Source organism: Pipra filicauda, unplaced genomic scaffold (genome assembly GCF_003945595.2).
Source record: "Pipra filicauda isolate LSUMZ 115617 unplaced genomic scaffold, ASM394559v2 scaffold151_size3305965_pilon, whole genome shotgun sequence".
NCBI lineage: Eukaryota > Metazoa > Chordata > Aves > Passeriformes > Pipridae > Pipra > Pipra filicauda.
In genome coordinates this window covers 2215309-2321775 of record NW_024104007.1, presented here as the reverse complement: position 1 = coordinate 2321775, position 106467 = coordinate 2215309, and the positions used below count along the sequence as shown (strand labels likewise).

General features: G+C 39.9%; 1 protein-coding gene and 1 long non-coding RNA gene across 7 annotated transcripts; one reads left to right on the top strand and one right to left on the bottom strand.

Annotated features, from left to right (window-relative positions):
• Nucleotides 1-7736: 7736 nt before the first annotated feature.
• On the bottom strand, nt 7737-87931 carry PPP2R5E (protein phosphatase 2 regulatory subunit B'epsilon). Of its 6 annotated transcripts, none has more exons than XM_027716654.2 (15): nt 87807-87931; nt 86052-86149; nt 79596-79759; nt 40114-40310; nt 28379-28480; nt 25640-25732; nt 21094-21224; nt 20950-21009; nt 20211-20319; nt 19184-19237; nt 19018-19068; nt 18042-18161; nt 16842-16969; nt 14980-15066; nt 7737-12308 (listed from the first exon to the last, which is right to left on the bottom strand). In XM_027716654.2, exons 2-15 carry the CDS (start codon nt 86147-86149, stop codon nt 12209-12211), a joined length of 1494 nt encoding a protein of 497 aa, XP_027572455.1. In that variant the 5' UTR covers nt 87807-87931; the 3' UTR covers nt 7737-12208. The 6 variants fall into 6 exon arrangements, with proteins under 6 accessions (XP_027572455.1, XP_027572450.1, XP_027572452.1 ...); XM_027716649.2 differs by having other exon boundaries at nt 14965-15066; nt 87807-87930; XM_027716651.2 differs by having other exon boundaries at nt 14965-15066; nt 79596-79756; nt 87807-87930.
• On the top strand, nt 83955-90682 carry LOC113985681. Its single transcript, XR_003539914.2, has 2 exons — nt 83955-88179; nt 90419-90682. It is a non-coding gene; the product is annotated as an uncharacterized LOC113985681 (long non-coding RNA).
• The last annotated feature ends 15785 nt before the right edge of the window (nt 90683-106467 follow it).

Below are 106467 nucleotides of genomic sequence, written 5' to 3'. Positions count from 1 at the left end.
TGGATTTGATCCTAAATGTAAGGTTAGAAAATTAAATTTAAGGTTTGCCTCTTTAATTAGCATCAGGGATCAGTTGTCCTGCAGTTTCTGAACCCTTCAGCATCACCCTAGAGCAATGTGCACTACAGGGTAAATGTACAAAGGTTGGCAATGGCCAAACCTCCACTGACATTGAAAGGGGAAAACTGTACTCTGTACTCCTTTTAGAAAACCCTCCCCACAGAGATTGGCCCCAGAGTACCAAAAAACCATAAGTCCTCGTACAAACCCCAGGGCCTCAGCCCAATATGTGCTGATTTTCCTGCTTTGAGTGATGGTCTCTGCACAGTGTGGACAATGCTGGTGGAACTATCAATGTGTCTCTAAAAAGACTGGTGACAATGACAGCTTCTGTACATCACAGTTGCACAGGCTTTTTCAACTGAGAAATCACCTCTTTTTTTTTTTTTTTTTTTTTTTTTTTTTTTTTTTTTTTTTTTTTTATCCAAGGAGCCACAGTGTTGACAGATTGATTAAAATTGGCTAATCTGTTCCTTTCCCCCATTTCAGTTGGTTGATTGCATGCACAGGACTATGCCCAAGCAAAGGCTTCCCAAACAGGTCACTGCTCTGGTCCTGTTGTCCTATTTCAGATACAGGCCAGGATGTCATTGGCCTTCTTGAACTGACTCAGCCTTTGACTGACATGGCCATGACAACCCTATCCTGATACATTGGGCAATAGGAGCAAAGCACTTTACTAAGCATAGACACATTTGACACGATTAAAAATTACTTGTTTCTCCAGTTTCTTAAACATCTGATCATCCCTGAAGGAAGATAAATGTTTGAATGCGTTTTGGCTGGTCTTCACTTTCACCTCATTGTAGCACTTCCACTTATAAAACCTCATTCCAAGCCCACACTTTTTCCCAGTGTCCCCTCTACTCTCAGATCTGGGTCAGAGCAGCACAATTCATGCAAGCTACCTTCTTCCACGGTCTTCAAAGTGCCAGTCCACTTCCATTACAGGGTGCCAAAACAGACAGCACACAACTTGCTTCTCAGCATCACAGTGACATTTATTGCAGTTTGTACAAAAACTGCTCTGTATGTATGCATTGGTATTGTCCAGACAAAGAAAGTAAAGTTAAACTGCTTAATTTTCATTTTTTTCTCACATCAAAGACTAGGGAAGTAGGTTTTTTTCCTCAAGACAGCATGTTTTAGATAAGTAACAATAGTAGAGAGTCTCAGAGGAGAAAAGACAGTGTTTCAATAACAGTGGTCATGAAATGACAACTGCACCAGGAAAGGGCAGTTCCCTGCTCCTGAAAGCAAAAAAATTCCTTTCAATTTCCCCAGCAGCAGAATAGCATCTTTTGAACAATGCTGCCCTGTTCATAAGCAAATTCTTTTGTATGCAGACATTGTGTCTAGACAGCCTTAAAAAAAACTGCCTCTACTTAACCTCGGGGAGGGGGAAGGGGGAGTGTTGGGGGGTGTCGGGGTTTTTGTATGTGCTGAAGCATTTACCGGTGTGCTCAGGTACTGACCACAAATAACACAGCACAAATTATTCAGTTTTTCTCTGGAGCTGATGGGTGCATCATTTTAAAACAGGCAGGAAGCAAACCAGGATCACACATTCTCTCTGAATTTTATATCCATAAAAGCTTTCTAGAGGTCACCCAGCTACTGTACACACAATAGTAGACGATATTAATAGGATCAATTTACTGCAGGAAGAGGAAATGAGTCCACATCACCCCTGTTAGTACTGACCAGTTTCCCCCATAGACACAGCAGCTTTGTCCAATCTCCTCACAGGTCTTTATTTTACTTTTGGTGACAGCAACAGGACTTCCATCATTGACTCTGGCAGGAAGAGAATGAAGTCCTGCAGTTTACAGAAGAGCTGTACTTAATCTGTCTCATCGTGTTTCTGTACTTGGAAAAGGGAAGATCTCCATTATTCACGTACATGTGAGTGCAGTCAAGGTAAAAATAATAAAATATTTTTTAAAAAAACCCAAACCTTAGCCATGGATAGAAAAACATCTGATTTATCTTTGAGACTAAAACAGAATCCCCTTCTGCAGAGGGAAAAACTGTGTTCTGGACTAACACACACCTTTTTTTCTACACATCTTCCCCTCCGAGGATCTGACTGCTTTGGGGTCAGTACTGACTTGCAGATCCTCATGTCGGCAGAGGAGACGGAGGATGTCTTTCTTCTAGAAGAGCCAGGTGAGAAGCACAACTTGACTTGTCAAGGGATCCCACAGAAGGGTGGGGAAGGAGGGCATGAGCCCTGGAGAGCAGGAGGAGCAGGTTCAGCCAAAAGGGCTGGAGCCCCCATGAGCCCCAGGTCAGAGGTGTGTAGTTTGGGGCTGCAGGGGATTTGGCAATAAGGAGTAAGGGCTGCCTCTTGCAGGAGACGGAAGAGTTTAGGACAGGGTGAAAGATGGTTTCTGATATGAGTAAGAAAAGGAAAACTGAAGGACAGAGGGCACATGCCAGGCAAGGAGGGATTGGGAGGTGTCCATTCACTGAGGCACTGATTGTGTTATGGGATGGAAAACCTAAAGTCTGGGGATTCCAGCGGGAGTGGGTGAAAGTTACCCCATGGCCCTCTCTCCCCTGGGACCCAGGGCGGGGAGGAGTCCTCTCTGTACAGAGCACGGATGTCCTCCCTGCATCACTCACACTCCCATCCCACTGGTACAGGGATGCCAGAAACTCTTCTCCTCTCACCTGCCCACTCCTCTTTTTGCAGGCAAAAAGATAACGACCCCAACTCTGAAGAGAGACATTTCCAGAGAGGGAGACCTTCCTCAGAAAATGTGTCAGCACAAACAAACTGATGAGGATACAGGAGGGGAATGACAGAATTCGAACACGTGGAAAACAATTCAAGGTTGGAGTAAAGGAAAATGCATTTCAAAGATGTGTTTTAGGGACTTCAACTGCTGCCAAGTCAGGCAGCACAGGAGGAGAAAAGCCAGTATTGGAAGTAAGGTCACAGAAGTTTAACTGACTACTAGTATTGCCATAGCAAGCTTAAACCACTGCTCCCAAGCCTTACCTGTGTTTTGCACGTCCTGGCTACTAAAAATGATTGTTGTAAGAGAAATGCTGCCCTTTCATCTGATTTTCCTGTTTCTGGTCAATAAAGCACTGAGAAATAATACTGAGCCCAGTTTTGCCTTGCAACCCTCCTGCCATAATGAACGAAGGTTGGTCCAACAGTCTTCCCATGAAATCAAGGTTATGCAGAAACAACAGCTTAAGCATTAGAAATTGAGTTGTTATTTATTACTGCAGGGTCTTGGTTCCATGCCCACACTCCCTGCTGCAATAATGAAGTGACCAAAACAGGATATTCTACATCAGTGACTAATTGACACCCAATTAAAAAAAAACAACAACAAAAAAACCCCAAACCAGTATGACATTAAATGGCTTATTTATAGGTTCTGTTTTCTGAGATCATGAATTCAAACATTTAAATTTAATTACTAGATTTCCAATCCCAGTAATATATTGGATATTGATCCATTAAGTTACATACTGCATATATTTCATTGCCAGTAATTTGAAAGGGGGTTGGTAATTTAGAATAGGAAAAGAGAAGCAGTTTAATGATGGTGGATTTAGCAGCAATACAAATTACACTTGATTAAAAGCAGAGAGAAAAAAGGGAGGGTGTGGTGTGTCTTAACAATCTAATTTAGTTAATCTCTTTTCCTAGACACTGAAATCATGACCTAAAGGGTAGTCTCTGTGCACATCTGACACCTGCTGGAAGACAGTGTTCTCCTGCACTTGAATGCCAGGACCCTTCTTGGCTTGGTCAAATCTGAAGCACTTGATGTAAACCAGAGGGTTGCTCTTGGGATAGCACTTCCCATAATCCAGGCAAGGAGACCAATATCCCTTTATGGCAAAGTTTCCTAAGGAAATAAATTCTGTGTTGTTATGCCATGTGCACCTGACTCCTGGAAGTTCATTCTGCAGCTTCTGTCCCAGTTAAGTTGTATCAGAGAAGTCAGTGTCTCAGACTTGTCTCCCACAAGCCATTCCTACGAAGCCATACAGGAATGACATAGTAAACCAAGTGTTTGTAGTTGTGCTGCTCCTGGTACTGTCTAATCTTTCTTACTAAAGTGCATTTGAACTGCAGCGAGTGTCACTAACACACACCCATTGCAATAAAAACAGATGAAAGTTCAGAGAATAAAGAAGCTGAAAAAGTTGAAAGTGGAGGGACTAAAATTCCAGGGGAAAAACAGACCACCTCTGCTCTCCCAAATTCTGACAAAAAACTACAAACTAGCAAGAATTCCTGCATGTGCTTGACCTGTTTAAACTGAATCCAGAAGAATCCAAAAGGTTTATGCAGTCTGTGAGGATCAGATCTTCGCAGATATTGATCAGAGAGGGGCTTTTTACAAGGCTCTGGAGTGACAGGACAAGGGGGAATGGCTTCAAACTGAAAGAGGGCAGGGTTATATCAGATATTGGGAAGAAATTCTTTACTGTGAGGGTGGTGAGACACTGGCACAGGTTGCCCAGAGAAGCTGTGGATGCCCCATCCCTGGAAATATTCAAGGCCAGGTTGGATGGGGCTTGGAGCAACCAGGTCTAGGGGAAGGTGTCCCTGCCTATGTCAAGGGGTTGGAACAAGATGATCTTTAAGGTCCCTTCCAACCCAAACCATCTTTAGCCATTCTGTTGCATTTATTGCAGAAGCATTTCTAAATATTGGAGCAAATTTACAGATTTCAACATCCTCAAAGTACTTTACCAACAAACCCTGAATAATCAAATAGATGGCAACGGGATTTGAAGCAGGAGAGAATTTTTTTAATGATTCACATTCAAAATTTTAGAAGATTTAATAGATTGAAGGTAATTTTAGAAAGAATTGCATTTGAAAGAAAAGGTTCTATACAGTTCCTGCTAAAGCAGAGCTACACTGCAAGGATCCACAGGACCTCCTAGAAAGTCCCAGTTCTTTAGCTAACCACATGGAAAGGCATTTGCTTGGATAAGGCTGATGCCCACGGGTCCAGAGTTACGTTCCCCTTATGACAGTTTTGACTAGAATAGCACATTTTGCTTAAATTTAGCCCATTTCAAGTCCTCACACTTGTGTTTGCAAGAGCCTCGGTGCAGCAGGTGCATCACTCAGCAGCACAGGAGAAAAGGGGGCAGTGAGGGGCACAACACTGCAGGAGGAAATATTCTTCCCTTTGTATTCATCAGAGTCATTTTTGTCTGGCCAGAACTGGTGTTCGAAATGTTCGTAACCACTAAGCGTGACAATTACTGTCTGATGAGTGTCATGGAGAGCAAAGAGCAATAATAACCCCTTGTGTTTGTGAAATAGTCTGTGGACTAACAAACTAATTACCACTGTCTGAATTCCACATTTTCTTGCTCCAGAAATCAAGAAAATCCAGAAATCTTGTGTGCTTTGCCAAGTTACTCCAAGATCTGCCAACTGCAGACTTGAGCCTGTCTCCTCCAGGATGGCTGAATTGGAAGACTTTGTAACGCAGATGCCCATCTGGGTTTGAGATAGTTAAATATACAGTGATTTTCCACTTATGCACATTATATACAAAGCCAAAGTAAGATCTAGAAAAGCAGGGGAGCCATTGCATGGTCTTAGGGATGATTGATGAGCATAAGACATAATCCTACTAAGTACATTTTGAACAATTAATACTAAAACCTAAAACTGAGTTGGACCACTTGTCCAGTTTGCTCACACAGCTAAACCACGTGTGCTTCACCAGAAGGTGACGATTCAAAACTGACCTGAGCCTGCTCAGTCCACAAAAGGTTTTTTGCTGCTGGAGGGCTGCAAAAATCCTCGTGCAAACACAAGGTCTTTCCTTCCTTGCTGTCAGGGCAGTTACGCCTGAGTGTGCTCCTGCTGTGGCTGGAAGGTTGGTGTAGGATCCTCAGTGCTCCAGGAACACAGACTGCTGGGTTGCTGTTTTTTCTGTCAGGGAAGCACTGAGGCTTTGTACCCAAGAAAAAAACTTGTCCCTGGTGGTGCAAAGTAAGAATTTTGGAAACATGATTGAGAAGGCATATAGAACATCCCTTTCTCATCCTCTTTTCAGAAGACCTTCCCAGGCCCAGGTATAATGCAAGACAAGTTCCCAGACACTTTCAACTGTGTATCAAAGGTATGACAAGTTCCCAGACCTTTCAAGTGTGTATCAAAGGTATGAACCATTGTATTAAAAAATATATATTTCTTTAAATGCATTGCAAGCTTTCCATCCTTCCCAAGTGACCCCTAACTTCTCTCACCTCCAGTGATTTCAAGAGAGGATAGTACTGAACAGACAAAATGGACAGGGGAGAAATCAAAAACAACCAGGCACAAAAATAGTGAAAAATCAAGTTTCTGTATGACCATTTTTCATGTGATAGAGACGTGCACGAAAGCCTTTGGCCACTGCTCACAGTGGGTTAGAACACTCGTTTTCAAGGTATTTTCTAACAAATTCAGGATATTTGCTTTGGCTTCAGCATAAAATCTTTAAAACCACAGATCACTCCAAACTCACAATGCAAGACCTTGTATTTGTTTCCACTAATCAATACAGCCTTGGGAACATCCTTTATCTGCACACAAAGCTACTTTTGTAGGCTACAGACTTGTGATCTAGGGTCCAAACCTAACATAAGGTAAACCAGGCACTCTGCTAGTATATGAGAAACCAAAACTTCCCTGAGAAGCAAAGACAAAGATGAAAAATTAGCAAAGCAATTATCAGTACCGAAAGTAGGAAACTAATTTAAGTTTTTAATTCTGATCTTGTAAAGGTTGTTTTCCAGCTTGCAAGCAAGAAGACAAATCCTACCCTGAAGGCTAACTTACTGCATGTTCTCATCTTTTTTCTTTTTTTTAAACTTCTTTAGAAAATACTTGCCTTGCAATAAGAAAGTAAAGAGATTTGAGGTTGTTAAGTGATCTAAATATTGTCTTACAAGTACTTAAAGAGATTTGTGATAATGAGCTCTACTAACAAAGGCAAGCAAGATCCAACTGCTGAAAATGTAATTTGGAAAAAATCAAAATGGAAGGAATTAAGAATTAGACTATTGGAATAACTCATGTAAGAAAGTGGTATTTAAAGATCAGATGTTTAATAAATATTTTCTCCAGTCTTACGGAAGCACCCATATGTTCTGTGCTGCTGCTGAAGCCGCTCACCAGCACTGCCCCTTACCAGGCTCTCTCCACGATCCTCTCCAGAGGGTTTCCCCCACACATGTGACCATCTTAAGCTTTTCTCTTCGCCTCCAAACTGCGAGGCAGGACAGCACGAGGACTGAAACAGGAGAATGGTGCTACAAAAGAACAAACTCCTTCACCAGCTGCAAAGTGTAAGGCTCAAAGAGATCCTGAAGATCAACGTGTGGCTCTAATGCCTTTTTTCTGCATCCTCTGCTCTTGACCTCTCTCACAGGTGGGGTTGTGTGCAGCTCACCATGATGAGAGGACCTTTAAAAAAATGAACTTAATGAAAACCAAGTGTTTACTACGGTAATTCTGGTTGAAGCTTAAATTACCACCTCGCTGTTTGGGTTTTGTTTCCAGACAAGTGTCCTTTAATACATCTAATACATGCAGATGGGTATCTGATCTGATCTGGAAGTTCACTGCTGAAAAGTTACATGAAGTTTAGATGGGAGGAGGTGGATAAAAAAAAGCCAAGCACCTGGAAAACACTTCATTGCTTCTTTATTTAGATGCACCCACAGTACAGAGCCTCTTTAGCAAGTGCAAAAGAGGAAGATTACACATTTATAGCTGGGAGCACCATTGAGTTCGAGTTTCTTTGATACCATTTTTAAGAAAGTAAACTGTTTCCAAAGAATGACATTTGAATCCAAGAGCTTAAGACCTGCTTGTACTTTATCCAGAGGTGGAAGATATTTTTGTTTTATTGTTACTTGGATGTAGAGTAGAAGACATTTTCACAGTCTGATTGGACCAGTCTATATATTTTCATATGCACCTTTTAATATATATAAAAAGTGTTTCATTTTTCCCCCCTACCCACAGATAGTTAAATGCAACTAAGTTTAAAAACAGTAATGGGACCAGAGCATTCCTATGGGGAAAAATGAACTTTTGCTGCCCTCTCCTGCTTAAACAATGAAATGCTAAAATATTAAGATCTATGAATCTAATGCTAACCTTGAAACAAAAAGCATGACAGGTCATTCGCTATACTACAGTCAAAAATAGGACAACAACAAGAAATGTATCGGTACTATTTATATTTGAAAACTCCTCATGGGTCCATAAGGTTATGAATACAACATATTTACAGTTAAGTGATCCAAATAACAAAAACTCTTATTCAGAGAGGTCATGATAAAAAGCGTACGCTTCTGTGGATGGGAAGCAACACTTGGATAAAAGTTTTCAATGAAAATCAGTTCCATTCTGTTTCAAGATACTGCTTTGTAGACTTCAAAACGAAAAACTGGGCTATATGAAATATGCTGCACATACCAACTAGGAAAAAACTAATACATGGCTCACTCCAGAGCTGCTAAGGGAAGCATGTGAGCCAAAATAAAAAAGCCACATGTAAATAAAAACATTCTTCAACCTTGAGCATTTTCATCTTTGTCTTCTTTTAGGGCAACTGCTTTGGGATGGTGCTGTCATACAATTAAGAGAAAAGGGCATCTTTGTTTTCCAAGACAGAACTAAAAGCAAACTATTTCAGTTTTACTTGGAGGGAGAAGAATCCCGTCTTTCCTGCTCCTCACAAAACAATAAAGAGTTTTTTACAGCTCCTAATATATTTTCTTTTCCACAGAGTGAGATAGCCTGAGGCTGTACTTATGCACGTATAATGTAAGTACAGCTGCTCCATTTCTTACTCAAGCAATTCTTGGCTCTAACACCCTCGATTTTTCCATATATGAGAGTAGATTAAAAAATAAATTAAATCCTTTTATTTATGCTAACAAAATCAGGATTAAATTTACTGTAAGCCTGCTAGTGAACGCTCCAACGGCATTAGAATACTTTTATTTAAAGCATTCCAACCTTTGGAAGGGAGACAAAAAACACTCAAAAGCAACGAAAGGAAAACAGTAAGGGAGACTTGCAGGATGAAGAAAGCAACGTGTGCTCAATTTAAAGTGTATGAGAGGAACTTTACTTTTACAGTTGTTACATCCCCATGACCCGATGCAATGCCCTAGTGTCGAAAACGCGGCTCTTTTCCTTTGACCAGACAGCATCCAATCCTTTCTCCTGAAACCAATATGGCACAGGACACGAGTGGCCACCCAACGACTGCCGGACGAGCAGCGAACAACAACATTTACACAAACAAAGGTAGTTTCTGGAACTCAAGAAGCGAACGAAAAGCGTTAATTAAACAGACGCACTGATCACACTTGGGCCCGTGTGCTGCCTCCTTCTCGGCCTGCAGCTCCAAGTGACAGCAGTGGGAGCTGTGCAGGGCAGGACATGGCGTTGGGACTGCGGCAGCCTGTGGGTCCCGGGGGTACGGTCGTATCATTGTGGCAAGTGCTTCTTTTGGGTACATCGCACAGTGCAAACCTACTGCCGTGAGAGCCTTTAGAGTCAAGTGACTAATAACATCACAGCGTCCCGTTCACGTTAAACATTCCTTCTCGGAAGTGATAAGTCATCTATAAACTTTAGATACACCCCACTATCCCCACATCAGAGGTAACAATCAGAGGTAACAAAATATTGCAACCCATCAGGTTCTCGTCAGTCTTGTATGATCAATAGCAGAATGACATGTCAGAAACCAAAAATAGTTATGAACAAACAACACTCACCTAAACTCTAAGTACAGGACAAGGTGCTTTTTCTAATTTCACATTGTTGTGTTTTACTCCACCGGGTGAAAAACATGAAGTTTTAGTCCTCCATTCTATCTCAGTTTTTCACAATGGAACATAGTCTTTGAGCATGAGTTTGAGTCCACCCTTTTGTACTGTATGATCATTTCACACAGAAGTCACACTAGCAAATATTTTTTTTTTTTTCGGTAACAGAAATAAAAGACTGTCAAAATCAATGGGCTAAGGGACATGATTTGTTATAAATTTATTTAATCTTCAGTATTTCAGCTTGCACCTTTGCTTCAGCACTTTAAAATAAAATGTTTCAACTATGACAGTAACTGCCTAATTTACATTGCGTCCCAGTCAATGTTCTTAAAAGAAGCTCATATTAATCCCATTAAAACCATGTTGTGTTTGGTGTTGCATATGATTAGTTCCACTTTTTTTTTTTTTTTCCAGAATTAACAGTGTCAAGTTCTTACAAAACGTTGAGTTTACAACATTTGTGTGCGCAGACCCAGGAGTACAAACTGTGACCTGATAATCCTGAAACAGTCAGTAGTCTAGGAGGGAATCCTTTTTTACCTCTTTTCCGTGCCTGAAAACAAGAAAACTTCAAATCCTACTGTATATTTAAATGGTAGGAAGAAAAATATACAAGCTTGTATTTATACTGTATTTCTATCAATGGCAACAGGTCATAAATTCATGTTTGCAACTATCACAAAGACTCATGAACACCAATTCAGTTTTATACTGTAAATACTGCTGGATTGATGGTTTAGGATTATCAATTCACTGTTGTCATATGTCTATAACAGTTCAAAAGCATCCTGGAGAAAAATCCCAAAACACATACCTTCTGGTATATAATAATGCAACTGCATTAGCTAAATATATACTGTACATAAGTCTTATCAGCATTTTACCTACCAAAGATGTAAGATTCCACTTTCAAATACAAAGCAGATAGCCAATAATGTATACTTATAATACAGCCCTCTTCTTTTGTTCTTTGTAATTTTTTTTTTCCTCTTTTGTTTTAAACAATTTGGTCACAATGCACCTTTGATATAAAAGCATTTTAAACTTTATTATTAATACTCAGAACATTAGGATTTCCAGAATTCTTTTTTTTTTCAGTAGCATTTGTAGAACCACTTTTGGTAACAAATACAGTAGTTAGGAATGAGCATCCAGATGAGAATGCAGAAGTGTATTATCCAGAATCCTTTCCAGCTAAGACCACAGGGCTGGTACTGTGATGAGTAATAGTACTAGAACCACAAAAACACTAGAGTATGTTTTTTAGAGGCTACATCCTCTTTTGCTGGAACACTTTATAAATACATATTAAAAAGTAAGGCAACAACTCCAAACTGTCCAAACTGCTATCTCAACTCATTTTCCAATTAGATCTGTGACCACTGGAGATCAATTTCATGCTTGTGTTGTTTAGCACGTGTGTTCTTTCTAAATGGTCCAATAAAAACATACTGTAATAATTTAGCAATTAGTGTTTCTAAACCAACTCTGGCACATGTCTCCAATGCTGCATCACTAATACTGGTTAGGTACTGAAGTTCAGGGTGTTACCACTGCCCGTTTTTTCAAGGATTGTGGACACTAATTTGGATTTGCAATAAAAAGGTGCATGAATCCAAAGCTCCCTTTCCTACTATGTTTATCACCTACTTGTTTTTTTTTAACTCCTAATGCTCAAATTAAGGAAGCACCAGAGACAGCCTGGTACTAAAAAAATTCTCACACCAGTAAACAAAACTTTTATTCAGGACCAATGTTTTTCATGGCCCTGATCTGAATGGACATTCAACTCATGAAGATGTGCAAAAGGAAAAAAAAAGTCAAATTACAGTAAAGTTATCCAGAGAAGGAGGATGTTACACAAACTCATAAGGAAATGACAGTCTTTTTTCTCTTTTACTATAAATACACGTAACAGTTTAGCAGAAAGACAAGCTAAATTTTAAGATTGTTCACATTTGAAAGTTGTATTATACTCTCTGCTAATGATAAATAAGGAACAGGTCCTGACAATGGAATTTGACATTGCAATTTTCATCAACAGATCTTTGAAGACCGGTTTTAAAGAAGGGTTAAAACAATGATTATGTTTGCAAAGTTCTGAGAAGTCCATCTGTTGTCCAAACTTTGGATTAAAGTCCTTATTTTTTTCCTTTACTTAGAGACAGGTATATACAGTGCTGTTGTAATAATGAAACAAATGTGAAATCTACTGTAAAGTTGCACAATACAGAAAACTGTTGCTCCATCTTCTACTACATAAATGTGTGACTCCACAGGTTAATAATGCTGTTTTGTTTTTTTGTTAAGTTGGAATTATTCCATCACGTCTAAGACCTCTCTTTAATTCCAAATCCTCCAGTTTTTTCCACAGTTCTTCACGTTCTTTCTCTTTCTTCTTCTCACTGACAGATGAAATAAAACAAAGTGTTAACAGGAGAGAAGACTGTATAATATTTATGTTAAAATATATATATCTGACATTATTGGCTGCACTGATTTTCAAGAACACAACTGCAATTTTCCCAATAAATTTAATTTTTAAAAATATTTTCTTTTTTTCCTTTTTGTTACCTACAAAAATATAACTAAAAGCAGTATGAGAAGAACATAAAACATAAGCTGAGCAAAGTGATAGTGTTCATAGACACTAATTTGTAATGAGGAAGAAAAAATGCAGTGGACTTTTATTTTGGGTCTAATGGACTAAGATTATAAAAATTACCATTACAAACTAAATTATTTAATTATTTTCAAGTTTGTTTATGTAAGCATGGCATTTTTTAATATTAAAAATAACAGTCACTTCCTAGAAAAAGCTTTCCCTGATTCTTTTAGAATTGCTATTCTTACTTAACTGACTGGTGGCTTCCATTTAGCTTAGGCACCAGCCAAGGTGAAGTTCAAGCTAAAAGATCTGCCTTTTGTTCACTGAGTCACTCTTTTTCCACACCAAATTCCTACAAGATCTATGTAGCATTTGCTTGAACAACAGACTTTAATGGTTGATTTGACAAAATTAAACAGCAAATCTAACATTTACTTTACCTGCATTGTTTGCTTTCTAAGTTTCCTGTCTCTGCCATAGCTTACTTTGAATAAATCTCCTTGGTACTGTAAGGTACAAAATGCTTTCAAGTTCTATTACATCACCTTATAGGTTTAGAGGAAATGGAAATCTTAACAATGACAGAAATACAGAATCTCTGCTAGTCACATTAGAGAGGTCTTGAAAAATGTTTCAGCGGATTAGAAACATCTTTACACATCTTGATTCAGTCTAAATACCAACATCTGGCTCATTTATTTGGAATTTTAATTTCCCAAGAGTATTTTAAACTTATAAAAAAAAATACAAACAACTTTCAGACAAATCCCCAAGGAACAGTAAAGAAAAAAAAAGAGCCCATTGTTACTAAAAGTATTTAAAATTAAATACAAGAATAAGTGAAATAGCCTTACATTTCCAGGTTACCTACCAATATTTATCCTCTAATCATTATGAAATATATGCCTGCTTACCTAAAAGACTGCTAGAGGATGATCACCTCATCCAACTTACCTATTTGACCTTTCCTAGTCATTAATATTGAACATATTTCTCAAGTTTTAAGTGGTATCATAGCTACCCTTCTGATATGTGGTTTTATTAAAATGCTAAAGATTTTCTGGAAACATTAAGGTAAACATCCCAGCACTTTATACCTTCAGGTATTTGCATGTTTTAAAATTATAAGCAGTAAACAGAAATGGTGAAATGCTTAGCACCAGCCCTGAACAGGAGATACAACGTCAGCAGGGGCAAGAAAACTTCTTTGTGCAGTTCAGCCAATAAACCTCCCCATTATCCAGCCATGGGACGCTCCACTTCAGTGTCTGGTCCTGTTAAGAGCAGAGTTTCTTATCTGCAAATTGATTTAAGTCACCAACCTCCCTCAGTGAATGGCTGGATTTGATGACCAGTCCCAAAATTCTCTGCCTGTTTGTTAAGAAACCACTGTTGTCTCAACTGCACCAGCAGATTGAACCTCAACTATCAATACCTATCAAGAACTGATCTGGCATCTTCGCTCAAATATATCTCCAAGTCTCTAAAAGTAAAATACCACATTAATGGACTATTTTTACCACTGCCATACCATATTAGTGAACTATGGTAAAATACTATATTAATGAATGATTTTTTGTGTATAAAATTCAAACAAAGCAAAACAAAAGGCCAGTGTGACTGGAGTCACACAAGTCAAAAACAGCCTCCAAGAGACTTTCCAGACTGTACTAACAAGGTCTGTTGACATGCAGTGCCCTTTGCTTTGCTTTGGGGGAAACCCTGAGTCACAGACAAGGTGTGACTTAAATGAAGTTGCAAATTGTTCAGAGTTCCTGAAATTTCCTCATTTTTTTCACCTGACACTTTGCATGAGGCAAAACTTTTGAGAAAAGATGCTGCACTGTAATTGGAAAATGAAAATTAAGGAAAACAAAAGATAAAAAGCTACTGGGGTAGAACTAACGATTCTATGAGTGGTGTACTTAATGGATCCTGCATGCTAAAAGACTCAGATACAGAGCAAGACCTCTGAATAAGAAATGAAAGGGTTGAGAGATGCCTCTCTGCTTTAAGACCACATCCAGTCTACAAACAGCAGTTTGGAAAACAAATCTTAGGGGTTTCCCTCGTGTCTCTTTCCAAAGCTCAGTGTAATTTTTTTTTTTTGTGAAGTCTTAAAGCAAAGTGTTATCTTTAAACTCTTTTTTTTTTTTTTACTATTGAAGACCTTGATATGCTTCAGTCTCCTGGAATGGGAAGTCAAAAGGAATTGCTTGAACAATGTGGATTCCTGAGCAATGCAATGGATACTGTATTTAATAAAGGGTAAATAGCAACTTGCACATCTAATCTTACCACCTTGCAAGGAGAAGGCTAGTGGGCAGGCAAGGGGAAAAATGGGGCACTGTGACTACCATGTGTGAGATTATGCAACTGCACCTGAGTGTAAGGGAAAAGCTAAACAGCAGGCCTTATGCACAGCTGACAAAAAAAAAGCTTTAAAAAGTTACCGCTGACGATCTGACTTGTAAGTGGCTGTCAGCTCGTCAAACATGGTGCTGTTCATTTCCATAAATGCCTTCAACACATTGTAGACTAAAGCCACAATAGCCCTGTGAGAAATTGAAAAAGAAGAAAGGAGTCCATTAGTTGCAGGTGAAATCAAACGTGAAATAAAAGCGTCTTCTCTTCCCGGCCTTTCTGTGACCAGTTCTGTTCCTGCAAGTATGATTATGTAAATTCTTCGATTTCAGTGAAACTGCTTTTGATTAACATATTTAAAGGTGAGAATCAGCTTTCCTGTCTCTACTGACTACTGAAATCGAGAAAGCCAAAACGCCAGGGTAAAAGGTAACAACAGAAAGCCATTACATATAACTACAGACTCTTCCCTCATGCTGTGGAGCAGTTCTGAATGCAACTTCAGGGATTCAAATCATCAATGCTGGCAGAAGGAATAGAATTCAAACACAAAATGAGAGTGATTCATATTTCCTTATGACTTTTCTATGAAGCTGAATATTCACTGCCTCTATGCAAAATACAAGGCTGCATTTCAAGAGTGATTGTACTCATACATTTCATATTCATTTTCCCTTTCACAGTTCCTGATCCACTACTATGGCTGTCATATTCAGACCCAGAGCTGCTTAAGAAACAGCACTTCAGCCAGGAGGCAGTGAATCAACAGTACAAGTGCCAGGAACCTTTGGAGCTAATCCATATAGCAGACAAACTATGTGCCATTGCCCACATACCCCTGTCTCTCTTTCACTTCTTTCAATACACTTTTAATTTTGTTGCCTACGTGGCAAATTTTCTTATAAATATAAAAATTATTTAAACTATATTCTTTATTTTACGTGTATCTTTACCTGGCTTGTGTGTCAAAGAAACAAAATTCCTGTGGGTATGAACAACCTGCAAACTGGGATACTGGAGTATTCTCATTACCAAAAGCATCCCAGTGCATAGTATAAAGGTTTAGGCAGGAGCAGGGGCATGTTGGAGACTGGTAATGCCATGGAAAGTGTCTTTTTGTGACCAGTCTTAATTACAGAAGCTTTCCAGCAGCACTAGATTTGTCAAGTAAGCAAACAAACTTGAGAGCTTGCCTAGGTACAGAACAAAAAGACTAATGTTTGAAAAGATTAAATATTGTATAGTAAGGTCTTAAAACAACTGAGACCTGAATGGAGCACAAGCTCATTAAAAATACTGGGTTTACTACATGGTAACCATCTTGAGTTAGAAAAACTTTTCAACTCAAGTATGGAATACATGGCATCTATGTGTAATAGTATTTTTCATTAAAACACTTTCTACTAGGTCATTCAGTTTAAAATAAAAATGCCTAACTATCAGAATATCAAGATGAAGTAACTGTTCAATTACTGTAACAGCAAACAGCTGTATTTAAATAAATTTAGAAAAAAACAACCCAAGAAGAATATACTGATGTCTGTATGCTTCACAGATGTTTAAAAAATACCAGTTCCAGAGGTCTCCCAGAGGTATCAGTCCATGATACAGCCACAAAGCTTTATTAATGCCAAGTGATATTCCTCTAGACAATTTACAATCTGGCTTAAGAGTCAACCAGTTTATAAAAAACTGTGTAGGAGAAAAGCTTGATGAGCAACACTTTTTCTTCAATAACAATGTAACATCTAATTTCTCTTTTTTCCAGCTTGTGAGAAGGTCTATTTTTATCCCGTAAGGTAGAGATTTTTGTACACATACCAGTTAATTAAAAACACTGAGACAAGCTCAAGTACAGACTAATTTATATTGGCATTAACAGAGTTGCACTTGCTCAGACCAGCTTTGGGTCTGGATCTCTCCCATTCAGAAACAGTAAAATAAAGTGTAAAGACAAAAAACTTACGGATTCCAGTGTTCTTTAGAAATCCTATAAAGGCTGGAAAACATGATGGGAAGTATAACATTTGAGTTCTCCTCTATCAAACTCATGATGTACTCGTTATTCCAATAATACAGCGCTCTTTCAGCCACCTTTGAGTCAAAGGAATAAATTATTAACAGGAATTCAGATACCTATAATTTTGTAATTTTCCGAAGGAAAAACAAATCACAGAAAAACTTCACAAAGACAAATTAACAGGAGTCATTAGTTTTGGAATTAAACAACTCCAATCAGTAGCATAACATGCATTAATGGAATTAAGTTTCTATCCTATAATTCTGATCCCACAGCATCCACACTCTCTTTCCCCTGAGCAATATGTTGCTGCTCACTGAAGACCAGGTGCAGACACTGCATTAATGCTGCAGCTGTGGAGGGGAAGGGAGAGCAGAGAGACTTCCCATCTCCCCTTTCCCTCAAAGTCAGGAAGGCTGCAGTCAGAAGGAAGACACTAGTGCTGGGATACCAGAGGAAGGAGACAGAGAAAGGCCCCACAGATGAGCTGAACAAGGGAGGAGAAACCTTCCATGTGGAGAAGGTAACAATGACAGTGATCTCCTTGGGGAGGAGCTGGGGAGTAGGAGGGAGGATGCTGATCTAAATTATGCTAAAAATAAATGTAGCCCAAGGAAGAGCTGAAAAGTCACATCTGCCTTTGTGCCAGGACAGGTCACCAGGCTTAATATGGAGACACTACAGGCCATGAACTCCACCTCCTCTTCATGTATGATTCCATCTAAATCCTATTCATTTCCCTTCTTCCCATTATGCAATGTGATAAGTTTTCTGTCACCTCTAACCAGACATCTCCTGGTTACAGAGGGAAGTAAGTCAGAAAACAACAATACTGTACCAAAAATGGAGAGCAGATACATCCCACATGGTCTATATGGCAGGGACCTGTCACCCATAGTCAGAAGGGCTCTGCTTGGATGCAGTTTTTAGGCCTTATGTGGGGCTCAGAACAGCAAGTTCTGGGCTGTAACCCCAGATACCTCTAACATGGAGCTCAGAACTAAACTTCTACTGCAACATATCCTCTTCCACAGAAGGCGAGTATTTAAAACCACATAACATAAAACAATAATTACATTTGCAGTGGTGTTACATTTGAAACTGAGACTATACATTCCTGTACAAACAATAACCTCTACCACTGACCTGAAAATGAGGGCTAGAGACACACTTGGCAATTTGTTTAAACAACGGTTCCTGGATTTTGACAAATTGTGATGGTTCAATTACATCCAAGATTTCCTCCAGCTCTCCTAGGAACATGACCTAAAGACAAGGAAGAAAGCATTAAATATAAAACCTCTAAATCATCTCAGTCAGAAAAATGCTGGTAACCCTCAAATTCTACTGCTTCAGGGAGAAATGGAAACCTCACAAGTTCAGCAAGACCCTCTCCAATAATATGATCAGTTCTACCTTTAGCAGCTTCTGGATTCAGTCTCTTAAAAGAGGACAAGTGTGTTCAAGTGCTGTCTTTTCAAATATAGCACTTGTCCTTTACAATAAAATTAGCATGGAATACTGGTTCAATTCTCAAAACTTTGCCTCATATGAAGAATTTGACCAAACCTTAAACTTTGCTAACTGAGGAGAGTCTCTCTATTTTGAATATTGCTTCTAAAAACAAGGCAGAATTATGGTTTTGTTTTTTCACAAAACCTCATTAGGGAAACTCAGATTTGCATCAAGAATTTGAAACAAAAATGCAAAGGCCTAACTGCATCATTTACATGTATAGCAGATAAACACTAGACAGTAAAATATCTTTCACCCTCCCTGGAAAAATACTACCCTCACATACAAACAATTCCAAGTCTACCAGAGTTTTCCAACCTATCCTCAACTATGTTTATTTTCTCCTCTCAAAAAAAAAAAAAATGCCATAACAGTTCTCTTCAGAAGTACCAGTGCTAATTTTGTGAATAGAAACCATGGTTATCAAACTTTTCTCTTCATAGTTGAAATTGTCCAAAAAGCCAGAATCCAAGTAGAGAAAAATCATCTCCAAGAAAAAATACCAAGATTCACCACAGCACGTGCTCACTACCAGGAAATATTTAAAGATTCCCTGCTTATTATATTTTAGAGCAAAAAAGTTTTGTTATACTAGCACACCGCTTACCTCTTTCTGACTGCAGGTTTTTGGCCAGAATTTCATTAAACCTCTAATGACCTAAATTAGAAGGGAAAAAAAGTCAATTTTTTTATTTTTCTCTCAACATTTACGAGGCCATCTCGAAAACCATTTACGAGGCAAAAAAAAAAAAAAGTACGAAAGAAATATTTACCGGTTCTGTGAGCGAGGGGTCTTTCTCCAGAAACTGTACTATGCAATACGCCAGCTGTGAAGAGGTAAGAATTTAAGAGAATTAAGTCAGAACATTTCTATAAAGAAACCACAAGGATCCAATTTTTAAAAAAAAAGAGACACTCGAGGCAAGGTGCTATTCAGCTTTCCCAAACCGCATCCGACTTCAAACTGTGATGCACAGTTTGCACTGTGCAAGTGCTCTGAAAGCTCAGTTGGTAAGAAACAACAGGACACTTTAGGAAAACAGTCAGAGAGACAAAGTAACACATACAATTAAAATCAGAGCAACTTGCAATTCTAAATACAGTCATACAACCAATGTTTTGAAACTTCTGTTACTCTCTCAAACTGTGTCTTTTTACACATTTTGTACATCAGCAGAATCATGAGAACTCTTGAAAGATGAGCCAATACCTAAACCCTGGAATAACATATTTAGAAAGCACAGCTTTATCAGCATAAGAAATACTGCACTATCTGAAAGTCAGACAGAAAGGCAACAGGCAGCACTTATCAGAGGAAAACTAATGTTATGAAGGCATAAAAAGATATCTGAGAGCATAAATGCAGTATTAAGAAATCTGCAAGGGAGAATGTTGAAGATCATGCAAAAATGTGGGTATTATTATTCAGAAAGTTGCCAGGGTGAAGAAGAGCCTTGACAGCACCAGACTAAGGAAACCCAAACATCCTCTTGGGAGAGAGAATGGGAAAGGCAAACTTGTGAGAATGAGAAAACAGCAGAAAAACCTACAGACTGCTTAACTACTAAGTAAATCTCCAAACTATTATAGTTGTATGTTAACAATTTTAAGTACCTAATCAGAACAGAAGCAAGATACCTATCAGACAAAGCACATCAAATGAATTTTTTAAAAAAATCTACTGTATTTTTTCCACATTTCAGAACTTTCCCCCCACCTTTTATGTGCTACATAATTAAATTTCCAAAGCAAACCTAAAAAAATATAACTCTGAACAGAAAATATTTTTATAATGTCTACCTGTGCATGGAAGAGTGATAAACTCCTGACAGTGTGTAAAGGGATCAGCACCTTCACCAGAAACTGTTTATGCTCTGCCTTCAGAGGTAAAGCAAAACCATTGATAATACTAGAAATCAGAAAAGAAATATTTGTTAGTGTCACTATCAGAGAAAACAATATGGAGGGCTAAAGAAGCACTTTCTAGATTAAAATATATTTAGCAGTAGGCACCTGTTTACAAATAGCAGGCTCATGCCATTTGTAAACAGGCGCTGACTTTGGTCCTGCTTTATATTAGCAGGGCACAAGATGTTTAGGTAACAATTCAGCTCCAACTTAGGAATAATCACATAAACAGCTGAACAAACCTGTTGCCAAACAGATAAGACCTTGTCTATGTTGTCTGTAAATTCATGTAAGCAAGGTGGTCTTGGAGTAATTAACCTACCAAAATTAGATTAACTCTGCTAGTGTGCCTAAAAAAAAAAAGTAATTCTACATCATGTCAGGGTGAAGTGCACAAAATGTAATGCACATACACATGTAAAAATCAATCCAACACTTGGCCATAACTTGCATCTAGTTTATATTCTTGGCAAAGATGTGACAGAGGTTTGCATGTGGGCTTAAAGATGAGCATGTGCACACATCTGTTTTCAGAATCAGGGCTTATCATAATACTTTTTCCAAATCTGACACTATTCTGACATGTCCAGAAGGGAAGCCTGAGACAGATAATAAATAAAGACTCCTTTACCTTCCTAAAATTTCCAACAGTTCAGCTACGCCATTGAAGTGTTCAGTTTCATAAACAAATCTAAAAAAAGAAAAGTTAAATATAAGCGATATATCAGTTTCCTAAAGTGTTCATGAGAGAAAAGTACCTTCTTCCACAACTTACCGTAGAAAAATATTATTAATCTGTTTTCGGATAAATGCTCTAAGACCCAGAAACTTGCCATAAATTCTGTGCAAGACTGTTTTTAGGTAGTCTCGTTCTCGAGGGTCTTCGCTGTCAAACAGCTCCAACAGCTGCGTTCAAAGGAAAAAGAGAACTCAAACAGGGGACATTTGACAAGTGTGACACACAGACTTCTATATAAAGGTAAATTCATGAAAGCACATGCATGCAAAATGTGACATCCATGGTAGCCAAGGCGTAGACAGACAGTATTAAAAGAATCTGCTGGAACCCCAGTATATCATCACAAAACTCAGACTAATAAATTTTTGATTAATTGACTCCAAAATGCTGCTTTTCTTCCTTCCTTCTCCCCAAAATAAATACGTAAGTTCTTAGATGCTGGAATACCTATAAATGAAGACAACCTGCCTTTTAACATCCACCATTCCCTCACTCTGCAGAACTAAAAGATCCTCATTTGCTCTAATATTCTTGTTCTCACAACACTGTGTCAAGGTCACATTTTTCTAATTGTTTGTAATTTATATGATGAGCTCTTAAGCCTTCCTAGTGATTGCATGGCCTTCATGCTGTGGAAAGACTCAACAGGGAAGGTCTATGCCAGCGCTGGGTCTGCTGTTACAGGATCTTCACCAATTGACACAAATCAAAGCGCTGGGGGAATTAATTAATTAATATTAATGTCAATGTCAATTAAAAAAACAAACCAAAACAACCAGCAAAACCAAATAAAAAACCAGCAGAACCACCCAACAACAGAAGACCCACATTTATTAAGTAGCTCTTAAATAAGATTTTAAAACAGCAAAATGATTATGTGAGACACAGTCAAAAGAAAACATATTCCAGTGTCTTGTCTTGCACAAAATATATCCCAAAACACTGACACCTGAAGTTGTCTCTAAGAATTAAGACATGAAATGAGCAGCAGGAATAGCACCTGCAGATCTTTGTTTTATTTCCCTTGATGCTTATACCACAAAAGTATGAGCTTCCCTTAGCCACTTTCTTCAGTTTTTGACCCCACAATACTGGCTATTCTGGTGGAAATTTGAAAAAAAAAATGAGAAGGTAAACTTTACTTAAAAACAAAAAACTCAACCATCACCACCACCAAATGGATTTAAAACAGGGAATTTTAGATAGTAATCATAAGCAACCAGTATCTCTCTTGCATGAAAAAGAAAGTAACTGTCAACCATCACCTGTCTTGCAAAAGAAACGAAGACAGTTTCCAAAGAGGTCTTACAAATGTATTAGATGCTGTCAGAAAATTATTACAGGAATGGCACAAAGCAAAATTATCTGAGATTCACAAACAGATAAATTATAAATACCTATTACAAGTAGATCTGTCAGTATATGTATGCTACATACATCTCTGTTAAATTGCTATACAACTTTGAGGAGGTGAGAAAGAAAAAAGGCAGAAAAATATGATTAAAAGTTATTAAGCTGTCTGGGATTTTTGACTTCTAACATGCAGGTCTAGGACTGATGCACATACTCTTCTTCATTGTTTTGGATGTTTCTGCAGCTTGTAATGAGATCTCACTGTGTTTTCCTTGCAGTAAGAATCTGTGGTGAGGATTTCATGAGGAAACTATGAGGTTTGTCATCTGCCCTCCAGAGGTTATAAACACATTGCTTTGTTCAATTAGTTCTACAGTTAAATAAATAAATAGTCACCTCATCCTTCCCCAAATAGCACATTTCACCCTAAGACAGCAAACAGCTGGAAACACTTACGTGTTTCATCTTCTTAATGGATTGCAAAGTATTTGTATTTCCAGTTCTCTTATACAGATCCTCTCTGGAAACACTGCTAAACTAAGGCTCAGCCTCTGATTTTAAAAAAAAATAAATAAGACTATTATTTTGCTCTGTCCAATTTGTTATCAGTTTTCAACAATAAAGTCTTATTTTTATGGACAAGCTGCAAGACTTCCATACTTTATGTGACTATTCTAAACATACAAAGAAAAGGGAAATAAATTTTCCAAAATAGCAACCTACATAACACAGAGACTCGTGGATATATTTGAATAGTATGTCTCTTAGCAACCACTGCCAACCATTTCAGACTGTATATAAGCAGGCTTGAGAACTGAACAGTTACACTGGTACATACAGCATTTTATTAAAACATACAGCTGAAAGCCAGAAACACGGACATATTTAAAAAACCAAAGGCAAAAATCAAGCCAACAAGAAAAAGCCTGGGAAGAAGTGCATTAAAATGTATCATTTTTTCATACAGTCATTCTTACTGCCAAGAAACACCTCAATAAAGTTCATAAAATTCAAAAAAAAATTAATTTTGAGAGAAAGCTGATTTCAAAGACTGTTACACTTGTGTTGTCAGTGTCATGAAACACCAAACATGCTTAATGAACCTTTAGTCTCAAATCACTTTCCCATGTAAGTGATCTATGGTCACAGATTCTCAGGAGTTGCTCCAGACACACAACAAGAATAACAGAAAGTGGAAGGACAGCCCAGTTCCTACAGGCTAAACACAAACATTTACACATGTGGAAATATAACTCCTTGCTTATAATATATATGTCTCAATAGAACTTTTTATAGGAAAATGTGGATTTTAAATTGGCACACTGTACACAGCAATTTATAAATGGGCATCACCAAACCACGTGTCAAGAACGTGAATCCTCAGAATTTTTCTGACCTCTTGTCACATCATACATTTTCTGGTACAGAGTTTTTAAAATCTCATATTCCTCTTTTTCAGGAGATACCATTCTTTCATTTAGTAGACTTAATAAAGACTAGCAGGATTTAAAAATAAAAATAAAAAAATCATTGTTGTAGACCCATTCTCCTGTGCCAAACTGTGCCAGGATTGAATGTCTTGAAAGGGCGTGAGTGGGATGTTGCCAGTCATGACCAAGCTCAGCAGCACATAATAGGAGCATCTAAGAGTTATTTTCACCAGATTTTGAACATGTGCACATGTATTCATTCCAATGCAATCCTGTTATATCTAAAGAAATTAAAATCAGCCTGGAAAAACCTGTAGAGAGTGATTATCATGCATCTTCTTACATCTCCACCAGGTGCTGGATGATCAGATTGGTGCACCTCCTTGTTCAAATCAGTATTGAGGTGAACAAAAAGCAAACCACAAGAGGTTTGATCCAGATGAAGAATGTTCTTGTTTTTAGAAGATGGATACAATAAAACCATGAATATATCCTACTGCTTTTGTAGGGTGAAAAAGGTCTTGTGGTACTACGAAGGAAACTGAAGTCCCTTCTTTGAATCTTTGAGCATAAGGACAGAAACTGCTCTCTAAAGTACATTTTCCAGGTATTCTTCATACAAACAACAAACATGAACAGTAAAAACACAACTTGTATTTCCTGAGCACTACGGGGAAAAAAAAAAAGCTCCATGATAAGGGGTGAGAGAAAGGTCTTCAGAAATGCTGAGTATCACTCCTAATTTGTTTCTTATTCAAGCGTCAGCCTGCCAGGAAACTCCCTTTTCTAACTAAGTAGGAATCCTTCTAAATTTCCCCGATTTCAAAAGCAAGCTATAGGCAGCATCAAACACGAAGTTCTTTCTGACTTTGTGGTTATACAAAAAATTCACCATGGGAACAGAAAACCCAAGACAGGCCTATCCCCAAGAGCCGAAGACAACAGTTGTATCTGTGGAGCGTCCTGGCTTAGAAAACAACTAGAAAACAACCTCCTTCAACCACCTCTGTTCTGGTGTTTGTCAAGGCCTGGACAAAAATTTCTCAGTAGAGGGGACCAGCTACTCTAGTTCCAGTGAAGTAACAAAGCACATGAGAAATCAAGGCAGATTGAACATGTGTAAAATATCCGGGTAGCAGCTGAAAGTCATCTCTTCCCTTTAGCCACAGCCATGGCAAGCAAACTACAAAAATAAAGCTACCTCTTCTTTGCCCATGTTGTTTATTATTGATGCTGCTTCTCCTTCCACGCTTTTAAGAGACCTCAAGCTTTATACAGCCTTTTGATTTACTTCCTCCCCAAACACTACAGTCTCACTGTTTCAGTACCATGCTGGAAATAGCTTTGCTAATGAACTTCTGCCCCTTCCTGCAGAGAGAGACGGGAGAAATGTTCTCCGCTTCCAACAGAAACGTTTTAACAATATTAAGACACATTAAAACTGGCATTTAAGTAGACTCTCTAGATAGCAAGACTTTGAGACTTGATGGTAAACCTTTCATTTTTCAGTAGTTACTGTTTCAGCTCCCTCTCATAAGCAGCAAGTCCAATATTTTGACTGAGGTATCGAAACTGGATCCAAACCATCTATTTTATGCACCTATAGCAGCAGAGACTGACATATAAACACATACACGTATTTCCACCACCTCCATAGATTGAAAGCTTCCATTGTATATGCTGGTGTAGCCTTTTTCTTTTGCAAATAAACTTACACTTTTGAATTCTAAACAAAACCTTTTTAAAGGAATTTTCTTTCAAAAGCAACGTGAAGCCTTAAAGAAAATACATCAGCTTACCTGCAATACAAATTTCTGATCTATGTACTTTTTGGCAATGCTGGGCTGAAATTCTTGGCTTTCCAAAAATCGTATGAAAAACTCATATACAAGCTGCAAAAGAAAAAAAATGTGGTTAATTTATGACTTGATTAATCTTCATATTTTAGTATTTCCCTAAATTTTGTTAAAAAATTAAGCACTTATTTTTCCACAGAGCAAAGGTTAAAAAAATGAAAACTATTTACCTCCTTTATCCAACTGCTACCTCTTAGTTAGAATTAATTACCCGAGCTTTTTAAGCTGCTTTTGCTTATTTAACTCCAGTCAAAGACATTTCATGACCAAGAACAGGCACTGCCATCTTGTAATGCCTGTTATCATCTTGTAAAGCTTCCTTAAGTAATTGGAAAGCACATTTAAACTGCCCTCTGAACTGCTGAAGTCACATCAAATACAGACATTACAATTCTGAAAGGGTTGGTGAAACAGTTGGAAATATTTAAATTAAATTAGAAACTGCTTAGAGTAGTGTTCTACTACAACTTGACACACAGAAGAAGAATACAAACCAGAATTTATTCAGAAGCTCCTAACTTACAGTCAAGATTAGCCTCGGGGCTGGAGAAAATCTGCTTATTTTCATGCAATTCCATCTCTACCTAAACTATTCAGTGGGACAGCAACAGACTTTTCATTTAGTGGAGAAAAGGAAGAGTATAAAAAACAGGCAACAAGGAAGTGAAGTGAAACAGAGACTGCTGTGGCCTCATAAGACAGCAACTCTGATCTGTCACTGATAATGAGCTACCAGCCAGCAAATCTCTTTGCTGAACCTTTTCATAAAGAGCAGCCATTGAAAACTTGCTCATTTCTGCCTTCAGTGAGTCTGAGTATGGATACTGAAAGGAGAAAGGAAGCTTAAAAATTACATTTTTAAACAGTTTTAAACTTTTCCATGACAACAATATGCTGCAAAACTGCTGCTGCTGCTACTTTATGTCAGTGTTCTCTGACTTCTCCAAGGAAGCAATAGGAAATCAAAAAGAGGGAGAGAGGTTCAGAAATAAGACATGGAAAAAGTGACAGCTTACATAACTAACATTGAATCATCAGGAAATCAATTCCATTGACTCCTCACAAATACTTTGGTGAATTTCTTCCTGACAATGGCAAGTCATCAGGTGGATAAGAAATTCCATCATTTCCACGTAAGTAATGACTTTTAAAACTACAGCACTAGTGTCACTTAACACAAGGTAACAGACACGTATGCCTGTGCTGTTTCCAGGCAGGCAGAGCAGAGCTCTTCAGAGCTGCCTCTTTTAAGATTCGTATTTTTTGTGAAATTTAAATATAAATGAGGGATGAACCTACATTTCCAGAGACTCTAAATGAGAGAGCACAAAAGAGAGAAACAAACAGCTCACAGGCAAGGATTGTGCACGCAACTGTAAAATACAATCCTCGTTTCAGGCTGAGATCAATTGTGCTCCTTTGCTCACAGAAACTCCCAGGCTCCAAAACCTGATGTTACTCAGTCAAACTTCTTCTCCATTCACTACTACTGCAAGTCATTGTCCTGACTAATACACAAAGGATCTGCATCTGTGTTTTCAATAAAGGAAATTACTGCCTTAATTATTTCAATGATGCTTTCTCCAAACTTAGTTTATGTTCCTGGTTCAAAATCATGGAATCATGGGATGGTTTGGGTTGGAAGGGACCTTAAAGATCATCTCACTTCAACTGCCTTCCACAGGTAGAGACACCTTCCACTAGACCAGGTTGTTCCAAACCCCATCCAATCTGGCCCTGAACATCTCCAAGGATGGGGAATCCACAGCTTCTCTGGGCAGCCTGTGCCAGTGCATTCTGAGTGAGGAATTTCCTCCTAAAATGTAATCTAAATCTCTCCTCTTTTAGTACAAAAACCATTCCCTCTTGCACTTTCTGCCTATGTAAAAAGTCACTATCCCTCCTTTTTGTAAGTGCCCTTTCAGGTACAGGAAGGCCACAATGAGGTTTCCGCAGAGCCTTCTCTTCACCAGACTGAACAATCTCAGCTCCCTCAGCCTGTGTTTGCAGGAGAGGTGCTCCAGCCCTCTGATCATCTTTGTGCCCTCCTCTGGACTCGCTCTAACAGGTCCACAACTTTCTTGTGTTGAGGGCCCCAGAACTGGACACACTGCTCCAGGTGGGGGTCTCAAAACACCTTGTTTCGACAACTGAAATACAGAGGAAGGGATATCACTCAGCAGTGAGCACCCTGCTACAAATACCTCAAAACAAACCTTGACTCAAGAAAAGGAAGAAGGACTTAGGGATGTAGCTTATCATCCATTTTTCTGAGCAGCTGCCAAAATCTGTGCACTTTTGTATAAATATGATCTACCCTCAGTAAAGCAAAACTGCCAGCAGTATCATCCCCATGATGCTCTTGCTGAAGTTGTTGAAAAAGCCTTGCACATCAGAGCAGTTTGGAAAACAAAATGATTTTTAAATCAGTGAAGGAAAACAGGATATATGAGGGACCACATCAATAGAATTTTTAAAGAAAGCTTTAATATTCTGCAAATATCAGAAAGTTCTCTCCTGTCTCTGTAGGTACTATATTACAGCCATGAAAAGGATTAATAAATGTTAGTGTCTCACAGACTAACAGGGTCTGATTCACAAGTTAAAAAAAAAAAAGCTGAGAAAATTATGAGATACGTTAAGCAATGACAAGCATTTCCTCTGAGGTAAATAATCAAAAACCTGTAAATGCGGCCACGATGCCTCCAAGGTGGGCTCATCTTCTTCTGGATCAAATTCATTGCTGTCACTAGGTGGGAGAGTTCTGAAGATATTGCAAGATACCTGAAAAGTGAAAGAAAGACGGATGAGATCTGTTCTTCAAACAGGCATTAGATTTGAGGGTTGTGTATGTCTGTACCCACTCTAACAAAGTTCAGAACAGGGCTGAGGAATCTGTCCTTTTACAAACCTGCCACCACAATCTTGGCTTTTCTTCTTTCCATTGATATCCCAGTGTTAGCTGGTCTGCCACCACACTCTAGGAGCCCACCAACATGTGATTCCCAATCCTGCTGAGTACCAATGGGCTGTTTAGGAGTTGTGGGAAACACCATCAACATGCATTTACAAGTGTTTTCATACAACACTTGGTTACTTTTCTTTGTGGAGAGAAAACATGAATGATTAAGGTCTCATCTGTCAGCACTTGTTAAGAGCTGCCAGTGCTACTCACACATTAAATGCCTGGACATCTCATGCCAAGTACAGTACTTGGTACTAAATGAAAGCAAATAATAGTATTTGCTCGACACTTAGCCTACATTTTATTTCATGGTTGGTTCGCTTTGCTTAATCTTATTTAGAGGTACTTTGGTGAGACTGCTTGGCTTTGTGAGGTTCATGCTATCAGCAAAGACTGAAGCAGAGTGCTTTCCTGGGTTAATTAGAGTGCTGAATGGAGCGTACAGCTTATTATGCAGCAAATCTGATAAACTGCAAACGTGCTGTAGGGCCCTTCCTGCACTTGGAAGGTGATGATGTGCCTCCCTTGCACTCTGCTCCTGCGCATTTGACCCATCTCTAAGCTGGTTAATCAAACAGCTTAGAAAAGCAGCCTGTTATCTCCTAATCTATACATGACCCCTTCACAATAGTTCAGACAAACTAAGCTATTTAGAAAACAAAACTAGTATGCTCTTGAATGTCATTATTTATTTTTCCAGCCTTTTGCTCCTGCATATGCTTTAAAGTTAGTCTCTAAGGCATATTTTCAATATGTTGGCAATTTAGTAAGAAAAGGCACTTTAAAGCCAGAGTTTAAATACATTCCAAATACTGATAAAACCAGATTGAAATAGAGTGAAATATTAGAATTTGCAAGACAAACAGAGCAGATTCGGGTGCTGCATAAACAGAAAGATGAAACAGAAAAGTGCAGGACAGCACGTAAGGATGTTCACTGAACTCAAGGGAAAGACAAAAGAAGAGTAGGAGAAGCAAACCAGTAAGCAGAGAAAATAAAAGCCGCCACGCTGGTTTGTGCTGGGACTTTTCCCTTCTGCCACAAGAGGGTGTGTGCCACTGCACTTACAGCACCACAGGCTTTCACAGAAGCCCCCACTCTGTATGTAAATCTCGTGGTTTCAAGCCGCATGGCTTTCAGCGTGAAGAGATACAGCACTTGCTGGAGCCCGAGCTGATGGATGCTGAACCCCACTTGCCCTGTATCCACACCTGCGAAGTGACTGCCACCAATCACTAGGAGAAGCTCCTTTCCTCCCTTCTCCATCCTCTTCCCCGACTCATTCACTTCCCTCAAGAGCCCCTCCATGAAAAGACATTTCTAGTCTCATGAGAGGTCAAATAACTATTCCAGGAATACACATGTTACAGTTTGTCTTTCTTCAAGGATTCCTGAGCTCGTCCTTCTGCTATCACTGATACAAAAGAGCAGGGAGAGCAGTCAGAATTAGCAAGACAGAACTGTTCCTCTGGTAGAGCACAGGGCAAAAGAGGGTAGACAGCTCAAAGGGTTCCCAAGTAAAAAGGGGGAAATGTACCTTGGATCCAAGCATGTGGCATTCTACAATACTTACTCAAGCATATTTGGTTAATGTTTCACAGTCAAAAAAATCTCAGCTATCTCAGGATTTGGACCAAAGTAGGAAACTAAGAAAACCAAAGACAACTTTTTCTTTTCTGCTTTAAATCTCATTTGAAACAAGAAGTTTTTCTGCAAATTTAACCATATATGTATTATTGAAACTTGTACCAACAGATCACAGAAAACCTAAGCATTGAGCAGCTGGTTTTTTTAGAACTGGGACAAATACTGAATTATGGCACAAGCAAAACCTGCAAGGAAAAGTACACACTTTCAGAATGAAAAGCCAAACAAAGACAAATTCTTATAAGACTTAATTTAAGTCAAACCAAGCCTCAAGCAGCTAGTGCCAGGGCCTTACCAGCATGCCAAAAGTATGAAGGGTTCAGCAACAATTAGTTAAGTGCCAGCACTGACACCTGGATCTTGAGCTTGGAACAAAACCAGTATGATTTCCAGAGTGCGCCTACTAAAAACCTCCAGTCTCAAGGCAACTCGAAAGCAGGTTTTTTGCATAAGAAAATTAACATGCAGGAGTAAAGGCAATGACAGCTAGAATATGGTCTTTGCTCTCTTTAATTTTCTTTTTTTGCATTAGAAGTAAGGATAAGCTACATGGAGCCAAAATGCAGATTGTTCTCCCAAGGAGAACAGAGAGAACAGGTTATCTTTAAGTGATTTCCCCAGGTTATCATAACTTTAAAAGATAATGTGTGCCATTACAGTTGCATTAATCACCACAACACAGCACGACAGCTCATTTACATGCAGTGTCAATTTATAGCATGCTTATCTAAATCAGTAGCCTCTGGGTGGTTAATGTTTATAACCCTCTAAGGGAAAACCAAAGGCAACAAGTTCTTCCATGCATGAACTGCCCAGCTGTACGTTGGAGACTCTGACAGCCACCACACCAAGACGGGAATACGCTACATCGAATCTGGAAAGAATTTTTCTCAGATAGGCATAAGGTACCTATTTAGTATTTATCCCTGGGCCCAAGCAGCATGCCAAAATTCCTTCAGCTGGATAGCTGAATCATTTCTCTTCTGACCTCTCTTGGATCATCAAGCCAAAGGACATCCCTGCCAGCCTGCATATACAGTCCCTGATGATTCTTCTCCCATAGCCAACACAATGACTATGGATCAATACTGACTTCCATCTGCCACTGGATCAGGAACGTCTCCAAGCCCAGATGATATTTTTGTTAGGCAAACCAGAACTCTTAATTTTCTAGAAAGTTGTATCATGACAGATCTTCCCCTCTGTCCTCAAAAACATCTGCACGCTGTCCTCCATGACTGTTCCTTTCAGAAGCACACACCAAACTGGATGTAGGACCTTAAAGGTCATCTCATTCCAATCCCCTGTCATGAGCAGGGACACCTTCCACTAGACCAGATTGCTCCAAGCTCCATCCAGCCTGGCCTTGAACACCTCCAGGGATGGGGCATCCTCAGCTTCTGTAGGCAACCTGTGTCAGCGCCTCGCTGCCCTCTGAGTAAAGAATTTCTTCCTAACATCTGATCTAACATCTAACTCCAACCAGAAGCAAGACAAAAACTCTTCCAGGCAATTACAATACAATGTCAATTCATTAAAAACAAAAAAAGACAAGGAAGGCTCCCAATATCCCCATAGAGACTGAGCTGCAAGTTCTGAGCAGATCTGATGACTGGTACCTGGCAATGCAGAACTACAAAATGATGGATATACAGCTAAAAGTGAATACCCATGTAGCTCACAGGGAACACCTGTTCTTCAATTAAAAATATGTGGAATCATCCAAATAAACCCCACGTACATACAAAATTGAAACCCAGTATCTCTGCACACAGTGTTTACAGTGCTGTGCATAGTAACAACATACATTAACAATAAAATGTAATTAAGCTGTAACATGAAGCCATGCTAACCCAGAGACAACACTGGCCCCTGCAAAAGACACTGAACTTGTCCTTCTGAAACATATCTGCATATGTGGGTTTTTTTAATATTGTTTATGGATTTACATGCTCTACAGCCTGAAGCAACTACTGCAGTCACTCGGTTATAATCTCTCTATAAAACTCGCTGAATTGTTCCCAGGAGTTTGACTAAAGTACATTTTACAAACTGTAGTATCTAATCTTATCTTAAAAGATTGTAAATGATTCCACCAGCTCTTCTCCTAAAGTTTTACTACTATTTAACTACAGCACTGCCTCTGATTTCAGGGTTGAATCTGCCTGATTTCCCGTTAAACCACCAGATCACTCTTACATCTGTGTGTATATATATATATATATACATATTTACATATGCAGTATGTGTCTATCTATATATAGGTACTCTTACGTAGACGTGACTCTTCTCAACCTCTGTGCTGTTCAATGGAAAATAGGAGCTCCTAAACCCAGGCAGTTGCTGGTTTCTCTGTTTGTTTTTAATGCTGTGATTATTTTTGTTTCCTTCCTTTGACCTCCCACCTGTGCACAAGTGCACTGGGGTATGTACAAAAAGCCAGACCATCTCCCTCTTTTTTCCTGCATGTTGTTGTATTAATTTATTGACATTCACTTCTCTGAACAGTGCGCTGTACCACAAATTCATATTAAGATGCTCATGATAGCAATCCACAATGCTCAGGTCCTTTTCTGCACCACTGCTTGCCTGAATACAGTCTTTCAGGGCTTACTATTATGTGCTTTCTTTTTGCCCAGCAGCACTACTTTTGACTTGGCTGCATTAAAATGAACTACACTGGATTGTGAACACAGTCAACAATCCAGATCACAGGCTGGGGGGAAAACAATCCTTCTCATCTTTTCTTGACCTTTAAGTCTTTTAAAATTCAATGAATAATGTGCAACAATTTAGCTCTAGATCAAGGCTCCTACACTTGCTAGTTTACCATCACCCACTTTGGTAGTTGGTAGCAGCTTCCATCCACACAGATGAGCAAGCAGCAAACCTGAGATCCTTGGGCAATGCTTCTCTTGGCAGGGAAAGGCAACAGGAACAAGTTTGTAGAACAAAAGAACTGGTGCTCAGGTGCAATGTCCACACTGTGTCTGTTTGGAAGGAGGAGTTTCTTTCTAATAATCTCTTGCACTGAAAAAAGCACTAGCTACACTCCAGCAGTAGAGGTTTTCTCTAAAATGAACCCAGTTTGCAAACCCTGATACTTCTCATAGAATCACAGAACAGTCTGGGTTGGAAGGGACCTTAAGGATCATCTTGTTCCAACCCCCCAGCCACGAGCAGGGACACCTTCCACTATCCCAGGTTGCTCAGAGCCCCATTCAACCTGGCCGTGAACACTTCCAGGAATGGGGCAGCCACAGCTTCTCTGGGCAACCTGTGCCAGGGTCTCACCACCCCCACAGTCAAGAATTCCACCCTATTATCTAATCTAACTCTGTCCTCTTCCCGTTTAAAGCCATTACCCCATGTTCTAATCTTGTTCTCTATCACATGAATCAAAGTGGATTATGACACTTATGATCTGAATTAGAAGGGTAAGCCCAGATCCATTCCCAGGCAGCACCTCCGGTACAGCTTCTTGCTGCTGGAAACTGGAGCAGACCCAGACCTGACCATAGCAAGGTATTCTACTAGTAACCCCACTCATCTATCTCCATGTACCTAAGTTTTGAGATGATCCAATGGAAGAGTTATTTATTTAATGTGTGCCCAGCTAATTCTATATAATACAAACTAGCATATCATAGCAGTAGCTCAAGTATCTTGGACAAATTAAAGCACAGGACCAGTAGAAAGAGCCCCTCACGTCTAGAGCAGGAACCCTATGAAGTGAAAGCCTGCCATTACAGGAACTTGAACTCTAGACAGTCTTACAAAACTCATACTGTCTTGGGCTCCAAAGTAAAGAACAAAAACAAACAATTCAAAACCCAGCAAAACAATCCCCCAGAAGATTCCTGTTGGCTTGTCTAGAGACACAATGCTCAAAAGGTACATAAGAGGATGACACAGCCAAAATAGGGTGTGGGGAGATAAAGGAATAATAATAATAATAACAGTAATAATAATAACAGAAGATAGTTGCAGTCTATATAAGTACTTTCTGCAGCAAGAAACTCTTTTTCTGGTTTATTTCTTTGCTCTAGACCTAGTCACTGTATTACTAAGCAGATAAAGTTTGATGGATGCAAGGCCTAAGTAACCAACTGCAGGAATAACGGATACAGGTAAATGTAATTACACACTGTCAGGAAAAATTATTAGGGACAACTGCTTCAAGAGGAGCTGCCTCCAACTGATTCTTTGAGAGGAGCAGAGAACATCAGAGCCACTTCTTTTAATAAGCATTGTGGGGTTTGTACGAACTAGGTTTATAAAGAATGTGAATAACAAAAACATCTAACAAAGGTATTTGGAAATAATACATAAAAGAAATCAAAGTTAGATTCTTTTCTTCCTTCTACAGAATTGATAACCCTCACACGAAAGAAACAAGAACAGAACTGAAAATACTATGTGATTTTTACCTATTTTTTTAAACATTAGCATGCTTGCTCCATCACTGCTGCATGTACCTGACAACAGTGTTTAATCAAAATGCATTTGGGGGGTGTCAAAAGATACTGAATTTTCCTTTCAGCATTTCAGATGGCTTCAAAACAACCTGTTCCACTTCTACTGCATTTAAGATTAATTCCTAAAATTTTACAGAAGTTCTCAACTGATATAAAATTTCTATTAGAAATGAGATGTTATTTGTCAATTCTTGTGAGAGTCTATCATTTAATTTATTTCTCTTAAGAGTCAAAATGACATTCAGTATTATACTTTGAAATCCAACAGGAATATATGCACAGGAGTTTTGGTAAATCGAAAAGGTAAGACTGGATATAGGTAGCCCTGCAAAAAAATCTCTATCCAAGAACATTTTAATACAGAAAATCCTAAACAGGATGAACATTTAGCAACCAAGATGTCATACTTAGTCATAAGATACAGCTAAAGCTATAGAAAATAAAAAGATTCATAATGCCTATGAAGTCTACAGCCAGAACACTTCCTAAAAATAGGTTCCTTAACATGCTAAAAAAATCATGGCTTAACAAGATATTTTTTATGTTTAACAGGTCTGTCACAAACAAACTCCTGAACAGGCTCTGCCCTCACATCTGTTGAGACAAACCTGCAGTAAAAGGAATGCAATCCCTCTAGATTTATGCCAGTAGAAAGGAGAGAGAAAAGAAAAAAAAAAAAGGCAGAATCTGACCTTTAAAACTCACTTTTTTGTGTTTATTTAGGTATTGATTTAAACAAGTTTCTCTCCCTGTGTTGCTCAACACAGTTTCTACACCTCATGACATGTGATGTTTCACTTTGGCTGTAGAGAAATTACAGTCCTATTTTACTTGATTTGTCCTTACAGAAAACATAAAGACGAAAAGGGAAGCCAAAAGCATCTCAGCACTTAGAAGAGAGGAGAACAATTCAGAACCATTCTAAAAGGTGTATCCCAAAAGAGTTTCATTCCCCATCTCCTATGGGCTGCCAATCGCTCCTGGATGTTGTGTAAACATCCCCAGTAAATGTCAGGGCTTGGGTTTACAATTTTTGAAGAATCAAGTAGGAGAGCTGAAAGGTTGCTCACCAACAATTCATCCAGATTTCTCAGTTTAACAGCTTGTCAATTTTTCCCATCCAATTTTTTAAATGAAATAAATCAGTTTCCTCAATCTATGTCTTAACACCCAGAAAACACAAAACAGCTCTACTACAGACACCCTTTAGGATACCTCAGATAATAACAAACATTTATTTCATTCAACTACCATTGCTTAATCTACCAGCAAAATCAGTACCATTAGTTTAAGCCTCCACATTTTGCTTGGACAAGAACAAATTTTAGATTAAGTGTCCAATTATTGGCTCATAAAGTCCTAATACTGCCATTTCCTTCTTAGCAGAGTGTGGCTTAATTGGAAACGGCCTTTTTTCCTGAGACTTACCTAATTCTAAGCAATGTCATCTGCCCTTCTGAACAACACATTAAACTGCAGGGGAAGCGTGCTGAGCAATGCCCTCCTGAATAAATCTCTCCAGCTCACGGCCATTAACACAAATCCCAATCCCTCTTCCCATCAGCTGGTATTGATGACAGTGAAGAGGCCACTGCAACTTGCTTTGGTGGTCATTAGAAAATCCAATTTCATTTTGGTTTGTTTTTTTTTAAATAACAATTAACATGCCAAAACCAGAGAGGTTTAAAGAAGCAGATTTGCACACAGGTTGGCAAAGAGCCAAGTGACTTCACATTTAGCTATATACAACATCATATCATATGCTCAAGAGAACGAGATGAAAATATGTGATACTGCAAATACAGATAAAGGCTTTAATGGCATACGTTTCAGATGGTTGGCATAAAAAATACCCAGGAGTTATGCTGGCTACCACAAATGACTGTTTTTCAAACCCTTATGTCAAAACACCACCACATTTTAGAAGCAATTAAAAGTCTCAGATCTTCTGAAGAATTTTACTGGTAATCCTTTTCTAGCCCAGTATCTACAGAGCCAAATTCCTGTTGGGTCACTAACATAGATGTACATTATAAAACCTTAAAACAAAAAAAGCCTCTTCCACAGTTATTAATTATCTAAAATGTTCAAAAAAGTAAGATGAGAAAACCCATTAGCCATTAATCCTTCTCCACAAATATCAGTAACTTTAAAAATATCCATTTCAGACTGGTGGCCCTTTTTTTCCCCCCAGACTTTAAATGATACCAAAACTCACAAAAGAGCTTCTTTTTTTCCCCTTCACCTCCAAATCACAGTAGCTCAAAGGGTCAAGCAGGAAATATTAATTCCTAGACTCATAAACACTACACATAAAGGGAAGAGACCTTCCAAAGAGACAAAGAACACCTGGGCTCCGTTTTGATCGGTTTTAAGATCCTGGTCTTTCAATCAAAACACTCCCGTGACAATTGTGGCAGGCAGTCAGTGGGGACACTAATTTGGTCAGGACATTGATACTGCTGTTTTCTTCACTATCATGACAGGTCTGAGATTGTCAACGTGACAGCTCTTTTGTGAACACAGTTGGAGCCCCTGGTGAAAATCCCCAAGAGCAGACAAAGGCAGCAGTTGCACTCACAAAGTCAACTGGGCACAGCTAATTCTGTCTCAGATCATGGGCACAAATCTGCTTGAAACAAGAATTGCACTTACTACAAAGAACAGGTTACACCAAACACAAGGCTTCAGGACAAAGTGAATAATGCTGTCTCTTCATCAGGCAGTATGTGGTGAAAACTTACTCTGTATAATATTACAAGCCCTACCTTTCCCTGTAGAGCCCATGTAACTGTGATCAGAATGATGGAGAAGTCTTGCTTTTATAGGCAAAGACAAGGAGGGGAAAAAAGCATTTTTACCAAATAACCTATACCTGCAAAATACAAAAAACCTGCAAGCCACAAAGGTCCTGGTGATGTGGTTTAGTAGAAATGCTGCATTAGCATTCGTTGGGATGATCGACAAAAATCATTCATGCATCTGCTACGGATTCACTCACATAAATTCAATACCAGAGCACAGCATCCTGCTCACATAGAATACAACCAAAAAGTATTGGCACATAATAGTGCCAAAAAGTGGTGCAGCACATGCACCAAAACCACAGGCACAACCAGGGGACTCCAGCTGTCCAAGAGCTTACACCCTTCATCAAAGCACAGGTGGCTCTTGCAAGCCAGAGCTTCTCACAAAATCTAAATGCTACAACACTCTCAGGAAATTCTTTAGGAAAAAACATGTCCCCTTCCCTAAATACTTAAGCATCTTTTTATTTGTAAAAACCCAGGTTTGGGCAGGCAGGGTCACTGGGTAGCCAGACACAGGAGTTCAGAATATTCGCAGTCCTGCCCTGCTTCGGTACCATGGCAATGAAGAGGAAACACAGCTTGGGTTCAACACTGGAGCCCAAATGCAAGGCAGAAGAAAGCAGATTGAAGAATGAAAGGAAGAGAGTACAGTTTTCCATCAAAAATGAGCTAAGTTGAAACTGAATTCCTGAAGCTCCATTAGCAAACATCAACCAAATCCACTTGACACATTCAGGCCGTATCTTTATTTCCAGTGACTCCTCCATATCATAGACATAGACTATATTTAAGGAAATTATTTAAAACCATGCTTTTCAAACTCTTCAGGCAATGCATAATTTCCTTAAGATAAAACTTGTTGTGTGAATTAACACAAGTGACTACAGGGACAGCGTAGGACATACTACCAAAGGGGTTTTGCATTTCTTTCACAGTTCAAGATCAGATTGTTTCATAGACTACAATTTATGATTCAAATTGAACTTTATGAGCAGTTACCAATCAAATTCTTGTTGTTTCTTGGGGCCCAAACTAAGACAACACTAACTTGCAGAGTTTTTATTCAACAGATTTTGCTGCAGTAAACAACTATAAACAAAGTCAACATGAGAATAAAACCTCAGTAACAGAAATGCTAAAAAGAATTACCAAATTCTCTGAAGAGGTAAGTGGAAAAAGTCCCCCATTTTTCTGAAGTTATCTGTGCATCACTGTCCTGTCTGTGCAAAGGGTGTGATACACTTTGTTCATCGGAAGGGATACACAGGAGATTAAAACATTTGCAAACCATTTAGATGCAGCACCAGTTGAAGAACTGAGCAAAGGACTAGTCATTCTGTATTCTGACAGTATTTGAATGGTGCATGAGACCACATGCTGAACAAATAACATAACAGACTGAAAAGCACTTCATTCAGAAGACTGGTCCAGTGCAGGAGCAGGAAAGGGCGGGTGAGGGAGAAGGGGAAGAATCTGATCACATAATTATAGGCTTTCTGACAATGCACACACACAGAGAAGCCATATGAAGATTTTTCCATATACCCTTAAGTTCTGTTTTTTTCCCTTTCATGATTAACTGCTTGGTGGTTCTGCCACAATTTACAGCTATTTTTAAGTATTACAGACGAGCAACACAGCATGTATCTGTGTGTCAGAAAAGAAGTGAGGAGCATATATAATGCAGTGTAAAATCTATTCGTGTTTTTCTTTTTACAGCACATAGCCAGTGGATTCCATGATCACACAGCATCATTAGGAAACCAACATCACCAAATCTATATTTAACTAATTGCCTTCTCATTTAGGTAATGGGTTTTAAGGGTTCTGTATGGTAGTACAGAACAAACACTTTAAAGCAGTGATTGATTTTACCAATCCAATGAACCTCCACCATGTAGCATCTGGTACTGTATCCATTTTTACACTGAAAAACTATTATCTGACCATTTCTATATACAAGGTATGGCTTTATTGCTGAGTAATCTTGCTCACTCTAACAACAGCTGCTAATAAATCCACATACCCCAACCAGGAAATTTTCACACTGATCCTATACAATATTTTTAGCATTTATTATTTTAAAATTATTATCTGTGCATACTTCAAGCTATCTCTGCCTAAAGTAGACACTCAAGAACTTGGAGAAGGTTCAAAGAAAGATAAGAAACTTGCAAAAATCATTCCATTATTTATACTGGGGAGGAGAGGGAGGGCAGGTGGGGGGAAACGTGACGGACTTCCATTTTATAGCTGCTGGTTTTGTCCATCAGGAAACAATCCAGGTTTCTTTTCATAGGTTTGTGATTATAAATAACCATCATCTCCTTGGATTTAATTAAGAATATATAAAAATTAACATTTTTGTCTCTGGAGAATTATCCCCAAGTGATGTCTAGTAGCAAATACAAACCAAAGGCCTCATTTAATCCACCTACTCCAGGTTCAATTTCGCCCACAACACGTAACTAGAACTGCAAGTGGATTTAAAGAGACCATGAGAAAGAAGGAACTCACCATTCTAACTACTTCAGGGTAAGTCTGCTCTGTCAAACAGCCTCTGCTTATTGTAATGTAGTCCACCAGTTCATTAAGAGTGGAGCGCTTGTATTCTTTCATTTTAAGGTCTGAAAGCGTGTCCATGAAGTCAAAAATGACACAGCACTGTTGAAGTTTCTTTAGGAACAGTTCAGGCTGCTCTGAAGATGGAACGTCTATGAAACAAGAAAGGAAATCTTTGTGAGTCTGGCATCTTATTATACAAAACAGGATTTCTTTTTGAAGATCAGTTTCAAAGGAAAGCAGCATTCATACAATTTTTGTAAAACAGAGTTCACATTAACATACGAACCGCTTACGGGAACTGTGTTACCACTGTGTGTTTGAGATCTTCAACACACTGTAGAAGAAATTTAGTCACCACTGGCTATTAGGAAAATAAAGTTCACCAAGAAAGTCCAGGCTTAAGTGGAGAATGCAAACACAACAGCATTGAAGACTTAATTTTACAATATACCACTACTTGGAGGCTGGCGTTCACCACTGTTAACTTACACTCCAAAGAAGGATGAAAGAACTGACAAACACATCAAGCTTGATTAATTTATATTTCTAAAAACACTGCGTCAATTATAACCCTACATGAATATACATGAATACATATATATGAATACACAGCAAGACTATAATTCCACAAACAAGTTTTAAGATTCAATCATTACCCCCACGTTGACACTTTTCACAGCAAAATCAATTGCACTGAAACACAATGAGGATTTTTTTGCTGTACTATGAACACATAACATGCATCAATAGGAACACTTTCACAAAAAATAGTATGTGCTTGACCAATGAAGTAAGGAGAATGTACTATCCACTACTTTTGCTCTGTTTTCTTAATTCTCAGTAGATTAAAAGACTTAATACAATAATAAAAGGAATGTCAGCCTCTTAGTGGCTGGTAAGTTTACCAAATGCATCAAAAGAATACACAGACAGCTTCCTTTCTCCAATGTTCATGCACACAAGAGGCTAACAATAGCAGAAAGTTGCAGAAATGAAATACATATTTTTATTCTGCAAGTTTGCTCTCAGACTGGGGAGCACTTCACTTCCTTTGATCTGCCTTTTTTTTTTTTTAAGACATCAATGCCTGCCTCAGCACCAAAATCCTGCAAATGACCTTCCAAGTCACAACATAACATGCAAATGAAAAATTTTGTTGATCTCAACTAGAAAAATTGTAATAGTAAAATTTGATGCTTATTTCTTAAAACTTGGGACATACCAGTAAAAAGCCAATCTAAGATGGAATTTCTTACTGCTGACACAAGAATATGTCAAGGTAATACTTGGTAAATGCTGGAAGCTCTTAGTAATTGTATGGTAGTTTTAAGTAGTTTTAAGGTTTAAGTACCATGAATCTGTTTTAATTAAACACAGTGCTTAAATTTAATTAAAAACAGTGCTTAAACACTGAAAGGAATAAACATGGACTGCAGTACAAATAAAGATGCAACAGTTTATTCAACTTTTCTCTGTTTACAGCACTGCAGTAGTGACAGGATTCAAAAGGTAGTGAACTGCATCCTGCAAAGAACCACCAAAATCTTGGTAAAGTTTAATTGATGCTGTTGGGCAGCACACACCAATCTCATATTCATTGGGCCTGAGTAAGTTCTGTGACATCTGTGTCCAAAGGAAATTAAGGTGTAGGGGGCAACGTGGTATAGTTATGACACCACACGTCACATCATCAGAATTGTTCACCCCACAGTCCCAAAGGCTACAGTCACCTGTGGCACAGCAGATGCAAGAAACATGGTCCTGCAGAACCCCAACAAGAGCTACATGGGAGAAGAATCCTCCCCAGACACCTCTGGAACACTGAAGGTCCCCAAACCAAGTCACCCTAAAGCCATTCCACTGGCCAGGTTTCTCTCACACATTCAGACACTCAGAGCAGGTAGAGCTGAAACCTAAGATGAGCCAGGGAGCCAAACTCATTAGCCTTCACCCATTACAAAAAAGAGCACTTCTTCAAGACCCTTCTAAGGTTACAGCCCTACAGAAGATAAAAGGCCTGGGGAAGTAAAGTCCTTGTGACTGCTTTCTTAACTACAGGTATTCAAATAATACAGAGAAGAATGGACTTCAGAATTCACTGTTATTAGCAAGCAGGCAACAGTTACTTAATTAACAATTTCTTCCAAAAGACAGACTAAATACAAGCTGCAAAGAGGGGGAAAAATGAAAGTGAAACTGGTTACATTTCAAAAGTATTATTCTTAAAAGTTACACTCTTTCTTATACTATCTATAATACACCACAGACCTTGAAAAGCTGTAAAAGGTATCAATAAAATCTCTGTTGCTACATGGCCATAACAGGGTTTTGGTTGCACTGTTCTACATGACCTGTACACATTTGTTTTGGCCAACAAGGACATTACAGTCAAAGAAAAACAGGCTGAGATCAAATGGGAATCCATTAAGATACAACTCAGCACAAGTTAAAACCAGACCCATATATATGACTCAAGATTACACTCATTTTAAACGGAGTTGGTATTGAATAAAAATTTTAAAATTACTGAAGCATTAAAATAAGCAATAAAAGTTTGTTTGTTTTTTTTTCTCCAGTTAAGTATATGGAAGTGTGGGAACAAAACGAAAAATATAATTAAGTTCTGCTCAAGAAAAACCACTCTAGAACACTCCATGAAATTCATGGGAGTCTAACTACGTCAACAAGCCATATGAACCATAGGGGCAAACAAAAAAACCCAAACCACAGCCAACCAAAAAACCCACAAACAAACAAACAAACCAACCTCAAAGCCCCACAAAATAAAACCTCACAAACCAACTGTTCTGGTCATATCGGTTTTTCTTTATTAAGCCAGTTACCACTCACACTAGAGAATAAAACTGCAAGAAGTTTCACTCAGTAGTTTTTCTCATTATTCTTGGGAATTTGGGGTGCCTTGGGAACAGGCTAACACCTAATGCCTAGGGGTTTTTTGGACTTGGAAACAGGACAAGTATAGGAATAAAAAAGTAAATTAAAAAATAAGGGGAATAAAAAATTAGAGGGTCCTAAGACAAGAAAAGGGCAGCATAAATAAATAAATAAAATCAGTATTCCATATTCCCAGGCTTCCCACAGAGATCGTGCCATTAGTTGGTTTGGGGTTTTGGGGGGGCTTTCTTTTACTGGTACCTGGGGTACAGACCCACAGAGCCCCACAGCAAAGCTGAGCTCCTCAACACAACCACTTGAAATGAAACACGCAGCTCCTTACAGATGTCTTCAGGGAGCTGATGAAAAACAGCAAATAATTTTCTTCTCAGCAGACACTCAGAGCTTCCAATGAATTCTGCAACATTCTACTCCTGTCCTAATGCAGCAAAACATTCAGGCCCCGAAATTTCCATTGTATCTACTTTCAGATGAAAGAACTGAAAACTGAGCAACTGCTCTAATAAATCTGTGTAAACACATATAACACTTTAATAGCCTATAAAATAAAATAAAAATGACACTATTAAGTGGCATGTGTGATTTATGTCCAGTGCACAAAGGAGTATACATTTATTAAAATCAAAATTTAAAGGAAGATAAACTTCTGTCTGGATGACTTGTGAAAACTCTTTCATTTTCAGAAGGTCCTCTGAAATTTAATTTTCAAGCTTGTCAGTTTTCTCTTTAGCCATTTAAAACTGCACAGAGTTTTTGAAATACAGTGAATATTCACAGATTCAAGGGAAATTGGCTTAGAGAAAGCAAGCACTAATACATCTGAACAATGATAATCAAGACAGAATCAGAGCCTTTAACAATGTCAGGTTTTTATAAAGTTATCAGAAAAACTGACAGAAAGTGCTGTATTTTTTTTTTTAGACATGGACTAACAATTCTCACTGCAAGGGTTGAAGTACTAATTCCAAAATGGCCAAAGCAATTCCGTTTCTCTCTTAATAGCCTTTTCCCAAAATAATCCTAATCCAACCAGCCCACCCCTTCTCATAAATCTCTGTCTTCTGCATCCTTTTATCAACTAAAGACATAAAACCTGATAGTACACTTTTACTGCAAGTCTCAAACATCAATAAAAACATACTAATGTTTTTACTGCATTCATGCTTTAATTAAAGTAATTCACAAGTAACTCATTTTGGATCATAGAAAGCAAACTGTGCACCAGAGAAACTGCATCCAGAGAACGGAGCTCTGGCTCTCCTCTCTCTGGCAAGGGAACAGCCAAGAGAAGGGGAAGCACCTGGATCGGTTCCCTGATCCACTCCAGCGTGTAGGTTTGCAATGAAGGGTATAACGAGGGGAAGTGAAGATGGGGGGAGGGACTGAGCTGCCAAACAGCACAGCAACTGTGAGGAAAAGCCACGGGATTGCAGACACAGGGCAGTGTAGGGCCCAGAGTCAGAATAAAAGGAGACAAATGATGCAGACTACATAGGAAGCATTAAACACAACTAGAGGACACTCACACGTGCTGCCCTGCACCCACACATGCACTGTCAGAACGTTTATGAATAGTTAAAATCAAAATGCCCTCAGAATAACTACTTCTTCCAGTATATACATTACTGGTACTCAATAGTTTGAAGATGACATTTGCATAAAGAATCTGCGTCATCTTCTTGTATGACAGTAAAAGCAAATACCACATTAAACATGAAAAAATAAAAACACATACTAAAACCAAACTCCAAAATGGGGAAGAGAGTTTAATAGTAACTTTTTTATTCACATTAACTTTAAGCACTTCCTTATAATGTCCCAACATCTGAGAACTCTGTATTCACTCCACTTCTCAGATTGTTTCCTCTTTTAACTAAATGGCAAAATTTCTGCTTTCCCTTTCAACTTAATGGCAAAGTATTTCCTCAATTTTTCTCCAGTTTCCACATCTTCCAGTTACTAAATAAACCTAGGACTATTCTTTTTCTAGTTAAATAAAATCTCCTTGTGACAAAAAAGCTCCACAACCCCAAACAAATATCTCTCCTTTTGCTGCCACTCACAAAGCCACCTCGTTCAACACAACCTGCACCAAGGACGCACCTGCACAAAGCAGGAGCTGTGCTTAAATCTCTGTCTACATCTATTCTTCACAAATCACTGCAGAGATTTTTATTTTGTAAGAAGTTACGTTTTGAGTTTTTCATTCAAGTAAAACTTGCAGATTTGAATTTGAAAGCCTTCTGGTTTTCTTTGAGCAGCTCACTTCAAGAGAAGGTCTAGCAACACCCAGCTCAAAGCTTTTGCTAACTCACAGTCCTGTCATACAGAGCAAGCCACTTCTCACAGTACAATATTGATCATAAGACCTCAAGAAGTACAAATGTTTGCCCTCTTTTTCTTACATACACATTTTTTGAGAAAAAATAATCACAATCCTGATAGCATTCACTTAATTTTCCTGCCTGGCTGTCAATATTATGAATGCTTTGCTAAGTCAGTAATCATTCATTTACAATAGGTGCTTTTTCCCAAAGCTGTTTTCCCAACCCATTCTCTATACTTAATAATTATAAGGCAGGGCAGCAGTTGGGCACTGTGTTCCAAAAACCTAACCAGTACAATTATTCACACAGCAATAAATACAGTGGGACAAACTCCAGCTGACTTTCCTGAGTGAACACGCATAAGAAAAGCAAGACATTAACACCCCATTTCCAGCACGTTGGAACTGCACAATTAGAAATGCAACACGGGACATAATGCACCAGTCTCCGGACAATCTGTGCCTCTTCGGATAATCAGTCACAAAATTGAGAATTATTTCCTTAGCCGTAAATTTCTCCCTGATCAAACCGAACAAGTTCTCACTAAGTGGGAATCTCCTGGGTAGTTATGCAGGAATCCTGGATCTGGAACTCCCTCTACTGCTTGCCAGCACTCCCTGATCATTTCACAGAGGTTTCCAACAAACATTATTTACCAGGGTGAGTATTCTGAACTCAGTGTAGATCTAGCATTTCATTTGAGTGCCTTGAGTGCAGATGTGGCAGCATTACAAGCAACAGGGGACACTCCTTAACAGGAGTGTCTATATTCTTAGTCATAGACATTGCCAAAATTTTATAATGCAGATATACTTTTAAATATATTAATCAAAATTCTGCCTTTACTCATGTATGTAAAATATTACAAACTTCAGACTCTGAATAGAACACATGGATGAAGGGCTGCTGTTTCCTTCATCACAAGACCAAGAATTAAAACCAAACTGACAATAAAAAGAATTTAAGAAAGCATATTTTTAAAAGCCATACTTTTAAACTTTGTGAAGCTTCAATTAAACTTTTGGCCTACTCTCACAGCAGGCGTGGTGCAGGCAATAGTTTAAACCTCTTCACTTTCACCCATGGACCTCAATCCAGAGCCACAGCAGCCAAAGTTTCAATGAAAAGATTCCTCTAGGCTACGCTTTGGTAATCTGTGACCAACAGTTGTTCATCCCATTAATGATGTCTGTGCTGTGAACATCCTTCAGTTTGGAAGTGGACCAAGACCACAAGCTTGGTTGTCAAAGCTACTGATTAGCCACAGCAGAACATTATTACATCAATACTCGTTGCAAAAGGACTTTATTGGTGCAAATCGGCATAAATGATGTGCACCCTCAAGTGAGCAGAGAGCTTCCAGGGTGCCCTGGCTTTACAAATTTGGGTACTCTTACTCATCACTAACCTAACACGAGGAATCTGATTACGAAACAGTTACATCAAACATTTTGGATAATAATAGGTAATCAAGGAAATACACAGTGGATAGTGAGAATTCCTGAGCAGTTAATGGAAGACAAGATTGGCAGGGCATTTCAGTACACCAGTTGCTGCTCTAGGTCCCCTGAAAATAGAGACTCACAAGATATTTGGCCATATGTAGCATCCCTTATGCTAGTACTAACAATCACCACTCAGAAGTAACCATGTCTTTTCATAATCAAGCAGCAATGCCTTCCTCCTTAGGCAAGCTGACAACACTTTTCAACACTTCCCCATTAGTTCTTCAAGGAATGGGGAGAGTTTAATGGAGTAAACCAAGACACTCAAACCTTGCCTATTCTACCCACAAGCCAAAAATTATCCAGGTCAAAGAAGATAACAGAGAAGGTATGGAAAAGGATTCAAATGACAAGACTTCAAAGAAAAACTGATGGGAAAAGACCAGGTAAATGAGTGTACCAAAAAATTTCAGAAGAGATGGAAGAACAGCAAAGCATCTGTGAATCCTATGACAAGAGGGCAGAGTGGGAAGCAAAAGAAGGCAGGGAAACTAAAGCATTATTGAAAAAGACCAAGAGAGAAAGAGGATGAGGTGGAGCAGGAGACTTGGAACAGAGAAAGAGAGGAAAAATTGTTTGGACAATAAGTAGCACCATGAAATAGTAGAATATTTCAAAAGGAAAAAAACAAGAGCTCGAAGTGTTTAAGCAAAACAAGAATTAATGAGTTAGTGGTTAGGGGCTAGATATGATTAAGCAGCCACATATCTGGAGGTTCTTGACACTCTGACATCTTTAATATATCCCATTACATTATTTATGGTGAGTTTGCCTAGATATCAAATTAACACCTATATTTTAGCTCCAAGCAGATCACAGGTTTTGTAAGTTGCTTTCTCCCTCTCCCTCCCCCCAATTTTTACTAATATTTCAAAACCAATTATTAGCGATTTCTTTTTTTTTTTTTCAGTGAAGCAAAAAGGCTGGCAAAAATACACATGTTATTTCAATTTCCTAAATTGAATACGTGGCATAAAATCTCAAAATAAGACAAAAATACTTTGCTGAAACACTGAGAGTTACTGTGGCCAATTTCCTGGATTGACTCAAGTTTCTTTAACACTGGCTCAGAAAGCTCATGCTAGTTGTTTTAAGTAGATTATTACTGAACTGCACTTCCAAAGTACAAGCTAACCTTCAGAGAGCTGAAGTCACCAAGTTTACTGAACAGTCACCAGAGAGAGCTGCTGCTCATGTCTGTCCTGCCACTTGAAAATACTGACATGAGGTAGCAAAAAAATTATCAGGATACCTTTGCCACACACCTTCTGCCTAACACACCTTCTACCATTAGATATGAAACACTTGAGTGTTGCTTTTCAAAGTCTTCTCCAAAAAGAGGGGCGGGGAAAAGCAATGGATTATAAATGTTCTTTTAAAAAAGGAAAAAAAAAAAACCACACACAAAAAATCCCCACTGTTTGTCTTCTACTTGCTACATTTATATAAACATAAGCATATTTCCACTTAGTGTATCTGTGGTGAGTTTTTCCTTGGTTGGTTGATTTATGTGTAGAAAAACCCCGGGAGACAACACTAAAACACTGTACAATCACAGCTCAAGCTCTGGAGTTCCCAGAGCTGTCTTAGAATATCCTTAGTCTAAGAATCAAAATTTCGAATAACTTAAAGATCTCCAAATTTTAGCATCACATTTTGTAATCAAACACAAGGTTGACTCTACATGAAAACCCCTTGCAGTTCTGTTTCCTGAGACTCCAGGATTAATCAGTATTACTCCTTACACCCTTGCTCAGTTCTAACTGGTAATGCCACCCTCCACGGGTTCCTTTCAGCCCTTACCAGGAGGAGCTGTACACCAGAATTAAACTCAGGTTTTTCTGTAGACATTTTGATAGCAAAAGCTACAGGCAGGGCAAAGGTAAATGCAAAATATGCTCAACTTACCTATGTGCTCAGCTGCTCTACCCCAAACCACATCACGAGGATCAGAGACAGAAACACCATGTAAACAAAGCCATCTCATTTTCCAAGGGATTTCTCAAATACCGGACAGAGAGCAAAGCTGCACAACAGTAACTTAATGCTCCACTGAATCACCCTACTGCTGCTTTCCTTTCCTGTAAAATCCTGAACAGTCCTTCAGGCTGCTTCTCAGTGTATTTTTAGTTGCCTAGCTCATCTCTAGGACCCTGCCATCCTCCATCCACTCCTAAGTTCTTAGTAGAGCACTGGAACCCAAAACATCAATAGAGACACCGAGTCTCGGCTCATTATTTTAACTTGGTCATGCTATGCTCGTGTCACTTCTGTTCTGGACTTGGATTCTCTTAATTTTAGAGGGAATGATGGATTACACTGCAGCTTCAGCTTTATCTTGCTACATCATGTACAATTTATTTTTAGTGTTTTTTTTGCATTGTGAACTAGTGGCAAATAGTAGAATATGGTGAGACCAGCCATTTATAACGAACAGCACATTGTTCCAGGTTCCCTAGATGGCAAAAAATCTAAAACACAGAAAAATGTTTACAAGTTCCAAGACACTAAGAAATACCTTTGCAAAAAACCCACGATGGCCTGTTGACCTAAGACAGAAGAATCCTTAAGAGGATTATTGTCTTCCTTTTGATAAGATTCTTATCAGATCACAATTTTCTTCTGCATGACATGAGAAGCTTGTGCTCTGTAATGATCATTAAATATAAGAACACAAACATGCCACAGCAATCTTACACTTACCTTCCACTCTAACTGCGGTCACAAGGCATTCAGGATTTGCATTGCAATTCATTTGTTCAGTTCATTAAGTACATAATGAAATAATGATAAAATTATATATCTGTACATGCTTCCTGTAAGAATGCAAAAATTCTATCTTGCTTAGTAAGTGCTCTGAAACTGCCATCTGTCCAAATAAAAATATGCAACATTCATTTTGCTCCAACTACAGAGTTGCCCTGTGAAATTTATTCAGGAACACTCAGACACTTGCAAAAAAGCTGAACCAAGAGTACAGGAAACCCAAAACATAACTCTCATCCAAGCAGGCTCAGAGCAAGTGCCAGGATTGCTACTTTGCTTGATACTGACCCACTAATTTATCCCAGAAGTCACAGGAGTACTTCATTCTCCACTGAAAGAAGTAATTAAGTGAGAGCTATTCTACATACACAACCCACTGTCTAAGAGCTTATATTTAAAAATATTCACATTTATTAGCCTAAATAATATACATACATATAAAATACACATTTCTATAACCCTACTTATACATTGAGAAGAGTTTAATTGAACCCTGAAAACACAACTTCCATTCCCTTCTCATTTGGTAGTATAAATTTAGTCAAGAATATATTCTACTCTATGCTAATTTACCACAATAGTCTCCCAGCATTTTCCAGTAATGCACTATGAAATCCAACTGTTTGCTCCCTCATTCCCTCCATAGAGGGTGCAATGTGTGTAATTCAGTAAGAATTTTATGGAACTGCACATGTGTAAGATGTTACATTTGTGTAGAAAAAAGACAAGATTTAATAAAAATGCCCCAAAGTTATGACGGAAGATGTGGAAACAAGCTGGGAGTTCATTCTAAAGTCCCCACAGGGATCCCCCTGGTTATACACAACTCCACTGCACAAGGTCCAGTATGACAGAACAATAAAATCACTGGGTTTGGCCTTTGTTATGCACTTAGTCTCCTAAATAGTGGTTTCAGGCCACTGAGATCAGAATCAGCACCTCATGCTGGATTCAATGTCATCCCAAAAGCAAGCTGGGGTTGCCAGGGATGCTGCATCTGCAGCAGCAAGTCCCTCAGGGACACTGTGACTCCTGAGCACAAGAACATTATCCCCACTACATCCCAGCTGAGCCACAGGAAAACCTGAAGGTACGTCCTGATCTGCACGCTGGGATAACATCTCCCTGCCAACTTAGAAACTCAAAAGCACTACTCAGAAGATGCCATGTGAGGACTTTGCATCCACGAACAATCCACGTGGTTTCTTGGTCAAGAAAGGCAGTTTCCACATCAGTCCCTCCCCTTCCAGATACACTCCTTGCAAAAGACCTCCCAATGCTCAGGCTCCACCAGCTGCCCTGAGACGTGGTCATTTGTAAGGCTCAAACTGTTACTCAACACCTTGTGACAATAGCTCAAATCAGTCAAGCTGTTAGTCAAGGGAACACCCTTTCTCACATTACCAAGCCCAGTACACGTCTAAACGACAGAAAATAAATATATAAATCTACTTTATTTTGTTTTGCTTTTGCAGTTACTAAGAGCTCTCTCACATTCCCTGGTGCACAGAAATACATTGCCATACATTGCCAATACATTCTAGACCACTTTTAAAGCAACCTCTTGATCTTCAGATTATTCAGAATCTGGAACAATTCAGCAATAGAAGTAAAAAACATGACATTTATATAATACTCTTCTATAACCTGCCGGGTAATCTGTGTTATGCTGGATATTTTATGCTATTTGTATTATCATTACATATGTCTACGTAAAAATAATAGGATTTTCTCAATCACACAATGGCTCAGCTCAGTTTTAAAATTACGTAAATGAGAGACTCATTTACTAGTAATTATTCACCTTTAGAGTCCATTGCTCTGTTATACCTAAACCAGGTATTTTTGCTAAAACTTGCAATTTTAACTGAGGTAGAATATTTTCTCTCTTTTTAATAGCAACTTTTTATTTTGCTGCTTGAACCCTAAATGGGATATGCGTTTTATCTCTCTAACACAAGGTTCTAGAGCAAAGACCTAATTTCAGAATATTTATAATTGTCTAAAGAACAACTCTTTTCATAGCCTTTCACTACCACAATAGTGCAAGGACTTTTTTCAGATGCTTTTTACTTCTGACCTCTTCCAAAAACACTGAATAAAATAATGCAGGGGGGTTTGGCAGAACATATTTACCTGCATATGTGCAAATCCATCAGAGGGGTTTTTGTCCCTGAGAAATGCTGTCTGCTGCAGGACAGATTAGTGTATCTGATGACCACTGGGCCTTGGTGCCTGAAGCGAATTTCTCCAGAAATTACTTAGACCCTCTGCGATATGACTATCAGCTTACAACAGCATATTACCTTTAAAAATATATATTTGACCCATAACAAATAAAGAGTTCTGAATTAAGTTCTCAAGAACAAGTCAGAGAAAATTAAAAACTATAAGGATGAGGTTATATCATGCAACTAACATAACCAAAGGTATCACTCTGCTGAGCGTCGAGTCACTTTGCAAAGCTCTATTAGTTTAGACTGTTACAAATATTAACCAGACATAATAGTTTAAGCATTAAATATAATTAAAACATTTCCTCTGTGGTTACCAAACAATACTCTTCATCATCATACCCTCTCTACCTCTTCCAAGCTACTCATTAGTTAAGCTGCTTCTCTGTTGAAGGTGATAAACTGACATTAGATTACCAGCAATATTTATCCCCAGCTGTGCTGTGGTCACAAACTTCATCTTCAGCTGGTGTCCTGGCCAAACTGAAGTAGATGGGAGTGTTACTCTGGCTCATCAGAACTGTGATTACACCTCTGCTCTAATTGGCAGAATGAAAAAAAAAAAAAAGGAAGAGCAGTTATGTATTCCACGAAAATTGATGGAGAAACACTCAGCAGGAAAAGTGTGTATTTCGCAGGTTCACACAAATAAAGGTAAGTTTGAAAGCTCTTCTTCATAAGTGAGGTGATCCAAATACACTATTGGTGAACTAGCATAACTTTTTACAGGCATTTTTATGGAGCCTTTGCCAGTACAAATCCAGAAAGGAAGTATAGTCCAGGAAACATGCTTTGTAGCTGTCCATATGAATACACAGATACATTCTCTACCTTACCCACACTGTTTAGGAAGTAGCTGGCTCCCTACTTGACCACTAGCAAGAATTCTTTGACTTACACACATCCTTTATGTAATTAAAGACAAGACTTCAGGTACATCCTTCATGCCTTCTCTTTTTTCCACAAAATATCAAATTCGCTAATACATTATTAAATGCTAAGTGGAACGTGCCATTTACAATAATAATGAGTATTTTAGGTAATTACCTCCACTGGACTGAACTTTATCAAGAGAAGGCAGACAGCATTCTGTGCTCTCTTTACACTTGGGGTGTACCAGCGGGCACATATACAGATGGCCCTTTCCCAATCCAATAGCTAACATGCAGCCAAAGTAGGTCAGTGAGGAACAAAAGAGTTTTTAACTATACTAATCCAGTGGCTTCAGTATCCTCTAAAATGACAGAGAAGGAACCGTCAGAGCTGTTGTGGCTACTTTGTAACTGTAAAGGCTAGAAAGCAAAATCCCACACCATCCAGTTCTCCTCCCTGTACCGGGCATGTTACTTAATTATTTGGTCTCAGTGATGTCAGCAGGAGTCAACTAATTGCCTTCCAGCAAACCTACTACTTGTGTGTGACTTACTCCTTCCTCTGACAGAGGCATTCAATCCTTACCATAAGAGCTAACAACCTAGTGAGCTATACAGCCACTCCTGTGGCTCCTGTCATTTTCATAGGATGCTACAGCTCGTTTCATTTTCATCCCAATGCCAGCCTTATTGCTCTTGTCAGATGGGAGCGAAGAGCCCAGATCAGGAATTCCAGCAGCAGCACAGGCCTGTCAGTTTGAGGGTCCAATTTCATATTGCTCCTTGTCCTACCTCTGTCCGTTCGTGGAGTTTCTCTCACAATCCTGCCTGTAACACTCCTGTAATACTCCTTTCCGAAGGTTGCCTCTTTCTCCCTCTTCTCTCCGTCTACAGCTGAAGTCCTTCTCCCAGACAGCCCCCAGCTTCTCCAAATGCCATCTATTTTTACCAAGGCACTCCCATCTCATTCTGGATGCTGCTAATTGGCCCCTTAGTCACAACTGGAAAAGTAACCTGGTTGAGTAACTCTTTCTGAGCTGCTGCATTGAGGAATCTGTGTGCCTCACACTTCATTCATTCAGACGAGGAAGCTTCCAGTAACCTGTTCCGGGGTTTAGTACAAATTAACCAGAATTTCCCTTCTAAGACTCCACAGCAGTTTCACCAACACAATTTTTTTTTTTAAATAATGACCTTCCTGCACAAGTTCTATGCATTTAAAATTCTAAATCCTGTAACAGAGCACCATATAAAATAGGAGATAACTGTAGTACTAGAGATCCACTGTACCTATTCACCAGTCTTTCCCCCCCACCTCCACATATTATCTACACAAACTTGCAAACTTCCAAGGACTTCCTCGAAAGAAATGACACAAAACCCAGGTAAAGTTAGATTTTTAAAGAGTGAAATAGGCAAAGACAAAAGTAACCCGTTCTGGAGAGGTGTTTTTCCACCAGACTTCTTCTTAAAGACATGACAAACCTGCTGGCTTCACAGCTACAAAATGATGTTTCAGACAACTCTCTGAGCCCTGTTTGCTTCTTAATCCCTTTGCTAATGAAAAGTTGAAGTATCTTGGAATTTCCTCCCAACTCTTCCGTTTCTGCACAGTTATCAACCAAATTGGCACAAACAGGAAAAACCAAATCATAAGACAGACAGACTAGTTAGAGAGCTTTTACTAGGAAAACACTGGGAAAAGCAAATAACCAAACAATCTGAATTCATTCTAAATTACTTAAGAGCCACTGAAATACTTTATTATTCCACTAGAAAGGCAAATTTAAATGTTGAGTATGTAAAAGCCATTACTTCAGAAATATAGTAGGTAAATTAGAAAATTACCATTTTATTAAGGGAACTTGACTCATTGTTACTAATAAAGACCACAGTAATTTAATATTAATATAATGAATCCCTTCTAGAAATTCTGAGGTTACCACAGACAAACACAGCATGTGTTTTTGATGACATGAATGCAACTGTCAGATGTCCTGAATATCATCTGTAAAAACTAAAAGCAGAGCTTTGACAGATTAGTAATCCTGGATTCAGTTAAATACTGGCAGGATTAATACTATTTCCTAGGACGAAAGAAAGATCCTGTTCCACCCCATGAAGACAACTCAGGCTGCCAAGAGTAAAGGGAAGGACCTTCAGCTGTGGATCATTAAGAAACAGCCATTTAAAAAAAATTGGATGTTTTGGAGAACACAGCATCCGGTAAAACTGTGGAGTACTTTTTCCATGCTGGACCCAAGAGAACTTGAAATCATTTATTCTGCAAATCAGAAACTGAATGCTTCTATGATGGTTTGTTTTGCTGAGAAAGGAACTTCTTTTCACTTCAAATGAAGGCAAAAAGGATCTGCTTTAAATGTGATTCTGCTAAAATGAATGAACACATACAGCAGACTGCAAAATCCTTGCCTTGCAAACCACCACCATCACTTGCTCTGCACATCCCTACTTCCCTCTCATATTCATTTGGTTTGGGTGGGATTGCTTTTGTTTTTAAAGAAACAGTTGTGTAGTGCTGTGTACAACTTTGGTCCAGACTGAGGACTCAGCAATACAGCAAGGACTAATCACAGAACAGGCATGCACATCTATTTGGGTTCAAATGTATGGTACCTCAAAGCCAGTGAGGAATCTCCATTTCCCATGACAGTGCTGTGGGGGACATTCAGTGCCTGGAGAAGGCACAGAGTGAACAGAGGGAGAACAAGCCCCCATAGGACATGCAGAGCCCATCACAGGAGCACCAGGCAACCTAGGCCCTAGAACCCAGCTCAAGAGCACCCCTCTCACTCTTTCTCCAACTCCTAAACCTCATGGTTGTTCATCCAAAATGCTGGGAAAAAAAATGTTTGGGAGTTTCTAGCTGTGGACACAACTGTGATGGGACAGACATGGCCACTCCTGGTTACATACTCCAACTCTGCATGGGATGTTCAGGCATATCCAAGTAGTTTTTGCACAGGCAAAAGCCTGATGTTTTTGTTTATTTTAGAGGAGGCTCCTCTCATCCATCTCCTCCAAGGCAGACGTGTCAGGCAGGTCAGTCAGCCCTCAGAGCTGTGATAATCTGTGACAAGCCTAAAGATCCAAGGGATCTCTGATTGTACTCAGCTCCAGTCAGTCCAAACGCCCTGAGTGGCTCAGCCACGGGAGAGGACACAGATCACTTTCCATGGCAAGCATCCACTCAGCACACTTCCCTTGGAGTGGCTTGGACTCACAGGTCCCTAATGCTCCGTGGGCCTTTTGTGCCATTTCAGCGTCACCTCCCGCACTCTACCACAGATGGATGAGCTCTCCCCAGCTGTTTGTCCTCACTCAGGTAAGGTGCTAAGAACAGCCCAGTTTCTCCTCTCTCTCCGCACACAGCCTTACCTGGACACACAGGTTTCCTTGGCCTAATGTGAGGTTTTGATCAGGATACAGCAAGGCAGAGGAAATTAAAGAGGCTGCTTGTGCAATGAAGAGGAAAATGGCAGGTTCTTCTGCTTTGGGCACTACTCTTCCCACTCTGAGATAATCCTTCCTTGAGGCATCAGCACCATCTTAGGGCACTCATGGTACAAGTATTTACCCCCGGCCCTCCCTTCAGTAGCTCTGATCACCTGAGAAAAAAATCAAATTACTCCAAAATCCCACCAGTTTGCAGGCAGATGCAAGCTTACGAATCAGTATTTTTGATTTAAGTAATTGTAAGGCAAACAAAACTGTATTACTGTACAATAATGTACTTCACCTGTTCAGGAATAAAATTTTATTATAACTACTCCACATCCTCGCTATCTCCAAGTAACACCATATCAAGCAAACTTTGAATTTTCTTCTTTTTCCAGTGTTATGAAGTGCTCAGATTAAAAAGCTAAGGAAGAAGTGGTTGAGCTTCAGAGCAAGCTCAGACACTGCAGTTTGCCAGCAGTAGCACTTCCCTCCCCTGTCACTTGCAGAATAAATGGGCTCAAACAGAGCTCACTCTGCTCCTCTGTTCTCTCTCAACCCAACTCGTTCTGGTATCAGGGAGCTCCAAGTCCCTGCCCTGCACCTGATACAGCCCAGCTCCTCTCATACAACAGGTCTGTCCAGTTCCTCTCTGCTTCCTGATTCTGTGACTGAGCAACAACTTCCCTCAGTTTTCCCCCTTCCCTGATCCTACTCCTCTTTGGCACGACCTCCCAAGCTGCCATTAACCCTTTACTTTTGGGTAGGTCTAAGGTAACCATTGTTGGTCGTTTTAGGTTTCTGGGCTTCCTGAGCCTTTAAAACAAACAAAAAAACCAACCAATCAACTGCAACAGCAACAAAAAACAGGAAGCTTTTTTTCTTACTATACATAATGAACTCACTGGAATCTGTAGGAAAGAGAATTTTAGAACTATTTGAAAATGTTGGGGAGGTAAGAGAAAAACAAAACAACCCTGTGCCCACAACAAATGTCTGACTTATAATACCTGAAACTCCTAAGGTTTTCTGAATGTCCAAGGGGTAGAATACACACGAGATGTACAAAAATCCCACTGGACTGGTATTTTGAAATTAAGCTTCTTTTTTATTATGCCTAATGAGCAATGCTGGGGTCCTTTCTTAAACCAAACTGAAACACAGTATTTTTTCTCCTATGAAATATTTAAGAATGCATGACTGGTACAAAAGCTTCTGGATTTATAACTTTCACATGAACACTTTGAAAACTATAATTCTAATTTGCTTTTAAAAGTCAATTTTACCTTTATTCTGGACATAATTCTCTACCTCCCACTGGAGGAGAACCAACTCAGGGCCTGGCATGTTCAATGACAACTTCCAAATTTGTCTTAACTTCGGCAAAAAGATGGACAAAAAATAAAGTACACCACGAATCTCTTTTAAATTAAAATACAAATACAGTCTCTCTTAATATCCTTCAACACAGAGATCAGCCCTTGCCTTATTAAAATGTTACCACAAAACACACCAGCCAGAGTAACACAGACATTGACACACATCGGCCTTCACCTTTCAAATAGTGAATCTAATTCAGCAATCCTTAATCAGGCAAAGTGCTAATATAATCAAATCAGACTTGTTTCTGAATAACACAAAACCTGGTCTTAATTCTGAAACACGGGAAACACTGTTACAACATGGAGACTGATCCTAAGCTTCCTCAGATTTTAGGCCTCTCAAGGTTAGGATAATTCTGCAGATAAGATCAGGTTATATGTGGATCTGATTTCCACTCACTGTCTCCTAAAGCTCTAAAAAAAAAAAAAAAAGTATAAAAGTATCATTTAAAAAAATAAGGATCAGCCTGTCTCTGAGTCCACTGCTTTGCTACAGCAAGCATAGACAGAATATTCTTGAATATTGATATCAGCTGCTCAAGTAGCTGATTTAAGTTATGAACCAAACCAAAACGCATCCTACTCAAAACATAAGAGCCTAAAACATAAACAACTAGAAAAAGCAAAGAAAAACAATATCTCACCAAATACAGCTTTTAACCACATAAGAAACTATAATAAAACATTTTTTTTCAGATCTCTCCAACCTGAAGAGCCTTACCTTCATTACATCCACAAGATGAGTATTTCCACCAGATGAATACAGCTTCTTTGCATCAGTGTAGCACTCTAAATAAAATCCCTGCTTTGAACCCAAGTGCTTACTGAAGGTATTTACAAGTTCAGCATTGGCCTGTAGTCTAATTCACTTGTCTAACGAGTGAATTATATTCATAACTGGATGGTGATTAACACCAAACAAGCAAACGCTCACACAAACAGCACAGCAAATCATTCTTTTCAAACTGCCAATCGTTGAGGTCAAAACATTCATGCTTTTAAGTCAAATTACAATCAACTTCCTCCCCACCCATTCTATTATTTGTTATTCATGCATTGACAAGAGCATGGAAACCACTTCACAAAAAATCATGGTTGTCTTGGAAGAACTTGCACTATACTTAAAGATCAAACCCCACTTTAAAACCAAGAGAGGGAAAAGGCTTCTTGAGTTTTAAAAACAAAACTAAAACCCAACAACAACAAAAAAAACCCCAAACAAAATCCAACCAAACTTTTGATTTGTTTTAGATACTTCCTTTTATCCTCTTATATTTTGTCCTTTACAGTGCCCCTCAACTACAACCTCCTCCAAGGCTGAGGCAGGCAACTGTTTTCTACTCCTAATTTTTTTTTTTAAAAAGTTATTCAGACTAATATAGTGACATTTTGAACCACAAGCAAGTCACAGGGTTCAGCTTTTACATTGTAAAACTGCAGCTGTCAACAGAAAAAAAAACACTAGCGAAAACAAAAGAAAATATTTAGGAAAAAAAAAGAAAAAAAGAAGGAAGACAAAAGGAAAAGAAGGAAAACAAAAGGAAAAGAAGGAAAACAAAAGGAAAAGAAGGAAAACAAAAAGAAAAGAAGGAAAACATTGTAAAACTGTAGTTGTCAACAGAAAAAAAACCTAATGAAAACAAAAGAAAATATTAAGGAAAACAAAAAAAAAGAAGAAAAAAAGAAGGAAAACAAAAGGAAAACAGAAGGAAAACAAAAGGAAAACAGAAGGAAAACAAAAGGAAAACAGAAGGAAAACAAAAGGAAAAGAAGGAAAACAAAAGGAAAAGAAGGAAAACAAAAGGAAAAGAAGGAAAACAAAAGGAAAAGAAGGAAAACAAAAGGAAAAGAAGGAAAACAAAAGGAAAAGAAGGAAAACAAAAGGAAAAGAAGGAAAACAAAAGGAAAAGAAGGAAAACAAAAGGAAAAGAAGGAAAACAAAAGGAAAAGAAGGGAAAAAAGAAAATAAAAAATTACTTTTTTTTTTAATTCTATTTACATCCAGATTCATTCTAGTGCCCCTCTTCATCTTTCCAATCTACGTCAAGGAAACTTTGCTTATAAATTAATTGTTTTGTAACAAACTTTTATCAACCTCCTCGAAACACCACTTTTGACAGCAGCGACAGCCTATGAAAGACAATATTACTACAGACTTGTCGGAGCTGGAGTTTTCCATGGCGGAACCTCCAAGCAATCCTGCTGACACACGTTCGGGAGCCCGAGAGCGCTCCCGGTTCCTGCTCACCCACCCTGGATCCTCACGGCAGCCGTGACGTAGGAGCGACGGCCATGGGCCGGCGTGGAAAGCAGCTCCCAGGCTCTTTCCTGGCTCTAACTTCACTCCAGTTTTCGTGGATAAACACACGCTGGCCAGTCCTTTCATCATCTGCATAATCCCAGCCTCTTTGATTACTGGACTGTAATACCAGCGCTTTCATTCCTGAATTATGGCCACACAGAACATGACCGGGGGTGTGCCAAACAAGATGATTAAGCAGCAAAATACGACGAGGCATGAGTTATATTATTAATATTCCTATCTATCATTAGCAGCAGAAACGAGGGGGTTGTACAGCCAATGGCAGCTGTGCATAAAGCAAGCTCCTCCACTCTGACTCGCTTTCAAAATAAGAGCAACTTTTTATTTTGAGTAATTTTGTTCTCCGGTTGCTTTGACACCGAACTGTATTTCAGCAGTTTACAAATTACTTCCTCTTTCAAACTCTACCTTGAAACAACGTTGGAGGAAATCCTTAAAAAGGCAGACTCGAATTACAAGCCTTTGTTTTCAATGAGCACAGAATCATTTTTCAACAAGATACGCTGAGCAGCTTTCATTTCAGCAACTCACTGATATACACTGATATGGTCATTTGATATATTTAACTATATATATCAAATCTCCATGAATCTGAGAGTCATCAGCATGTTGTTTCATTTTCCCAAATTCATTAAAAAGTAAATCAAGGAGCAACTCTTAAAGAGTTTGTATAAAACAGCCAGGAAAACTCCTTCTTTCCCCCCCCTTCTCTTTCTTTCTTTAGTCATATCATCAGCACCACCGAGGTTTCCTTCATTTCTGTAAGGGTAGCCATTGCTTTTTACCCTCAATGATCTGCTTGACTATTTTTAAGACATTTGTTTGGGAATGGGAAGGCAAACACCTAAGAAGGGTAAAAGTTAATGTAAGGACATGTAACACAGAACAATAAACTACTGCACATTACACTACCAAATTAGTGGAATAAACACTCAAAGATCAAAGAGATGAACTTTTTGATGCCATAAAAAAATCACTTCACAGTGTAGGGAGACTTTGTTCAATATTCCATAAGATCCTGACCCAAAGAAGGGAATACCAAGTGAACACAAAAGGCATTTGCCAGGGAACTCTTTTCAGGATCTCCAATGCATGTGGTATCAGCCTTGATCTCGGCAGTAAACAAAGAGGGGAGAGAGGGCAGGCAAAGATAGGTGTGCTCCGTCAGGACAGGCAGAAGGAGGTGAGAAAATAGAAGAGCTTAAGCAGGATTGTAGGTTAAAATTATTTTAAATCTATGGCCTTTCATTAACCTGGTGAGGCTTTTTAAAGTGTGTTAATGAGAAGAAAGAGCTCTGGTGAAGCAACAAAATGAACTATGGATTTCAGTTAAAAAAGTTTTAAAAAACCCACAGTACAGTAGTCTTAGGAAGAAAAATTAATTTTGCATAATGAAATCATGAACTAATGCAATAAATTAAAACCCAGAATAATTAATTTTCAAGTTTTATTACTAAAAAAAAATCTGATTGAGAAGGGACTTCAGGCTCAAGATGAACCAATGAAGAGACACTGCTCCAGTCTGAATCATACTTGAATTTCACTAGGGTGCTTCATTATCTTTAATCAAGATTTTTAAAAATGTTTGTGACAGTCTGATTTCTGAAAAGAAAAACAGAAATAATTCAATCAGATTTGTTTCTATTAAAATAAAATTAGAGCAATCTTTCGGTTGCTTAGCTGTAATAAAAGCAGTGAATCTTAAGAGTTTGTATAGTGTTGTATGTAATTTTTATCTTGTTTTTCCTCAAACCTAGCAATAATAATTTTTTTTAAGACTGTCATTTTTATGCTGTATTACTCACAAGATATCAATTTAAAAGAATAGATATAAAAAGAGTCAGATTAAAAGCATACATTAACTCTTAATGCCCAACTGGAGACATCCTGATTTTTCTGAATGTTTACTTATTGCTGTGTAGTATTCAGGACTAGTTCCCACCAAGTTCACTTGATTTTGAGTCATCATCTGTTCTGTAAATCACCACCCAGTGTCTCAGGCTGAGCAGCAAAAACAGCAAGCGAGCAGTTCTCAACAACCAGCAGAGATTCACCCAAGATATACAGAGAAGAGGAAACAACTAAGTCTAATTCCTCCAAGGAAACGGCCAACTAGTCTAACTCATGAAAGCCTCATTTTTCTCCCCGAATTCCTTACTGCCTTTCCAACAACTTTCAAAGCTTCTGAAACGCGTAAAGCTGAGGAGGTTTACAGCTTTAGGAAACTGCAAGCTGGAAGGGGCTCCCAGAGCAGATTTAACCTAAATGAAACAGTCCCTAAGATTTCCTAAGGAAGCAACCCTTTGAGAACTAATGTGGTAACGTGTGTTCAGCAAAAACAACTTCAGAAACCAAGAGTCATGACTTTTAGGAAACACAGAAACAGAGAATTTACGATCACTTTAAACAGTTCCTGCCAGCACAGACTTTTCCTCACTATTAAAACCACATGATTTTCTGGCTTTAGCTGACAGCACTGGTTCTTCTTGTATTTGCCTGGTATTTTCTCCCCATAAGACATTCTGACTATATCTGCTCTCGAGCTTTTCAATAAATTATCCAAAAAGATATATTTTTTTAATAGTATTGCATAAGGCATTTTCTATGGTTTTTCAATCATTTAATGGGTCTACATCCCTTTTACTCTCCCACAGCTTCTTCAAGAATGCCCAGGATCCATCCTCATATTGATCTTACCAGTGCCACAGACAGAACTAACACTGATGCCTCTCTCACACCTCACAGGAAACAAATCACCCTCATCTGCTCTGTGAGGATGACACATGTACACTCTGGTTAATAACAGATGCTAAAATGCCTGATCATTAATGATGATAACCCTATCTAGCTGTTACACACAAAAGAATCTTCTGCTGTCTCAGAACTCGGCCAAATTTGTCCACAGACAAAGCAGAAAGCTGATCGAAGGCACAAAACCCACCCCTGACAAACAGCAAGGGACCATTAGAGGAGTTCCAAAGCAACCATTTTACATGGGCAAATGTGCACTCTTTCAGAAATAAATTTTTATAAATTCTGAAAACAATGTGGAAGTTACGACACTGCGTGCACAGAAATTTTAGCCATGTTACTATACAGTGTAGTAACAAACAAAGTAGAAAGGAAAGAACATATTTATGAAAATTGGAAACCTTTCTATCAGAAGCAGAACGAGCAGCTGAGACAGATCAACATAGACTGAAAAATCTCTTGCTATTTTCTTTGCCTCACTTTAAAAGAGAACAGTATTTTTTTCTTTCGTGTAATTTTGCAGAACTCTCCTAGTTTTAGTTATATTTGCCTACAATGAACTGATCATTTCTGGAATAAGTAGGCCATGGAAAAGCGCATTTTCCATTTAGATTCAAACAAGAGATTCTTGTTCATTTGAATATTATTTTATGGCTCAATGTGAGCTATGAGTGGGACATGCTGAAAAGATAATATTTTTCCCCAGTTTCTATAGCACCTGCTAGAAGCTGCAGGCACACAAAATTAAACCTATTCCAAAGGCACAAAAACATTAATCACCTCTTTTGACATTCTGCAGGTTAAGTATCAAATGTGCTCTACTGGAAACGCTTATACCCACACGTGTGCAAACCTCTGCTTCTGCAGCAAAACTATCTCCCTTGATGTTAACTATTTAATGAACCAGCACAGAGTTCCTCTAATCAACTCTCCCCGGGGAACAGGTCATAAAAAGAGCCACACTTAGAAATGAAGTAGGAGTTCATACTCCCTGTTTAAATCAACTACTCTGGTCCTGAGCAATGGATTCCTTAGGCTTTCTCTCTGTGTTTAGTCAGACTGTAAAACAGCTTCACACAACTTCTTCATTTTCCCTCTGCACCTGCTAGGAGGGAAAAAATCCAAAAAAATTCCGGGGTATCTTATTTCATGTGTCCCACACAGCATCTCATAGGTCAGAAATTGTATGGCTAAAGGGCCTTTAAACTCTGGCTTGGCATTAAGGTGAAAAACTAGAGCAGCTCCCAGGGCTATCCAAGCTGCAGAGGAGGCCCATGCAGGGATGAAGAAAACTTCCCTTCATGGACCATCTGAGGAACTCTGCACACACCCAGCAGAAATTCAGGCCCAGTCCCACCATCTCACTTCTGGCTTCCTTATCGTGCTCACAAAGGCTGCAGCACAAAATAAACCCTTTAGGTAAATTTTTGTGGTGTTATAGCTTAGAAAAACACTAAGAGCAGAAGAAACACAAAGCGTTCTGAAAAGTTCAGAAGACAACACCCCACAGCTTTCAGCTAATTTACTCAGAAACAGTATTATTCCCTTCGAAAATCAAGTTCAAAATGTCCCATAAACTGACATAATTTACCAAAAAAACTGTAAGACAAGTGGGGAAAAAAAAAGGGCTTGGTGTTGGATTTCTTTTCCCCTCACATCAACACTAGCAAAGTATTTGTAGGTTAACTCTGGCTTTTTTTATTTAACATGAACAGCAAATTACATCCAGGCAGTAAGTACATTTTTGAAGCAAAACTCCTCTGTCGTATTTGTCCCAGCAATTCTTCCAGTCATTAAATGTTTTTTTAGGCAAACCTACTATACAGCTGCTTAATATTTTCAAGTAGTTTTGGTCCAGGTAGCATCTGCCAACCTCTTAGCTACATTTAGTATCCTCCCACAGCTGAAGTCTAACAGACTTCTCTATTGAGACTTAAATCAGCAGCCTCTTTGTCTCCATGCAACTGCTCTTTTACTGAAAATGGTATGGCAGCAAAGAAAGCACAATATGAGCTTAGGCAGTGAAGCTGGTAGAAAACTTCTTGTTGTCACCGGAAAAAATAAAACACAGGTCCTCCCTCCCCACAGCCACGTGGGTGTTATCACAATGGAATATGCAGGTGGTAAAACAAGACATTTCAGTGTTCAGAATCACTCACTGCAGTGTTATCCAGTTCCCATCCTTTCCAGAGAATGGATCAGATGGAATTATTTCTAAGGGCATGTAGTGGACAGAGCCATGCTGCTTTACACGGCATCTTTTTTCTTCTACGAAGGAAATCTCTACTCATGTAAATAAACTTCCCTGCAATTTCCGTCTCCTCACAAGGTTCTCTCCTCAGTTTTACAAACACAGAGTACTGAAACTCCACACTAACTTTTTTCTTGTAGTTAGTATTATAAGAATGGGGTTTTTTCCAGTGTTACGCATGTTCCATTTGTAAGAATAACAAACATTAGGACTGATGAGCCAAATTTACTTAAAATTGCTGATCATCTTACTTCTAAAATATGAAACCGGGAATTTTTTCTTTAATACCAACTACTTAAAAACAAAAAATAGAAGTACTGATGGTGTTTGAACCCAGGCCTGCCACACAGTGTGGTTTCAGTAACAAAAAAAACTCTGCTGTGCAAGTTTGCCATTTAACATGATCATTATCCTCACTCCCCAAACACCTTGTAAAATCAGATTTATTTGTCGCTAGGTGAAATGAGAAATCCATCATCCCCTAACAAATGGCATCAAATACCTGTATTAGACAAACACGGAAACCTGACCTTTGACAGCTTGTTTTATTTAAGGATCTTCAATTGCTGTCAGTTACCAAATCATGCAAACCCAACACTTTGGGGGGGGGGAAACCCAGCTGTATTTGCATCTAATGCTTCAATACTAATAAAAATACTCTACTTATAATTTGCACATAAAAAGAGTGGGTTTACATAAAGTTTGTCCTTGGTTAATTAAAAAAAAAAAAAACAAAACAAAACAACAACCCTCCTAAAACTTTGATAGCTGACTGTTGATGACTGGTTTTTCCTCTTCTCCTACTTTCAAGTGTATAGTTTATCACGTCCATCAAAATGCACACACCCCCAACAGCACCAATAACTTTGATAAAGGGTTACAATTTGCCTATTAATACACAAAGGCTACAGGCAATTTGTTTCAGAAGTTTTTCTCCTCCATTACTCTAAGGAAGCAATCAAACACGAGCTCTGTGCAATTCCTAACAAAACCAGCACACCTGAGTGTCAAAGCCACACTCACCAATCCCAGGACACACTCAGTTCTCCAGAATCAGACTCCTAAACACATGTGTAAACGCACCCACCCCCCTCCTTGAACCCACAGCTAAATTTGCTTCAGGTTAATGCACCCACTCACTCTCTGTGGTCAGCGCTAAGAAATGTGCTCTGTGGTTCCTGCCTTAGTCGTGTACACAAAGGTAAACATTTTTAAGTTCAATTCTACTTCACACAAGAACCATAAAGAATCACCAGAAACACTGCAGGAGACTTTTAAGATTTTAATCTTCTTCAATTTTATCTTATTTCCAGATATGAAATACTGCAAAACCTCTTTGTTACTGACTATTTGTTCATCCCATAGGCATGAAAATATTTAGTGTTTATTTTTATTAAGTCATTTATTCCATCTGTTATTTGCCAAAATCTATCAATACTGACCTCAGAAATTGATTTAATCTTCCTGAACTTTATACCCTTAGATTCTATTACACTATATTCTTCCCTATTCCGAAGATGTAGTTCTGTAGGAGATAAAGTGGATTAAAGACATATTGAGGATTATAGATTATGCAGTTAGAATAAACACAGGCAAGTATTTCAAATAGCTGACCATACAGAAAGGAATCACATTCTGTTCTCAAGATGATATACAAAAATAGAAAGCACATTCCACTAGGAAAATATTTACTTAATAATTTATCATTTAAGAACTACTACTGTACAAATTAAAGTACAAAGACAGTATATTGAAATCCACATGAAGATATATATGCAGTGATTATAACACAGTTTCAATTTTGATTGTGATTGGAGTTACAAAGTTTACTCCATTCCAAATGAATCACACTCCAGTTTTCCCTGAAAGTCCTATGTTTAAAACTGATGTTTTGGATAGGAGAGGCTGAGAAACACAGTGCTGCCAAAAAGTCTAGAAATAAAGGGATAAAAATCTTAAATTATCCAACTGGAAAGAAATGCCAGTGAGATATAAGAATCAATTTAGTCCAGACATTAATAACTTCCTTAATGATCTAATGATTAAAATAGCATATAGATAACATCTTCTGAGGATATTAAACAGAGAACTTTGAGTAGCAGTTAAGTCAGAACTAATACAAAGGAATCTAGGGAAATTCCTTACATGGCCAGAAAATAAAACAAAATTCAGTTTGGAAAAACACCAGCTAATACAGCTGGGAAAAATAATCCCAAATATAGATATTCAATATGGACAAGAAACCTGGGAAACAACAATACAGAAAAACTGCATTAACCACAAATGCAGCACAAGCTCAAAAGAGAGGGTGACAGTGTCTGTCTTGCCACTGAATCTAGGAAAGGGGAAGGCTGAATTACTCCCCTTTTACCCATTTAACTCTTCTCCCAAAATGAAGCACACACAGGTGGGTGCTCTATTCCACTGTCTTTGCTGCAGCTCTGTACATGAGATAGGTCCTGTTCCTCTGGACATTTAAAACTGCACAGGCAAAAATATTATCAAGTATTGAATGCTTTAGAGCTTAAAAGAACAAGCGTAATGAAAAACAGACTGTTCTTTTTTATTGTATATTATGTGGTGGTGTAGAGCTTTTTTGTTATATTTGAAATATCAGAGCTTTCTAATCCAGAAGTATACTACTTCTCTAAAAGCAAATAAATATGAAAATATGCTCACTTCCAAACCGTTTGCTTTTTATTGACCATGAAGTTTTGGCACATCTCACCACAAGCAAAATCACTTTGAAGATGTTGGCTCTCAAATGAATTTCTGCTGTAGTGCAATGTCTGTTCATGTTGGGAACAACTGTACAGAGCAAGGGGAGACCAAGCAACGCTGCACTCGTGTCACATGAGGTCACCTCAGAATCTGTACTGCAGGGGATGGCAACGCTCCTCTCTGCAAAATCCTTGACTGAGAAAGGTTCTGCAATAGGAAGGACTGGTCTACCAAGCAGGAAGTAAGAGAAACTTGCTTAGAGATACTTCATCTTCTTAGTTCCAGCCCCTTACTTCTTTTTCTAGATATTATGGCATTCTTTCAGTAAGAGAACATACCGAAAACTTAAGAAAAATACTTTCACATTGCTAATGGAAATCAGAATCTCTACAATTCCCTTACACTCTCTCAGAACGAGCTCAGAAGCATATACAGAAATTATTTAGGTTTCATCAGTTTGTTTTTTCTGCTTTAAGGGAGGGGAATTTCCCCTCAAGTGTGTTCGTTGGAAGATTCTGTCCCACTTCAAGTTTAGGGATACCTGAACCAAAGCTTAAACCTGGCCCTTCTTGCTCATGAAGCAACATGCTGCAAATGCTGTTTGTTGAACTTGACTGCACATTATGGATGTGGTAGTTTAGGGACAAACAGGACACTGAAACAACAGGAAAAGGAACAGACTTGTCCTGGGAATTTCAACTCAATTCTCCTGCCATTGCAATTTTCCACTGTTAGAAAGAGAAAAAAGATTAAGATCATCAACTCTGTGGTTGTCTATTAAGAAAAAGACTGATTTTTTTTTAATTTATTATTTGGGACACTTGTGTGTTCTTCCTGAAATTAAGGAAGAGTGAGAAATTTCACTCCATGACCTGGAATTTCACATTTAATGGGAGGATGGTGTAAACATAACCTTAAGTACTTTGTTCCTTTCTCCTTCCCTGCAACAACTCCTGTTGACTCACGGCAATGAAGTGTCTAGAATTTTTCCAGGAGCCTTTTCACTGCTTGGCTTATGTTTAACCCACAGTATAAATCTCATTTGCTTGTTTCTCTAATATTAGAGGACTCACTGCAGCTCTTTTTACTTGTGACTAAACAGATTTAATCTGGCAGCTCAGATGATATTCTAAAAGAGTTCACAGAAACACACACTTCTTTTGAGATTATGGCATCCAAAATACAGGCTAACAACCACCTTGATATGCTAATTTTTCCTCGAAGTGCATCTAAAAATCCCTGAATCCCAACCCTCCCCCACATAACTAATGAGTCTTCTCCTGTATTTTGCCATCCAACACACCACACCACTTTTCCAAGAGCCAGATGCCAGAACTTTAGCACAATCTCCATCACTTAAGACACAATTTTGAAGCTACTCTTCTCAGAAGGACTAAATAACCACTTGTTTCCACCAACCTTTATAGTATTAATAAGAGACACTGGAGTGCCCTCTAATCCTGAGTAAGATACCTGTTAAAGTCTGGGGTTTGCCAAAAACAGACACAGATTTTCACTAAGATTCTCTTACAAATCACAGCAGTAGCTATTTTCTCTGTCTCTTTGCCTTGCCTTTTCATCCTTTTTGCACTTTTTAAAGATGAGTAGAAATTTCAACCACTGCAGTTTCTCAGCACTGGTGGGAAAGGAGGTTCTGTTTCCTACCAAGGAGGAGACGCAGAGAAAAAGCAATAAATACTCAGTAGAGTGCATGGGGAGAAAGGACAAGGAAAATTATTGCATAAATTACAAATAGGAAAGACTGCCTTGCAGTGAGGTCTGATTACTGCAACAGGCAGGATGGAGCTGGCATGCTCCTCACAGGGTGGATCTCCATCCTGACAGGTCCAGTCTTGTCTCCAGAAGCACAGACAAACAACCACTGTAACACACGGATGGAGCTTAAGGTGAGCAGACTACTTTTTTCTATATAAATATAGCCAATTTTATTGTATTAACATTGTCAATAATCTTTGTAATCCCCCCCCACCTGGAGTGCTCGTTTATACACACGTGAGTTTTATCACCCTCTTGTGGAAAAATAGGTAATTGTATCCGTCAGAGGTTGCAGGAAGAAGCAGAAGTGGGAGTAAGGAAGGCAGTGATAAGAAACAAGCAAAAAAGCAGCAGAAGTATGGGCTGGGTGGAACAAAGCAAAGTGAAGGAGAACCAAGATGACCAGTAACACAGTGCCACCTCAACTTCTTCCAAAAGCTATCCCAAAAATGTTATTTGAAAACACCAACGAGAGCAAGCTGCCAAATTTACTCTCCCTTGGTAACACTGACATTACTCAACAAATAAGTTTCGTTCTCTACAGCGATTCAAGTACTATCTCAGCTGTAATCACCACCTTTTGCATCTTTGTTTCCACACAGATGGGAAAACATATTCTCTATAAGCAGTTTTGTACAGCTAACCTTATGTAAAATCAGAAGGTAAAGACTTTCTTATTTATACAGAGACTGCATATAACATCTATGTCCTGCTGTTGGAATGTGAAAGTGCAGAGCATGTGAGCAAAGCTTGCCAAGAAAACTAATGAAAGTTTATGCCTTCACAGTACATCCTACTGGGTAACATAAAAGAAAAATAAGAATATTTAATTCCTTTAAAATCTGGAATCATCCTTTTCTCAGTTTCTGGCTATCCATGATATCAATTTGTAATTTGAGAAATTTAACTTGGGGTAGACTTCCTTTGGAACACAATCCATATGACAACATATTGAAAACACTGAAAGCAACAAACAAATTTGCTGCCACCTACATTGTAAAACTTGAAAATCCAAGTCTGGTACAAGCACACACAAAAAAGAAGCCAAGGAAGTCATGGTAATATTAAACTCATGACACTGTGAGGAAGAACAGAAATACCAAACAACAAAAAGATTAGGTAGGTATGATAGTTATTGAGAAAAAGTAAGAAATCACACACAACATATCCTTAAAACTTCCTGAAAATCTTCCAGGAATCCCACAGAAAACTACAGACCACATCCAACACAAACTACAGTTACTTCTTAATGATGCTAAACCTTTTTTCTTATGCTCCTCAAGGAGTTAGAAATTCATTAAAAATAACAATTCTAATGCCAGATCTTCCTGAGTTTATGATGAAAGAACATGCAAAGAACCACCTCCCCCATTACCCAAACTACATTTATGCCCAGCCACTATTCATGATGAAAGCCATAAAATGGACAATCATGCCAGTTACATTTATTTCATTGCTTTAATCAAAATCTGACAGTAAAGTACTTCTTCAGACAACATACAATTTCAGCTTAACCTTATTCTTCATGATGATATCTGATTTTTCTGACTAAAAATTGCCGTATCTGAGTATTTAATTGTATCTCCAACTGGGGGTCAAGTCCTAAAAGTGATACTTTTACCAGAAGGTACACACAGTTACCAGCATTTATTCATCATCCTGGAGATACCACTGATGGTTTACTTGAGCTTCTGCGAAATACCCATCAAGTAAGGATGGCTGAGTCTGTGATTCATGTTTTGCAGCAGATACATCCCTTTCAATTCATAAAAATCTTGAAAAAAACCCACAACCTAATTATGTACCAACTTGTATAATCAGAACAGCACACTGTTTGCCTCCACATCTCTTGTAACTCAGGCAGTTCTGAAGTCCAACATCAAGTTATTAGAACAATCTCTTCAGCTCAGGGAACACAAGAAGCTCCTGCTACAGAAGAGCTGGCAATATGTCCAATGATGCACAACAGACTTTACAGCAATCTGCTATTCTGATTTTATTTTAGGAAGCTGCCCAGAAAGGATCCATTGCACTTTTTCACCTTCTGCCCATTTAACCAGGCACAGCAACAACATTGTTTTCCTTTTTGCCCCAGACTCTTGCAGATGCCATGGGAAAGACCATGGGAAAGACCATGCACTTCACATACAAGGAAAATACCACAGTTAAGAATCTGTCATATATACCACAAAGGAAAAAATGTGGTAAAAATCAATAAAGGGAATAAATGTAAAATAATGAGCTTTTTTTATTAAATGTATTTTAAAATGGTAGTGTTTTTAAATAAAATCCTTATAGTACATACTTTGTTTTCAAGCAATAAATCTTAATATAACAGTTAATAATAGACATACTGTGACTTGAAAAATAAACTTGATACAGGAGATTCAAAAATACATTCTTATATTGAATGAATCTAAGAATATATACATTTTCAAAATTACACACACATCAGCATCAATTAGAAAAAACTACCAGGGAAAAACCTTCTATTACTGTGAATCATTATTACTCCTGATCAAAACTGGTTCCCCTGTAACCTGACTTCAAGACTTTGTTCAAAATACACAAATTTTTTAATCAAGTGCAACAACTAAGGGCACGAAAGTATTTTACACTGATTCTTTGGACAGCTGCCTTATCTTTTGAAACATTTGATAAAGATCCTCAGACTGTAGCTGCATTTTTTTTACTTTTTTTTGTTTGTTTAGTTTTGGAGGGTTTTTTTAAGCAGAAAACCATACACACAGAAGCCACCAACCCTACATAAATATTCCACCACCATTTCAGATCTGCTGAATTAACTGTTTGAGAGGACAGAGGATCAGGCACATTACCAAAATTAGGAGGAGGCAGAATGTTTTTAACAGTCTGGGTTACACTGTGGCCCCACAGACACTTGTCTCAGCAGATGAGAGGCACCACTGCACTTGGGAACTTCTCGAAGCAGCTCTGCCACCAGAAAACACCCTCATGTCACTGCACCTGCAAGCAAGACTGACACAATCAGCGAGGTTTTAAACTAAGATGAACGCTGGCATACCCTGCTGAAAGGAGATTCTAGTCTGTGTGCGCCCATTTGCTGATATTTGGGAATTAGACAGTTACCAGGATTACATGGTCCCACTCCTAATCCATTAATCCCCACCCCACCAAAACTCACTGAACTCCCCAAGTCCTCTCCTCTGTTACTGCTGAAGATTTTTGCCTGATTGTGCCAAAGAAACGGTAATAGCTTGAATGAAAAAACTGTAGGTGAAAGGAAGTTACCCTGAACCTAAAAATAGTTGTGTGTCCTCCTCCCACTCCCCAGAAAGCATTAATGAAAGTGCTCTTTTCTCAGGGAGGTAGTAGCTTACAATGGATGAATGTAAAAGGACTGATGCCTTACTATAAAGCTCTACCAATGAGTAGAAGTAATATCCCATTTTAAAAACAGAAGAGAAAATTAAATAAACTCAAAGCCTAAACTTTGTGTAAGACATTGAATGTCTACAGCTCATCTTTATACACAGACAGATATTATACACATTTAATATACACAAACACAATTTTATAAATACACACATAATTCCAGAGATATGGAAAATGTGCTCTTTCACAACAGTAAAGCTCCATATCATAGTCAATTATAAAGGCAGCACTATACTTCAAGAATCATTATACTACATAGAAATAATTGCATGGCTGAACCAGAACTTGTGTTTGTTGAAGGTACTTTGGGAAAGGAATATAAAGGAGGTACTTATTACAGAAACAGGAGGTTCTATTACAGACCCATAGGGCTACACTTGGGCACAGAAGAGAAAATGGTAATACTATTAGAGTATTACAGGGACACATATTATAAAGACATACTGCACAAATAGAGACTGAAACCAAAAGTTTCTGGTGATGATGGCCAGGTGGGATGGGGCTTTGAGCAACCTGGTCTAGGGGAAGGTGTCCCTGCCCATGGCAGAGGGGGGTTGGGACTGGATGATCTTTAAGGTCCCTTCCAACCCAGGCCATTCTGTAACTGTGATTCTATGATGAAGTCTACACGTTCTGCAGAAAATTATCAAGATTTTAGGCTCAATCTTGTGAGGAGTACAGAAATACATTTTACACAGTGATTACAAGTTACTTCACTTTAAAAATTATTAAGAAGAAAACAGAAAAGGAAGAGGTGGTAACCAAACCACCTTCCCCCAACAAACAAACAAAAAAAATCCCACCACCATGCTTATAGGAGGAAAATTGCCAGACCAGAGAGACTCAGAAATAAATACTGGGAACTGACTGGAAACTTCTGAAGATCAGGGGTAAGCTGACAGAATTCCTCCCCAACTGCAGTTTCACTAACACGCTGCTAAGATAAGGGGCTACTGCTTTTACTAGGATCTTAATTTCAAGTCAGCATTCCTACAGCTGCCCATTCTCTACAAATGTTGGCCTACAAAACTACATTCCAAAAGGAGACAGTAACAAGCAACAAAAAATTCAGAAAGACAGAATGCAATTAGTGCATGGCCCTTTCTAAGCACCATCAACCAAATACCTTTTCAGAAACAACCAGAAACCTTTAAGATTATTGGAAAAAAATATTCTACAACCAACAGATGTTAACAAATTAAAAGGAAAGTTAAGTGTATATTCAAAAAACCACTGCCAAGAGCACAAGAGAAAGTGAAGAAATTTATTACATATGACAAGAACCTTGTACATATTCATAAAAAAAATACTAAACAGGCTAAGTTCTTCTTCCTTTCAGGATTGTGGCCCTATCCCCAAATCTTACACAGAGATGACCTACTATGTCCAGATTTGTATCGGCCAGAACAGACACAAAATTCCTAGAAGTAGTTCCAGGACTGATGCAAGATTCACTACTGATTATGTGCAGCACAAACCAAGTTCCAGTGTTTCTTTCATGCAATGAATTAGGAGTCACGAGATCTATTTCCAGTTATGTAGATAAAGCTGGATTTTATTTTGAGAAATCATAACCACTATCACCCTAAATTCCTGTTTATGTATTAGGAGAAGTATTTAGTTTAGTTATATTATTAACAGTTTAATGATATCTGTGTATCTGGTATCTGTAAAACATTTCAAATTTCCCAAATGGAGAGCAGCACAGAAAAGACAAGCAGGCAGCCCCCATAAAAGTCAACAGAAAACAGAAGCTCTGTCTCTCTTCTTCTACAACTCAAATCATACCTATTTCCCACATGAAGAGTTTTAGGTGGCATCCATAAGTCTGAAAAAGTCAGACTTTCTTATGATAAGGGGGTCTTTTAAAAATCCAAAAGAAACTTGTATTTGAACAAGAAGGTGCACATCTTGCAGTTCTCAGTCAAAAGTCTTTTGGAATTGTTAGGATTTTTTTACCATTTAGGAACTTCAGCGTTTGACCTATAGATAGCATTCATAAGAAAAGCTTATGATAAAATCTCAGCTATAGGGAAATAATATAATGATCAAAAGCAAATAGCAAGTGGAAAGAGATTTTCCCTTTTCGACTATGCAATGCTCTTTTGTTGCCACTACACCAATTCTTTAATGCCATGGAAACTATCTGATAAATGTATTAGAAGCTCAACAAATTTCATAATATTGAGGTAGCAAAGCAATTGGTATTGTTGACAGAGAACTGCTCTGAGCACCTATTTTAAGGAGAAAAATTATCTAAAAATAAAAATCATACTTTGAGCAGTATTCAGTGGAAGAATACAACAGCTGCAGAGAACACGAAATGAAGCTACCCTAATCATATTGGATCATTGCAAAACATGGAAGGATGAGAGGGAGGAAAAAAAGCATGCCTTGAAATTACAAAAATGAGATACAAATTACTTAAAATTTAACAGTCTTACTTTTGGATGGTTTTACTTTACCCAACTTCTGTATTTGTAATGAGGGCGAGGGGGGTGGGAACAATACTGTGAGTTACATGAGAGTTTTATGTCCAGTTTCTCAAGATGCTAAACGTGTATTCATAAGGCATATGATGTTTTTAATCATCTATATGTATGTCTTCATCCTCTGCACGCTCCCCTATCACAACAGACACGGGCAGAAACTCAAATTAACTTCTCCTTTTAGAGGTAAATACTGAGATTGATCTGTTTTCACATGTCCAGCACTACAATACACTTTTTTTCCAGCCAAATGCTTTCTAACATTGCACTGCTGTTGATCTACCTCTAGAGACTTCTAAGTAAAAAGAGCAGCTACACAAAATGAAAGTAAAATAGCCCTCCAATAAATAATACACCCACCCAATAAATAATACACCTATCCAAAGCATTCACAATCCTATCTTCCTCTATAGAACAAGCCCGATTTCAGGCACACAACAAACTTGGTTTACAAACTCGGGAGGGATTTCACTAAAGCACAGAGGTGGAAGTACTCAATCCCAAAAAAGGGCCCTTCACAAGGACTGCCCTGCCACTGACCTAAGGCACCTGCCAGGCTTGATGAAACCATCAGCCTTTTCAGAAGTAAAGCCAAAATCCATAATGCACTGCAAGATGCACCAGGGAAAAGCATGCAAACATCAAAAAATGCATGTGAGAAACACTCATGAGGGTACACATACACAAAAAGCAACTGTATCACAACTTCAATTTGCACTTCTTATCCCATTCCCTCACACTTGAAACAAAGGAGAAAACTCTGGGTTTAAAGTGTTATATTGGACAATAGTTGTATTAAAAAAGGTAACTCCAAATCAGATCTAGTCACAACACAATAAATAAAAATATAATTAAATTTTCAGAAAAGTTAAGTCCTTATGGCAGGCAGACAGAGCAGCTTTTTGGCTTGGGGCTTTTGAAAGCCTAAACTCAGCCCAACACAGCCTCAGAAGGCACATCTTATTTTCTAAACACATTAAATGTTTATTTACAAAGTGATACCATACACACACTTTAAAAAAAAAAGTAACAACTTTATTTCTCCATATTTTTTTTTCCTGGAATAAGCAATACTGAAAATTCCAGTTGTTCTTATTACATTTCCTAAATAGCAGCTTATCCTTCGGACTTGCACACAGCATCAAAACATACCATTCTCTTCTACTTTTCTTTCCTGAAACATTTTTATTACCAAATGAACAACAACAACACTGCCTTATCTGTTTTTGCAATTCAGGCATGTATGTTCACAGAAGGCAACAGACTGCATTAAAACACTACCAAAACAAGCCATTTCACTATATGTGACTCTGTCCCCAGGGAAAGGAATGAGAGCAGATAAGATGTGACAGATGTGTAGTCACGTCACTTAATACACTACTGGAAGGTGCTCAAATCATTATGGTGACAGGCAGAGTATAAAAACTTGCAAAGAATGGACCAAGCAGTTATCCAGTTTTCTGCAGACATGATTCTTGTAATCAGAGAAGATATTGAGGTCTGTGAAGTGCTGTTTGAGATAAGGCAGCCTGCCAATGTCAATATGCAATAGAGTCATAAAATAAAAAATAGAAGGGTGCACAGCATATATGTTTTTGTCAGCAAAACCTCTCCATCATGAATATGAAATACATCTGATGAATATGAATTCAAGGTCTGTCCTCTAAAAATTTCCTGTAATGAAACATTTCTGAAGAGGTTTAATTAAACTCGAAATTTACCCAAATCAGGAAGCTTAAGCTTAGCAACTGTAGTTGTCCAAACTAAGTTTTGTTTTTCAGCTGTTTTGCTGAAATCTCTATTTTGGTTTAGAAGACAGAACAGTAAGGATAAAACTGGAAATCATACGGTTACCGGAGAGAATAGGACTGGTCACTTGTTTGAAGTCAAGTATAAACCTAAGAGTTATAAAAAAAAAATAAATCTGGACTTCCATGCAATTGGCCAAGTAAAGTATGAAAAATGCAGGATAAAATAGTTCCCTCACTTATTTCAAGTTTACTAATCTTGACTGTTACAAATATTAATGTAGGTCAAGAATAGTTCCAAACAGCAGCATGATTTTAGCTGCCAGTGTCCCTTCAGTAGGGACCAATACCACTGCTGTTGTTTCTCATAGACTGTTAGACCCTAAATCCCACAAATTAATCTGCACAGGTAGATCCCTGTGCCTCTGGGAATCCGCATTAAGGCAAAGAGGGAAAACTAACTCACAGGATCAGATTCTTAATTTGAAGCTGGACCACTGTAACTCATTATGACACTAATCATAAATATCTCACCAACACCCTCTGCTCCCCATCTGTTTGTTTTATCTTATTATAGTTTTATATCTCAATCCACGGGACTGGCTGCAGTAGTCGAATTAAACACCTGCATGTGCCCGTGTTTCTGCAGGGCCAGGTCCTCAGACACATGCTGATTTTTCCCTGTGCTTGTGCCCATGCCTTGTTTGCTCCCTGAATGGGACAACAAAATAGAATGACATAATTATAACATCAATTTCTTCATTTATACAAACACCGATATTGATGTTTTCAAATAATCCCGTCCTTTCAGCCAAAGGATAAGCTCCCATCGACTTCTGAGGTGCAGTGACTGGTATGAAGTAACCTGCATATTGAAAATTACCTGGAAAAGTGTGACACTGGGCTTTAAAATTACTTTGAAGAAGCACTTGCTTCTTTATTGTACAGTCACAAAACAACAAGTAAATTTCTTATAATCATAGAATATCCTGAGCTGGAAGGAACACACAAGGATCTTCAAAGTCCAACTCCTGGCCCTGCACAGGACCACCCAAAGAATCACAAATAATATTCATTGCAGACTACTAAATCAAATCCACTGGCACCAACCAACCCTGAACTGAGGAATACTGAATCCAAGCCAGTCACCATCAGGCCCAGTGCAGGAGGTTGGATGGACCTTTCCTTTGACCCAGGATGGCCATTCATATATTCTTACAGAGAGCCCACAGGAAGAAGCCCACAATATTTCAAGGATAACTCCACTAGAACTAATCCCAGAATCCTACTTTTAATTAAACTAAAAAACACACATTAAGGTATAAGTGTTTTTGTGGGTGTTGGTTTCAGGTTTGGTTTTATTTTGCAACTTCTATCTTCTTTTGAAGAAGTGGGGTTAAGTGCAGTCACGCATTTATTACATATTTAAATACTCTGATTAACAAATTTGTCAAACAAGTAGATGAGGGAATGTGGGAAATATACGTGCCCACAAAGCAAAAAAAGGCACAGACATAATATTAAACCTATTAAATGTGCTATTTTCCAGAATTATCAGCACCAACCACGCTTATTTTCACTACTTATAGCAGAAATGAAGAATAGCCATTAAAAAAAAAATCCACAGAACTAAATAAACTGCTTGAGAATTCAATGTTGAAGACTTCTGAAAGGGTATTTCCCCTTCCTCACCAGAGAGACATTAATTCTGATTTTGGCCCCTGGATTTGTACTGAAATTTGGTGATAGTTGGAATTTAGGGGAAGCATTCAAGATATCACAGAGATATTGGCGCTCTTTAAAGAGTAGTATGCTGGATCATAATTTTCTTTCTCAAATCAGAGGTTAAATCTGCCAGTAGAAATTCAGCTCCAGCTGGGATATGCAGGATCTCAAAACAGTAGGGTCTTGCCTAAGACCAGACTGGCAGCATCTTTCCCCTTGAGAGGCTGCAGCTCATGGGACCTTTTGATTTCAAAACCCAGCAGAAGCCAGGAGCTGGGAGCTATCCATCCACAACTGGTATGAGAGGGGGTCCCACCTCCTCACTTGCTGTAGGACAATCAAAATACCCCTGTGGGCTGCAGTTGGCACCACTGTCACAGGTTACAGATCCACACGTCAAGGAAAGATGCTTAAAACCAGTTTCTTTCTGCTCACAAGTCCATTTACCCTTTCCAAAATCGCCTCTCATTAGTGTCAACTGCTGAGGATTCACAAACTAAAACACTCACACACAGTCTGAGTGCCTTGACAATTCAAGGCATGGTACAAGTTAACATCAGCATCTAAAACTTTCAGAAGTATTGCAAACAATCACCACCCCTCAACTCACAGATAAAATATTCTGTAAAGCTTAAATACATATATTTCTGGCATGAAACATTTCTCAGTGCTGGCAAAACTTCCCTGTAATTTTTTACAATAGCATACTTTGAGTTCAGAAGCTGGTTGTAGGGTAAAATTGTTTTTTTTTATTAAAACCCATATGTGGTCTTACCTTTTAGCAGAGGCAGGGGAGTTAACTCGATAGGCTTGCCCTGAGACCTAAACTGGGAGGAGCTTTGTGACCTCTTCTGTCTGGCTTTTCTGACGGACTTCCGAGAAAATCCGTCTACTTTATCCACTGATGGAGGAGTAGTTGGTGCTGAGGACATATCCCTACTGAAGGAAAACAAAGGTTACAAATATACTCCAAATGAGTGAAATGGGTAAAGATTAGCCTAAACTTCCCAAATATCTTCTTTCTGCAGCACTCTCCTGTTGACAACTCACCCACATAAACTGTTAAGAGATTTAGCCCACCGATACATTTACACATTGTATGGAATAAACTTAATGGAGCTTAATCGTTAATGTAATAATTCCTCTTGCTCACCTTTTTATCTGTGTCTCCCATTTGCCAAAAATCCTGCAATGGGAAAAATTCAGACCTAATGCTGACATCATTATGTCAACAGAATTCATACACCTGTAGACCTGACATAGGATTGTTGCTTTAAACTATGTATTCTTTGGGATGAAGTAATTTCAACTCACTCTGCAAGAGACCATGTATGCTAAAGAATGGATACACAAAAAGGTACAAATGTTTTTTTGGCATTCAAGTCACCAATATGCATGACCAAAAAAAAAAAAAAATAGGACAGCAGAAAAATTCCATTTGCTTACCATACCTGAATACCAGATTTTATAGAAATGTAAGAAGGTATAGCAGAAAGTACTGTTATACTTCACAATTTCGCTAGCACTGACAAATTCTACATAGTGCTTCTTTATTCTCCATTTTAGAAATACTCAGTTACTTTCCTGTGAGTCTCTTTACACGTAGTTATTCCACGTTCTGGCATTTCTGTAGGACCAGCAGTGTGGTAGCTGTAACTGTTCTAAGGGCACAAGCCAGACAAGGTTTGCAGGGAGAGGCAGAGAGCCAAAAAAGGCTTCTGCAAGCAAAAGTTTGTTTGTTTCCCAACTTCAGCTGGTGTAAGCAACAAGCACTGCATCTTCCTATAAAACCGGCCTTGGTAGTACTCCTGTAGCTGATTCCATACCACTAGGAAACATTTTAACAGTGAATTAATGCATTCACCTATTGTATTTACCAGTCTTGTCCTGCGTGTTATAAAGGCTCATCAGATCTTGATGAACTACGTGAGCAATACTCAACAGAAACGAGACAGGAGGAATTCAGGCCTACATGTTTCAAGCAGCTCTGTGCACAGTTAACTTCACCAGCGTGTGCAGCTCCCCTGAAATCAGCAGCCCCATCTGCATTAATGACACGATCATTAGCGAGAGCAGCTCCGTTGATTTCAGCCAGGCCACACACTCGTGCAAAGTTAAGCATCGGCGTAAGCATTTGCAGGATCAGGGTCTTAGAACATGTCCTTGGAAAGCATTACTCATCCTCAATGTCTTGTTGACTTCAATTACCAAAGTGACTCCTTTGCTACAACAAGTTGATTCCACGACACAGAGAACACTTTCGAGTACTTATTTTTATTAAAATATTTGATTACTCATAGGCTTCATAAATTACTAAATCCCCTGAAACAGACATTATTTGGGTTTGTCTTTTGTAAGAAAAGCTTTCGAAAGCATGATTTGTTGCAACAGTGTAAACAAGCTCCGAAAGATAAGAACTGTTTAATGCAGAATCACATATAGGTGCACTAAATCTATCAAAAATGGGAGTATAAACTCCATAGCTTCTTCGAGGAAGCATGTGCAGCACTCAGAAGGTGAACTGTGCAGCTGGCATTACAATAATGAAAAAATCTCATTCCATCTTTTTGATTTCTCCTGAGGTATTCTCTCACTACCAGCTTAGGCTTTCTAAATATAATATACTATCAGCAACATGAACCCGTACCTTAAACTGGTCTTGTTTATCATCTGGGCGGAAAAAAAAAAAATGCCACCATCACCAGGGCATTCAGGCCCCAGCCAAGATTAATAAATAAAAAAGTCAGATAAACTGAAATAGAATGGCCTGTACTTTAGTAACCCACTTCTAAGATTTCAACAGTCCGCCAAAAAACATACAAACACGAAGTTACCTGTTACATAAACCAAATTCTGGAAATATCAGCAAAAAATATATTCCCTAAACCTGAATCGGTTTGGCCCTATTTCATCTCATCAGGAAGCTTCCCCTCCTCATCACGTGCATCATTAAAGTGTAACCATCCCTGCAGAAATGTTTGCACGCTCCCTCCAAATTAAATTAAAAAAAAAAAAAAAAAGAAAGAATAATAATGGACAGGGACTAAAGTAGATCACTTAAACTGCAGGATCATTGTGTCAGCAAGGAGCTTTACTGACACTTCCCCGCTGTAAATTTAGTAACAGTTTCCCTAACCTGCTTTATAAATTATTAAAATCTAATTCTAATTCAACAAGACTCCATCCAGCCTAACAACGTTACAGTAAACACTGATCTTTCTTTTCGTCTCCCCAAATGAACATTCGCTGCCCTGCATACACTATCACAGGGAAATACTCTGTTTCCACCAAGAGTCGGGGGGGGGGGGAGGAGGGAGGAGGGGGGGAATAAAGCCCGAGATTATTTATTGTGTGCGAGGGGGAAAAGCTGCAAACCCGGCCACCCGCTCCCCGCTTCCTCCGCTTTATTCCCCGAGTATTTTGGTAAATACGAAGCCACGCTCATCAGATCCCTCAGCCCCGGGGAAGGGGGGGATGGTGGAAGACGCGAAAATACCGACGGATATCGGCGGGGAAAAGGGAGCAGAGGCGCAATTATCCGCTCCCGGCTGTCATTTCCAGACGGGATCTCCGCAGCTGGAACATGTCCTCCCGCAGCCCTCCTCCCGCACCGCCGGGCCGGCCATGGAGTTACCTTGACGCTCCTGGGTAGAGAAGCCGGAGACGGAGGGAGGCGGCGGCGGCCTTGGCGGAGCGCGGCCGATGCCTGGCGGCGGCGGCGGCGGCCCGAGTGCGGTTCTCGCCGGGCTCGGTCGCTGCCGCGGCGGCGCAGGAGCCCTGTAGGCCTCGGCCTCGGCAGCGGCGGGGCCTCCCCGGCGCAGGGCGGCGTCGGCGGCGGGTTCAGGCGCGGGCGGCTCCGCTCAGTCCCGTGCACTCCCCGCTGCCTGCGGTGCCGCTGCCTCTTCACATTCCCGGAGAAGGGCCCTGCGAGGCGGGGTGGTGTGGGGGGGGGGAGCCGCCGAGCACAGCCGAGCCGAGTCGAGCCGAGGGGGAGCGGCGGGCGCGGAGAGGGGGGGGCAGTGCCGGGCAGGGCGGGGAGCGCGGGTTCCGCCGGCGGCGCTGGCGCGGGGGAAGAAGAGCGAGTGGAGGGTCCCGGTGGGCGTCGGGGTCGCGGTCCTATTGTGGCTCTCAGCGGGCTCCGGCCATGGCACTCGCTCGCACACACTCGCTCGCTCACAACCGAGCGCGCTGCTGCCACCGCCCCCCGACCGCGGACCGCCCCCGACCGCCCACCGGAGCCGCCGCCGGGACGCGCCGCCTCAGTGGCGCCCGGAGCCGCCTTGGCCGCCGGGACCGCCGGGAAAGGGCCGCCCCCTCCCCCGGCAGCGGCGCGGCCCCGCCGCTCCCGCAGCCCCGCGGATCCGCCGCATCCCGCAGGTCCCTCGCATCCTTCGCCCGGGGGAGCGGCGGGGCCCCCTCGGCTGAGCGGTAAAACCCGGCGCTGCTGAGGGAAAACCCCGCTAAGGCTGAGGTAAAGCCCCCCGTCGGAGCCCCTCGCGGGGCGCAGAGCCCCTTCCCGGGGAGGGCAGCGGGCGAGGGGCCGCGCCGGGTCCGGCCGGAGGGACCCGCTGCGGGCACGGCCGCAATTCCTTCTTTGTCCGCAGTGGGAAGCAGCGGCTGCAGCCTCCCTCTCCTCTCTGCACCCTTGGGTTTCTTAGCCCAGTGTGTGATCGCTGTCTGCACCACCCTTTTTTATTTTTTTCCCCCCCTTAAGTGTATTTTTATATACTTGGAACCAGAGACCAGCACAACGGCTGGTTAAATGTCATAAATTTTTGTTTAAACTTATCTACCCGATGGCTTTGGTGTTTGAGGGTTTTGTTTTGGGTCCTGGTTGGTTTGTTTGTTTGTTTTCCCCAAAATACAGCAAACGGCTATAGGGCAATGGAGCTGGTGAAGGGACTGGAGAACATGTCTTTGAGGAGCGGTTGAGGTTGTTAAGATGGGGTTGTTAAGCCTGGAGAAAAGGAGGCTCAGGGGGAACCTTATTGCTCTCTACATCTCCTTGAAAGGAGGATGTAGCCAGGTGAGAGTTGACAGGTAACAAGTGACAGGACAAGAGGACAGTCTTAAGCTGCACCAGGTGAGGTTTAGGTTGGACATTAGGAAGCATTTCTTCACAGAAGGGGTGATTAGACATTGGAATGGGCTGCCCAATGTGATGGTGGAGTCACCATCCCTGGAGGTGTTTAAGGAAAGACTGGACCTGGCGCTCAGGTGGTGTTAACACAGTGGTGTTGGGTCATAGATTGGACTCAGAGGATGATTTCAGAGGTTCTTTTCCAGTGTAATTGATTCTGTGATTCTGTAATAGTGTTAATATGGGTATTACGTTTGAAAATACTCTCCACTGTTTCTCCTATATTTCTGGCAAAGAAAAAAAGCTGACTTATATCAGCAGCAGCCCTCCTGCATTGATATCACCAAATTCCTCTGAGGTACAGTCTTTTTTTTTTTTAGGAAATGAGAAGGGTAGTTTGAGAGCTGGTTGCTTTGGTGGATCAGTCACATCCCTCCTTTTAGTGCAGGTACAGGACCCTCTGAACATTACTAATCCTGCAAAGGATACCTAGTTGTGGTCCCACTCAGCTTCTTGACTCAGCTTTTGGCATAACAGAGGGCGTGGGACTGTGTCAGACTCGATTTAAAGTGATGTAAGCTGTTGTCAAGCTACTTTCAAAATTGCTAATTTTCAGGCAGCTAAGTTCCCTGGTCCAGTTCACGTTGAGGAACCTGGAACACTAGTTAAAAGCTCAAGGCTACTGAAGTATAACTAATGGATGTGAACAGTTTTCCCTCTCATCTCTCAAAATGCCTCTTCATATGTTAAGAATTAGGCCTCCCCTAAATTTTTTTACCCACAGACAAAGTGTTTTCAGTTCATTTCAATCATTCATTGTGTGACACAGTTTTAAACCTCTTAAAGTGCTTATTTCTTGGCTCTGTGTTGTCTCAAAATCATTCACATCTTTTTTTGAACTGTAGCACCCAAGACTGGACACTGCTACAGTTGAGGCCTCAACATCTGCTGTCCTGCTTCTCACAGACCACATTCCTGTGTACATGTGCCAATACAAATACTTTGGAGTCAGTCTGATCTATCCACAATCTTGCTGACCTGTCTTACCCCCGCATCCATTTCTGCTGACCTACCAAGCCAGTTATTTCTCCCTCAAGTAGACAGTAATGCTACTTGAGAAATTACTTCCTGCAGCAGCCCTAATGCTATGCCCTCATTTTTATTGCTGGATAATCAAGCAGTCAAAACACATTTTGAAATAAAATTCCACATGATGTTAAGTCAGAAAACTGTAGAATTTGTCATCCTTTGTAAATTGACTGCATTTCTCGCAAGAATTGTATTTGAAAAAGCAAAACTTAGATTGAACTGTGCCACGGTTACAGAAAGGTTGTGTAACTAAATTTAGAAGAGAGATTTGTACATATTTGTAAATATTTTAAACTTTAAATTCACTTAAACTAAAGCAGCTAAAATAATGTAACTGTAAGCAAGGATTGATAACAAAGAATGTAGGTCAAGGAGAGGGTGGTGTTATACCAATAAAAGGTAAAATATGATAGAAACAGTGTAGCTTCCCATCAGTGAGGGACAAAACATGTTTTGCTGTTATATATACTTAATTCTGTTAGTTGTGTTTGTCAGTGACATACTTTCATTCTCAGTTTTGGTCACTGTCCTGTGTGCTGCCTTTGATCTGAACAGTGCAATGAGCAGCTCAGAAAGTTATTGCCAGCATACTCTGCAGAAGGGAAGTTCTAGCACAGCCTGATGGCTACACTGGCACTTTAGGTGCAGTTGAGCAAGTCATTTTACATGATTGTACTTCAGTCTTCCCAGTATGAGAAGAAATCCATCTTTGTAAAACACTAAAAATCTAAAATTGAAGCCTGTGATGTAGGTATCTATTAAAATAAGTGCCATAGAAGGGATAAAAACCAACACTGCTGTCCAAGTCCTGTGCACACAGAGGTTTTTACTCCTCATTCTGCCTTTGTGTAACAGCTATCGAATTAGTTCTTCAGTACAGCTGAACAAGCTGGTAAATAATGCATTCAGCTAGTTTATTTCTTAGATGGTCATCATGTGGTATGTTTGGTCCATTTTGATTGTGTAAAGCATTTTTATGATGTGTTTTATATCAGGTGATGTTTGGATGGTAACAATTCAAGACAAATACAGGCTTTATCAGTGAATAAACAGAAATCTTACCTTTTCTGTTTCGCTTGGCCATCAGATTTTGCAGAGTAGGCTTCCCACTTATTTCCAGATCGCTTTCTTTTTCCTCCTTTAATCTGTGAAGTCCTCATCTGTGAGAAGATTTAAGAGCATGATATAAGATATGAATGTAAAACTGCTGGTATTTTGAAGGGGCACTTGTCCTTCTCCTATTCTGTGTTTAGGCTGCATTTTGTAAAAATTGTTACTTTAAAAAAAATGGATAAGTGAATTCCAAGCAGAGATGGAGAAGAACTAAGTACTACAGGTGTTTTACATAGATGTGTATCTGTATATGTTTATATATGTGTTTGTATAAACACCAATTTGCAAGAATAAAAATTGACTTTCATCAGATAAAGTTCACATGACCAACATCTCCCATACAAGTGTGTGGGCATATATATGAAAATATAGGCACAGTCAGTACCTGCAGCCCTTCCTGGAGATTTACAAGCAATAATAAGTTCTTTTGATCAGTGTTTCTCCACTGCTGTCAAAGGTACAAGACAAGCCTATCCTTTTCATAAGTGGCATTGCCTTACTCCCCTACAAAAGGGCTTTTTAAAAAATGGCAGGAGAGGAATTTTCAGGGCTAGCTCCTTGCCAGTTCGGCACTGTGCTTTTTAGCACCCAGTCAGAACAGCAGTCAAGAGTCCTCCAAAACAGAGATTTTTTGTACCAGTGACTCAGATTTGTGCCACTTCACGTTATTTTGTGTGGTTGAAGTTCCACTATAGACCATCTGTTATGGCCACCCAGGCAGGAGTACGGAGCTCTCATCCACATTGGCATTCTGCTCTCTACATAGCAGCTTATCAAACGGGATTGCTACGGAGATACCCCTATGGAAGTCCTGCTCCTAGCTGGAGTTTGTAAATGTCTCACATGGCACATCTGACATGTATTTGTCTACAGGAGGGGTCACATAATGCTCCATAAAGGATCTCCGATATGTCAAAAGGAGCATTATCGGGGGTACCATGGGATTAGTTCAGATATTCCCTGTTCCAATACTAGTAAGCAAGAAAAGACTTGCTCTCCCCAGAGAACTAATTATTCAGACCGGCAAGAAAAAGACCAGAAAGAGAAAGCGTTATGGAGGAAGCAGCAGAGCTGTTTGAAGAGGCAAATCAGCATGTGAACAAGGCTTTTCTGATACATCTTTTAACAAAAATGAACACAGTGGAACACCACATCAAAGTAACTGTCCTGCTCCATCAGCGTGATTGAAACGGCACAATCTGTGATTTTTTTTTGTTTACTTTTGAATGAAATTCACACGTAACAAGAAAGCGTTTCTTCTCAGTCTGTTTACCCTGCACTTGACTCCTGATTCATACGTTCTACGTTTTGGGGAGGAGTGGCATGTCCGGCTTTTGGGCGACATTTGTAATCGCTGTACCAAGTTTCTGCCGTAATAACCAAGTGCTCGTTCCTCCTTGCCTCCTATCAGCTCTGTGATAACACTGTCAGTGCCCTCAGGAATTGAATTCCTGGTTGGGGGGGGGGGTAAGCGTTTTAGGGTCATAGACACAACTACCAGAATGGGAACTAATTCTTCCTCTCTGTTTATAGACACTGCGTCATTTGAAGTCTGTTTCTCTAGTCAACATGGCAAGATAAGTAGGAGCTTGCTCGCCTTGGCAGCTGGAGAGCTGCCTCCTCCCAGCACCACACTGCTCTCACTGATTCCCAATTCACGGTTTTGTTCCTACTTTGCTCCCCTCCCCCAGTGTCTTAACTTGCCTTCAGGCCCCAGGCACTCCTTTAAGCCAAGTTTTCTGAATTTTCTGTTCGATTTCCTTTGCTGCCTGTTTACCTCCGCCTTCCTTGGGCTTTGCAGTGCCCTCCTCGGCCAACCTGCCCTCCCCAACTGTCCCTGCCCTCCCCAACTGTCCCTGCCCTCCCCAACTGTCCCTGCCCTCCCCAACTGTCCCTGCCCTCCCCAACTGTCACTCCCCAGCTGTCACCCCCCAACTGCCTCAGAAGGTTCTAGTGCTCCCCCTTCTCTCCTGGGGCAGTGCCGGCAGGGCTGCCTCTGGTGCCTGAAGCTGCCTGGAAACACAGCCACGTGTGTGACGTGGTCCCCCTGTGCCACTGGGGTGTTTCTGAGTCCCAGGTGAAACGAGCTCTGCTTCTGTTCCTTTGCTTTGTGATCAAGCCTCCTTCCAGCAGCTGAAGGGAGTCTGCAAGAAAGATGGGGAGCGACTTTTTACAAGAGAATGGAGTGACATGACAAGGGGGAATGGCTTCAAATTGAAAGAGGGTTTAGATTGTGTATTAGGAGGAAGTTCTTTGCTGTGAGGACGGTGAGGCCCTGGAAAAGGTTGCCCAGAGAAGCTGTGGCTGCCCCATCCCTGGAAGTGTTCCAGGGCAGGTTGGATGGGGCTTGGAGCAACCTGGTCTAGTGGAAGGTGTCCCTGCCCATGGCAGGTTGGAATGAGATGATCTTTAAAGTCCCTTCCAACCCAAACCATTCTATGATTCTGTGATTCTAAGTCTCCTCAGTTATCTCTGCATTTAATGCATTACAAGCCAGTATATACAGTGCTATAAAACCATCCTCTTCATGTGAGCACGTTTTACTGAAGCCCAACTTCCTACCTACAACATCACACCTTGAAAAGAGCTAATGAGTAAAAAATACCTATGTCTGTTGAAAGTGCCCGGCAGTGCTTTAAGTGTGTGAACTGTAGCACTTCCCACATCTTCAGTGAGGCACCTACCAGCTCCCTCCCAAGCTTGGTGCATCTCTCATGGTTATAGCAGTTGATAAAACTCTTGAGATTTTCCCCAAGTTCAGAGTCCCTGAGGCTGGAGTAGGCTGAGACAGAGATATCTTGTTCCCTTTGTTATGAAAGAGAACAAGCAAGTACTCGTGTTGTATTTTTCAACCTGCTTTATCTCTGTCTCATGGTACAACTTTAACCTGTTGGATACTTTTAAAGTTTTCAAATTATGGCAAGGGAAAGTCTTCTGTAGTCAGTAGCTAAGCTCAGCATTGTAGGGAATGCTTAACATCAGAGGGGGTCTAACAGCACTTAAACAAGTTTAAAATATAAGTTTTAATGGGTTCCAGATTTTGCAGTACAAATGAATGAATATGTATGAATACTGCCAAAATGGGAAGGACAGGAAAAGAAAGGTTATAAGAGCATTTTCTAAAGCCTTCCCAGATCTACTATCAGGGTTAAACAAATATGATAATTTTGCCACTGAGATAATTACATGAATAAGGAGGTTGTAGTTCTGTCATGACCCTGTAAAAGAATTACAGATGCCCTATAAATGGCTAGTAAGAAAGAACTTCACATGAGAGAGGAACTGGAGTTGAAAACCAAAAGCTATAAATCTTAGAAAAAGACAGAAATTGATTCGATTTAGACAGAAAATAGCAAAGAAACACCTAAATAATCTCCTGACTAAGCAGACCACACAAAAATAGATGACTGGAACAGGAACAAAACTGGTGTTCTGTGCAAGTGCTGGAAGTGCTAGAAGTTGAAAAACTTGGTTGAAGAGATGAGGTTGTCTCACTTTAAAGGAGCACTGATAGAACTGATTTTTAGGAAATTCTGCGAAGGAATGGCATTAAAGCCTCTTCAGCACCTCATGGCAGAAAGAGAAGAGGATGCCAAGGTTAGGATAGGAATAGCAAATAAAACAGAAAATGTCATCATACCATTGTACAAATCATTGTGCATCCTTCCTTATCTTTAATGCTGGGTAATTTAGTATGGACTGTAAAATACAGAGAAAGCCAAAAAATAAGATGGCTGGGTACAATTCTCACAAAAGAAGAGGATTAATACACTGGGGATCTTGAGGTCAGAAGAAAAAACTTCATGCTGAATTTGCTAGAGGTTTGTCAAGATCTTCGATGGAATGGAGATGGGTGAACGAGTGACTTATTTATCAAAACTGCTTTGTATTATTTGATCTTGTGTCCTCTGGCAAGATGGAATATTACAAGCTCTCACATCCTGTTATGAAGGCAAAAAGTGTGAACAGGTTCAGTAAAAGAAAGTTTTAAAAACCAGATGCTCAAGGGCATCAAGGAGATTAAATTGTCCTTGTACTTTAACATAATTGCAACATACATTACATATGCAATATATTAATGACTGTAGAAGCTTATTTACCACTAAATAAAAATGCACCACTATCAACTTTAAAAATCGGTTTTATAGAGAAGTCTAGACACCAGATTTAGGGTAAGATATCTCAGTAAATACAGAATAATTTGAGCCAATATAAAATGTGTGATATGATAATACTTGGCATATTATCATTATTGGATGGCTTCTTTGACATTCTGTCCAGCCCCCACACTTAAAAGAATTTTCAACATTATCCAGTGTCAGGTAGGACCTGGAAGAATTTGTAGCAAGAATCAACAGCCGAGACTTCAGTGAGAGCTGATCAAAACCAGAAGTGAGATTTTCATTTCTAAGAAGGCACAAGGAGAAGTTAAACCCACGATTTGCTAAGGCACCGAGCGGCGCCATAGGACACTCCTGGAAAATTCATCTTAAGCTATATTTAGTACATTCACAGAAATTGTGGCTCCCACTTGAGCCATTTCAGCTCAAATATAAATAAATAAATAAATATTTAAGAGAGTTGTGTGCTTCTGAGTCATGTTTAGTTCTAATATGTGTCTTTCTAGGTGAGCTCCTACCTCGGAGCAGATTCATCTCTAGCTGCAATTCTATAGGTGTGCACCTGTACTTCACGTGTTAAAGTCCATCAAAAATACACTAGACAGTGAAATGCTAATATTGAAAGCTTTTAGTACACAAATGGCCAACAAGAGCCCTTCAGACAAACTCTTCCCTGCAAGTTTGTTTTAGAATAATTATAGTTTCTTGCAGTTACTGGCTTTTAATGATGGGCTCTTGAGATTTTTTTTTTAGTTCCATTATCTTTGTAGAGTTTAGTTCTTGAAATTTTATCACGATCTCATTGCATGAGTGTGAGATACTCCAGGGCAATGCTGTTCAATGCCTGCTTGAGTACAATTTTAAAATGTAATTTTTTTTCTTTTCTCTGATTTATACCTAGGTCAAATTCATATTATTGTCTTGGGTTCCTTCTTGAAAACTCACTGCAGCTTCATTCGAGATCTTAAAATATGATGTAAGTCACATCCTGGAAAATGTGAAAATAGATTTTCTTCATCTTCTACATAAAACATCCTTTCTGAGTTACTAAACTTTTTTCCAAAGTACACTGTTTTTGATCCAGAATTTAATTCTGTGACATTCAGACTGTTCTGATTGCACCAAATGTAATTCCACCCCCACTGAAACCCACCTCAGGCCTTTTCCCAGTGTGATCCAGCTATTTTTCTTTGGGATGTTACAGGAAGCTACACACTACCATTCTGATACACGACAGTGAATACGCTTCAAGGGTTTTTTTTTCATAATTCCTGGTAGCATTGCAACTCAGCAAACTGTTTTGATACATCTGTGTAAGCAATTTAACTCTCCTCCTGCTCCCCACTGCAACTCAGTGCTCTGCTTTTAACAAATTGGCAGAATCCTAACAAATACACACTCCAAAGCTGTCATACGGTGCTGTTGCCTATCATCCCATTCAAATGGTTTCTTCAAGGAAATTGCCAGTAGTGTTAGTCCTGCTGGTTATCATCTGCAGGATATTTCAACCAGAATGCCATGTATGCAGAATTCTTGATTTTACTTTAGTTTGCAAAAATATTTGCCGTCTGAAGTGTTGTCTGCTTATTCGAGCCATTAGACAGAAATACAAGTAAGGTTCTCTGCTTTCAACTGAGATTTACAAAAATCCTCATTACCTCCTGGGAAAAAAAAGAAATGGCAAAAGACATTTGAAGGAAAAGAAGTAGGGCATCTATTGCTGCTGCATGTTTAATTTTATTTGATTTACTATACTTAACTTTTTCCTTTGTTGGCAAAAACAACCTTAGCGGCTGCTAATGCTGTTGCCAGTGTCTCCATCTGCATCTTTGGTTACTTCTTGGATTTGTTCTCCTTCTGCATTTGCAGAATTCTGCTTGCATCCTCTGGACTCTCGTGGGAATTTTTCCCCTTTGTGGCCAACATTCACAGCAGCTTGAAGTTACTCTCATTGTGGATGACATTTTCCTGCAGTTGAAGACACCTGAGCCCAGTTCCCTCTCGAGCTTCTTACATGGCCTTGGTGATCACTGCCACTGATAAGGGAAATGCCTCTGTCTCATCTTCAGAAGTCTCAGGTTCACGTTGTGCACACCCATGTTTCAGTTCTGTCATTAATCCCAAATCCCCTTTTGGAGCGTTTATCTGAATTAATCTCATCTTGTAATTTTGCCATGTAGCTTTATTTTGCAGCTGGACCCTTCCTTATCTTTCCTTTTGTAGATTCTTTCCCTTGGGAGTGGTTTCAGTAAAACACCTCGGAAAGCATTAAATTTAGTCTCAAAGTTGGTACTGTATTTGTTGGCATTTCTGTCTGGCCTGTTTTCTGCTGACCTTTACTTAAATGATTATGTATATGCATGTGTGCATGTATATTTGTAATGCTTTCTGTCTTGTTCAAGTTTAATTTTACTCCCTGAAACAAGCTTTTCTCTTGAGCTCAATGTCCCAGTTGTTTCGTTAGGATTGTGACAAGTCTGCTCATACAAGGCACATCCACGGCACATCTGAATGAAAGTAAACATCCTGTGTTCCTCAGCCTTCTATAAACCCCAGCAGATGGCTGCTGCTTTGACAAACTGTGTGGAATAGGGTGGATCACATTTCCCATGCAACAGACTTATTTCTGGAAATCCAAACCCAGTATAATTCTTGAAGGTGGCAGCGTGGATCTAACCACAAAGTGGCTTAGCCCAAATCAGTCCTATGTGGCAACTCTTTGTAGCTCAGACCCCCTTGCTTTTTGGACTGGATGTACAGTGGGGGATACCCTAAATTGCTCATTCACACAAAGTTGCAGGAGGACTGGTAGCAGCTTTCACCTGCAGGTCCTTGTTCATCAACCTCAAGGTCCTTTGTGTAATACCTCTCCTTGTTAGAACCTGTGTATGTTTTTTTGTCCCCTGTGATTAAGTATCTCCTGGAGAGAAATGGTATTTCTTAGAATTGCCTGGATTTTTCCTTAATGCTCAGAGACAGTCCCTGCTCAGGATACTGGCAGAATCTGCAGGAGGTGATGTATATTTTCTACACCTCAGGTAACACTCAGGAGATGTGTGCCACAGACATATGTCTTATCCTGGTTCCCTGCAGCAACAGTTCACTGGTGTGTCTGTGCTTACCCTGTGTCTGGAATCAAAGGCATTTCCATGTCCAGGTGGATTAGCAGCAATCACAGAATCACAGAGTGGTTTGGGTTGGAAGACACCTTAAAGACCCTCCACCTTCCACTATCCCGGGTTGCTCAGAGCTCCATCCAGCCTGGCCTTGAACACTTCCAGGGATGTGGCATCCACAGCTTCTCTGGGCAACGTGTTCCCAGCCTTAGACTTGACCCTGTGTGTGTGTGTGTGTTCAGGAACCCATTTCCATCTCATTTGATTTCCTAAAAGGAAGCAACAAGGGAGTTATTTTGGCTGCAAGTCCAAGCAAATAGCCTCTATTAGGTCTTAAAAATACTGTTGGGGATGTGTCCTGAGTGAAAGGCAGCTTGGGAGTGGGCTTCATCTTTTCTTGTTTAAAACTTTCCTCCACTGAGTAACAGGCTTTCCATCACATGTTAAGAGTATTAAGCATCAAAGGAGAAGGCTTTTGAAAGACCACCTGCATTCTTCTAGAACTTGTCTACAACCTCTTGGCATAGATGATCTTCAATGGGCTACATGTCTGTTCTGTTGCATTCAGAGGCCCTAAAAATGCTGCCATTTGTTTAGAATCATAGAATCAATAAGGTTGGAAAATACCTCCGAGGTCATCAAATCCAGGAAATATTTCTAAAGAACTAAGAAATTTCTGGTGTTTCTGCTCCAAATATACTTGTTACAAAAAGGCTGAGTGCAAGCTGGTCTAGCATTACCTATCCTTGTGTGCCTTCATCAGCCAGAACCTCACTGGTCATGCAAACCCAATACACAGTTAATCATGGGATATTTTCCTCCATCACACCAACGTAGAAGGCTTCCAGTGACTCTTGAGTGCATATTTCCATTAAGGATTCAGTAGACTGATCACACTCCAAAACCCATGAAGTCTGTATTATTTCCTAAATCAAAGTTTCTTACACTTCCAATTTTGTTTACAATTCATTGTTTGTTTTTTTTTTAACCATCTGCTATTAAGCCGGATTTCATTTTATTTTAAGACATTTTGTACTGTGCCCATTGAGCTCAGTCACTTCCTCATTATCCATCCTGCCCTTTCATTCACTGGTCATTTCAGAGCAACCCAGGAGGCAGGAACTTTGAAACCAGAGATTTTACAGGTCTCTGGCCAGCATTCTCTTCACAGTGATGATATATTTTGTGTAGTATTGCATAAGGGCAGCATCCTCTTGGTCAGGTATTTCTGTGGCTAAACAGAACACACTGTTGGTCAAAATCTCTAACTAGGTGGAGTAAGAGATGAGACTGTTCATCCTGTCTTCCAACAGCTGCTTCTGTTTCCTTGAAGAGAGACTCCCTAGGTGGCTATGTCCATTTTCCCACTAATGGGACTAAGTGTCATTGACTGGTGTGCACAGCCAAAGACCTTCTTGAGATGCTTTTTTTTACAAAAGCTTGTGCTCAGAAAAAAATCAATATTACAGAAAAAAACAACCTATCAACATTTTCCCTTATACAGAGACGAGTTTCCATTTGCTTTATATTATTATATTTCCTGGCCACAGAAGGATGGGCACTGAAATCAGGTGGATTACCTGCAGTCATGGAACTCTGCCAATAATTCATTATATTTTGCGAATTGCAATATTCCTGATCTTGGTTTGGTTCTTTAATCCAGAAGAAAGATTTTAAAACTGCTTGTGCTGACCCCCTCAGAGGTGTTTGTAAATAAAGTATGAACCACAAAGCTGTATCTGTTTCTTACCCTTTTTTTTTTGCATTTTGTTTTCCCCAGCGGTGCCTCTTTGGCTTTTCCGCGGAGTTTTTCAAACTCAGCAAAAGCATCTGTGAACCATTTTGCCTGCTACAGTAGGACACCTGTTTATGCATGCAGACTTCCCTTCTCGTCTGGGAAGATGGACAACAATATAAGCCCTTGTACTACAAAACCAGATGAACTTAGAATCACAGAATCATTTAGGTTGGAAAAGACCTCTAAGATCATCGAGTCCAGCCTTTAACCCAGCACTGCCAAGCCCACCACTAACCCAAGTCCCCAAGTGCCACATCCACATATTTTTTGAGCACATCCAGGGATGGTGACTCAACCACTTCCCTGGGCAGCCTGTTCCAGTGCCTGACAACCCTTTCAGTGAAGTAATTTTTCCTAATACTTTTCCATCTGTACAAAAAATTATGGTTCTGCACAAGTGGGCTTGAGTAAAATTGCAGTGAATGATACCAGGGGTCAAATGAGGCATCCAAAATCACCAAGAACACTGGATTCAAGTGTAAACCTTCCAGTACCTGAAAGGAGCCTACACAAAAGCTGGAGAAGGACTTATTACAAGGGCAGGTACTGACAGAACAAGGGGGAATGGCTTCAAACCGAAATTGGATATAAGGAAAAAGATTCTTGCCTGTGAGGGTGGTGAGGCACTGGCACAGGTTGCCCAGAGAAGCTGTGGATGCCCCATCCCTGGAAGTGTCCAAGGCCAGGTTGGATGGAGCAACCTGTTCTAGTGGGAGCTGCCCCTCCCCACGGCAGGGGGTTGGAATGAGATGATCTTTAAGGTCCCTTCCAACACAGACCATTCTATGACTCTGTGATACCATACATATCTTCTGTTGATCTTTGCTATATTCAGAAGCAATGGCCCATGTGTACAGCCCTGCAAATCTTAAGTGGGAGAAAATGCTAATTGGAGTCACAGCCTAGAACACACACTGCCAGAAGCCTTTAGTGAACACACTCAGCCTCTCACCTTCTTGCTCCCTACTCATACACAATCTTGCATCACATGTATATCCCACATCTAGCTCATGTTTCCCCCCCATAACTGCTGTGTGTGCCTCATAGCTGCCCAAAATATATCCTACCCAGGCAGGGGCTACGCCACAGCTACAAAGGAGGACAGCAAGGTCCAGCTGATCCAGCCCTTCCAGAGGGAAGCAACCTGTGTGATTATTAAAGAAGGTTACAGAAGCCTCAAACTGTTCAGGAGAGAAACACAACTCCCTACGAGAGCAAATAAGGCACATTCAAATGTGTTTAATTGTGTGTGCCTGTCTGAAAATCTGGCTCATCATTCCTCTTTCTGTTTCTCACTCAGAGGGTCACTGAAAACACTGATATGCCAAGGAAGCCAATTCCTCGTGGGATCAATGACTCTGCTCCACGCAGACATTTTCCCTTCTGTCACTTGGCATAATTCAGTATGTGACTTGAAAATTCAAAATATAAACAAGAGAGAGGAACCAGGGCCAATGGTGTTGCAAGCAGAATTCTCAGGCCTTCCCAGTAAGTGGAAAATACCTCTCCTCTAGAAATACCAGCCATTTCTCCATTCTCTTTAGCTTAGAACGATTTCTTTGCAGCTTTTAACCTATGAGGAAATTGGGGCAAAAATAGCATAGTCAAACATACATGTACAAGACTATAAAACCACACCACTCAGTGCCTCACTGTGTCATACACAATTTATCAGGCAAGTTTCTACCACCTCCTTGTTCTCCTCTTCCTATGAATTGCTGATTTCTTTTTCTTTCTCAGAACCATTTTCTCCCTTAACTTTATTGTTCTTTAACACCTTTTTAAAACAGTTATGAAATATATAAGTATGTATTTAAGTATAGCTTTGTTCCTGCTGCTTTCATCTGTGTTAAAAATGCAAGTTAAAAACCTTCAGGGTATTTATGCATCATTCTGGGGAGGAAAGAACTGCCCCTTATATTGTCCTTTAGCAAGCTTCTGGTCACTCCCGTGTTCCAGGATGCACAAACTTACTGCAGATCTTTCCTGAAAATTGGTAAATGATACACCTGAGCTAAACAAATGGAAAATTCACCATGAGCACAGACAGATGTCTTCTGAAAGCCAAATTTGAGGTGTTACCTTTCCTGCAGTTCCTTATCTAGTGCAGTGAGTGCTGACCCTCTCCCAGGGTGGCAATAAACAGCCGGAGGCAGTGACATTAAGATGTCTCTGGAGCAGTTGTTTAAATGATAATGTATCTTCTTTTCTCTCCAGATGGAGCATCTGGTTCTCCTCTGGAAGGTGAAACCCAGAGTGTTCTTGCTTAGGGTCACACTGAACTCCATGTGGAGATTCTCTACTAACAGTTCTGCCATCTTCCTCAGCCATTGCTTTGGTAGTTGCTCCCCTCCTTGGTTACACAAGTTGCTCTTTTGGTCCTCACCAAATCCCCCCGGCATCCTCTCGGAGCGGTTGGTGCTTCCCTGACGTGCTGCCATCAAGGCAACCAAGTCAACAGGGAAGTGGCTGCAGAAGCCACTTGCTCCTTTGGCTCCTTCCTTTGGGCAGAAGAGCTCTTGTCTGTAGATTTATCATGGAAAGTACTCAAAAACTATGACAGAGACACTAAACAAGTGCAACAGAGATGCACCTGCAGCGTGGACCACACCCACACAGTCCCGAAACAATCCAGTGCTTCTGGCAGCTCAAGTTTCCCCTCAGAGCTAGATTTAGAAAGGTCAGGCCAGCACAGGCATTTTAAGGGAGATAGCTTCATTTTTTAAAGTATTTGAAGTTTTAACATTTAATCTTTCAAGTTAACAAAAGCCAAGAATTTATGGGAGTGAGGAAGGCATGATGCCTTTAAGAGAATTATTAAACTAAATTAACAAGAGCGACTATTTCTTAACTGGGGGGGAAAGAAAGTAGGAGAATTCAATGCAAGTTAATACTCCTGGCCAAAGAGTTAAAAGACCCATTCTGCATTTTGTCAGGGAAATTATTTTAAGGAGGAAAAAAAAAGAAAATATTTAAAAGCATATGAAAATATACTCAAATATATTAAATATATGACAAGTGGATATGAGTATGAAAATATTTATGATGCTTCAGTAAAGGCATAGCTGTCATTTCTTGTGAAGAAAATGCAATCTTAATTTTAGTATTTCCTGTTTCTCGGATGTAAGTAGGTTTCAGTGGCACACAAGGCTGTACTATATACTGTACTTCAGTTAAAGCACCATAAGTTAGGGAAAGGACAGTTATCTGCAGAATTCAGTCTGTTGTGTATATTTTTATATTACTAATGCTGGCTGTGTTGCCATGTGTGCACACTTCAAGCCAACTCAGGATTTACAAACTTGCAGGTATGTAATGATATTGGCACTCACTCTCTGTTTCCTTATGGAGGAAGCAACAAATGCAAAACTTCAACAGGAATGAAACAAGGGTAAAACAAACACAGAGAAGACACTGAAATGTACATGTTTACTCCAAACATTTAGACAATGTTGAAATTTATGAAAATGTTGTCTTATGGAGAGAAGTCTAGATCTAAGTCAGGCTACATTAGCTAAGGATGGGGAAGAAACTGGGAAATTCTTAGTCCCAGATGAAAATGACAGTAGGTAAGCTTCTTTTGCATGGTCTGTAAGTGTAAAATGCAGCCACTGGTACCACTACTCCATTCACAGAACACCGAAACTGCCCTCAAAATGAGAGTATAATTCTCACAATAAGCTAGTGATGAGATGGCTTTTGAGTCAAAATCATTTGTGCCTCACTGTGAGAGCTGCCAGCTTGACCAACCCTGTTTTATTTCTGGAAATCCTCATTATTTCATTTCCAGCAGCCCAGGACTAAGGGAATCCTTTTCAGTGAGCACAGTCTGAAGCAGGTTCATGGTACAAGTAGTACAGTAACACCACCACCACCTTCTCCCAGAGGTGAGACTCCTACCAGTTGCCCCAGCAAGGTGCCCTGTGCAACACTGGCACTGATGCAGGTGACTGAAAGCCTTGGAATTGGGCTGGTACACCCCAAACACCCTGGAGGATAATTTTATTACAAAACATTATAATATACAAATACAATATAAATACTACAAAGCATTCAGAGACAGTGTTACACCAGGGGATTTGTACAATTTTCTGAAAGGGCAACAGCTGCCCTTTCTCACCTGGGAGCAGCCCAAGAGGGGAGGTCTGCTGTTGTGGGAGGAGGTTTTCTCCCATTTTATTGAGTAAACAAGGGTGACAGAGGCAATATATGAATTTGCTTCCCAATGAAGATTTTTAAGGAAGTTTTAGGGTTTGTCTTACATGTTTTCCAAGTGTTTTCCATGGCTGGGGGAAAACCTAAGTTTGTATTTGTGGTGGGTTGATCCCTGGCTGGAAGCCAGGTGCCTACCAAGCCATGCTGTGACTCCTCTGCCCAGCAGGACAAAGGCAGGGGGAGAAAATAAGATGGAAAATCCTCATGGGTCAAGATAAAGGTAGTTAAACAAAGCAAAAGCAAAGGAAAACAAAGTATTTATTCTCTACTTCCCATCAGCAGGGAAAGTCCAGCCACTTCCTGGGAAGTTGTTCTTCGGTATGTAGTGGTTGGTCTGGAAGAGAAACGCTGTAAGGAAGGAATGCTCTTCCTCCTCCTCCTTTCCCTCAGCTTTTATTGCTGAGCGGGTGTCATATGGTTTGAAACTTCCCTTTGGTCAGTTGGGGTCAGCTGTCCTGGCTGTGTCCCCTCCCAAATTCTTGCCCACCCCCCCAGCCTCCTGGTGAGGGGGGAGTGTTGGAGAGGCAGCTCCATGCTGTGGAGCACTGCAGCCAAAACAGTGGTGTGTTATCAACACCTTTCCAGCTACCAACACGCAGCACAGCTCTGGGAGGGCTGCTGTGGGGATAATTAACTCCATCTCAGCCACACCCAACTCAGTGCAAAAAACATCTTCAGCCTTCCCAGGATGGAGGCTGTGAATGCTCACAGCCATTTAAGACCTGTCCTGCCTTCCAAGAATGTTGATTTTGAAGAGATTGTCAGTGCCCTTAGGGCATTAAACACAACACTGCTAAACTGTTGGTAACCAAATAGACCCGCAGGAGAGATCCATGGGTTTATCAAAGTAAAGTGAAATGAAACAGACTTGGTTTATTATTTCTTCTTCCATAATGTACAATGGCAACCAAGCACAGATGGGCTGTATGCTGCACCCCAGGTGTGTGTGGTATTAAGAGCTCCTGCAATTTATAAAACCCACACCAGAACACAGTCACTACAACAGAGGACAGAAGGCAACAGCCTCTGTGTGGCCCCTGGTCTCTCACCTCACACCATCTCTTCCACATCCACAGCTCAGCCTTTCTGTTAATTCTCTCCCCTCTGGTTCTTTGAGGAACAGAACAAATGAAAACACAAGATTGCTTTAGCATCACCCATGGTAAAAAGCCTCCATTCAGCTTTATCTTGGGGCTACACAGGATCACAGCCCGGACTTTCCTCTCTACCAATCCCACTGAACTGGGCTCAACCTGGCCCCCCTGCTGTTGAGCCACACTCTGTGATCAGGCATTTTTTTGTCACCTCCTGCAGCTGTGTAGCAGTCACATAGGCATTGCTGTGTCCACCAAGCTGCTCCGAGTTTCAATCAAGCAGTCCCACTCTGGGGTTCCCCAAATGAGTCTCTAAAGGGTGCAAAACGTGCTCCTCGTGACATTTGTGCCGAGGGCTCAGAGGTGAGCACCAGGCAGTGGGAGGGAAGGCAGGGCCAAGCTCCTGGGACAGTTTGTGCTGAGTAACACGACACGCACTTACAGGTGCAAAGCATAAAGGGGTGTGAGGGCAGAGCTGGGTAAAACTCCTTGCTAGGAGGAGAGACATTGAGCTAAAGCACCAACTTGAGCCTCCCTCCCCCCATCCCCAGGCCCAGCTCCTGCCGGACTGGCACAAGCAGCTCCTTGCCTGTGCCTGCCTTCCCCTCCTGCTCATTAGCAAGGAAAATGACGTCAGGCGAACGGAGCTGGCAGGAATCCCACCACTGCGTTTGCTAAATGGATCTATTAAAATGTAAACAGAGATCACATTGCAGGGCATCATCCTAAAACACGGCGGGCGACACCTCAGCCGGTTCCCGAACAGCCTTTGACACTGGCGGTGCTGTGCTGCTGCCCCTCTGCCTCGCCCTGGTCACAGTTATCTGGACTTTTCCTTCTCCCTCCAAGCGTTTGTCCTTTGAAGGCTCATCGTTATCTGTCACCCTACAGAGGCATCGCTGCATCTTCAGCACATTTTGGAGCCATGCAAGCTCTCTGAGGCTTCCTAAACCAGTAGGAAAACTGGTAAGGACTCTGGGGCCTTAGTGTCCCCTTGCCATCCCTACAGAGGCCCTTGAGTTTGCAATTTAGCAGTGATGGAGCACAGGACAGGCCACACAGGTTACACCTGTCTCCTGCCTGATACACATCTAGGAGGAGTTTCTATCACCTCTTTGTCTGACTTCCAAATGAACGTTTTCCTGCTCTCTCCCCTGCTGCCCCCCCTCGCTCTCCCCAGAGGCTCTTAGGAAGCCACCAAACCATGACTTTATTCTCTTTCAAGGACTCTTTAAAGCCAGGTGCACATTCCCCTGCCTGCCACCTGGTCCACAAAAGCTTGACAAAAATTGGGAGGGGGCTGGGGAAAGGTGAGGGGTTGATGACCATGACTTGCCTTGCTGGCGCTCTCCTCTCTTTCCTCTTCCTTGTGTGGTTTATTTCTATTCTGTTCCTATTCTCTCTGTCCTCTGGGGTTCTAGACCTCAACAGAGGCTTCAAAGCTTTAAATTAACAGAATAAATTACTTCTGCTGGTAACATCATGAACTTTATAAACATTATAAAGCAGCAGCAGCCTCGAGGAGCAGAGGAACTGGAAGGGAAGCAGGAGTTCCTGACTGATCAGTTCTGGCATAGATTTCTTATGTGCAGCTGGGGAGCTTTTTGCCTCACTTTCTCTCTCTGTAAAATGAAAAATACAACACTCACTCCCTGTTTGACACACTTAAAAGACAAGCTCTCTGGCAGGACAATCCACTGTTTATCCACAGAACACCACGTACAGCATGTACAGAGCTCTCTATCCATGCAGGAAAACCTTGGACTCTCCTGGTCCCTCCAGCCTCAACAAACACCATGAGCAGGTGGGAACACCTCAGAGGTAAGTTAGTGGTGCTCAGAGAGGAGCTTCTCAGGGAAGATAAAGGGAGATGCTGTTTAGTACCATTCTCTAAAAGCTGATATAATATATATTAATGGGCTTCAAGCCCATTCTTCTCATTAAATGTGTAATAATGGAACCCTCCTGATGGAACAAAATGCATATTATTTATATTAAAAAAGCTGTGCATTTAGAAACCTAGATTCCATTTGGGTTCTAAAGTTTAGAGGTTTTAATTTCACTCCTTTAGAATAACTATGTAACATACCTTTAAAAATGAGCTGGTTTATTTTAGTTATACTGGAGATAATGGGGGGGGGGGGAGAGAAGCAGATTAAATCCTCTCTGAAATCTGGGAAAAATAATCTTTGAGTGACAGAGCACCATTTTCTTCCAGAAGATTAGCAATAGTTTATTATTCCAAGTATATATTTAGACTATTCCACTTACATAGTTGCTTTAATATCAACCATATTAAAGCCTTTTTGATAGCTGACTGCATTTGTAAGTGATTCCGAGCTCCTCCATGTGTTCTGCTACACCAAGTGCCTCTCAGGCCACCATTTCAGCAGAGGTTCACACACACCTGACCCCTCTGCACGTTCTGACAGGTAACAGAGCAGGTGGGCACAATGCTCTGGTCTTCCCACTCTTCTTTTAATATGCTGCATGAAGCCCCAAAATATCGGCAAGCAAGACAGCGCTTTTAGAGCACTTAGTAACATTCTTTCCGTTCGGGGATTAAAAATATTTTAAAACAGTATGTTTCCTGTTCCTTTGGTGATGTCCCACTGCTTGTGTGGTGAGCCAGAGAGCTGGAAGTTATCCTGGTAACTGTCAAGTTCACTGCTGCCTGAAGAACACAAGTTGTCTGAGATCAAGAAAAGCAAGACAGGGAACACATACAGGAGATTCTTAGTGATATTGGAGAACCGTGGAATCCTAGAATCATTAAGGTTGGAAGAGACCTCTAAGTTCACTGAGTTCAACCATTAACCCAGCACTGCCAAGCCACAGCTACACATCTTTTAAATCCCTCCTGTTTCAATGCCTGACAACACTTTCCATGAAAAAATTCCCTAATATCCAATCTAAACCTCCACTGGAGCAACTTGAGGCCATTTCTTCTCACCCTGTCACTTGTTTCCTGGGAGAAGAGACCAACCCCCCCGGCTACAACCTTCCAGGGAGTTGTAGAGAGTGATGAGGCCTCCTTTTCTCCAACCTAACCAGCCCCAGCTCCCTCAGCTGCTCCTCATCAGACTTGTGCTCCAGACCCTTCCACAGCTCCATTGCCCTTCTCTGGACTCGTTCCAGCCCCTCAATGTCTTTCTTGTCGTGAGGGGCCCAAAACTGAACCAAAACTGAACTGATTTGAGGTGTGGCCTCACCAGTGCCCAGCACAGGGGGACAGTCACTGCCCTGGTCCTGCTGCCACACTATTGCTGATACAGGCCAGGATGCCACTGGCCTTCTTGGCCACCTGGGCACACACTGCTGGCTCAAGTGGTACTTGAGTAACACTCTCTTTTTGTAGTGAGATGACACCAGATTACGCAGGAAGTTAAAACATCTTTAAAAAAATATAGAAAAGAGAATGGAAAGACAATACAAACCCAGCAGTAGCTGCTCTCTGCACTCTCTGCTCCAGGCCAGCCACACATTGCTTCATTCTCCTATACCTTGGCTTCTGACCCCACCAGAATGCTCCGGTTTGCATCCACACGAGCTGTGTAGGGATCACTGTGGCCTTTCCTCTCCGAGGTTCCTGACTGTGGTACATATGGAAACCCGGGATTGACAAGGGAAAGCTGCGCAGGAGCTTCACTCGCCCGGCGTGTGGAAAAAACGTTAAGAACTTGAGGGGGTTTATATTTTGCAAACAAAAGGAAGTTCATTTCCTCTGTTAGCTCACCATAACATTATGTGCAAAAACACGCCTGGAGCTCTTGAAATACCTTTACTTATTCCTGCATCTACCAAATTTATTTATAGAGCCATCTGGAAAGCGCTGGCTCTTCCTTTACAAGATACTATGGAGCTTTTTGGAATTGTTTCATCAACAAAACTCTAAAAACACCCACACCTACAGAAATTGTCAACAATAATCAAGTCTCAGGCCTTGTTTTTGTTGTATTTAAAGACTATTGACGGGACAGTTAAGACTGTCATATTAATGCATAAATAGATAGCTCTCCATTTGCTAACTTTGACATGTTAATAAATCTAGCAAATGTGTCTAATAATAAATCAGCAAATTGGTCTAATACACATCCCTGTAAGAAACCACAAATACTTCAGCTATGTCTCATTTAAATGCAGTCTTGGGGCATTCTAAGTTTAAAAATTAAATGGGAGCAAATTCTTCTATGAAATACAATAAACCTGCAGACTGAGAACATCTGGAGGACACGTAAGGTGAAAACTGGGAAACAGGAGTGTCCTGGATGGCAGGTGGGCACATAAAGGGAAGAGCAGCTCTCATCCCCTGCACATGGCACTGAGTTAGCTCGAAACAACCAAGTTACAGCTCCCTCACTGTCTAGGCATCCTGGCAGTAAACCACAACAGAAATGTTAAAATAATAACACTATTAAAAATAAATAAGGATTTGGGCCTATTTTAGCCAAGATGTTTTAACAAAATGCCACTATTCATTCCTTGGCATGTGGTGGGATGCCTGTGTGCTCCTGTTCTTACATTCCTGAATTGCCTTCATGCTTTCTCCTATTTGCAGCAGTTAGGACTCAATAAATTCAACCCAACTATCAGAATTAATTCCAACAATCATTTGATCTACTTGTGGCTCCAATACCATACACATCTAGAAGGCTACACAAGCTCTTTATTCCTGCCATGTTACCAGTCTGCTGTCTGGAGGAATCCCTTCTGACCCACATAGCACTGTGTCTTCATTTAGCAAAACAAGATTGTTTTATAAATGCTGATTTTTTTTTTATTAGGCTGTCCAGTATTGGCTTCAGCTAGACTTTGATTTTTGGGGTGTGAAGCTCAAACACCATCCTACTTGATCCAAGGAACATCCATCCCCCTATTTCTCCTGATCCCTCATGCATCAGTCCTAAATTGAGACAGGTCACCAAGATCATTGTTACAGAGAAGCCCTGAGCCTTTCTTCTTCAAATTATCCCCAAATTACTGTTAGAAAACACTGCACTCTGCATTCTCTAGATGGCTGAGTAAAAAATCTGTTAAAGCAATGTTTGAGATCTCCATCAGTTTGAGGGTTCCCATCAGCAAAGTGTATCAGCCTCTATTTTTCCAAGACATGGTGATCAGCTCACGTACCAACTATTACCCTCCACAGTGCTCTGGTGAGTACTGAAGCTTTGCAGCACTGGGAGATACCCAAAAACATCTTAAATTGTTTAAACACAAACACAGAAACATCTTTCAGAGGCAGGAGCAGCTGGGCAGTAGCTGCCAGAGCACCAACAGACCCAGAACATCCAGACCAGGGGCTGCACTCCTTCCTCCCTCGTGTGTGATGTGATAAGCAGAAACAGAAGCACATAAAGAAATTAATTTTTCTTTCTAAGACAAGAAACATGAAACTCTGAATGCAAACTTTACATCCAGCAGCAGGGAACAGTTTTTGGCAGCAATAATTACAGTTCAAGGCAGTGTTACAAACACTTTATCAGTTCTGTTTACCTTTCTGTCTTCATTCTTCATATATCTGCAGTGCTGAAATCAAAGACATAAATCAGAACCACTGGGCTGGGTTTATGGACATTCAGCTCCAGAAGTCCCAGTAAAAGTTAAGGGAGTCACTTCCAGCTATTTGACCTGCTGTGTGTGTATTCAGTATTTTTTTATCTGGACCTGAAGTAGTGAGAATTGGCATACGTTGTACTCACAGGTACTCAACTCCCTTAGTAATCACAAATTCCTGTATTAAAAACATCCAGAAAAGTGGACTCTGGGTCCGAGTTTGTGCTTCAGCTTTAGTCCAATATACTCACCAAATCAGTAATATCAAATATATTACCTGGGATGAAACAGTCCTTCGGTGATCTACTGTGTATTTTGAGTTCCCTGGACCTTCTTTCTTCGTCACTTTTAGTAGATTTCTCAAAATGATCATTTTAAATTAGCACTGAGAACTCTCCTGAGCTCCTCCCAGCATTTCTCACTGCCAGTTCTGAGTTCCTGTGGCAACAGACTGCTCAAGTACCA

What these genes read in the sequence shown, in the direction of transcription:
- PPP2R5E (XM_027716649.2), bottom strand. Translation starts at nt 86,149, where the DNA reads ATGAGGACTTCACAGATTAAAGGAGGAAAAAGAAAGCGATCTGGAAAT. An exon ending in CATCGTGGCCGCATTTACAG is followed by an intron (nt 25,733 to 28,378) that starts GTTTTTGATTAT and finishes TTTCTTTTGCAG; the next exon opens with CTTGTATATGAGTTTTTCAT. An exon ending in TCTCTAGCCCTCATTTTCAG is followed by an intron (nt 16,970 to 18,041) that starts GTCAGTGGTAGA and finishes TTTGACTCAAAG; the next exon opens with GTGGCTGAAAGAGCGCTGTA.